The 144,179-nt window shown below is 38.4% G+C and overlaps 1 protein-coding gene and 1 long non-coding RNA gene across 6 annotated transcripts; one reads left to right on the forward strand and one right to left on the reverse strand.

Moving 5' to 3' along the window:
• The first annotated feature begins 26,396 nt into the window (after nt 1–26,396).
• Nucleotides 26,397–98,800, forward strand: CALCRL (calcitonin receptor like receptor). Of its 5 annotated transcripts, none has more exons than XM_025163537.2 (14): nt 26,494–26,902; nt 30,974–31,031; nt 64,347–64,444; nt 67,403–67,571; nt 69,863–69,973; nt 73,134–73,246; nt 76,509–76,600; nt 78,484–78,610; nt 81,215–81,368; nt 87,671–87,731; nt 87,849–87,915; nt 91,434–91,652; nt 92,503–92,544; nt 96,239–98,800. In XM_025163537.2, exons 3-14 carry the CDS (start codon nt 64,394–64,396, stop codon nt 96,461–96,463), a joined length of 1,431 nt encoding a protein of 476 aa, XP_025019305.1. In that variant the 5' UTR covers nt 26,494–26,902; nt 30,974–31,031; nt 64,347–64,393; the 3' UTR covers nt 96,464–98,800. The 5 variants fall into 5 exon arrangements, with proteins under 5 accessions (XP_025019306.1, XP_025019305.1, XP_007423475.1 ...); XM_007423414.4 differs by lacking the exon at nt 26,494–26,902 and adding an exon at nt 30,052–30,225; XM_025163538.2 differs by lacking the exons at nt 26,494–26,902; nt 30,974–31,031 and adding an exon at nt 26,397–26,418.
• A 131-nt stretch (nt 98,801–98,931) lies between these two features.
• LOC148216543 (uncharacterized) lies at nt 98,932–108,699 on the reverse strand. The gene is made up of 3 exons (XR_015795200.1): nt 108,619–108,699; nt 107,759–107,958; nt 98,932–101,216 (listed from the first exon to the last, which is right to left on the reverse strand). It is a non-coding gene; the product is annotated as an uncharacterized LOC148216543 (long non-coding RNA).
• Between the last annotated feature and the right edge of the window lie 35,480 nt (nt 108,700–144,179).

Here is a 144,179-nt window from a genome sequence, read left to right on the forward strand (position 1 = left end):
AGTGGTCATAACCCAAGGACTAACTGTATTGTGGCAAGAATACACTTACACTTCCCCCCCCCTCCCCAGCTGCTGGATCAGAACAGATACTCTTTTATTTTATATCATCGAAGGGCCTATCTACAGTGTTCTCTAGGTAAGAACTTATTAAGATAATTTCCACCTTAAATATATATTTTCCTACTTTAATGCCAACATGTTTATCTATGTGCAAGGAGCAGTCTGACCTACTGCCACAATTATCCATTAAGGCAATGAATTCAGTGCATTATAAAATTAATGACTGTGGAAACACATCTAAATATGGAGTTGCTACAGGGTATTTGGATACTGACATATGCATCACCAGTCCTACAACAGTGAGAAAGTCAAATTCAGTAGTTAAGACCCAAAGTCCTATCCACGGCATTGCACCTGAGCCTACCAAATTCTCATACCCTTCCTTTTTCTGCCATATGTCTCATAAAGTTAGAGGGAACAGAACAAAAGGTCACCCTTTTTACACAGACAGAAATCATTTCCTGTGCACATGGCATTGTTGAAACTGGATCCCAGCTATTGGCTGATGGAAGCCAGAATGGTAATCATTCAGCATAACATGATTACATTTGGCTTGTAATGTAAAAACCTGGACAGTATCATGAATAAATATTTATTATATCTAAACATAATGATTTAGGACTAAAAATGGGGGAGTGCATTAGAAAAATATTTAGGGTTGTTTTATTATTAGTTTCTTGTAAAAACTACATTCAGGCCAAACCATTTGAAGTGGATCTAAAATGTAAGACCTGAAGTTTATTCTTTATTAAGAAGGAAGTAGAAAGAATGCCAGATGTAATTAGTGAAAGATGGGTACATTACTGCAAATAAAATAAGAAGTTAGATGTGCTAGATAAATTATTTTAAATCCCATCTGAAAGTAAAGACTTTCCTTTACTATTCTTCAAATGTGAGACTTTGGTTATAGGTTTTGCGAATTACTGGCTGGTTTTGTGCAGTACCTTCCTGTACACAATTTTTGGGTAAATATTAGCTGCCATTCTATCTCTTTCTATCTCTTTATGTTTCTTTTATATAGTCAAGATCAATTTTCTTAATTTTAAACTTTTTAAAAAAATTAATCCTGAAGTGCTTATTCTGCTGGAAACATACAAATAAAAAAAGAAAGCTAAGCAAGAAGAAAAAGCTGCTTTAATGGTGGTAATATAGTGTTGTATTCAGTAATTCACTTTAGTCAAAGCTCCATCAACACAAACACTGGGGACATATGCCTGCAAATCTCTGTTGGTATTTTTATTGTCAAATTGCATGAATTTTTTTTTTTTCAAATACAGATGAGCTTGGTATGAAATTAACAGTTTCCATTTTTTCCCCCTATAGGTGAATCTATTGATCCTGATAAGCATCATTCACATTCTCATAAATAAGCTAAGAGTCAACCATCTTAGAAAATCCATTCACTATATGAAAGCTGTGAGAGCCACCTTAATTTTAGCACCACTCCTTGGCATCGAATGCATGTTTCTTCTCTGGGAACCAACAAGCAGAACTAGCAAGAAGATTTATCAATATATGGCCCATACCATTATATATTTTCAGGTATCCAGTCTTTGAAGTAGATGCAATTTACAATGATTGCCTAAGGAGTGGTGGAGGGATAAGCAATGGACATATTTTAATCCATTCTTGATTATCATATCAAGTGCATATCAAATGCATATCAAATGCATTCAGATTTTTCCCCTTTTATTTAAATTAATGGGTGCAGATTTTCATGAGGACTGAGCTAATATGGGTGTTAGTGGGAATTTCATTGATATTCTAGAATAATCTGTGTACAGTTTTAATAATTTGCTAGCAATGATAGCAATTCGTTAATCATTTTAACCATTTGTTAATAGCTTTAACCATTTTCAGGGTGAGTGGAACCATTTGGGTAATACAGTATGTGTTCAAATCATGGCTGCTTTTGACAGCTGAAAAAGTGTCTGCTAGTTAATACTTCTTAAGGCAGTACCCTTGGTCTGCCTTACATGGTCTGCAACCCCTTTAAAACGACCTTTCCCCTACAAATAAAACCTAAGAAATCTTGAGAGCTAATGTGGTGTAGTGGCTAAGGTGCTGGACTAAGAAGAGAGAGACCCAGGTTCTAGTCCTCCCTTAGGCATAGAAGCTGGTCGAGTGCCAGTCACTCACTCTCAGATGGGAAAAACATCTATATACCACCCTGCACTGGACCAGTGGGATAGATTATGCTCCATAACCCCATAACCTTCAATAAAGGGGCTTTCATTCTTCAGTGGACTGATTCAGGCTGATATGTTTATCTATCCATCCATCCATCCATCCATCCATCCATCCATCCATCCATCCTATCATTTTAAACTATATATCACAGGGATGCTCAAACTTTGCTCGGCAGGCAAAATGCAAAGCCAAGCCTAGAGGAAAATGTGACACTGCTCCAATGGTATACTGGAACCAGCTTGTGTTGGCTCATAAGAGCCAACTGTTAAATTTTCAGGAATTTTGTGAGCCAGTTGAGGCCGGAGCTGAGCCACAATGCCTAGTACACCAATTAGCTGTTTGGCTGCTCACAGCATGGCGGTAGCAATGGGGCTGGTAGAGCTGGTTTTTATTAGCACACCGTCGCACTGCCTGCCAAAGCTTGATTTAAAAAAAAAAAGTGATTGCACTATCTAAATAGCTTGCAATTTCCCAGAGGGTTCCCATAGTTTAAGTACTACAGCACCAAGGACTTCCCTCAGTATTTGGTATTTAGGTGGCATTGTTTTAGAGGACAATTAGCCCTACCAACTATTGCTTTGGAGTCATATTCTTATCATCTCCTTTTTTTGCTTAGAGGCATTTGGTTAAATTATTGAATTAGGACCAGGAAAACCGAGGTTGAAGTCCATTATCAGCAATGGAAGCTCACTGGGTGTCTTTGGGCTAATTATGGTCTCTTCATCCAATTTGTCTGACAGGGTCCATTCTGAGAAAAAAAAAAACAAAATGAAGGGAAAGAGTGTGATGAATGTTTCCCTGTAGTCCTGGAGCTTTTCCGATCTGAGAATGAAATAAATCTCTGTTTTACTTTGCAAGGTTTGTTCTTGTCAATACTGCTGTGCTTTTTTGATAAAAAGGTAAAATGTTATTTTATTTTGACTTTTCTAACTGACTTGTTTGAAATTGCACCTAGCAAATGATTAGGAACAGCCAAGTTATGGGAAAATTCACTCCACTCATAGCTTTTAGAAGGACGGAATACATTTCATTAAGGTGACCATCTGAAGTTGGCCAATTTATCTGTGACAGCCTTCCTCAAACTGTGCCCCATAGATACACTGGTCTACATTTCTCAGAACTCCCTACCAGTTTAAGAGAAAGCAAATTTGTGGAATTTTTTGTTCTGGTTGTTATGATGACATTGATTCTTAAATGCTGTCATAGAGAAATAGAAGAGGAATAGCGTCAACTTTTCCAAGTCATATTAAACTAGAGGGTTCAAATTGTGATATAGACCAATTAGTATGCTCCCCAACTCTTGATAATCTATACTGGCTGAAATAATGCAAGAGTCAGTATTCTAAAGATGAGAGTGTATAGTCTATAGGTGACAGTTTATGCAGACAGCAATAAAAGCTACGACAAAATGTTTCCTTTATGCACTGCTTGTGCTCACTCCCATTTTTTTACAACTTGACCATAAAAGTACAGTATTTGATGCTGGTGATGTTCACTGGAGCCAGCCTTGATGTTCAAAATTAATTAGCAACTAATAAAAACAAAATTAGTTTTGTTATAAAAAGTATATCTTCACTCTCTGTCTGTATTGTATTCATAAGAAATCTAACCTGTATGACACAACCGTTTCTTTCTTCTTCTTCTTTCCTGGAAAGGTTCATTCTGTTTTCAGAAGGCTATGGAATCGACCCCAAGTATCACAAAGTCAGAGTTCCACTCAGTGCAGTCAACTCTGAACATTTGAATGGGGCCACAACAGATAATGTTGCTTTCTAAAAAGCTTTTTGGCTAGTTGCAATACACTCTGTGCAAGTAATGTACATCCTATACATCCTATCTTTTATCTTATTTTAATTTAGTTTATTTTATTTTAGTTTTTTTTAAAAAAGCATTCCAGGGGGCTTATAATATATTGTTGTAATATGAAAACAGTATTAAGGCTGAAATACCATAAACTTACTAAAAACAGAAAGTGCAAAATGATTCAAAAGCAGAAGCAAAGGCAGCAAAAAAAAAAAAAAGAATTATCTAACCATTAATACATATTCAGACAAACAGGACAAACTTAGTCTGCCATTGATTTGACAGAAATGAAAATACTAGGAAGTGTGACTGAGGAGGAATTTTCACCCCAGACAGGGGTGCATCACACAGAAAAAATGGATGGACTTTCAATCGTACCATTGTGGCTGACTTTTTTCACCATACCTTGCAGATACCGTTAACCATGGACATGCCAGCATCGGTTGTGTCCTCTCCCCAGTGACCAATTCCTACCACCTAAGAGAAAGGGACCAAGAGAAGAAAGCCTCAACAGGAAATCTCAATGGATAGATTAATATGAGAGAAGGCAATTCTTGTTTTTCCTTAGGTAAAACAATTATATAAGTACATAGCATAATGGATAATCTGTTATGCTACTTAGACTTGAATGCACATTTTTTCTAAATTAGCAAACTTAATCTAGTGCTACCTAAACTGCTATTGACAGGGATGAGCCAATGCTGGTGAGATACCCTGCTTAGACTTTTTCCTAAAGTTAGGTCAGTGAGGACCCCTTAGTTTCCTTACTATTAAAACATGAATATGTGAACAGTTGAAAAATAAACCTGCTCTACTGGCATTTGACAATAATCTAAAGGAACAAGACTGAAGAGTCTACTGAAGAGTCTAAAGGAACAAGACTGAAGAGTCTACTCACTACAACTCATCCCTCTCATAAATTTATGATCCTTGTGTTTAGGATTTGTCCAAAATATGTACAATTACAGAGACCAGTTTTTTCCTGTGGCCCACCCACAGTTGCTGCTGATTCATTTAGGACTTTGTTTTAAACTTTAAAGTTCATATGCCATCTGCCAAGGATATCTATTCTAATCCCAAAAACAAACATTAAAGAATCCTTGACTTACTTTAGGGTTGCTCCCTGATTAGCAGCAATAAATGATATCTCCTGACAAGTGTGATATCCAAACAGTCAGAGCATAACTTGGGACTTTTGACTCATGGCAATTCATCATCATAATTGTTTATTCCTTCAATAAATCTCTGCATGAGTGCATTTCATAAATCCTTTTGACTCGAACCCCTCTTACAGAACTCGCAAGATGGTGGCAACTGATCTGTTTTCCTCAGAGACAGACTGGAAGCCAGTAAAGATGTTTAAGCAGCAACAGAATAATTCCTGTAGCAAATAAAGCTTCCTTTTGGGGACCAATTGAAATATTAAAGGCAATGCAAAATGATTAGTATAAATCAGTATCACAAATGCTACAGTATATAATTCAACTGCTCTGCTTTGTTCTATGCTCTTATTGTATGATTATTTTTATCATACTGTATTTGTGAGATGTCTTGTCTTTAGGTTTTTCATTTACTGCCTTGATTTCAGGGTGAAGAATAGATTTTAAAAAACACCACTGGCTGTGGCTCCTCAAGTTTTGTCTTACCCTCCCTCTGAAGTTGATTTAAAGCAGCCCATTTCATAGAGAAGTCCAGTAAATATACAGCCTACTTACCTGTTAAGGATTCTCAGGCACAGCTTACTAGCTATGCTCCTGGAATCCTTCCTTTCTTTCTGCTTGACTTTTAAATTGTGATATAGCTATTGCATCCAAAATGGATTTCTTGTGTCACATTAGATATGGCCTGTCTACAATACCACTCAGGGCATGTACCAAGGCATTTCTCTGTAACTCTATATTCCTTACATTTTTTGCTAATAAACCTAAATCTTGGATTAATTGCTCTGATATATTCAAATCCTGGGGCATTCTAAACCAATTTTCCTCACTCCAGTTTATTACTTTGATCTTCCTAGCCAAACTACAATAATCATGGATGCTGAACATCTGGTGGAGCTGGGTAGGCAGAAAGTTGCAAGCTGAGAGAGTCCATAGTTCTCCAGCTGTATTCCTTCTCTGTTCACAATGGAGAGATACTTGTTCCCTTCAAAAACAATAGGTGGCTTGATCTTTGAGTAGTTCATCACATGCCTAAATCACAAAAGCAGCATGGAAAGTAACCCAAGCAGCTAACTATGGTTATCAACTCTATACTAGGCATTCTTCATTAATTCATACGCACAACCACACACACACACACACACACACACGCGCATTCATATATGTGTCACCAATGGAATAAGAGTTATTAATTTAGAGGTGTAGTGTGCACCCAACAGATTTATGGATCATGCTTCAAGTAATGGGGAATACTGAATTCTAATGTTAAGGACATTTAGCCAATATAGCCACTGAAGCTGAAACAGAACATAAGCACACCTATGCATACATACTGTAGGCACGGTACCAAATAGGAAACAATTTTGTTGGGGAAAATGTATCCTTCCAAATCATTTCTGGGTCTAGAGTTTTTATAATATAGACAGAGGAATATTGATATTGGGAAGGTGAAGAGTTGAAGGAGGCACTTTGGCAACGGCAGGATAAACTCAAGCCCCTGGTGAAAGTGAGATGCCTTAGAGGTGATATATTGGGAATACCTAGAATTGTAACAATTTAGAGTAGATTTTAGAAGATGGTTAAACTTGACTTGTAGGCTTGGGGTCAGGTCTTAAACACTTTCCTAAAGACCTGCAGCACTGGGGGAAGATCATTCTAAAGGGCAGAAGCCTCCACCGAGAAGACACACCTCCTCGATCATAAGATGACATTTTTCTCATTGAAGGGAGCCAGAGTGTGCCATCCTTATTGGAGTGTGCAGTTTAGGCAGATATCCTCCAGAGCAAGCAGTCATACAAATAATCCAACCATGTAGGTCTTTGAAGGTACTAATCAGTACACTGATTTGTCTCCAGAAGCCTATTGGGAGCTGGTGCAGCTTGCGGAGTAGAGGTGTCACATGGGTATAATGAGATATGCCCATATCTATCCCTATTGCTATATTCTGTACCTGTTGCAGCTTCAAGGACAGCCCCACGTACATCATGTTGTAATAGTCCAATTGGGAGATGACTACGGCATGAGTGACCATCAGCAGGGCTCTCTGATCCAGGAACAGGTGCAACTGGTACACCAAATAAAGTTGTACAAAGGCTCCCCTGGCCACAACTGCCACCTGCTCTTTGAGCAGTAGCTGTGAGTTCAGGAGGATCCCCAAATTGCACATTTCTCTTTCCTTGGGAGAAATTTGATGATAGGACCCCTCACATTTGTTGCCCACAAATGGGACGGAGAATTTAAACAGGCCTTTTATGTACTGTTCTAGCTAATAGAATGTCCAATCTAAATAAAGTGCAAGCTGAAGTATCAAGACATTGAATATTACATACAAAATCAGTCCATCTCTCTTTCATGTTTTCAAATTGGAGATTGTCACAATCTAATGGAAGTAATGTGCCCTAAATGCTCTAAATGAAATTGGCAATTCCTGAAAGGCTGTTTTCTAGAGCAATGCTGCCCTCTGAGGAAGATAAGGACTCATTCAGAATACAAAGCTGTTTGCTCATTTGATTCTTTTCTCAGCTTTCATAAGAAATATTTGCATGTTTTCAGCATAAGGTATAATTCTCACCATCTTATCAACAATCTAATGGAAGGAATAAATAGTGGTCTCCACACTGCATGAGGACACAGTTAGTTTGAATCTAATGATGGATGAGGTCCATAGAATATTAGCTGAACAGGTTTATTTAGACCATTGTGTTCAATGTCCTTTTCAATGCAGAAATTTGAATTAAAGCATCCTAGAAAGATGGCTATTTAGCTTTTTCCTGAGCATGACTAACAAAGCAAAACTCAGACTGCTCTTATTCATAGGAAGTTTAATTCACTTAGGTTTGTTTTTGATTTTGAATTAAAAATTTCCAATCTTCACATATATGTTTGTAAACTCAGAATGCAAGATGACACAACATTAAGAGATTCATCTTTATCATAAGGATACTTGCTTAGAAATAAATCTGAGTAAGTTCCTAAGACTTCTTCTAGGTATAATATACGTGCTAGAACTTCAACAGTCATGACGTATCAAGTGAAAATGTGAACTATTTATATTCTTCAATCACTCTAAACCTTCATCTTTCAGCTGAACATTTTTGCATTATCAGGTTACTCTAAAATTGGTCTGAATGGATAACTATAATTATGTCCTTCTGCCAATAATTATCTCATTAAATTATCATCTATCTCTGGTTATATGATCCAGAGTGTTCACTCAAACAATATTGACTTCATGTGGGTAGTCATGCATTCAGTACAACTCTCCCTGGAGAGGAAAGCCTGTCTATGTGGACAACTAGAGAACTGGTATCAATACAGAATCAACAGATCTCGGGACTACTGAGTTTCAATATCAGAGAACTGAGTTATCCAAGGCAACAAAATGTTTGCTACACTGTGGCTTCTGTGTATTGTATATTCTGAGAGATATACAATCAAAATTCTCTCTTCATTAGAAAGGTGGAGAACTGCTGGTGATCTACTGTTCTTCAGTACTTCTCTATATCATCTGAATCAGGAGAGAAGCTTAGGTTGATGCAGTGGCATATTGGAGAAGGACCAAGAAGCTGAGCTGAAACCCAGGTAGACAGAGATGTGAGGAAGAGTGGGTCTCTTGTCTGGAAATTAAGAAGATTACCTGTTCTGGGTGAAGTTATACTCCTTCTAAAAGAACAGGTATATAGTCTTGGGATGCTCCGAGAGCCAACATCATCAGGAAGGTATAAACAGCTTCTGTGGTAAACTGGGACTTGAGAAGTGGTGGGATGTAAGTTAGACTGACATTCATGTTTGTTTTACCTCCTTGCCCCAATATCATGCAATATGTCTAGCTGGAGGTCTCAATCCAGAGAAGTAGGTTTTATAACATTTACATCTACATTTGAATTTGTGCTCTCGCAAGAGACCTGGATAAAAGAGCAGATAATGCTGGATAGCTGTTATTCAATTTTGTTTGAGGTGGCAGAAAAATCAGGGAGAGATAGGTCAAGTGGAAGACTTGCTACGTCTCTCTCTACCAAATTCCACGCATGTTATAGTAAACATGCAGACAGGTCTACAGGAACTAATGTTTTCATCAGAAGGAGAAAAGCAGCCCCACATTGTCGTAACACAAGCTCTGTCCTTTTTATAACTGTGATGCACATACAAAAGTAGCGAAGCTTGTGACACAACAGGGAGTTTGTTTACAGAAAGTACATTATAGGGATAGGCGAAGCCTAAAACCTACTATAGCTATTTCCTACCAAGAGGAAAGTCAAATACATGCTTATAGACAGGCTTTTTCCATTACTGGCTATAGCTTTCTACCACAAGACTCACCTGACTAACTTGGTGGATAACTCTTGATCTTCCCAGAAATGTGGTATTATTGATAAATTGCCATACAATGGATATTCTATCAAGGTTTTGGGTTACAAGCAGGCTATGGCAAAGCTTAAGCAAAAGCTCTGGACATGGGAACTGAAGCTGAACTTAGTTCAGATGAGAAACCATAAGAACTATTTTCAACTAGCTAGGGATCTTGAGCAACTCACAGTTCACAAATGCTGCAGGGCTTTCACCCTAATGTGGTTTGACAGCTTACAGTCAGCGTTCTCAAGGGTAGATTCAGAAAGATCCCCTTTGCAGAAAGAACCTACCCATGTCACTTCTAACAAATCTACCAGAGTAACCACTAGGTATGATTAAAGCCTCCTGCTCTAGAGAGAGAACTAAATATTTTGCACAACCCTATCAGCAGGGCTAGCTTGCCCCTATCATTGCACATTATTTTCAAGACATGTTCAGTTAATCTCCAGCTTCTTTAGAATGAATTAAAAATACTGTCAAAATGTTCCCTTCCAGTAATTGCTTTTCTTTTCAGCAAACCTAGCAATCATACATATCAAGACCATATGAAAATCTCAAAGCAGAAAAAATGTTATATAAGCTTTCTGGGAGACAAGAATCTCACAAGGGTCTTGTGAAATGTGTCAGGGCTGCATTTGGATATGATAAAGAGAAATAGGTATGGCCAAAATAAAAACTATATTTTCAGAGTAAAAAACACATTTTTTTTTGTGAATTCCACCATCATTTTCCTCTCCAATGGACTCTCCCATCCCTTTGTTTATTGCTTGTCTGGTCAAAAAATCATTTAAAATTGCAACTGACTTTCCACAAATTGGAGGCTGTTGAGAAGGCTGTTGGGGATGTCCCAAGGGGGGCACCCATAAGATAAACCTATGCTTTAGGTAGCAACATATTTGAGTAAGGACTTTAAAAGTTACTTTTGTTATAAAAATGCGTTTCTGATGTTGCTTAGGTGACCATGAGTTGTACAAAAAAAAAAGTATGCAGAAAATGCTTGCAGGAAACCAGTTCAGTTTCTTAATTAGTCAGGAATTCACAATGTGAGCTACTGTATATAAAAAGAGAGCAAACCCCACTCCATTCTAGCACTGAAGATGTTACCTAGCCAGGTAATGAAATGTTTGCAAGAAAACAACCAAGCTCAGAGAACCCCAAAGACTCCACAATTCACGATGTGCTGATACATCAATACATCAGCTGGTCTCTGGATTCCAATTTCAGCTAAAATATCAAGTCATGTTACCATTGCTCATTCACTACTCTTCTTACAAAAAGTTCCAAGTGCCTGCTAATACTACAACTCTTGGCATATGACAATTGTGTTTTGCTTTCAACATGGCCAGATGTGAACATAATTAAAATTAACTTGGAAAAGGATACTTACATAAAGTCAAATACTTTTCTGAAGGATTGGGGGGATTTAAAAAAAAATATCTTCAAACATGTTACAACTTTAAACTGGAATAAAGGCATGTGGATTCCAATGTCTGTGCAATATGTATGGCCGTATGTTAAAGCATTCATATGTCAGCCTGCATGCTAATTTCCACTGATTATTGGAAGTGAAGATTCTATTTAACATATGAATCAAAACTCTTAATTTTGTTCCTGCCATCAAGTTTATTTTTGCTTGTTGAAAATATTTGTATACCTCTTTACATAAAACAAACTAACTTGAAGAGGCTTCCATTTTGTTTGAAATGACTAGTTGGCAAGGGTTCGCCAGTTAAGAAAATATGCATATTCTGGTCTTATTGGCATTCTTGGTTGACATGGGAAAAAACATTGCATCATTTTCTAGGGATGTGCAAAATATTTCAATCACAAAACCTTCCAAACTTGAAACAGCTGTTTGGATTTTCTAAGTTCAAAACAAAACACATTGGCTTTGGCTGTCTCAACATTTGTACTGTTCCAAAAGTTGTAGTTGGTTTGTTGTTCTGTGGCTGGGTTGCTTTTCTGCCCCCGCCCCCCGCCCCAAATTTGGCCAGTGCAATGCAAGGACCAATCATTAGCTTAGAAGGGATGGGATGTTGTTGGAGCGGAATGGTGAGGGAAAAGCAGCAGTGAAACAGATGGCTAAATAAAAGAAGGAAACTGCAAACAGCTGCATGCTAGCCAGCCTGCCTGGAAAGTTACCACCATTTAAAAAATTAACCTGTCTTTGGGGAAGTTAGAATTCATGTCAATGGGTTGTATACATGCGTATTATGCTATGCTTTGTTTTACAGTCAGATAATACAAAGAAGGGAACATATGCATGCTTCACAGACAAGGGTTCTAATGCTGTTGATGTTCTTTAAATCAAAGCAACCAGTGTTGCCTTGATTAAATTGTTGAGATTTGATGGGTCCTTGCATTTCGTGCATACTCTTGGTGATGTGCAAATCTTCTGTGTTGATTTGGTCTGTTTGTTGAGCTTTGGGGAGCATATTTGTATTTGCTTTTAGGCCTTGTTGATGTACTTTCAGCCGCATTTGGAAATGTCTGGCATGGAAGGACTTCTAAAGGTTTGGGATGTGTGTGTGCTTTGTACATATTCCTGTGCTCTGTTGCTTCTGAGCTTCCAGAGAGTATTTGAAAGTGCCAAGAGTCTATGCTGATTTGGTGGGATTGTTGCTGAGCTTGGTGCACAATTGCCGTTTTGCCCTGAGAAGGCCTGGAATGCATTTAGGACACATGTTGCTTGCTGGCTGTAGAGCCTATGGCTGTAACAGTTGTGTGTTTGGTCTGGTGCTGTGCTTGAATGATCTAGGTATGAATGTAAGAATTATAAGCAGGCAAAAAATTGGCTGCAAAATGATTTCGATTTTTAAAAACATTACAAAAACACACGAACATAAACATGGAAGAATTTAATTTGTGCCTCCCTGGCTACAAATTCATTTTATTTATTTATCTCCAGGCTGTGAAGTACTGCTGACTAACTGAGGACAGAATTTTGATACGATTAGCTCTTTTGTCCTATTAGTGTGCTGGATGAATGCCTCGGGGTTTATTTAAAGAGCTGAATAAATTATTGATAACAATAATTTATTAAATGTATATGCCGCCTGCCTCCCAGTCACTCTGTAGTGGTTCTGTGGCTATTCCAATTCTTCTTCTTCTACTTTTTTTTTTTTTTTAATATTAGCTTTGGCCAATTTTATGTAAACTGGCTGGCCCACAGCAGTTAGCACAGGTGGGATTATAATAGGTTATAACCCCCCCTATTCTTATGGACTTGGTATATTAGAAAACCCCATGATTCCTCTGGCTTTGTAATGTTTCCAGGCTGCTCATTAAAAAGTATAGATAAAGTACTGTACTTTCTTGTGCACTATCTCAAGTTAACCTCCTTTTCCTTATTTTCTCCTTCCCTCTATTTTCCATCAATTCAGCACCTCCTTTTTCATCATTACGAAACTGCTCTTGGCACACAGTTTCCTTATCTGCCTCTTTTTCTTCCTCCCTTCTGGGAAGTGCCTTCATGTTTAACCTTGCCATATATTTTTTATTATATTTCCTCTTCCCCAGAGTTTTCCTACATATTCTTCATTCTTAGCCATCCTCTTAAAAGGGACGCAGATCATTTTAGCCTAATCATCGCCATTTTGCTTTTGTGAACCACACTTCTGCTGGAGACGCCATTAGCTTAAGGCATGACAGACACATACACTATAATAGAATGTCTGGGATTCGCGGGCAAAAATGATTGACATCCAATTTGCATAACGGTTGTTGCTATGGTCTGCTACTAGTATAAATACTGCTGTTGCCGCCTTTTTTGGGTGTGGCATTCTTGAGAGCTGTTGTCTCTGAGGAGTGGTCCACCCGGTTGCTTTGTTTGGCCAAATAAAGAGCTTTTTTTTTTTTTTACTTCAAACCTTCTCCTGAGTTTTCCTTAATCAGAGGCAGGGAAGACTCAGTAACCTATTGGGGAGACCTAACACTCTCAAAAGGAATTATTTCCTGTCTCTCCAGGGTCTTCGCAAATAAATAAATTCTGCCACACCCCCACCCATTCCATTTGCAACTCATTCTGTAGCAAACGTGTAGGCTGCTAAACCCCGTCCCATGTTCCCTGACAGCCAGTTGGCATCTGAGTTTCAATCAATATTCAGCAGGGAGAAATGTGCTCTGTAACATAAATTCAAAGCAATATATCTTAGCTCCTCCCACATTGCTGGAGTTTCAAGATTTTGAGTCTTTTTTTTTTATTATTTAAAGGAGGAATAGCGCAACTAGTTGCATGCCATGGTACAGAGAATTAGAGAGCTAAATCCATTCCCCTTTAGCTTCCAGTTGAAGTGGAATTCCAGGAAGAAGGCATTTCCAGGTAAAAATTGGAACAGAAGTAACATTTCTTTCAGGACTGTCTGTTCTCCAAGTCAAATAGGGGGGGAAAAAAAATAGGTAAGAACTGTATCGTGTTTTATTTTTGTTCTGGATGTGGTAGCCATTTCTATTTCTCTGAACAATCTAATGGAATTCTTTGTAAACTCAGCCTTTTCTTTTTCCTGCTCCATTTAAGCTTGTAGCCAAGAAAAGGGCTGCTTTCTCTTTATTAACTTCCTGTAGGTTGAAATAGGATTTGGAAGCAACCTGCCTTTCTAGAGGTTGCCCAGGCTCACTAATTGCAATGGACCAGCACCATCTTGTGGTCTATTTGAAATACTCTTTGGGGCCTTTTGTACTTTTCTTGCAAGTTGTTGTCCCTGAATGGCACAGCTTTATCATTACCAGCACTGATTATTTAAATTTTAATACTTGAAATTGAGCTCATATTTTATAGTTTCTTCTAACTACATTTTAGTTTTATTTATCTCTGGTGAGATTGATCTCACTCCCAAGGAAAGGAGAAAGGGTGGGAGCCTCTAGTTGTATGTCTATGACATAACTAGGCAGTTGCATTATAGATATCATTCCAATGAGAAAGTTTCATCCACAGATGAAGCAGAAAAAAGGCCAAAACTATTTTTTTACAGTAAAAGGAAGAGCTGAGATTTTGCAGCATATTACACTTGTTTGCTACCAATGTCATGTGATCAGCAGGAGCATGGATGGTCACAGAAGTGTCATAAAATCACTGTGTGGTGGGGCCAGAACCAGAGAACAATTCAAGTCAAGTCAGGAATTGCCTTAAAAGGGCTATTTTGCCAGTCTTATTCTTAACTTTTAACTTTTAAATTCTAGAATGGAGGAAATGAGAGATTTAAAGATGCCTTGAAATAGTAATTCTTATATATCAAGCTTCACAGAGAGCTGTGAGGCTATGCATGTGATAGGCAGTCCATGGCACTCCAATTGTTGCTGGATTGCAATTCACTATATCCCTCACTGCATCCCTCACTAGCCATGTTGGCTGGGGCTGCTGGAAGTTGTAATTCAACAATACCTGGAATGCTCTTGGCATGGGCAATCACGTGGGGGTCAAAAGGCATGTGGCAGATGTCCTGATGCAAGGTCATAATCATGGCAATCCTGTGGCTATGTCACTGGTCACACATTGCCATTTTGGCATCATCACAGTTTACAGTGGACACTGCTGGCCACAGGGTCTTTCCCCAACGTATGAAATGAAAGAAGATGGAGATTTGGGGGGGAGGGATATATGTGACTGTGAGGTTCCCATGGCTTATTATTTTGCTTAGCGCTACCACAATGGTGGAACTGTTCATAGGCACGCTTCTGGGCAAGCTTTTGGTATTCCAGCATGCTCAAAAACCTATTCTTTTTTTGAATTTATAAACAACAAACAGTGAAAGAACATGGAAAAGGACATTTCAGGCACAGGGAATGGAAATGTATGTGAATCTTTGTTTCTCACCTGTGGTTCAGTGGCTCTTTTCATAGATGACTCCAAAGGAGAGTTATCCTCTATCTGTAGGGTCCCATGTCTTCCTTACTTTTGCAGGGGAGGACAATTTCCCTACAATTGGCTGGCCTCATCCTGGGCATTGTCAGTGGCACCAATGTACCTTCTTATGGTATTTGGCCTTAGTGCTAGAGCTGAACAGCAGCTGTATTAAATGAACATCCTCTATATTTAACAACTAAAAATATCCCATAATCTTTATCTGTGGTCCAAATGGGCATTTGCAAATGCCAGTCATGACTCAAACAGGAATCTGCTCAACTTTTCACCAACTCCCCCAACTGATATCTGACGGAAAGCTCTCAAGTTTATTTCCCACAAACATTGCACCTTTTTGGCAATTTTATCATAGAGATCGAACTTTGTGTTCCTTGGTTTACTTGATGACAACAGCACTGACTCAGCTAAGCTCAGCTGTTTCATTTAATTGTTCACAGTGGGCATTTTTTACTACTTTTATAGGACTAGAGATCTGATGATTGGATCTCCATAGGGTAACAGAGAGTGGCTCATATGGACAATGGCTGCATGTGTAATCCTTTGTACAGGATTGATTATACCCTCTTTCCCCTGACTACACTTTCATTTGATTTGATTTTGATCACATTAAAAACTGAAGCATCCAACTTTATTAAATGTACCTCCTGTGTTCAGTTTATGATTCACAATATTTCCAAGGAAAGAATGGATTGCAAAATTTCCCCTCTCATTTCTAAAATATAAAGTGATCATTAGGCCTGGGAAAAACAGCTCTATCTCAACAAGATCTTCTGTGTTGCCTTGCCTGCAGTTCTGTTGATCAGAAAAGGCTTCAGTGCAGGCATGTGTGGAAACATGTTCCAGCTCTTCTGACTGTTGCCACAGGAGCCTCAGAAGAGAGGTGAAAAGAAGCGACACAGCCACTTCACTCTTAGAAGCAAGGGGCCGCATCACATTGCGATGGAAATTTTAGATGGTGCTTTATCCAAGTGATTCTTTGAACATCTGAACAGCCCTAGTTATAATCTAATTAGTCACTCTTGTGCAATCTAAGGATTGCTTAAAGGTTGCTAAAGCTTTCTACTTGAGATTGTTTAAAATAGTTAGCATGGACCTTTTATTTTTATTGTGGGCTTAAAGATTTTGTTTAGAAAACTTGATCACTGGTCATGCAAATTCTAAGTATTATTTATTCATTGAAGGATTTATATGGCCACCCAACTCATAAAAAAGTGACTGTGAGTGGTGTATGGCAATAAAAACAAAATTATAATATTCCAACCAACAAAAAAAAAAAAAGGCCAAAAATCAACAATGAGAACAAAACGCACACTCAGTCCACACTAACATATACTCTAGCACCCATGACAAGCTCATCTAATATAGTAGCCCCCAATGCCTGTAGAGGGCAGAGGAATTGCCTTGAGGGACAGGAGGAAAAGCTGCTACGAAGACTATAAAGGAGGACTGAGTCTGGGCCAAGAATGTAACGAGTAAATGTCCCAGGCAAGCTCATCCTTAGTTCACATGAAAATAGAGGGAGGGGGGATGTGCATTCAGATTTGCAAGATTCTGTTGCTATAGCTTTACAATAGAAGTAGAACTGACCTATATGGCATTGGTTTCCTGGCCTGGTTTACCTTAAAGGGCTGATAACACCTGAGGGAACAGCCAGGTCTTCAAAGCCTTCCTGAAGAAGGTTTGGTCTCATGGTCATAGCCAGTTGAATCTTTGGGGGAGTGGCGGGGGGGGGGGGAGATCATTCCACATGAAAGGCATCACAACAGAAAAGGTACATCTCCTAGGTCCCATCAGATGGTATTATTTCAAGGAAAGGATCTGGAGTGTTAGGACAGGCAAAAACAACTATAGACAAGTGAACTCACAAATAACTGGTTTTGTACCATGATGAGCTTCATAGGTGATAACCAGCACCTTGAATTACATCCAGAAGACTCTTAGGAGCCAATGCAGCTTGCAAAGTTACACAAATGTACTAAGGTGTTATTGTACATACAAAGCCATCTCTCTATACTTTGTCACTTACCATAAATAAATAAATAAAGTAAGTAAGTAAGTAAGTAAGTAGGAATATAAGGTTTGGTGATACTTAGCAAAAGAACAACTAGTAAAAAAATCAGTATTTAAGATTTATTTCATTCTGTAGTATCTGTAGTATTCATTCTGTAGTATTTCATTCTGTAGTATCTTCCAGAATTGTTGAGTTTTATGACATTGCAACCATGTATGAAAAAATTATCCAACCTGATTGATTTACTGATTTCCAGCAATTTTTGGAATATGAATTATCTTTTTGGGGGAATGAACACTGGAATAATGTATCAGTGGAAAAATATTTTCTATCTGTTTTCTCTAAGTATAATATTTGCAGTAAATTTGATATTTGTCTTCCAGTGGTGTACCCATTTTACTTCCATTTAACCCTACAATTTTGATTTGTTCAGTTTCTGAATCATATTTCAACAACTTATAAATAAGCCCCAGCAAATGTTCTGAGTTTTGTGTTATAAGTTTTTCAAATTCAATGAAGTTTCTGAATATATATATAGGTAATTCCTTTTGAACTACAGGCAGGAGGGACCTATTTGATTGGTTTACCCCATTGCAAAACCCCTTGGTTTTCAGAAGCACTTTGGGAAAGTGGCACAAAAAATGCCAAGAGCACCACTGGAGGAAGACAAAGAGTGAATTTGACCAAGCACAGGAAAGAACCTGTATTAAGGACTACCTTGCGGTAACAAGGGTGACCTAGTCCCTTTAGGGTGGGCCCAGGGATCTCTTGCAAGGTCATTGTGAGGATTATGCTCAGCATCTGACAGATAAAGTGACTCAGATCCAGTTGGAGCTGGACTGCAGCTGAGCTGGTCCTGTGGAGATTATCTCGTACAGTGTTGTCCAGTTATCTGGGTCAAGTTTAATCCATTAACTCCTGAGGAAGTAGACAGGCTCCTTGGGGTATTGAGTCCTGCCACCTGTGTGTTAGATCCATTTCCCTCCTGGCTGGTAAGGGCCTTGCAGAAGGTGACATGTAGCTGGGTTCAAACAGTGGTAAATGCCTCCTTGTAGGAGGAGGTGATTCCACTTTCCTTGAAGGAGGCAATGGTCCACTCCCTCCTCTAGAGATCATCGCTGGACCCAGCTGTAGTAGACAATTTGACCAAATAAAATTGATTATTTGTCTCTGTCATTCAAGTAACTTCATTTCTTCAATTCTTATTGCAATCATTTGAAATAGAAAATTAATCCTTAGTAAACTATTCATTTGATATTCCTCCTAATCAGGACAAGTAACAAAGTTATTCTTAAAGAAGTCTTTGTTGTATTTTTTTAAGTAAATTTCCAGGTATTTAATTGATGTAACTGTGATATTAAACCCTATTATTTGCTGCAAATATTGCTTTTCTTCTTCAGATAAATTCCATGTAATCATTTGTGTCTTATTCTTGTTAATTTACTATCCTGATACTGAACTATATGCTGTATATATTTCATTACTGAGTCTAAAAAATCCATTGGGTAAGCGTAAATACATGAAATCAGGATGTAATTTAAATACATGTGTTTGATTTGCCAATCTGATTCCTGAAATTGTATTCTTTTGTTATATCTACCTTGACAACGGTTCCAATGCCAATAACATTAGAGGAGGAGAGAGAGGACAACCTTGATTTGTCCCTTTCATTATAAAACATGTTTGCAATAAAAATCGATTTACCATTATCTTGGCTGCTTGATCATTATAAATGTTCTGTATCCATGTGAGACAATTCAAGCTACAATTAATGTTCTCCAACATCATGAATATAAAGGACCATTTTAAATGATCAAAAACTATTTCTGGATCAAGAAAAATCATAGCTGTTTTTGTTTTTTTCTCATTCGTATTAACAATTAATCTCTTTGCAGGTATTGCTGTAAAAAGCTTGTAATCTATATTCAATAAAGAGATAGGTGTGTCTGATACATTAGGATGGGTTAACATCATCTCTCCCTCCCCTTTATATTCTAAGGCCATATATGTTCATATAATATTACTGTAAATAGTTATGATAAGTTTTTCTTCTTAATCTAAAGGACAAGCTAAGAAAAACTGGAGACCTTAAAACTTCCTTCAAGAAGCTATGTAATATATAGAGAAGGGAAAATGGTGCTTCTGAGACATTTTTCCACCAAAGAATAAAGTATATATTCCCCTCTGGTCAAGCTGCATAGCAATTATGGCTGAGTTGGTATTATGGTATGAGAAATGCCATAATAAATGAAATAGCTAACAATTTGTTGCCTTTTTATGATACTCAAAATCAACCTCCTTAAGCAGCCAACTCATTATAGAAGTTGAAAGCTTATAATAAAATCTTTTTATACTGAGTATAAAGCAGTAGTACTATTAATTATATATCAAGCACTATAGTTTCTGTTAATCATAGTCACTCTCTCTGTGTTTGTATATATGCATGTATTTGATTATTTGCTTATTACAGAGAGTCACAGGATAGGAAGAATATTGATTCTTTTGAACTTTGGTGTTGGAGAAGACTCCTGAAAATACCATGAGCAGCCAAGAAAACAAACAATGGATCACTGAACAAATCAACCCAGAGTTCTCACTCAAGGTCCAAATGACCAGGCTCAAATTATCCTACATCAGACATGTTATGCGAAGACCAAGCTCTCTGGAAAAGGCTCTAATGCTGGCAAAGGTGGAAGGAAAGAGATGAAGAGGATGACCAGCAGCAGAGTGGATGGACTCAGTTATAGTGACAATGAATGCACTGTTGTGAGACTTGAAAGAACAGGTTCCGGATAGATCATCGTGGAGAAAAAAGATTAGAAATTCCCAGGTATTTTACCAGGTAAGGAGTTATAAGGCCTTACAGGAGCACAGTCTCAGTTCATATGGGACTTTTTTGTATCGGTCCTCCAAAACTGCTGTGGGGAGAATGTTGAAGTGTGCTAAAATTAGTGCTCTTCGGAATTTGGAAACAGTTATGTGGTGTAAGTATAATGCTGGTTTGTAAAAAGGGGCTTGACTGCTCAGAAAAATGTTCTTAGTTAGAGCAGACTGGTCCTGTTGGGCTTCCAGGTCTTTGATATGTTGTTTAAATGTGCTGAGGGCATGCTTATAACCCATCATTGCACAGGAAGTACTTAGGCTCACGAAGGAAACTAAAAGCACTCCCCACCTCTGTTTAGAAATGGGGGGCTACTCTGCTGTTGTGTTCCTCTAAAGGTATGCTTTAGTTCAATCTCTGAAACACCCCTTCAAAGAGCTGTACAGCCCTACATTCAGACAAACACATTTCCAACCCCCTTTTGGATATCCACAGTATGGGAAGAAAGATTTCTAATAGCACACCCGAATCCCTTCCCTATGTTAGCGCTCACATGCTGCAGGTAAAGCCTTGCACTAGATCTTCCTAGTTTAGTCCTACTTCTCTCCTATATACTGATATCCAACCAATATTGCTCAGAACGAACACTTTACCATGGCTGGCATTACAGAGATACTGCCCATAAATTAACATTGCAAATAGGCCAGTGTCTTGACATTAGATGGCAGCATTACATAGCATATCAAGTCTTGTGAATTGTGAGCTACACTGATTGTTTTATTGTAACTCAAGCTACTTAGACATTTCCAGTTTTTTTGGGGGGGGGGGTTGTTAGGCTGATTATGAGATTTCTCTTTGTATGTGTAACTATGGCTACACAGTTCTTGGTTTTCTACACTATAATAGAGTTTATGTAGACATTTACAAATTGTGGTTTATAGACAACTATCTGGAAACTAATAGCCAAATATACTGTATTCCATACTATAAAGAAATGGAAGATTTGGGAATATTTAGTATATTTTGATAAGGAAAAAGCAAGCATGCCAGCATTCTTTCTCTGGGCTTCATCTTGTGATATAAGCAGGGCTCCAAATATCTAGAAGCCAAATAACTACAGGCAGTCCTTGCTTAACAACCACAATAGGGACCGGAAAATTGGTTGTTAAGCGGGGTGGTCATTAAGTGAATCACCATGGTCACTAAGTGAATCACGCAGTTCCCCATTGATTTTGCTTGCTGGAAGCCTTTCAAGTTGCAAATGACAATCACATGACCCCGGGATGCTGTAACCGTCATAAGTGCGAGCTGGTTGTCAAGCACCCAGCTCATGATCATGACCATGGGGGTGCTGGGACAGTCATAACTTTGGGCACTGGTCATAACTTTTTTAGCACCATTGTAACTTTGAACAGTCACTAAACAAATGGTTAAGTGAGGATTACCTGTACTAAGTTTTGTGACTGGGCATCTGGATTGCCAAAGATCCAAATCAAATTCAGATCAATTTCAGGCCTGGCCCTTCTTAACAAGTATTGCATGAAAGACATTGAATCATGGGACAGGAAGTTGGAGAACAAATTCAGCTCTTATTGACACATATTCACATTTTCCCTCTCTCCAATTGACTCATTAATTTTATAAAACACAAAACTATACATCAATTAATTGTCTAAGAAAAAAAAATCTGGGTTTCCTCAGCCTCTGCCCTTCATATGCTCTGAGATTGCATCTTCAAGAAATCCCATCCTATATAGCTCATTTTTCAGCCAGTTTATTTCACTAAAAAAATCATCAGAATCATTGTAGGCAATCTGTGGTCCATGACATGTTGATGAATGATAGATCTCAGCCAGCACAAGTAATGGGTGTTGTAACTCAGCAATACCCAGAGGGCCAGTAGGCTTATTTCTGGTAAAGGTGGAACTTTCCAGTCATTGTTTTTGACAGACGTTTTATTTGCAAAGACTTTGTTCATATTCCTTAGACTAATCTTGGAGCTTGCTGACTTTGGAGATATCCCTTAGACTAAAGGACAAAATCAAAAGGAGTCTGGTAGCACCTTTTCAGACTAACATGACTGTAGCTTAAAAAGCTGTTGTTGTTTTTTTAATGTTCAATAAAAGGTGCTATCAGATTCCTTCTGATTTTTGGCTACCTTAGACTAACATGACTCTCCTCCAACAGCATCTGCTAGAGGACATGGATCAGAAAGAAAGAGGAGCAAGGGAAAATTAAGACCTGTATGGCAGTTCTAAAGATGAAAGATTGCTCCAGCTACTTGTAGGTAGCCTTGAAAGAAACTGTTGCCAATGTGATTTGCGTTGCTTCCAAATATTCCCAAATATTCCTGTATGTTGTACACAGGAACTTTGCATATTTTCACAAAGACACTTCAGAGCTAAATCAGAATCCCAATCCCAGGGGCTTTCAGTTGCTGTTAGAAATAAGTACATGCAATATGGTCTAGAAATTCCCTAAGTTGTCGACACTGGCTGTACCATCTGTAAATAGGCCAATGTTCAGTATGGACTAGTTGGAATTCAACTTTGCATGCACCAGCTTTCTGTACATATAAGTCTATTGACCACTACAAGCAACAGATTAGGGATGATTAGCAGGATAGTATATTCATTTCCTGTGCTTACTACTTTTTGGGTCTTAATGGAATATGCCTCCTATTGATTAGGTTGATATTCTAAGGGCTTCCAGCACTTCTTCCCTTTCTCAAAGTTCTCTTTCTCTTCTGTCTCTGATCTGTACTGTTCAATTTCTTCACTAACTCTCTTTTTGCAGGGCAGGGAGTACACCACAGATTCTTAGCTATAATAAGTAAATTAAGTTTCTTATCACCTTGTTGTTGTCTAATAAAGTTTATTTTTCTTTTCTTTCATGGAAGTACCAGCTTTAAGAATGCTTTCTTTAAAAAGGTATAGTCCTAATTATATTGCTTCTCTCTCCACACACTCTTTCTGCTTTGTAAAGATACCTGGTTTTTTGTTTTTTTGTTTTTTTTGTTTTTGTGCCTTTGAGTCAGTGTTGACTTCTGGTGATAGCCTGGACCAGTCCCTGCAGTTTTCTTGGCAAGATTTTGGAAGTGGTTTGCTGTTGCCTGCTTCCTAGGGTTGAGAGAGAGTGACTAACCCAAGGTCACTCAGCTGGCTTTGGGCCTCAGGTGGGACTAGAACTCACAGTCTCTTGGTTTCTAGCTTGGTGCCTTCACCACTACACCAAAATGGCTCTCTTTTGCTATCTAACAGAGTGTATTAATTTATACCCCGCCTTTATTCCAGGAACTCAAGACAATGAGTAATACAGCTGTCTCTCCTCCCATATTTCCCACAGCAACAACTGAGTTGGGCTGAGAGAGAGAGTGTGTGACCCAAAGTCTCCCAGGGATCTTCCATAATTGAGGACAGGCTAGGTCCTGGGTCTCCCTGGTTTTAGTTGAACACCTTAACTGCTATACCACAATGACTCAAAGGAGGAAATGTATATTTGACACAGTGGTGGCCTAATCTGATGCCTGCTTACCTGGGAAACACTGTGGTAATGGGATTTACTTGGAAAATTATCATATTTCATTTCATCACATGTAAACTCAGTCCTGGGGTCAAAGGTTTATAATATTCTTTTTCTTCCTTTCCTTCCTTCTTTCTTTCCTATCATCAGATATAGGGCAATGTTAAAAATAATAATGTTCTACTTCAGGAACTCAGCTGACTGGGGCTTTTAGCTATAACTAAGGAAGCTGCTCAGGTGAGTAGGCAGAGCTGATGTCTCTCAGCCCCACTGGTCAGAATGAGAAGTCAACACTCACAGATCCCGTCTTCCAACTGCTATGGGGGCGGTGGGGTGAATCCTTGTCATTTTGTTTACTCTGTCTTCCCTTCTTTCTCCCAAGTCCTCAGTACGTAATATCCCAATGGAGAACTGTTGAAGTTCAAGCCTGATTTGAGGAACCTTCATAAACAACCAGAGGTACCAGTGCATTAGCTAGCTGTAATGGGGAGGGAAAGTAGTCTGCACATGATCAGAGGCAAGTGTGTTTAGACTGGATGTTGGACCAGAGGAATATTGCAGCTGAGTTAGAGGAAACCTGCCTATATCTATTCTTCCTCACTTACTTATCATCAAGGTAAGTTACATTTGGAGGAATATTCAGGGAGGTCTTCCCAACCTTCCTGAATAGCTAAAAATTATTTCTTTGGCCTCCACCATCTCTACCAACTCATATTTGCTCATAACAATCATTTGAAACAGGTTAAGGCTGAAAAATAAGAGGACCTCTAGATCAGTCAAGTGTGTTTTTACTTTGTATTTATTAACAGGATTTGTGAATTGCGGGCTTCACCTAACAGACATCATGTCAACATACAGTACAGGGCTTAGACAGTTGAGATTCAGGGTTCCTGCAACTTCTCTTTCTTTCTCTACAGGACAGTCTGGGATAGTTTTCAAAACTTCAAGTCTACAATTTGGCTCTGAGTACAAATCAGAATCTGGATATCTCCAACACTCTAGAACAGGGACAGGGATAGTTTGCACTATCTAAACTTCAGATAGTTTGGATAACAACTCCTGCAGCCCTTTACCTTGTCCATTCAAGCCATCAAGGGTTGGTTGGGCTTGAGGTCCAAAGCCATGCTTTTTACCCCTCCATGCAGGGCTAACTTCCCTATGGCACTTCTGCCTCCTTGCCAAGGGAAAGCTTCAACATTCAAGTTTCTGGTGATGGAAGTAGGGATATTGACTTTGGACTAACTGATAGAAGATGAAGATGAATTTTTAACATATGCTGTGTTAAGAGATAAATATCATCTATCAGACGTAACCCAATGGCAATATTTACAGCTACAACATTCTTTAATTATTTTGTTTGGGGCAGCAGTATTTTCAGCTTTACAGATGCCTGAGATACTAGAACAACTTGTTTAATCCTTTAAAAAACTAAAAACCCTACTATTAGTTTTTATAGGTATATGTTATCAATAAGTCAATTTTCTATACAGATGCTAAGAAATGAGTAGAATAAAGAATTAGAGGTTCCTATGTTGCCTAGACCAGTGTTTCTGAACCTTGGCAACTTTGAGATGTGTGGACTTCAACTTCCAGAATTCTGGCTGGCTGGGGAATTCTGGGAGTTGAAGCCCACACATCTTAAAGTTGCCAAGGTTGAGAAACACTGGCCTAGACAATGGGAAAGTGTCTTAACCTCTATACCAAGAGTGTCAATGGACCTTAAACTACGATTTATACAACAAAAAAGAGTATTCAGAATTTATTGGACTCCACTACAATTGAATAGAAAAGGTCTGTCTAAGACAGCATTTTGTTGGAGATGTAATAAGGATAATGCTTCTCTAAAACACATGTTTTTACAATGTCCTATACTTACTAAATTTCGGGAGAAAGTAGTGGATTAAATAAACATGACTGTGCGACAAAAATTAAAATTTTCAGAGGATAATATTCTCTTGAATTACATACCTAGTACATGGAATTTGACAACTGGATAACGTAAATGGATTCTCCATTCCCTTACTATAGCCAAAGACTAATATTGCAGCACTGGAAAAATAAAGTTATGGCCCCATTCACTCAATGGATTGAACAACTGATTACCCTTCCCACCTATGACCAGATTGCCTATAGATGCAGACTGTGTATGGACAAATAGAATGAAATATGGAACTCATTTATACAAAATACAGTAGGTTAAAGATAAACAATAGTTATACGAAAGTATTAGAAATAAATATGTATGTACTTGAACAATATTTACATTAGATAAGTATATAGAGAATTGTAACTCATACTTTTTTTCTGTTGTATTTTTTTCACTTTTTTTAAAGCACTTTTTATACGATGTTTTTTTTTTTTGAGAATGCATGTATCTGCATTATAATTACTTTTGTGTTTTATTCCTTTTTATTCCTTCTTTTTCTGTTATTATTTTAAAAGCAATAAAAATAAATAAAAAACATTCAAGTTCCTGGTTTCAAAACAGAGGGCCTCCTCCCAAGGGCGCTGCCACCGGGTGTCTACCAGCTGCTCTGCCCTTCGATTCCCATCACCCTCTACTAACAGGGCCACAAGGCAAGGGGATAATGGGAGTTGGACTCCAAAGCGTGCGAGAGGCGCCAGGACGCCTACCTCCAAGGTGAGAAAAGGCCAGGCAGGCAGGCAGGCAGGCAGAAGGGCTTGTCTTTGGAAAGGAGCGAAGCTCGCCCGGCCCGAGCGCGCGCGCTATTTGAGACAGAACGAAATACAATACTCGACACGGGCGGGGTCTCCTCCTGATGTAACAGGAAGCGGGGATGCTTCCCCTTTGGCTGCTGATAAGTTACAACCTCACAAGGCTTCCGAGCGCTCCGAGCGCAGACCCAGCCGTCGTTCTTCTCGGTGGCAGCGCGCGGGCTCCCTGGAAGACCTCTGCTGACTGGATTGTACCTAGGAGCAGCTAGCGGAATCGCGCTTCTTCTTTTTAACCATTTCCGCTCCTCCCTCGGGGTTTTTTCCCCTCCCCTCTCTCTTTTTTTACCTCATTTTTTTGCGGGGTGGTTGTGGTGGGGACTTTCTTCCGAAACCGGGAAAAGCCAACTCAATTGATTCCCAGTACTAAGCTAAGGAAGAAACCGCTTTCGGTGAGTAAAAAGAAAAAAGAAAAAAAAGCTGGTCAAACATGATAGGAGAGACGGAAAGAGAGAAATACAATCCTTCTAAGTTGTTTGCGGGGGGTACGCTTCAAAAAGTCGAAATAGGAAATTTCTCGGCCGATCCAGGTTCTTTTTGCTGCTGTTCGCTTTTAAAGAAAGAGGTAGAGGGAGGGAAGGGAGCGCCCCCTTTCCCAGGGCTGCTCAATAATTGCCTGCAAATATAAACGAGTGCTCTCCAGTGCGTGTTGGAAAGCTGGCTTCTTCAGCCGGGAGTTACGTTTCTTTGACACATGCGTGTCATGCTTTGGTTGCCTGAGAAATCGTGGGAAGGGGCGAATCGAGTTTTACTCCAGGCATCTGGAACCCGGCAGAATTTGGAAGCGTGAGGGAAAGGATCTTCTGCATCAGATTCTGGATCAAGTTCAGTAGGCATCTCTTTCTAAAAAAGAAAAGTCGACGGAAGAAGGGAGCGAGAATGAGCAAGCTGTGCGGTCTTTGTAGCTCGCCCCTTCCCCCCCGCCTCTCAGTGGTTTCATCTCGGCGTGAGAGTTGCAGCAGCGCGGCCGGTCCCTTCGTCCCTCTGTCCCAAAGGAGAGGAAAAGTTGTGTGTGTGTGTGTCTGTGTGTGTGTGTGTGAGAGAGAGAGAGCGCGCGCGAGAGAGAGCGAAATGTAAAACAGAGCACTAATGTTAGAGCTTCCTCTGAAGTTGGATAAATCAAAAGTAAACCCCTTGGGGTTTGGGGGCGCTACTTCCAAAGCGAATGCGTTGTATACTCGTGTGAGAAACACTTTATTCGATGCAGGGACATTTATTTCTGAGAGTAAACCAGCATAGGATATACAGTGAGAGTCAAGTTGGTGGTCCGTGAATAAAAGCAAAACCCAACACTGGGTATAGGTCGGTGCCTTTATTTGGATCCATCCGAATGACGCTAAAAGAGTGCACATTTTTAAAAAACTATTCCTCGAAGAGCAGGGCTTAGTTAATTCTGTGGCTTTTAAACTAACTAATTATGAAGTACCTGACTTAAGTTTTAGCCTTTGAGGCATGTTACTTACCTCCTGTTATTAATATCTTCCCTGAGGATGAGCTGTGGGGAATATAAAAGCTTGCAAACTCTTTGGTGTCCTTTTGGCTGGTCGCAGTGAAGGTAATACCATTCTATGGCTGTTGTACTTTTTTCTTGCATAGAATCAGTATGTTTAAAGCAGAAACCTGCAGATTAATCTGGTTTTGCCCCATAATGCTATTTTAATGCTTTGAAGTAAAACTGTCCTATTGATTTCAGATGAGTATGATGAAGATGATAATTTTAGGTGTATATAAGCCATTAGGATTCTAAGCTATATAGTTTTAATCCTAAATGCACTTATTTAAATTTATTGCAAATTTCACACTGAATCTGCTTTTGATTAAGTAAGATTAATATTGTGATGTTGGTGGAGGGGGGTCTCACCCTTAAGTCTGCTCTGACTCTGAGGTTGATAAATACTATTATTTTTTCTCTTGAATCTTCCGTTTTAAAACTTGCCAGTTATGAAAATGTGGATGCATATGACATAATGGGTTGACCCAGAACAGCCTTCTTTTCCTATTTATTCATTTATCTTCCCCCCTGCCCAATGCATTAGGAAGGAGTGCCTACACGTGAATTGTATTACCATGACACTCAGTTTTCATGCTTAATTTTCAGTGTACAAAGAAGAAAATGCAAAAGGGTTATCATAAGTGATGACTGTCCACAGCAAACATTCCCAAAGGATGAATACCTGATGATAGGAGAATTAAGAAGTGTTTACTGGTTGCTGAAAGAAAATGCCAACATTGCAATAAATCAGAATGTAGCGCCTGATCTCTGTGGGTACAGGATGTGACCCAGGAAAACACTTACCTTTTATTTTGTGTGTTTGAAACTATTCTTAAGTGCTTGGAGCACAGCTCTGCTTTATTTTGGATATCTGGAAATTAGCGGAAGGGATTCCAAGGAATTCTTTACAGATAGGTGATGGATGAGAAACAGAATTATGTGCTTTAAAGAGATTGGCTTTTGCATATATGAAATACAAACCCTTAAGAAAAAACTGACTATATAAAACAGTGAAATTAAACAAATATGACTTACGATTGCCTTCCGTACCTGGTGCATTCCAGAGATGTCAGGTGTAGAATTCTGAGAATTGTGGTACTTGTAGTCCCAATATCTTTGGAGGGCATCAGGTTGAAAAAAGGTGGTTTAAGATTTGCACCTTTTAAATATTTAACAACAATAAATATTTATTTGGAACAACAATTAAAAACAAAAAGCAGCACAAGCTTAATTTTCAGTAGAGGTACTTTGGAGTTTGGGGGATATTCTCTAGCCTAAATGTTTGCAAAATGTTGAAGACTTGAATTTCTTGGAATATGAAATTGAAGGCCTATCCACTCCAATGGTTGGAAATTGTGCTGCTTGTGAAAAGTTCCCTTAAGTTATTTTTCAATGTTTCCATTTGCTGCTCTAATATGTTCATATGTTATTATTTTTGTCTTCTAAATAATTAAGGATTGAATAAAATATTTTGGAATGTATTAATTCCAAAATTAAATCTAATGGAATGGATTTTCATTGCCAAAATTAGAGGGATGCTGAATGGGATTAAGTCAAGAAAGTTGGATAATTGACTCCCTCTGAATAAAATAACGTTCACAGATTTATAACTCCAAACAAGAATGCAGTTGGTCAATTAAACAACATTTAGTAGTGGTATAGTGTCATGTGGTGAAACTGTTAGTCATAATGACAATACTCTTATAAGGGAAACCAGTATTATTGAGCTCACAAATGAGGACTAAAAGAGAAAGGCTGACAAGATGATGTAATTAATTAGGCTTAAATTGTAAGTCACCTCTTGCTTAAATTCCTCAGTGATGTGAATATATAGTTCTGCTGACAATAGGGCACTTGTAATAGTTTATAAGAGGGAATTGCAGAAAGAATAGATCTCTTCCTCTGAAATTCTGTCTTCTGCCCAGTCATTTAAAGAGGCAGGAGCCCTGTTCTGTTCTGTTCCGTTCCATTCCATTCCATTCCATTCCATTCCATTCCATAGTTCATTAACACAAGAAGACAAGCTCTGTTGGATCACACCAAAAGCCTGTCTTACCCAACATCCTGTTTCCCACAGTGAACAACCTTTGGGGAGCCTGCAGAGCAAGGCACAAGAGCAATTCTCACATGCCACAGGAAAGCCTCAAAGATGCTTTTTTAGTATCTCATGGAAAAGACAGCAAGTAGGAAAGCCAAAGAACAGAAGCAGAGAGGAGTTCAAATGTGAGTTGTACTCACTTGTTCAAAAGTATCTGAGAGGAGTGCATTTTCAGCAGATGATTTTTTTTAAAAAAAAAATAATGGTCCGTCCACCAGAATAAGGAAATTCAACAAGATTATTTGAAATTCCTCAATTTAGTCAGTTTGTTTTGTTTGGAAGAACTTTCAGTAAGAGCACTTTAGAAGATAGGTTAAAAAAATAAGCTTCTTTGATTAAGTCTATGAAAATAAAATTGTACAGTAGATCTATTGTTGATCATATTTAATAGAATTGGAATATGTGAATTGACTTGTGGCCTAAATTTAGAAGGGACGTTGAATCTAAGCTGGTTAGAATTTTAAAACCATTCTTTTGGAATAAATAAAATACTCAGTTTGTAGTTGTTTCTCTGAGTCCCTCAGCAATTTTGGAAAACTTACTGATCCCTGTCTTTGTACAGAGAAGGATCAGGGTTTTTTTGGTTCTGAAGATCTTAAATTTATGTCATAATATGCAGTTGATATTGCAGTTGATATAATGATATTATTACTCACTGTACCATGTGAAGGATTTCAGCAATTGTCAGTGAAATGTACCATCAGTTCTGTATGCAGTATGCATAGTGTAATCTACTGACACTTTAAATGCAAATCATCCCTATTCATCCTGAGATAACCATCAATAAAAACAACAGGATAACTGTCTAAGTACCTACTGATGTCAGCTGCATCATCATCAGGATTTGCATGGATTGCTACTTACTTTTTTCAGATGACATATGAATGACACATTAAAACCTGGACTGCTGGCCATGGAATTGAGGAGAGAGGTAAGTGTGGGAGCTACCTTGCCTCAATAGAGGTGAATATGTGTAGCTCAGGGTTCAACTGTGGGGTCCTTGGGGTTGTCTGATCTTGGTTCTTTTCTTGCAACCATTTCATTACCCGGCTAGGTAACATCTTCAGGGCTAAAATGGGATGGGGTTTGCTCTCAATTTATGTGCTGTGGCCTTCAAAAATATCACTCTATTATTATATAGCACTCTATTATGTGCTGACCGCTTCAAAAAGATCACTCTATGAAAACTAAAAGCTCTTGCTTTTTGCATTTAACAACAGAAATTGATAGGATGTACTTTATAAATCTATGGTCTTAATTTGATTAGCTTCATGTTCAACCTGGAATATATAGGGTTGTTAGAGGGCATGTTTTAACAGTTAGAATTAAAAAAAAAACAAATTGGAGTTGATAGCGCTTGGCTTTTAAACTGACATTTATACCATACTTTCAAGTCTCCAAATTCTTCACGTGCATTGTCTAGTTGCAATCTTTGCAGCTAGCTTGTAAATTTAATCAAAATTACACTGTTGATGGGGAACAGTTCTAAGAGACAGTAGGAAAATCATGCTAGAAGTGAATTGCTCTCTTAGCTATTGCACCACACCACCTATACTTCTCTTATTTTTGATATCCTCACTTGGTTCTCAACCATTCATTGATATTCATTTTAGACTTAGATCTACTGTATGTATTTGCATGCATTACATACATTTGAGAAAAAAAATCTTGGATTTAGTCCACTCGGTATCTTATCCCAGTTCAGGCAACATTCTACTTTATGGTACTGCAAGTGTGTTTATATGTGGGGTTTTTTCCTATTGATTTTGAACTGCTGAAAGTTCTCCCTTTAGATAACTGATTTTATAAACATACTGTAGTTATTTTTTCTTCCTGGTATGAGACGTGAACTTGGAAACTACAGAAATGGTTTGCTTTTTAAATAAGATGATTTACAATTGGAAATGCTCTCTACCCATAGATTGACATTGCTGTTTTATAATATATGTTTCTGCCTAAGTAGTATTCTTTTTTGAGTAAAACTTTCCCAGTGTATGTTGACACACATATTTTTATGCTGTTTTGTCTTTCTCTTGGTGTATGAGAGAGAGATGTGAATGCAGAATAAGTTGTGTGAATGATTGATAAAAAATATATATTAAGAGATTCAAAATAATTGACCACAAGAATGGTAACCAGAACTTTTCCCTCATAACAGATTTATGCTCTTGATTTTCTTGATACAGGTTACCAAATTATGTATTGATTTTAATATATAATAAGCAACCTTATTGGCATGTATTGTAAGAGGGGAAAGGAGATGTATGTAGGTGAAAATATTTTTACCTGTGGACTAGAGTATCCTATTTAAGTTTGTTTTTCATTGGGATGTTTAATACAAGAATTCAGATATGCATGCCTGTCTTTTATGCATTCAGTAAATCTTTTTTCTTGGTTGGATATGCTGAAATGGAAATGAGAAAAGCTTTTGTTTCTGTATATTTTTCTGAAGAAAAGTGGCAATTTAATTATTTAATGCACAAATAATGTTACAGGGGGATATAGAGTGCAAAAGATGCCATGGGATATTCCATTTACTACATTATCTTACTGCTTTCACTTAAATATACCACGTTGTGTATGTGTTTCGCATGTAAAGATAAATACTTTAACCCGGATTATAAATCTCATAGATCAGGCTCAAACTATTCAGTTTTAAGGACAAAACTGAAGTTAGCATGGTTTTGTAAAATTCAGAACACAACAAATTTCATTTTAAAGAAATGTAAACATTAAATAATTGCAAACATTTTGAATGAAAAGATGAGAATGCATCTAATAGGAGCCCTACTGCTGCTGCTTCTGATATTTCTACTACTAACACTGCCAAACAGAGTTTTGAAAATCAAGCAATTTTTGACCTACAAATTAGTTACTGGAAATGTCCTGGAACAGTTTTCTTTGGAGCCATCAGATTATTGTTAATGGAACTACACTGGATTAAATCCTTTGTTTATTGCAGCCTTGGGAGAAAAAGAAGTTAAGCAAATAGTTAACACTGTGTTTAGTCCATTGTATAACAGGGAGCTAGAGAGAAGGACAGAGTCATGTCCTCACTGCCTGGTTAAGCTGAAGTATATAGATTATGATTGCTAAATTCCATTAGTTTATGTAAGGCAGAAAGTTACAGGGAGCCTTCCTTACCTTGTGGGTTTTATGATAAATGCCTAGATCCCAGGAACTATGAATCCAGTTCCATACACCCAAAAAAGTTTTACTTTTGGTGAACCTTCCCCTTTCCTAAGTAAACAGCTTTGGAAGCAGGGGAATTAGAAAAATAGTTTTGTGCCCCTGCCTAGGTATAATTTACATATGTACACATATACATCCAGTAAGTTCTCAACAGCAACCTAAACTTCCCTTCATATTTAAGTTTTTAGTTCCATCTGTCTTTCACAGAATGATAATGGATTGGATCCAGACTATATCAGCTGAACATTAATTGACAAAGAAGATCCTTGGGATTTCCATCCCTTTGATTTCAGTGGGATCTGGGAATAACCATTGGAATCTGTATTCAGTTAACTAAAAATAACTTATTTAAAAATTCCAAAGAAAACTTTTCTAATGTAGAGAGAGTATTGTTGAGCAAACAGCCTTTTGCTTACATTGAGATCCTATGAATGAAAATTCACATCTCTTATGCTTTTTATCCATAGAATCCAGCAGGTGTCACTCTGGGGACTGAGTTTTAGCAATTTAAATGGGTTTGAAGGTAAAAGTTGTTGAAAAAATATATTTAATCCATTATTTTAGAAACATTGTTATTGCCAGCTTCTCTCTCTGCCTCTCTCTCTGTTCCCTCTTGGCATTATCAACTCTGTGGTTTCTGGGGTAGTTTCTTGTAGACAGCAGTTACACTGGCTACAGCTTAAATTGAAATAAATTAACACGATTACAGTTTGTTTTCATCTTCTCAAACTGGGTGGTTCCAGATGCATTGGGCTGCAGTTACCTTCAATGCATGATAACTGGATTGGGGATGGGGTTAACCAATGGAATAAGACTGGTTTAGATCTTTATCTGCCTTATAAAACAATGCTGCCATAGAATGCCCCATTATAAGAATTATGCTGCTGACATGCATCAGATGGTGATGAGAACATCATCAGATTGTCAGTAGAAGGCAAATGCCTTGCCAATAATAGATATAGTTGTGCATTACAGGCATTATAAAAAGATTTGTCTGAATGTCCTATGATATACGTAAACACATTTTTTGAAAGGGCATATCTATTTGCTTTCAGTAGATGTTGGTGTGCTGAAACTATCTTAGCGGCTCAGTGATGAGCTGATCTATAATTATGCCCGTGTTAGTTAACAAAAGTAGGTTTTCTACCTTGAGTTTTAGTCATTTTTATGTGAGTTACTGCTCTTGGTGGCTCTCTAGGATAATATGGCAAAGGAAATCCATCTAAATACTGCACAGACATGCTAGCTGGTTTGTGCAGAAAGGGGAAGGGATCTAACAACCTGCTGTTTATTAGGAGAGAAAAGGTAAGCATATTCTTATAAACAAAATCCAGGCACAGCTTATGTGAAAGTGATCATTACAAATTGAAGTTATCCTGTTTAGTCCCAATAATTGGAGAGTTTGGTTCATTAGGCCAAATGACTGGATACATGTTTATTTGGGAAAATCTCCATTTAATTTGTAGGAAACAACTTCAAGGACTGGCTACATCACCCCCTATGCATGAACTCTGTCTGTAACTACCCAGAGTCGCTCTGCAGTGAGATGGCCGGTGACAAATTTGAAATATTAAATAAATAAATAAATAAATAAGTAAATAAGTAAATAAATAAGAACAATTAACATTTCTTCATTTCCTAGGAATAAAATCTGCCAAACAGTTGGTCAGAACTTATGCAGTATATGATCAACGTTGAATACAATCAAGTGCTGCTATAAGCTAGCCTAAAAGTTGTGAAATGGCTTGGCAATTCATACTACTCTGATAGGATATTATTATTAGAACTTCTAACCCACCAGTCCCTGAACTGGAAAGAAGCAGTAAATGTAATTAATCAATGCAGGCATCCAGAAGCTGCAACCTCAGGCTACATAAAACATCCCTGTTTCCTTTCTTTCCTCTGTAAGTCCATCCTGTTCCTCTTTTATTTTGTTCCATTTCCTCTGCACCAATGATACAGAATTAGTCATTTTGGCAGGCATTTAAAAATGTGGCCAGGCAAACTTTTCAAACTATCTTCTGTTTGTTTTCAGGTATGCAGTATGAGTGGACCTTCCCTGTTGTTTTTTGGGGGGGTCGGGGGTGGGGGAAGAAACGTTATGCTCAGACAAGGAAGTATGTGAACCCAAGTGTCCTTTGAAAGACTCTGACAGTGATTTGAACAAGATGGCTATCCCCTTGGCTCCCAGACCTCTAAACCTGCCAGAGACTGCTGTCTTGCAGCCTCCTCATGGGGAGCAGCTGTCTGGAGCACTTGTGGGAGATCTCAAGTCCTCTCCTTGTCCAGAGAGGAATTACAAAGAGCCAGTCTACTTGCTGGCCCTTCATTCCACCCTAGTCACTGGGTGCGCTTTCCGTGGAGCCATCTTCAGTTCACCATTTCTTCCCCGGATGTCTGGCATTCTTATTTGTAATATAGTAGTTTTGCAGTTGAAAAATTGATAAATTCAGATGAGAATAACAGATCCATAGAAAATGTGGTGATCCTGCAAGGTTTGGGTCATATTACTTTTTAACAGTATTGTTTAAATTTAATTTGGGAATTCTACATGCAGCTTGGGGCTTGAAGACACTGTTTTGCTCATCATAGTGGTTCACAAAAGCTTTTGGTAACAATGTAGTATTAAAAGGAGAAGGTTGGGAACAGCTGGACTAAACTCAAAATTATGATATATCAGTTCAGATATTATAATTTGAAATAAGAAACTTTTGGCTGTATGTGCATACGCAGAGGTTTTTGGCCAAATGGTTACAGTGGATAAGTTACTGGTTTAGTGGCACTGAAATCTTCTTATCTTAAAATCAAACTGCTGTTAGTGTAGCATTCAATGCTTTAAACACAGAATATTTTATTTAAAGGTTTGTTGTGAAAGTTGTTGAGTCAGTGGGGTTCTTCTTTCAAATCATTTTGGCTGCATCTCATGCTTTGTTTTAATTATTTGGTGGTTCTTACAAGAATAACAATGATATCAAAACCTTTTTCTTATTGGGGTAGAAAAACTATGTGCTACCATGGTACTGTGAGTGGGTCTCAACACAGTGGAACTCCCCATATGATACGTAGTCTAATGATAGACAACAAGCAAGTTGGGGAAAACAGTAGATTAGGTCTTTCATTCTAATGTCTGTGTACAGGCAACAGCTTTTGAAAAGTGAGACATTGAATTCTGTTAACTCCTGCCTTCCAATTGATGCAAATTGATGCAACCAGGAAGGGCCATAGTTGTTGTATTGTACTCCTAGTATATCCAGTTCGTAGCAGAAAAGCTCACTATCTGAAACCTTGAAGAACTGCTAACAGCTAATGTATTTTATTGAACTAGCTAGACCACTGATCTGACTCAGGATACCACACAGTACAGTACATTGCTAATCCAGACCGTGGCTTACTATCTTAATGAAAAATATGCTTCAGCTCTTCAGAAATGGTCTATTTCATAGTGTTCTGGTATTATTCATAAGCCCTCACAAGTGGTTCGATATGTGAGGTTGTAAGTTATGGTTTGGGAACTGAAAATGGCTCATTGGAATGCTAATTTCAACATCCTTCTTTGAAAAGCTACCATTTAGTCATTGAGTGATCTGAGGACATACAATATTGCAACTTTTCCCAATCTTGGTGCCATCCAGATGTGTAAATGTCTGTTCCCAGAATTCTCAGCAATAAGCTATGTTGGCTGAGAATCTAGGGGAGTGGAAATCCCAGGCTGCAATATTGTATAATTGCGTGTTTCTGTAGCCTGTGGCGTGCTGGCAGACCATGTTGTCAGCTGTAAAACTCTCTGTAGCTCCACCAGTTTTTTTTAATCTGTTATATGGGAGAAAGTACAAGAATGACATGGTCTAAAAAAGTTGTTAAAATAATTAATCTTATTTATTTTTGTTGTTTGAAAAAGCAAGAAATAATTTGGGGAATGCCTACCATGATATGTGCTCATGCTTTTGTTATACCTAGCAGAAGTGGGAAAGATTTCACATTCCAAATATTGTTGGACAGCAGCTCCCATCATTCCTAGACTGCTGAAAAAATTGGTTTTAGAGCCTAGTATGCTGTACCGTTGAATTATGTAGCACATGTTAAGTAAGCATCAATCTGGGCTATATTTGGAGGAAAGGACAACTAGCCCAAACCCATATACACAGCTCAGACACTGCTGCTTGTTGTTCCTACAGTGTGCAATGTATTTTTCATACCTATCATAACTGAACATTTTCCCAATCAATTAGTCCATGTAATAGACTCACGGAACTGTTCTGTTTCTATCTGATCTCTTTGTTGAGTCAATCTGTTTGTTAGCCATTTGTAGAAAGCTTTGTAAGTTCTTAGTATTTGCTAGTTTCTTATGAGTTCAGCACTGGATTAATAAAATGTCCTTTCTGTGGTGAATACTATTGGGCTTTGTACCAGGGTTTAGCAGTAAGTTTACAGAACTCTAGACATTTAACCTTGGTCAGCTCTCAGCTAGTTTTGGCAGCAGGCTCCCAGACATATGGCTAGATTAGAAACTTCATGGCAGACAAGGATGCAGCTATAACACATCAGTTGAGTGTCCACTGCATTGCAAAGAAATGAGGCACTTTATGCATCTATATTCCAGAAAATATATTCTAGGTTACTTCCTTCTGCCTTTCTGAATTAATGGACACTGGGCAGCTCCCCTGATGGCCTTGAGAGGCAACCAAAATACATCAGGGTTTACATAAAGGTTTTCTGTAGTCTGGAAATCAGCCTCAACCCTTACAAAAATCTAGGCGAAATCAAATCTGCTTCTTACCTTCTGTGCCCATAAAGAGAGAAGTGGAAATATATTAGTTGTGTGCTGCTCTTATTTAATTTATTTATTATATATTTTTTCATACTTCCTTTTTTTAGACCACAAATGGAAACAGCTACAAAAATGTCCTGGGAAAAGGCAGAAGCTGCACTCTCATTCTTTGTCTTGGATTATTTATAGCTTTATGATTATTAAAATGCGTAAAGTATCTAAAAATCTTACCAGAAAGGGCATTCTAATGAGGTTCCCATCCTGATCGCCCATAGGAAGTTGGAACAGCTTCTTAAACAACACAGCAGCTAATTTACCTGAATGGAACAGGACCACTGAATCATTCTGAATGCCTGTCCTTTGCCTCTTTCCAGCCTGTCTATCCCTGACCTCCAATTTCATTTTCCATGCAATCTGCACATTTGGAAGGAAACATCTTTGCATTTTCTTCACTCCCGGGCTTTTTACCCATCAACAAAGCAGCCAATTTCCTTTTCCTTTCTCAGACCCATTTGATAAGATGACTAATCTTTTCCATACAGTGAAATGCACATAGACCAACACATTGAAGGACAATTAAGTGTATAGTTTTCATTTGTTTAGAGAGAACCAATGTATTAAGATAAAGGCTGTATGAATAAACTCTTTAAAGTTCTCTAGTCTCAAAAATGTACATCCTCTTATGGCCTGATGAACATAATTTTGCTAGAGAACTTCAAATACTATGAGTGTTTTACAATTGTTACACCTTCAGCAACTTGGTAGAATAATCCGGCTGGATAATAAAGGCAGCCTTCAGAAAGATTTATGTTTTCACCCTTCTCTTTTGGCACACCAAAGGTTGCATTTGATTAACCACAGCTTTTTTGTTTTCCAAACTCAGCATGCTGTGATTAATCTGAACTATGGTTAGCTTCACGCATGTTTACTTGAAAGGGTGTATTCCGTAGCTGCCCTGTTCAAAGTAGCCATTGTTAATATCCATAATTCTGGAGGAAAAAGAGTGTGTGAGCCAAGGGAAAGACTTCAGTAGTTCACATATACAGTACATGGGCAGATGCCTGAATGTATGATAGTTCATTAATGCATTTACAGCATGTTAATTTGCTTAGCCCCCTTGTGATTTATCTCATTGCTGTACATGTTTCTGCTTTCTAGAAGCTGCTGGATAAGGTACCCAGGTAGTCCACTGGGTTTGGAATAACATTCTCTGAAATAATCTGCAACTACTTAGTACTTTTTTTCTATTTCTTTTTCAGGCAAGTTGCCAGATGCAAATGTGTACAATATGCAGGGCAAGTTCTTTACAGATTGTTATGCTGTTGAGCTTTTAGGTTGGCAGTGATGCAGAAATTATGTTGCTTTGTTTACTTGTTAATTTTTTCAGGCAGAGAAGTCTGTTTTTGCTGTTATGTCAAGCATTGAAGTGAATCCATTGCTATTGCATCTCTGCTTGCTTCTATGGCTGGTTGATAAGCAGGCACCTCCGCCTATAAAAAGTGTGCTTAACTGTTTACTTTCATTATTTGCTCTGGGAAGTTTGATTTCAAAATAAAACTATCCTTGGTCTCCCCCTCCCTACATTGGTATGCTCAACATGGACTACCATCCCACCTATTGTTGTGGCCCTAGGACAAAAAATGAAAGAGGAGGAGGCTTGTCTCAAGTTCCCATTGTTCCTATGTCACTTGAAATATTTTGAATTTGTTCCATGATTTTTTTATTAAGATATTCCCAAAAAACTTTCTGCAATTTCAGTTACTTTTCTCCAAATCTTACGTTTGGTTATTTCAATTTTTCCAGTGATGCTGCAATCTGTGCATATTTGTTCTGAAACTGGACTAGTGTAGCTTTCTCTCTGATAAATATGTACAGAACTGTACATTGCTGAAATACAATTTGTGTGTTTCTACTTTTTCAAAAGTTTAAAAGAGATGGAGGATATAGATTGATGCCTTTTTATGATGAGATACTTTGAAAATTGTTCTTCCATTATGCTGTTGATGTTCCTGCTTCTTACATTTTCCTTTGGATGGTCTTTAAGTTTTTAATTTAGTCTAGCTCCCTGGAGGTGATTAGCTCTTTTTAATATCCATTGTCCTGATTTCCTCTCTCCTTTCCTATATTGCAGACATTGCTGTCTCTTTTCATTCTTCCCTGCAACAAAAAAATCAGGGAATAAATTTTATTACAAATAATTATGTCAGAACCAATGCCTCCAGGTTGTTTCCCCCAATTACTCCACATCTTTAGCAGCACTCTAAATTAGAACAGAAAAGAACAGTGTGTTATGACTTACTCTTGATTTGCAGAAAAAAGCAGATATGATATAGATATGGCCAAATAAATCTGGTTGAGGTTGCTATTATTAGTCTGAGTCTTCATCTTTTAAAACATTTATAATGTTTATTTATAACATAAATTTATTGCACAAATTTCCTGCCTTTACCCAAGGAATTCAGGAAAATATATTTCAGCCTGTGGGGTAGATTAGCTTGAAGCTGGTTACTACCAAAGTCACCCAGTGAGCTTTATGGCTGACTTAAGGGTTTGAACTTAGGTCTCCTGAGTCTTAATCCACATTAAAAAGAGACCAGAGCATTATACTTAACAGTTGGTGAAGAGAAGGGATTTCCTGTATCTGCTCCATCTCTTTCCCCATGATTGAGTTGTTTATGTGCCATCAAGATTATGTCTGCTCTTAGCGACCACATGCATAGATTTTCTCCAAGATGATCTGTCCCTAACCTGATTCTTCAGGTCTTCCAGTGGTACAGCCATCACCACTGTGAGTCCATCCACCTTGCTGCTAGTCATCCTCTTCTTTTTCCTTTTTTCTGGAGAGCCTTCTCCAGAGAGCTAGGTATTCTCATAATGTGTCCAAAGTAGGATAATTTGAGCCTGATCATTTGTGAAAACCCTGGGTTGATTTTTGTTAAATGTACAGAAGGCCTCTTCTCACTTGGATGTGGTTGTCCTGTTTAATTCTTGTTTGACAATGATGCAGTCTATTATATCTTGATCCTAGGGAGAGTATCAGAAAATAGGAATCCTTCATCTGAATAGTTCAGGCTTTAAGCCAACTCTGACTGTAGATATGTAGATCATACTGATGATTCGTTATAAAATGTCTGTTTTAAGAATGCATTCAGTGTGGAAATACCTATTTAAGTACCAGGCACATTGGTCTCTTCCTGTCCTATTAATATGAGAACTGCTGAACTGAATACATGTTCTGGATTGTTTATTCTAGAAGAGCTGAACACAGGTTTGGAAGTGAGATCTGGATGAGAAAATAAAGTGAAACTGGAGGCAAAACTAAAATTCAGCTAAATCAAATGTACTACACTTAGCAGGACAGCTTTCTCCTAAATATCACTTTTGGAAGATCCACCCTTGGCTAGAAATGGAAAAGGAATCCAGCATAAATTTATTTTATACCAACATGCTAGGATCCACCATACCTCCAGGTTATAGCAGTGAACAGAATCCATTGTGTTCAGCTAGAAAAGTTTGTAGAAGTTAGCATGCATCCAGGAAAGCTTTGTAAAAAATGGGCAGAAGTGGCATAAACAGCTTTTGCTTATGCAGTGATTTCCATTCACTGGCCCTGGAAAGATCTGTGCTAATTTCCTTTATCTTTATCCATATTATTTCCTTAATGGGAATCCAAACAGAGAGATCAGTCCATTTCCGGACTTTGTTTGGTATGTATTCATTCATAAATCCATTTTGTCTCAGTTCTACATTCTGACTGAATAAGAAATACCATATTCCATTTCTTTAATTTCAAAAACTATTTTATCCTAAATTATGAATGTATGTACATTTGGTATGTTTTTTTTAAACTGACTGCAAAATTTGGAAAAGGGTTTTCTGAAATTCATTTGAGTCTGGGAAGTACAGATTTCATCTTTTTGTATCAGAATAGAGTAGAAATGAATTCCTCAAAACATTTGTGGGTAAACCAGGCAAAGAGGGAAAGGTATGATATTCCTTTCCCATCGTGTGGGTCTGCAAATTTAACTCAGTTTGAGCAGTTGCATTGCCACGGGCCATTGGATTGCAACATTGGATTAGGAAGTCTACTGACATAGAAGGCTCACTGAATGACTCCACGCTCATTAGTATGTTTCAGCCTAACCTACTACACTGGGTTGTTCTGAAACTCAAATACAGTTCGTTTTATTCTGTGCACATACTTAAGTTCCTAGAGTAAATATAGGATATAAATGAATGAATGAAAAATAACCAAGTAACTCTAAAGTGAGGAAATTCATTGTCCATTTTAATTTTTGTGGTCTTTGCAATAGGAACTGGTGGAAGTTTTCCCTATGTAATGATGCGGAGATCATTGGGTTTATGATTCCCCAAATTCTCACCCAGCATGAGGAAAAGCAGATGAACCGGCAGTCTTCCTTCCACCAGTAAAACAATCCCATGAAGATCTTGTCATAGCCAGAGAGGAAAACAGCAACACAGTCCTTAGCAGGAGATTTCTTTAGGTAGTAGCGGGGAGTGTCATTGTCATCTGTTTGAGAGGTGAAAGGGAGGGGGGTATCTGGGATCATTATCTGTTTCCTCTAAACAGGTAATGATGAATCCCCACATATAACTGCATAATTCAGATTATTCATGCAGGACTTCACCCAAAACTTGTTTCCATCCTCCTGAGGGCTGCTGTAAGTCATTTGACAAAGGCGAAGGAAAGATGGTGTCTCCTTTCTGCTTTGCACACAGAAGCTAACTGAGCTAATAGTTAAAACTGACTTTTTTCAACACTGATGATAGGATGACATTCTCCAATATGCATAAGTGGCTAGTTCAGCAGGCCTCAAGACTGTGTGGAATAAACTGAAGAGAGGTGATATGGGAAGAGGGCCAAGAAAGGCCCACATATATTAAGGTTATGGCTTCATTTCCCAAATGGCAGGGCCTAGTCTTGATCCTGCTCAGTCTTCATTCAAAAACATTGATTTTTTAGTTTGTTTGTTTATTTATTTATTTACAGGATTTACAAGCTATTCCAATCAACCAACTCTGAGCAACAAATGCTGTTTATTTTAATTTGAAAAAAGATAGCTCACCTTCTTGATATCAATAGATTTTATTGGTAATATGATTCAAAATAAAAATATATTCAAAATAGAGCTTCATTTTGTTATAGTTTTGTCTTAAGGAACATTTTCTTTTTTTTTTAACTGAATAGATTTGTTGATGAAATTTCAGAGATTTGCATCTTTCAAATGCAGTACTATGAACTATTCTTTTGGGTAAAAAATCATAAATTATTTTAATATCTTCAAAACCCCCCATCATTGTCACAGGATATAGTATAATGTTCTTGCCAAAACTCAACATTAGTTGAGAGTCAAGAGGTTTGTGACTCTCAGGTGCTTAATGAGGCCTAACTTGGTTCTAAATATTTTTAATGTTTTCATAATAGAAATCAGTCTTCATTTCAGTCTTCCTATTCATGAATGATCTGTATCAGTAAATATCCAAACTTCTCAGATTTTAATTGGTTCTTATTCCAGATGCCTAATACATAGCAGAGAAGATGGGGAACAGAACACTATACGACATGCATCATATAGTATTTCCATGAGGTCACTCAAAAATGCATAACTTCTATTTGAATTTATCTGCTTAGATTTGTAATTCAGCAAATTGAATACAAAAAGGATGAGAACCCCATCCATGCTTTTCACCCAGTAGCAAAAACATTTCCCCCCCATTGGAGAGGCTCTGAATCTAGAAATAACCATATAGATGCAAGTAACACTAGCAGTTTCAGAATGAAAATAATGAGGGGAAGAGAGACTTCGAAGGACTCCTCCTTCAAAATTAAATATCACAGTTACTTCGTATAAATTGTTGTCATGGGAGGATGAAGTGATGGCTTTTTAGTCCTATTGTGTAGTCTTACTTTCTACAGTAAAATACATTGTTCAGGAATGCCAGTACTTTAACCATCACTTTTAATTCAGAAGTCAATACTGTTCAGCGAAGATCTCTTGTAATTGTGTTTCTTCTTCACCCCATCTGTTTACTACTTCACCTTTTACAAGGGAGCTTGATAGTTTTTCTCAGTTGTCTTTCATAGGATACAAGAATTATATTTCTTATACTTCCCCCATTTAAACATTTCCAAAATAGTTCTGTTTCTCAATTAGAGGAAGAAGAGGAGGGTAGGATATAAAGGCCTATCTTCAGCATTAGGAGGACAATTCTTTCTTCAGCTATAGCAGCATAATTATTTCTATGGTCCTTGTCCATTCTATGCCCTCATATTTCATCAGGCAGAAGAAGACACTGGTGTTTCTGACAGTCCATAAACTGATGGAGTTTATGGGATTATCTCATCCTGACAACAGTCCTGTGAATTAGATTTAGAGGAGAAATGGCTTGCACAAACCAAATCAGTGAGCATTATAACTGAGCAAGAACTGAAACCTATGTTTTCTAATTACAAACCCAGCCCTATAATTACATTTTAGGAGGGAAGGACTTCAATCAAGGTAATTTAAATCACAGGGTAAAAAGAAATAATTAATCTAAATTGCTTCCCAATGGTAGAAAACGCGCACACACATGCACTAATTGGTTAATCTAACCACCAAAACCTTGTCAGTTTATTACTAAATAAAACATTTGTGCTATCCGTGAAGGTATAATTTGGAAAATTATACGTCTTTATATTTTTAATTATGCTATTTATATGGCCACCCACCTCTGAAATTGTGATTTCAAACCAAAAACAAAAGTCAACAAGGTAAACCAAGGCCAACCCACAGTCATTCAGTTTCCAGCCACTACAGATGGGCTCATCCAGCAACCTGACCCAATGCCCAGGGCACAAACCAGGTCTTCGCGGCCTTATGGAAAGCCAGCAGGGTTAGGGCAATCCAAATCTTGGGAGTATGTTGTTCCAGAGAGCAGCACTGCAGCAGACAAGGCACCTCTCCTAGGTCCTACTAGATGTCAGTGTTTCATAGAAGGGGCCTGGAGTATGCCCCCTTGGTTAGACCCCATTGGATGGGCAGGGTCAAATGGAGTACACTGCTGAATAAATGAGTGTATCTGTGTAGCAGGGAATATTTACAATGTGACTTTGTGGCAGTGTTAAAAAACATTGTTTCATACTCTCTGCAAATCCCATTCACTCTTGTTGATATACTAGGTGCATAAACTTACATTCCTATAAAATTCCAATGAGTTTCTGGACCACATATTTGTCCACACTGACATTTCATTAACTGGGTGCTTCATTCTTACTGACAGGCAGGATCAGTATTGCAGTTCAGCAAGTTTGGGCATCTGCCAAAGTCAGTACTTTTGTAGGAAAGGCTTACCACCAACAACCTCCATCCATGTTGGTGTTCCTCCCAGACATGACCAAATAACTGAAGGATGTGAGCAAGCAAAGAAAAGGGCATATGCTATCACTTAGTCTTTTACTAGTCCTGCCTAGCAAGGGGGATCAGTGGAAATCAGTGCAAGGACGGGATGACCCAATTGGTAAATGGTCCCTGTTAAGGACATCTTCCACACAAATTCTGGAATAAGCATTGCTAGCTGAGAAATAGGCATTCTTTCCCTCTATTCCACACCCTCTGCCATCCCTACCCCTTGGCTTTACATGATCTTTATAGCATAGTGCTACAGAAAGACACTTTGTAGATTGGACAATGCTAAGTTCTGGCTGTGTTCCTCTGCCCTAACAATTGCTTTAATGGCCTACAGCTGCTGGAAACCACAAGTTTAGAGTGCCAGTTCTATGCCAGATGTCTTTTTAAGTTTTGACATCCCTCCCAGTCATATTACTTCAGTACTGTAGTTGGTCTTCAGCTGAAAACTTTTATAATAATACTTTTGGCTGTTTTCACTGGCTTTACCTTATTTTTCTGTGTGTACAGCAGCGTCTTGAGGGGAGCTTTCCCTGTTCTTCCTACGTACACATTTGTGTTGTGGGGGGGCATATACACAGATAGGCTTTTCTGTATTTTTATGTTTTCGAACTTAAGACTTATTTTTAAGGAGTACTACAAGTGCTTCCATCGTAAGACTTCTCATTTAACAAGTTGCTTAGGGTGTAAAAGAAGTATATAAGTAGGGCACCAGACCTGGACAACCCCGTGACAGCAGCAGAGGTGCACGGAAAAAACTAACTCTGTGCCACCATCTGGATTTCTGTTGCCCAAATCTGGCAGCCATTGTAAAAAACAAAATTATTGTCACAAAAAGGAATATAGTCTATTTTATTGGGTACATAATAAAGCTTTTGTACTGAAGTGCCTCCTTTGATCTGGTTCATTATGTGAATATTGAAACATTCTGGGATATAGGGTGAACATGATCAAGGAAGCATTTGCAATAAAGATTTTGTAGTTCTTGCTTTCTTGACCACTGTGGTCCTGATGAAGCTGTATTTGTATGCAATTAGAAGCAATGTTTTTTGGATAAAAATGTCCCAATATTGAAATGTTACTGCCTTTTTATACCCTAAGAGGCACATGTGAGCGTTGTAGTGTGGGGAAAAAAACATTCAGTGGCACGTCCATACGGCATTGGTTGCTTAGCAGCTATAAGGCATGAAGCTGGTGAGGCTAGAAAGAATTGTTATCAGCTGCTAGCAAAAAAACCAGCCAAATATTAATTAAGGTCAAAGAGGAAAGCCTAGCATTTAAACTCTGGAACACAGACCTGTATAAAAGCTCTGACTTCTTTGCACTGCAGTGGGTTAATCAGCTCTGCTGCTTAAAACTTTATTCTTGTCTGCTGTCAAGATTTCTACCTAGCCAGGTCATGTCTGAGAGTCTTCTGCCAGGTGAAGCCTAGTGCTGAATAAGAGGCTTAATATCTGGAAAGCTGTGATTTACTTTGAAGCTAAGTGTCTGACTGCAGTGTCCACATCTGCATCTCCCTTGCTAGATGAATATGAGTATTTGCTACACAGATAGTTTTAAAAAAACCCTAGACCTAGCAAATGTGATCTTGAAAACTGCAAATCTATTTTCTCTTTGTTTAGTATTTTCTTCTTCTAGTGATTCCATGCAAGGAGGTTGCTGCTGCCTTTTGGGGGGATTTCTTAAAAAAAAATAAATTCACAGTTTAGCCTATATTTCTGGTGTTATTCCATTCAAACACTAACTAGACCTAACCTTGCTTAGCTTCCAACCTCCCACAAAGTAACTTACATTATAATATGGAGCTTGTGTGGTATATGCCTATCTGCAGTATCCCCTACCCCTGAACATTCATCTGTAGTGTTCTGCTGGATTTAGACCATGATGGTATGTAATCAATCAAATATTTCTTGCAATACAGGTAGTCCTCACTTACTGACCACAATTAGGATAAGCAACTCCATCACTAAGCGATGTGGTCATAAAGTGAAATATCACTTGACCACACCCAACTTATAATGTCAGTTCACCAGTTCCCGTTGTGGTCATTAAATGCGACATCATGTGATTGCCATTTGTGACCTGCCAGCTTCCCCATTGACTTTGTTTGTTGGAAGCTGGCTGTGAAGTCGCATATGATGATCACATGACACTGGGACACTGCAACTGTTATAAATGCATGCCAAATGCCAAGTGCCTGAATTGAAATCACATGACTGTAGAGATGCTGAGATGGCTGCAACTTCGAGGACCAATTGTAAGTCTTCTTTTTCAGCACTGTCGTAACTTCGAATAGTCATTCAATGAGTGGTCTGTATTGATGTTACATTTCTGTTAACACAGTTTAGAACTATGTTAATTTTTTTAGAAGTGTCATCACACTGCTGTTCAGTGAGACTAAGATTTTAATTGATCATTATTTTGTTTTCTCCATAACTCCAGGAAACTTAGTATACGATAAAACAGTCAAAGGTAAGAACTCTGTTACATTTGGATTTTGTGTAGAAGGCATGTTGTATTTTCCACAGCGATCTTCATTTAGCTGTTGGGGAAAGGGATTTTCAGTCAAATAATTCAAATCCTTTCAAGGCAGTATTTATAAATTGATTAACTGTTGACTTGAAAAAGGGTCGAGGGGAAAAAAGCATTTAGGAAATGGTCATTTCAAGTAATAATTGTTGAATTTTCCAAAATGAATAGGTAGTATAGATCAGTCTTCTATCTTCATTCATTTTGTTCAGTTTCATAAAGTCCCTTTAAAGGCATTTGGGCTACCCTTCTTGAACGTATATGTGATATAAAAACAGTAGGTTCCTACTTCTGTCTTGTTAGCCTGTTTGCAATGTGCAAAGAAGCAGATGTTTCACAGGTGTTCAATTGTTAACCCATTCTATATATATTTTACAGATATTTTAAATTTGCTGCAGAATCCATGTCTGTGTACCATTTATAATTTTCCCTAACATGTTTATTTTGATATTTCTTTTCCTAATCTACATAGCACATACCTTTTCTCAATGTCTTTGCAAAAAAAAATTTTGATGCAAAAATGATCACATGTTAAAAAAATGCTAACACAATCAACTTTACTAGCTTCTTAGATTTTTTTTTTTTTCCACAAGGGGACACATTCTTGTGTATATCTTTGACCAGAAAATAATGGGTGAATTTTATTCTTCCTGCTGTTCAGGCCTCTGCAGAGTCCATTCAAAGGTGTCATATCAATTTATTCCCATAGAAATCTGTAAGAGATTTATAGTACCATTGCTGATGTGCTTACAGGAACTACATGTAGTACTCACTTAACAACCATTCATTCAGCAACCATTCAAAATTATGACAGCACTGAAAAAATGGACTTATGACCTGTGCCTGAAGATATGGCTGTTGCAACACCCCTGTGGTCATGTGATCAAAATTTGGGTGCTTGGCACCCTGCCTGCACTTACAACCACAGGGGCACTGTAACTCCCCCCCACCCATATTCCCCCCATCTATGCCCTTTTGGCTGCCCTGCACAGTAGCACTCATCAGCGGCAGTGCTAGGGCTGAAGTCAAGGCCTGAGGCCTTCAGCAGTCTCAGCCAGCTGCCACTGCCCCCAGGCCTTGACTTCAACTCCAGTGCCCTCACTGCCCCTGAGAAATGCTGCCTCAAGCCCCACACCACTGGCCTTTGCCACCTTGCACCATTCCCCAAGCCACAACTCTCATTCCTTCCCTAAAGCCAGCATCCCATAGTCCCATTCCTTCTTGAGGCTGAGTCCCATACCTTCTGCAAGCCAGTGTCCCATTCCTTCCCTAAGCTGCACCTCTTGTTCCTTCCCTAAAGCTGTCATCCCATTCCTTCCCGAAGCCATGCATCCCATATCTTTTGCAAGCTGGCATCCCAGTCTTGCAATCCTTCGGAAACCATCTGGAGGGTAGATAGGTGGGTGGGGGGATTTGCAGCGCCCCTGCAGTCGTAAGCGCTGCTGGGCCAGTCTGGGGCAGCTGAGGCTTCCAGGGGCAGCTGTGGCTTTGCATCACCCTGAAACACCCTTCAACTCGCACATGGCCTGCACCATGCCTCCCAACATCTCCCCCACCCCAGAGGTACCCCCACACTTCTTATCTAGGCTTCTGTCCACTTAACAACCCGCAATTCTCACTTAACCACTGCAGCTGAAAGTGCCAAGATTGCGGTCGCTAAGCGAAGTGGTCATGTGATAATTCACTTAACAACTGCATCACTTAGCGACCTAAATTCTGGTCGCAATTGTGGTCATTAAGTGAGGACTACCTGTATATTCCAAGCACATTTTTAAAACAGCAAATGAGACTATGTTTTTTTAAAACATAAATAATCATAAAATGCTTGCACGTGGCTGGTCATAGTTGTAGGTGAAATAGTGAATGGTAAAATTAAGAATCTATGTGTTTGGGTTCACCTCAAAGCAAAATAATGTGAAATTGAAGATGCAATATACACTGATTTCCTTCACTACTGTTTCTTGATGTTGTTGTTTGGTAACCTGCAGAAGGAATAATGGAAAGTACACACACACACACAAATGAATTTCTCTAAAACATTCCTCTTATATTATTGTGTTAGCTCATCAGGCAAAATCTCTTTCTCTAAAAGGTCTGTCTTTTACTGACTAATAACAGCAGATATTTTAAATAACTAGAGGAGTCACACCATCCTTGAGTAATACTTGCATAAAGACAGAATTTCCCCTCAACTAACTACTATTGGACTGTTTAGATTTTTTTTTTAAAATTACATATCTACTTTCGAAATCAACCTTGTGATTTTCATGATGAAACAAGAACCAAACTTTTAGTGATGTTTGTTCACTCAGGCAGAAATTATATATTAGTAGGACCAATATAAATCTCATATCAAATGTCAAAAATATGCCAAACTTCAGAAAATGAATTATTTGGATCCAGGAGTTGCAAGGAAAGAATCAAGCAACTGATCTTGTCCAATCAGATCATCCCTACCAGAACGCAACTGCCCACATGACTTCTGAAATTCAACCAACCTGTGTCTTTTAGAATTACAGCCAGTTAAAGATGAATTGATTCTGACTCGGTGGCCATTATTGTATCTTGTGCTAAGAAATATTATTGGCTGGTGCATGGACATAAAGTTTATTGCTGTGAAACTACTGTATATCTTCTTTAAGATACAATATTCTAAATGCTATATCCACAGTTCTTTTTATCCTATTGCTTAGTCTAAGCGTGTCTCCTTCGTGCCAGAAAATAAGATTTCTGGGGGCGGGGAGGGTAAGCAGGTGACAAATGGACCCCTCAATGATTGTTGGATTATAGCATAGCTTCTCTGTATTTTGAACTGCTTGCTTCTAATCATATTTTTTTTAGTGCACAAATGTTTTTTATTTTGAGTTTAATTTCTTCTTACAGTGCCTCTCTAAATTTCAGAAAAGATTTCCCATTCTGTAGAGTTTCTAATGGAATATGTAGCAATTGTTTATTCTCAGCTTTATCTTACTTCAATATTATTACTTTGCATAGTCAGGTAGAATACCGGGTGGAATAACTTTTAAAGGTTATGGGAGGAGGTAATCTGCTTATACATAAGGGGAATTCTAATTGGACTTTAGGTGCCAAGTCTTAGATGCATCAGACTTTCCCACAGCCACACCTTAAGTATGTCAGCTTGACCCAAATTCATCACACTGTTTTGTTTGCTTTTCAAAGAACAAATGAAACTGGCAGTCTTATTTGTGAAGAAAATATATGTATGTGTGCACGCACGTTTGTGCTTTGAGTCCCTGTATTTATTCTTTGGCAAATTGCTCTTTTCCCTAACTGTCAGTTGAGGAGGCATATTTGAATTCTCTCCCAAATATAGTGGGGGGGGGGGGGGAGAGTGAAACAATAGTACAAGAGTTTGAGCTTGGCCTTCTCTATTTATCCTGTTATTCAAATAGGCAACTTTCTACTTGCAGCTTAAAGAAGTAGAATTTGGGGGAAGAGGGCATAATTCTAGTTCAAAAATAGACCCAAATACAGAGAATCAAAATAGAGATATGTATCTTCAGTAGGTTTCTAGCAGTCTGGTAAGTTGTGGGTGCTGTCACAATACAATGGAGACTTGGCAATAGCTTCTAGTTCAGTTAAACTAATATACCTATAAAGAAATAGTTAATACAATTTTTTAATGTAAAAAAACCCTACTTCTTGGTGTTAAAAGTTAGAATTAGTTATAAGTTTACCATCTTGGTTCATTAGCTCTTTTTAAAATGATGTACAAAAATGATTTTTGCAATACCAGGCTAGTTGAGTATTAGAATTAAGGCTACTGATGGCACCATTTTGAAAGTGTAATTGAAATAGGAAAGCTTATGAGTTTGCAGTCAGATGCATAAGCTCCATGTGATATTTATTTATTTACTGGTGGGATTTATTTATCCCCTCTAACTTCTGACCCTGATAAATAAGATACATACAGGCAGTCCTTATTTAATGACCACAGCTGGGACCAGCAACTTGGTCGTTAAGCAAAACAGTTGCAACATGAAACTGCAACTGTGCTTACAATCTTATTTCAGCTTTCTTTTGCTTTACAGACTTGCAAAGGTCATAAATATAAGGATTGGTCAAAGAGTTACTTTTTCATCACCGTCGTAACTGTGAATGGCCACTAAAGGAGGACTACTTGTATGTTTAAACAGTTGTAACTGCAATAATGGAGTCAAGAAAAACAGTTGTTTTCATATTATGCTTTGGTGCATAGGTTTACTCCATTCAATATGGATTAGAATAGATTAATTAAGATAAAACCTCTGACAACATAAGTTTTAAATTATAAACATCTTAAACTGTATGATACTAGGTAGCATCGCCAAACAGGAACAGGTGGAAGAGTACCAGTTTTACCAAAGGCCCAGGTCAGTGTTGTCCAAACTTGGCCACTTTATGGATGGCTGGGGAATTCTGGGAGTTGAAGTCCACTCATCTTAAAGTGGCCAAGTTTGGACAACACTGGCCTAGGTAAACAATTCAGCATCAATCACACCTGAACAGGGAAAACTTTCTGCAAATGCATCCTTCTCTTGAGTCTCCAGATAGTAAATCATTGGTAAATGCAACATTCTCAAGAGGGCATTACCAGTAGACTTCAGATGATAGGCAAGTAGCTGAGGGAGATTGGCTCAACTCAGATAAGTAGACAAGCCCTTGAAGCTACTCTGCCATTTGTGAATAAAAGATGAAGATATTCTTGCCTACACTGACCTTTTGGTGAAAGCTGATTAGAGGTTGCGTTCCCCCATGCTGCCTCCCCCAGATATGGAACAGAGACATATTTAGAACAGGGTTGCTATTGTTGCTTTTTTATCAGTGGCTCTAATCCATGTGTGTAATTTATGAGGACACAGCATTAATTTCATTACTTGCCAGCCCTGACTGTGTTCTGAGCACAATTAAGATAAATACAACATAATATTTAATCATTTATCCCCACTTAGGCTTATGAGAGAATCAGGTTGTTAATCTTGCTAATGAAAGATAACAGTGTCAGTGTTTTAGCCCAAGTTCTTCTGGATTCCTAATCACATTCATCACTTTGCTCTCACACTTCAGTTTTACAGTTGCCTTAAAATATTATTTTGGTTGTACCAGATCCTTTGCTTTTGCAGATCCTGGCATGTGTATGTATGTATGTGTATATGTATATTTCAGTTAAATTAGGATTTTCTAAGATTTCATTGTTTTCCACATTCAACTTATTTTTCTTAAACAAATCTAATTTCTGGTAAAGGCAAAGGCCTTGTAAGCCTTCATAAAAACTTTGAGGCCAGTGATTGATTTCCATCTTGAATGCATGACCTTCTTGCTTTGAAATCTCTACTACTACAGTGAGTCAGCTTCTGATAGACAGACACACTTACCTCTTGTGATTTGATAAAGTTAAAGTATCATGGCCATCTTGTTTGCAAAAATATTTGTTGAATTCTCCAGAAAATAAGTTGATTCACATTTAAAATTGGTATATTTAGATACAAGTTCCTGTAGGAAAATAGATCACTTTTTCTAATTTTGTATTTTTATATTTCCTCCTCCACTATGATTGTCTTTGTAATGGTCAGTTTTATCTTCAAGCAAGTTATCTGTCATATTATTAAGAATGCATGTGACCTGAACTTGTTGTATCCAAATAAATGGCATTCAGAGTGAATATCACTGTCTTCAAAATGGTGGGCATGATGGGGCAGTTAAAGCTCCACCTCTTTTTATCTGCTTGCAGTATACATGGAGGGTCTCCTGGATCCAGACAGTTTAATAGATTCATGCAAAGTCCAAGTAGAACAAGTTACATGTCCTCTGTAGTTTGCAATTTTAGAGCAAGATTTACTGCATAGTTCAAAACTTATAACTATATTTTTTGAAGAATCAAAAACTGTAAGACCATAGGTTTATATCTAGACTGCTATAAAACATGCTGAAGTATAAAACTCCCCATGATGTTTGCATATAAATTTTAATTGTGTTTCTGAAAAAGAAGCTATGTTTGAACCATCTACTTTCTTTTCCATCAAAACCAGAGAGTATTTTATTTGGTGGAATTAATGTGTTAGTTATACAGCTAGCCAGTTTTAACAATTCTCCTTTAAATCTCTGAACTCTTTGCATGAGACATCCTGATGATGGTAGTTTTCTTTGCAACTGACCTCTTTTTATTACCACAGTAATTCTGTCTAGTAATTCACATGTGTTGCCATTAGGAAGACTGAATATTTGGGAAATGTGCTTTTATACTGTTCGAAATCACTCAGGCATGACATTGCATTTCTTTTTTAACCAGTCTTTGTTTTAAATAGGTTGAAAAAAAGTATTTGGCACCAACCTATGCAGGAAAGAAAGTTATTTTAACTGTCTATTGAGGACATGTTTTTAAAACAGGAAAAAACACAGCCGTGAGTTGATAATAGTTCACTGCAAAGGTTAGCACAACTCAAATGGTTTTGCCATCTTTTTTAAATGGAATACAACATGAATTCACAGTTTAAGAGCTGTAAGGTGTAACAGGGTAGATTTCTTTCTGTGAAATCCAGGTTCTACTTTGAAATACATTTTAACTCATTTCTTGTGTGTGAACTAAGGCTAACAGGAAAAAAAATAGCAAAACCATGTTTAATCTAAGATGACCCTGTTTATTCATAACAAAATAAAAAGCATTCGGGGGGACAGCTAGAAGAATCCAAGAATTCTTTAGAAGAGAAGGCTGTGTCCAGCAGTTTTTGCCATACAATATTGTACGCTTGTATATGTACACCAGAGCAATATTTTTATCAAACTTTATGACACTGCATACACCTTTTTAACTGCAGGGCCTGTCATAAACTTAGAGTCTTTATTGGCTGTCTTGTAGTTCAGCACAAAGTTGCACAACCTAAAGGCCCAGAGTTGAATAGAACCCTCCAATATTGTCACCAAATTGTAATTTTTAATGTGGCAGAAAACAATTATTAAACCTGTGGACGGTAAGTATACTGGACTGAAAGTAGTTAAAACTTAATTATTTAAACATAATTAAATACATTTGGGGAGCCAGTTTGGTATAGTGGTTAAGAAACTGGGCTAGAAACCAGGAGACCATGAGTTCTAGTCCTGCATTAGGCATGAAGCCAGCTGGATGGCCTTAGGCCAGACACTCTTTCTCAGCCCTAAGAAGAAGGCAATGACAAGCCAATTCCAAAACCTTGCCAAGAAAACTGTGGGGACTTGTCCAGGCAGTTGCCAGGAGTTAAGACTGACTCAAAGGTACCAAAAATATAAAAAATAAAAATACAATCATATTTAATTTTGCCCTGACCCTTTCTACTTTTTGGAATTTGGTGCTGGCATACCACCCAAAGACCAAGCATCACTCTCTGCCCTCCAAAAGTTGGGCATTCTCGGTTGACTACTACAGAATGAGACTGAGAATATAGATACCCACTATGGAGACTGGATATTGGCCTAATCCAAAGGTGATTCTACTGAATCACCCCAAGGAATCATCAGATAACTTCAAATAGATACAAAATATGATGGACTTTTGAATATGCATGCATGCACTCTCAGTGATTTGAAACTTCAGGTTTATTATTCATACTGCAGGTTTAAAGACTTTGAATCACAATTTTGAAGTCAGTTCACTCATCAAATTGCAAATTAAGATTGTATCTTAGATTATTCACTCATACTTTTATAAGAGTGTTGTTCTTTTGTTGTTCTTTGTTGAAGTTGTTCTCATACTTTTATAAGAGAGTGTTAATAAGAGAGTGCTGTTCTTAATTTCCAGCTAACCACAGTCTGCTGTTATGGCTTATTCAGATAAATCTTAGTTACAAAGAATTCCTGGTTTTGACATAACAAACTATACTCAGTTAAAATCAAAAGCATGTGCAAGGGTCCAGATGGATTTGAGATAAGATTTTGGAATTAATTATAAGAATCTTTCCCATGGGAATATGCTGTTGTTTTGAATTCTCTTAAAAAAAAACATGATAGAATGGGACTTTGAAGGTTGGACACTAGAGGGAACTAGAAGGAACTAAAGATTACAAATAAAGGAGAAGAACATTTAAATTTGACTTACAAATACAAAATGGAGCAAAATATTTGAATATTGGACACATTGAAGGATATTTTTGAACCAATGGATCCAGAAGTTAATTTTAAGTGTGTCTGGCTCTACAGATAGACTGTGTTTAAAAGTTATGGAATAGGAGCAACTTTTATCGGATAAGACTGAGACTGATCTGAAAGTTGATTTAAAAATGACAGGCTACAAGAATGATATGGAAAAAGATGCTACATTGGAGGTACAAATTAAACCAGCTGATGTCTTAATTAAAAGGGATATACAAATAACAAACCAAAAGAGTGACCTGGATAACTTTCCTATATTGGATTTACAAAAGAGGCTTGTTAAAGCTTTGAAGAATTTTGTGAGAAGGAGCAAAGAAAAATGAAAAGAAATAAAATTCTAGGACATTATTTGAAGGTACTAAAGATCAAGTTTGTTAAAAGTAAAAAGAAAGAATAGAAAGTTGGTTTATTTGATCAAGGTTAAAATAGATATGTTGTTATCTCTGGTAACCCTTAATGGACTTTTGCTGACATCAGGACTGAACGCCGAGGCTTTAAGGATGCATCATCAGCTGGTTTCTTTTGCATGTCCAGCTTTTAAACACAGGGTCCACAGAAGGTGGATTAGAAACCCTTCTTTTGGGAAGGGTTTCTAATCCACCTTCTGGCCTTTCATCTGTCTTGATTTGTGAGGGAGTGAAGTTGGGGTTGCTGTCTATGCTTGGGAAAAGTGGCTACAGCCAGGCAGAAATGCTTCTTGCCCCATTTCCTTAATTTCCTTCATTTCCCTAACTCACACTTTACTCACAAGCATCCAAGCTGGCATTCCAGCTGCCTGTGATAATTGGGCCACAACCTGGCGTTTTCAAGGACGTGCGAACGTCCAGAGGCAGCCTCACCCCACCCAGGCTCCTAGCTTACAAAAGCAAGACAGAGTGAGGAGGTGGGTGTAGGAAAACAGGAGATAAGCAAATGGCATACAGACAAGGAAGCAGAAGTGTTGTATGAAGATTGGTAGCTATTACAAGCAGCAAGAGGACTATCATTCAGCTGCCAGGACCACATGTTACAGTGAGCAGCATATGCTCGTGGGAGTCCTGCCTGGAGCATGGAGTTTTGCTGGGAGCTCAGTAGCAACTAGAAAAGGAACAACCACACTGAGGCAGTACCTCATCCCAACATTTGGAAAAAGGCAAAGGTTGTATGCTACTTTATAGACTTTGAGACTTTTGAATGAACTAAATATTAAAGGACCAAGTATTAAAGACATATTTACATGGCAACATCACCTTGGAAGTCTTAGATGGGTGGAGATCAATAGTCTATTGTTGGGGAAGGTGTGTGCTGCAATAAAGCAATTTGTACAGAGTTGCTATGCTGTGGTATGTCCAGTCCTTGGAAACCAAAGAACTCTCATGTGATTATTGAGGAAGTTGAGAAGACAAGGGGATGAGCACCATAAACATGGATATAATTGATAACTGATTAACTTTTTAAAGTTACTTCTGACATATATTTCTGACATACCAGTAAATCCAGTTTGTGCACTGCCATTTTAAGAGTTCTTTATTTGCTTAATGACGAATAGATGCAACTCATATCAAAGGAAAGGTTTTCAGACAGGAGGTACTGTTATTAATTCCGTTGGGCTACAATTATTTGGTTTGCAAGATAGAGGGTTCTCCTCAGGCAATGGTACAGGTAGTCCTTGGCTTATGACCATTCATTTGGTCGTAAGTTCGAAGTTACTACGGCACTGAAAAAAGTGACTTATGACTGGTCCTCGCATTTATGACCATTGCCTTGTCCCTGCGATCACATGATCAAAATTCTATTTTGGATCTATTTACAATGGTTCCAGCGTCCCGAGGTCATGTGATCACGATCTGTGACCTTCCTAGTTGGCTTCCGACAAGCAAAATCAATGGGGAACTGCATGACTCACTTAACGACCGCAGTGATTCACTTAATGACATCACAAAAAAATTTGTGAAATCAGGTGCGGTCACATGATGCCTTCCTTAATGATAAATTTTCCAGTCCCTATTATGGTCATAAGTTAAGGACAACCTGTACTGTAATTTTGTGTGTCTTGCCAGCTGGTGGTTCTATGAATTCAAAGGAAGGTATCAAAGCACAATTACTGTGCAAATGTTTCTCCCTCCAGCAGAAACACAAGTCAACCTTGTTCACAGGAACTAATGTGAAATTATTCTGGGTTCATTTTTCATGATTATATCTTTCTTTTCCCTGAACATCTTAAAAGTCAAGGAATTATATAACATGATGGATATCACAGAGTATCCCCATAGTTAAAGAAGGATACTAGTGCAAGAAACATGGCTTTTTAAAAAATAAATACAAAAGTTTTTCTTGTATTTTGCATCTTTGCAGGAGAGTTTTGTGGAGAGTTGTAATACAGTGTGATGTTTTAATTTGGAGTTTGGATAACTGAAGGTGGAGGTGATTGCTCTTTTTAGTTACCTTTGAAATATAACTGTAGTAGTTTATCTGAAATGTGATTGAGATCTAGATAGAATGGAAGGCATTTATCCTCATATGGCATGTGATTTGACTGAGGAAGCTATATATTCCATATATTGGAATATATGCAAGTTTGTGTTACCCAGAGAAGTCAGTATTATAAAGGTGTGAGTTGGATCCAGATGACATTTGTTGCACTTGGGTCCCAGTGAAATTGAAGGAGTGAGCTAAGTTTCATTGGGAAATAACTGCAGCTAACTTAGTCTGCCTCTGGAACTATGGAAATCGCAACGCATAGTTATACTACCTTGGTCATCATAAAGTCTTTAAAGGCCTTGACTTAGATGTGCCCCAGTGGGAAATGAGTTAGGTACATCACAGTGCTATTTTTCAAAATGGTGCATATAAGTATTTAGCAGAATACCCCACAAGTTCTGCCCCAGCACTTTCTTATTCTGATTAAACTCTGCTGCACGTGCTTCATTGCATTTTCCTGTATAAACCCAGAGGTTTTTTGGACCCAGGTTTAAAAAGAGAAGCATGGGCTGATGCTGCAGATAAATTCTAATTTGGTTGGGGGAAAGGGTTGTTTGGTTGTTTTATTTTAAGTATGACATGGTAAATCTCTGTCATTCCATAACATGGCAATTATTCCTGGGAGGAAAAGAAAGGAAAAGAGGAAAAACAGAAACATTTGTGAGCTCTGGGTAGCAGAGGGAGGAGAAATACAAACATGTGCTCATGCTCAAGCTGTTCCAGAAATGTTTTTGAAGTTTACAAGCCCTCCCCCAATTGTTCACCTCTACCAGCCCCCTGCCCAAGGACTCCTGCCTTGGGCAGGGGGTTGGACTAGAAGACCTCCAAGGTCCCTTCCAACCCTATGATTCTGTGATTCTATGACCATCAGGCTGAGATGTGACTTAAACACTGAAAATGCTGAAAGTCCTTGAGAGGAGGAGGTGGCTTGGCAAAGCAGAGGAGATAAAAGAAATGTCTGCACATAAGTTATCTACCTAGCCTTTGTAATAAAACTGAAAAGTTGCAACACTCATTGAAAGAAAATCTTCATTATCACAGTAAATCATGTGGTAAAATTATAGCTTTCAACCCCAGGCTGGCCAAGTGAGGCTGCTGAAGTTCTGAACCAGTGCCTGGAGGCTGTGCAGGCTTGGATGGGGAGAAACTAACAACAGCCCTCCAGTCACTCACACTTTTCTCACTTCTTGGCTCAGCTATTAAAATGTGTTCTACATAGGTCTGCCCTTAAAGACCACTCGGTACCTTCAACTGGTCCAGAATGCAGCGGCGTGAGCAGTGATGGGCTTGCCTTGGCATGGCCATGTGACACCTCTGCTCTGTAAGCTGCCCTGGTTGCCAGCGTGCTTCCAGGGATGATTCAAGGCACTGGTTTCTAGCTATAAAGCCCCACATGACATAGGACCTGGTCATTTGAGGGACCATCTGTCTTCCACGGTTTCCGCCTGACCTATACCATCCAGCAGAGTAGGTGCACTCCTCTTGATTAAACAGTGTCATCGTTTGGGACCTAGGAAATGTGCCTTCTTTGTAGTGGCACCTGGCCTCTGGTATAAGGTCCCCCTTGAGATCTGTTTGGCTTTTACCCTGATGGCACTCCAGAAAGCCTTGAAAACCTGGATGTTCTCCCAGGCATTAGGGTAGGGTGGATGGGACTTCCATGTTCATGATACCTTTATATCCTTTGCTGTGTTGTCTGGATTGCTATCTTAGAATTACTTTGTAATTATCTTGTAGTTATTTTGTAATTGTTCTGGTTTAATTAATTGTATTTTGTTGTTTTTAAGTTGTTCTTTATTCTGTGAAACTCCCAGATTCAGTTGGAGTTGGGCAGCATCAAAACTTAATTAATTAATTAATTAATTAATGTATGAACGGCAAAGCCAAAGTATTTTATTTTGGTGACTGCCTAGCCTAAAATAATATTAAAAGTATATTTATCCTGTATTGATCAAAACTATCACAGGATCAGAATCATTTTACATTGCTTTCTTCTCAGCAATATAAATCCACAGCAAATATCCTATAAAATTACAATGTACAATTCTAAGAACAATACAATACAATTTTAAAAACCTAGCCATATTAACAGGCATTTTAGCTGCTGTGGAAAGCCAATTTTAAAAGATAAATTTTCTAAGAGTACAAAAGTGTTTGTTTTATATACCACCCAACTCTCAGCAACTCTGGGCAGTAAAACAAAGTAGTGTTGGGACCAAATGTATTACAGATATAAGATCATTCCATAGGATAGGTGATACCTTGCATCATTACCAGTTGATAGCAGGGCATCATATTTTATATCCCACATTTTTTTCTTTGTTCAGATCTTCCTTTCAGTTGATTTATAGAATCGAAACTGAAGATAAGGTAGTTTTTTTCCCAGTGTTTTGCTATTTGCATTTTAGCCACTGGTGAGCACATCTAAGTTTGTATTTTCAGATGGTCTGCTGGGTAACCATCCAACCTTTAAAGCACAAGTGGTTCTTAAGAGAAGTGGAGAAATCTCAACAGTTATTAATAGGATCTGTTTCCACAGCAAATACTTTTATTAACTGACAATTCACAAACTTTTAAACCACTCCTGGTTTACTAACACAATTCTGGAAGCCATTTAACAATTTATACATTAATGCTGAGTGTGAAGTAGGTACGGTGGGGGACAACTGAGAGAACATTATCTCTTCTCATGAATAATGACAGCACTGGGGGGCGTCCATGTACATTCCCCATGCATGTTCTTGAGTTTCTTTTTTGCTTATCATATAATTGGGTATCCAAGCTCCATTTGGGGTGCAATGCAGTGTAATTTGGGCCACAGATCTTTTCTTCTCTGCAAAAAAAAAAAAAAGCAAAATTGTTTTTCCCAACTTATGCAGTATTTGAATTTGGAAACACACTGAAGGCTGAAAGTATTATTGACTTGTAGCCTCATTTGTTCTGGAATATTGTATCTGTGATTTCCATAAGGACCAAGATCATTAATAGCTGACAGTGTACATAATTGCCAGCCCAGCATTCATTTGATTTGTTCGTATATTTCTAACATTCTAGATGCATGTACAATTTTAATATTCCAAATGGGATTTAAACAGGATAAATTTCTGAGACCTCCCAACTAAGATCAACAAAGGAAAACTGTGCAAAGGAAAACCTTACTGAACATGTACAAGATTTCAAAGTACATATAGATGGAATGGGCTCGAGGTAATGAATTGTTTTCCAATGTTTTGAATAGCCATAGCAGTTTGCTAATTTTGAAAAAAAAAATGAACCCAATTTCTATCAAAGAAATGCCCAAGTATTTTACAATTAACATTTTTCCCAATACACATCAATCAAGTTTTTGTTATGATTATATAACAGGTGTATAATTGGCTTCCAAGTAATCTAAATTAATTTATTAAAATGTGAGAGTTCTGTGATAGTTGATTAGGCACATTAGGTAGACAGTAAAATTAACATAGTTATGCATTTATTGGGAAGTAAATCCTATTAAGATTAAGTAAACATGCATAGGATGGGTTACCAAAATTATTTCAACTCTAGCCTGGTATGAATTATTTTGTCTATTTGAAAAAAATAATTGTCAGAAAGAGTATCCATGGAGTGAACTGATTGTTTATTGACATAAATCTGGTGTAGGTCATGACTGTTGGAGAAAACAGTTCTGAAGATTAGAGTCAGTAGAATACATGAGAAAATGCTACATGTAGGCATTTAGCTTTCCACAATACAAGAGCATTTTTAAAATAACAGGAATACCAGTTATCAATATGGCATACAGAAAATATGGATAAAGACCTAATAAAAGTACAATATTGTTGTTGATAATAGTTCTTCCTATTTTGAATGATCAAATGAAGGAAATAAGTGCCCTGCTAAATCTTATTAAGGGCCCCTTCCTGCCCATCATTCTTTCCATGGTCAGTCAAATAGTTCTAGGATGCAAATAAATGGAACACAAGAGAATGGCTCTGTCGTCACCATTGTTGTTATTGTTGTCATAATTTGTTTTTGTTGTTCTTTTTATCTTTCTTTGCCACCCAGAGTTCCTTTGGCACATGGGCAGCTATATAAATCTGTTTAATAGAAAAATAAAGTAGTCTTTCCAATACCTGATATTAGCAAGACAAATGTACCATCATGCAATTTCATATTCGTTTAAAATTTTAACTATAAAATATAGAATGTATAATATGCTGGGGCAACAAATTTCAAGTCATTTCATGTCAGATCATAGACAGAAGACACCAAAGCTATAGGCAGCTGGAGAGAAAATTCTGTTTAAATGAATGGAGAAAATAAACAGTGCTGGGGATTATATTCATTATGAATGGTGGAATATGGGAAATGGTAACAGAATACTGGGAAAGAATAGATAGGAAAAGAGGGGGTAAAAAGTGATTTTATGAAGATGCATTATATGGACTGTAAAGGCAGACATGGGTGACTTGAATGAGAAGAAAAGAAATGAGGCAATATATTAAAAGTAGAAGAATGAATGTGGACCACAACACTTTTATTTATTTGTTTGTTTTAATTTTTAATTAGACCACAACACTTTTTATGGTGGGGAATAACAACTTGTTATCCAATTAAAGGGAGGTCATTGCCACTATCGTTTAATTGACTGAGACCAAGTCACTGTTTTTTGTTTATTTGTTCATTGTTAATTATATTTAATTAATTGATTGTGTTAATTGTTTTTGAACTATAAGATTAATGAATGTGAACAACATTTCTTTATCTCAAGAACAACTCTAAGTGAGAATTTCCTCATCTGTAAAAGAGCTCTGTGTATTATAGTTGCCTCTAGGGTAGATACAGTAGTTGGAAGCAGAACAGAGTAGGGGTAAATGGGCATGTTTTCCAACTTAAGCAAAATGCTAGCTAACAAAATATGAATCAGGTTGTTATATTGGGTTGGATTACTCTTGTTTCCTAGGCTTTAAGAGAAATTTTAAGGGAAATAGGCATCTATCAATAGAATTTCCCTGAATTGCTTTCTTATTTCATGTTGTTTATCATAAGTAAAGGAAAAAATAAGAAACAACCCTAGTGGATACATTAATGTAGCAGTTTCAAAATTGTTCTGTCTTTTTTCATCCTTTCTATGCATGACTTCATCTTTTTAATTGGCTATAGTAAAGGAAATAAGTTCAATGTGATGACTTTGGGGATACAAACTCCTGGAAGTTCCCATCGCCGGTCAGCCAACAGTGGTGGGTGTGTGAGAAATGATGGCCAAAACTAGAACTGAGAAGATGTGTTGTCATATTAGAACATTCTGTCATTATGATTTTAGAGGCCATATTAGAGGAACATTGAGATCTCCCTTCTCTTTATTGACCCATCTTTCTTACCTCCATTTTTTCCTAAGCTTCCTCTTTTGGAAAAAAAAAAGGAAACAACACAAAAAAAATGGCCTGTCTTTCTTTTTTAGTTGCTTTGTTTTCCCTGGGGTTAAGACAAAATGATGTGCATACTACAGTTTGCTACTGTTATTTTAATTCTATTTAGTAAACATTCAGGACGCAGTGCAGCCAAAGCTGGATGCTTTTAAGCTTCACTGGCTGAAGTGGGCAAGTGAAGTGCAAACTTCAGTCCTCCCACTCAAAGCTGAGCCATACTGTAATCTTATATATGTGTGTCTACTCAGAGGTAAGCCTGATTAGGTTCAGTGGGATTTTTTTCCCTAGTGAATGGGTTTAGGATCATAACCATAAAGTTTAAGATGTTTCTATTTTGTTTTGTTTACTTTCAGCTACACCTTTTTGCTGAATTGTAAAGCTACATTGCATAGATTTAGCGATGGAAACCAATTGGACTATACAGCTGCTGCCTCTCTTAGCTCTGACATTGGTGAGTCTGTTCCCTCTACACACACATCTGCAGATGTTTATATAATAGTATTTGGTCATGAATAGAAATTGCTCTTAAATTGTGCTTGTTGTTAGCTAGGTAGCTGGAGATAGCCAAGGTACCCAGCCTTATGATTGGCATATGAAACATAGCACATGTTATGTTATATAGCACATGTCCTTTGTGCATACAGTGGTAGTCTCTGGCTTCTCCAGATACAGCAGCAAAAGGCTTCTGCTTGAAAGAAGACAATTTTGTGAGATCTACTCAGTATCATGCTTCCTCAACCTGGTGCCTTCCAGATGGGTTATCACTCAAAGAATTCTGGATGAAAATTCTAAGGGTTGTAGCTCAGCATATCTAGAGAATTCTAGTTTAGGAAAACCTGGTATAGCCCAGCAGTGTCTGTAACAAACTGCAGTGATCCCAAAATGAGAGCACATGTGCAATAATGTCATCATACAGAAGTCCCAATTATGTTACATGACATTTGACACAACAACATTATGTTGTGGCATTTGTGTGATGATGTCAACATATACATGTTACCATTTGCTTACTCTTGCACTCCAACAGCCCTCATTATATAGACATCATGCTATTCTATGTTTTAACCATGTTTTATTGAATAATCCACAAGTGATTGGGTTCCCATGACATACTATGCCATAAATTATGGATTTTAAACCACAATGACTGTTTTGACACTTCATGCTAAATCAAAACCAAACAAGTCATATTATGGCTTATGATTTCTGAATTCTGCCAATTCAGATAGCCCTCACTTAATGACGGTAATTGAGACTGGAATTTCTGTCATTAAGCAATGCAGTTGTAAACCATGATATCATGTGACCACACCATTAGTGACAGCACTTCCAGCAGTCCTCAGTTACTGCTGTTACGTGAGGACCATGCAGTTCATTAAGGGAGGACCTCACAAGACTGCAATTTCCTATTATAGTCAGTTTATCCCTCTCATCAATAAAAATTAATTTTTATTAATTTTTAAAAAGAATAAAAGCTATAACAAACTAAATTAGAACAGAAAAACTGGGGAAAAAAAGAGAAAAAAACAACAGAAACAACTAAAAATGCAATAGAAAAAGAAAATAGAAAAAAGAGCAAGTTATAAAGGAAAATATAAAGACATAAAGGAGTGGTTTCCGATATTCTTCATAGCAGTTGTAAGTAAAATTATATTTTAACCTCTCTCTCTAAAGTTACATCATGACTCTCTTCTTTCTATAATCTATAATCTATCCTGTCTAATCATCAAAGCTATAAATCACAAGTTCATTTTTTTTTTCATTTTTACACAAAAAGTCCATAAGGGTTGTCAGTTGCCAATAAATGTAGAATTTGACTTTTCTCTTATCAAAGAAGTCAGTTTATCCCTCTCAGCAAGATCCGTCTCAGCAAGATCTGACTGCGACTTCCAACTTCCTACCAGTCAGACTTCCCACAGACTTTGTTTGTGGGAAGCCAGCAGGGAAGGTCGCAAATCGGGATCAAGTGACCACAGGAGCACTGCAACGGTCAGAACTTCAAGGACCGGCTGTAAGTACCACTCGTTCAGCACTGTCGCAAGTTTGAATGGTCGCTGAATGAGTGGTTGTTAAGCAAGGACCACCTCTAGGTGCTAGATCAGTGGCAGGCAATGGCATTTGATCTCTCTGTGCCTTTTCTTACAACTATTAGTAGTTTGTTTAGTAGAGGGAAACATGGAAACAAATGCAATAGAAAGCCTTTGCAGGAAATAACAGCAGTTTTTCCTATTAGCTGCTTCTCAGCTGGGGTTTTTAGTTGGAGACTGTAACTTAGCATCAGAGCTAAGATAAGCAGATACATATAAATAATATAAATCACAATGCTTTTACTAAGGCTATATTGATTAATAATAAGATTTATGCTTAGTTTATAAGTTCTATGCTGAATAATGTTTACATTTCCCTGCTACAGATATTCAAAGTCAAGATACACACTGTTTATTGGGACAATCCTCCAGTAAGGATATCATCTAAGACATGAACTGGAGTTTTATATCTTGTGGAATGATATCATAACTTCATTTCTGAACCTTGTAAGACTTTTATAAGAACAGCAGAAAACCTCACTGAATGGCAAAATAACAATCTCAGAATATTGGGAGCAGGGGGATCTTAAAACAGCAGATGTCAGCAGGATGATTTACCAGTTAAATGGAACACAGGCGAAGTAATAAAAACAAATTGTTACTTTATTACAAAAGGGGGAGAATTATTAAATACACTAATAAAGAGTGAATATATCAACCATATTTGATCAGAATTAGTTTTGAACATAAATGAAACCCAACTGAACTTTCAACCTTGGCCCTAACCCCTGCTTTCTGGATCTGCATGCCACTCACTTGAAAAATTTGCAGAAAAAGTTACAGAGACCTGCATTAGGCTTAACACAGTTTACAAAAATCAAAAGCCCCCAACTCCAAAACAGTACTGTTTCCAGTTGCTAATATTTACAGCTGTGAATGTAATAAGCCTGGCCATTTTTTAAACGCCTCAAAGTTCATAAACATACCAGTGAAAGTTTAGCATTGCCTTAAACCAGCCAAAAAGAAGCCAATTTTAGTCATTTACAAAATTAGGCTGAGGTGCCTGAAACTCCACACATTTTGAACAGCTAATACAGGGAGATATTTTTGTTTTGAGATAGACAGACAGACACTGTACCTTTGAAGACACATTGAAAAGTAATGTTTTCTTCTCAGATAGCACCACAGTTAATAGATTCACAAAATAATGTGTATTAAAAATTGTGGACCTCATTAACATTCTTCTGCCCAATTACTTGGTGTGCTCCTTTTTGAATAACCTAGAACGGTTTGTATTAATTCATCCAATCCAATTAACACTCTGTACAGTATGTTGCAATCATTTGAGCAACTGTGACTAGTTTTTCCCATTTTCTCTCCAGGTTTTTGTCACAGCAGTTCCAGATGAAAAAGAGGGGAATTGGTCCAAAGAAACAGAAACTAAGAATCAGACAGACCCCCAGGCTATACTAGGTGTAACTAATAATAAAATCATGACAGCACAGTTTGAATGTTATCAGAAAATTATACATACTATTCAAGAGTATGAAGGTAAACAATTTATATCATCAAGTTATTTTCCCAAACTAAAGCATCCCATCTGTTAAATCATGCAAATAGAATTAAATAAATGATTTTACCTACTAATACCTTGCTTATTATATCCCTCTTGGAAACAGTTCAACACTTGTAAGTATAAAAGCTTTCAATTCTGGTTTTTTTCCCTGTTTAAAGGCGCAGTTTTGATCTTTTAGAGCTCTTTACAGACAGCATTGGGGACTCTTACATGTGCCAATAAATCTTCAAGCAAGGCACTCCAAAGTATTCTTATTTAGCACTGTTTGCTCTGGGGCGTAATTAATTTATTTTGAATGTGATAATAAGTGTAACTATTTGGTTTGTTTATCTTTTGTATGTAACTCTGACTTTGGGTTGTGAAAAGGAATAAGAATGAATTACAAATAAATTAATGGTGGAGCTGTTTGTTGAAAAGTATTTTGCTGCTGAGATAGTTAAAGGTACACATTAATGTGGTGGGCAATGATAAATAGGTGTAACTTATATTTTACGAAAACAGTGATTAAGTTAAATTAAAATCTTACTCGTAATAAATTGTTCACATAAGCATTGTTTGTCTCCTGAAGAGCAGCTTTATTTATACTGCAGAAGTAAAATTATTGATGTACAAAATCCTTGAATTTTTTTCAACCATTCTCATTCATTTAGGAAAAGAAAGGGCTTAAAAAAAAAAAAACAATTGGAAAGACTGTTCAGTAAAAATCAGGAGTTTTGTGTTAAGGTTTTTTTGCAAAATGGGCAAGAGATCAATGCAAGTATGTCAGTGAAAGAATCACTCCAGCCTTTTATAGCCTCCCTTCTCACACTTCCTAAATTCCAAGGGAGACCTTGAGCAGATGGAGAGCTGCATAACTGTAACACAGCAACAATCATCATCAGCAATTCTTTCTATCACCTCCAAGAATAAAGTTCAAAAATGCCATCAATATAAATTCTAGCGGACAAAAAAATGAAGCAAAAATTCAGAAGCTTTTTCAAAGAAAAAAAAATGGGAACATTAAAAATCAGGTTTTTTTATAAGCCAAACACTGGTTTTTTATTTTAACTGAGTTTGACCTGGATTATTATGACATATGTTTCTATATTCAACAGCCAGCCCTGTCTAGTAAGTTGGCTGCAGCAACAGAAGCAGAACAAATGGTGACTTGGGCAGAGATAGAGATGAATACGGTTTTTTTTTTCCTATTTGGCTTTTTTTGTTTTTGTTCCCCTGGCTGCTTTGTACCATACATCATGCAGTGATTTAACTGGCTGGTCCTTAAAACGTGAAGAGACATATGGGCAAAGGGAATCCCTCTTATTCTTCCAAAGCTACTAGTCTGTCAGTTTTGTATTCCAAAATCTAAGCTGAATCCTCTAATAAAAAAAAAAAAGAGTGTCAAACTACAATCTAATTCTGATCCCAGTTTGGTCATTTGGAAAGCAGACTGATCTGCCTTGGACCAGTTCAGAAGCCTTCCGATCTCAAAATAAAATCTTCATTAAGAAATGGGAATTGCCATACAATGGATCATCATTAGAGATCCACAAACCCCTATTACTTTTTTCTCTTCAACAGAATTGGAGGAAATGTATAGGAGTGATGGTCCCTTGTAACAAGATGGAACCTGCCAGGTTTTAGACAAGTATATTCAGAAAGTTTTTTCCCCTTAGGATGTGAGTTTCCAACAAAAGTCATAGATGGCATAGTGATATCTGCAGCTAAGAAACCTGCATAAGTTCAGAAGGAGAAACATAGTGATTTCAGCATGCAAAGGAAGCATTCAGAGGTTGGGGGGTGGGGGAGAGATTTGCTTCCCTTCCCCTGCTTCATTTGGTGTGGTTTGTTTGGGGCAACCTACTGGAAAGGTCTGTCCCCTGGCAAGGTTCTTGCAAAATTGTAGCTTAACAGGTACAGGGTAAGAAAATATGATGATGAAGAATAGTTTTAAGCCTTTTTGTGGCTCAAGCCACAATATTTTTAACAGAGAGTTAGATAATGGATGTAGAACTCAGAATGGCAGAGATAGAAAGATGTAAGTATTCAACAAGTTCCAAGTCAGAGCCCAAAGCAAGAATAATGGGTGGTGTTTTTCTCTTGGTGGGAGGGGTTATACAACTAAGACTTAAATGGAAACCTCCTTGGAAGCAACTATGCATTTGCCAATCATAAAGATATTGGATTGGATCCAAAGATTTGCTAATTTGCAAGGAAAGGATTTTCTGTATGTAAATTACAGTAAATTTGGACAAAACACTTCAAATGTTGCCTCTTCACTTTGTAGGTCCTCACTGCAACAGAACATGGGACGGTTGGTTGTGCTGGCCTGATACTGCTGTAGGAAAGCCTGCAGTACAAAACTGTCCAGACTATTTTCAGGACTTTGACCCTTCAGGTAAGGATTAAGACTTCAGTAATTTATTTGTCTACTTGAGAGAGTCAGCAAAGAAAGCTTCTGAGTGCTGAGAATTTGGGTAGAATTGTACAAATTCAACATCAAATTATTTGACAGCTTCCATCCATGATCATGTAGAAGTAGGAGCTTGATAACCAGCCACATAAATTGTTTATAGATCAAATAAATATTTAGTTGAAAATCCGTATTTTCCAACAGGCTGATATGATAAGGAAAAAAACTATCCCCCCCCCCCATATAGGTAAATAGGGTTGAATAAATTAGTGTTACTTTCCTTGTAGCAGCTGCAGGATGAAAACATTTTTTGAACAGTATGGTTTTTATTTTTATTAATAGGAACTATTGGAACTTTTAAAAATATAATATGTTCTTTGGACCTACAGTTCTCAGCTGAATTCCTAAAGCATGGATTCTGTACTGTCTAGGCCTCCTCTAACCCATACTGCAATTTTAGTGGCCATGATTTTTTCTTGTTAAGATATGGGAAGCAAAATGAACTGAGCATGTACTGTATACAAATATGGATAAAGTATCTGAGAAAAAGATGCTAGGAATTAGCCCCAAAATAGAAGGATTTATTGAGGGGTAACAAGATTGTGTGCAAGAATAACCAAGACGAGAAATATTTATAAAATATTTAGAAAGGAAATGGAGTTGAAAATTAAAAGAAAGGAATGATTTAAGATAAACTCTTTCTAGTACAGGATTCTTATTGCTTGGAATGCATTTGGTAGCATGTGTCAGATGTAACCATGTCAGGCCTGCACAAATTATACTGTAGCCCATTAAATGTTTGTCAATCTCTGGGGTGATTAGTTCCAGACAAGAAGCAAAAATAGGAATTTAATCAGGCTCCAGAATTGTTTTCATCCTTGGCTGATAGACTATGTTCAGTGTGATAGGTCATATGTTGTGTATACAAGAACAATATTATGGATTTGAGACCTTGTCGTCTTAGTATTTTGAAGTGCCAGATTTATGTCCCAAATGGACATTTGGTCAAAGATGCCTCAACTAATTAAGGCAACCAACTGTTCCAAATCTCTTGAAATACATTGGAATCTGCATGCGAGAATGCCCTGCAGGACAGGCATGTATGGGACTGATTTGGAACTCATTGCTTGTTGTCTCAGTTCATCTCAGTTCACAGCTAGACCAGAAAGCCAGAAGTTCAAAGAAAGTATTTCAGTCATCATTAACCAGACTTTTTTTGCTTTGAGGGAGAGTTTCTACTTCATTTAACAAGTTGCATTGGTTATAATCCTTCATGCAATTATATACATTTATACCCATTGAAATGCAGATTTTATTACTACAGAGTTAGAGAACAGTGCTTAGCCATTTACTGATTAAGGGGGCAGAAGAGGAATGCAGGTCAAAATAGGCAAGGAAGTGTTGAGAGAACACCCAGCTGCTCTGAATGAATTCAGGTGCTGGGGCTGGATGGATCACATCCCAGGGTGCTAAAGGAACTGGTGGATGTGATCTCAGAACTGCTGACTCACTGGAGTATAGAGGGAATGTCTGAAGACTGGAGAAGAGCTAACATTCTTCCAGTCTTTAAAAGGGAAAAAGTGGATCCAGGAAATACAGACTAATCACTTTGACCTCAGTACCTGGAAAATCCTAGTCATCAAGTTGTGGGTTAGCAAGCAAATGTAAGATAAAATCCTAAAGGAGGGTTAATTTGTTAAGCATTCCTGATAATGCATTTGATAGAATTTTGACTGAAAGGATACAGAAAGTGATAATGAGGAAAATCCAAGAAATTCAGTAAGGCTTTCTGCCAGTTGGTGGGAACACAGATTAGATTTTTGCTGTTCAGCAGGTCATTGAAATTGCTGAAAAGTGAGAAAGTTTATTGTATGTTTGTTGACTTAGAGAAAGTGTATGATAAAGTGTGTAAGTGTGAACTATGGAATGTTTTGAAGGAATATAGAGTTCTAAACTGGTTCCTGAATATAGTAGGACCAGTATAGAATGGATAAAGCATGTATGAAAATAAATGAAATTCTTGCAAATGGTTAATCATTGAGCATTGTACAAGAATGTATAATATTCCCTTGGATATTGACTGTGTTTATGTATAGATGTATGAGGAATGTTTGGGATGACATTGATTGGTTAAGAACATGTACTTTTTTATGCAGACGATTTGCAGTGAACGTTAATACTGTAGTTTGTAAGATGCAACAGAGACCATGGATTTGGAAATTAATGTATCAAAAACCAATGACAAGGGAAAAGGAGGGAACAGTTCAAGTTACAATAAATGGCCCAAACCTAAAGTGCATAGATAATTTGTGCACCTTGGTTGAATGTTTACCAAATGTGAGAAAATGATTGGAGATATTTTAGGACCTGCAAATGTTGATAGAAAAGTAGTGAGTATCACATGTGAGATTTTTGTTTTTGTTTTTTTGCAAGAAATTGATAGTTCTTGAAAGAAGTAAAGTGGCAGTATCTAAAGGAATGTTTTTGCTCACTATACTGTACGCAGATAAGAACTGAGTATGTCAAGAGAAATATAAAAGTAAATTGAATGCAGTGGGAATGGGGTTCTTAAGAAATATGTATGGTAAAACAAGAAGAAATGGGATCAAAAATGAATGGATGCTAAATAAATATGGATTGCATGCAAAAGTGAGTGACCGGTATGTAAAAAGTACATTGAAGTGTTTTCGTCTTATATAGAGAAAATTAATATGGATGCAATTACAAAACACTATATGAAGAAGAGTGAATTGACTGAGAAGAAGGGAAAGAGTGAAAAAAGTGTAGTTGATTGGAGTGGATGGGATTAAGCTTTAAAGAACAAATGACGACGTCTGAAGCAGTGTCTCAGCATGATGGAAGCAAGGATAGAAAGGATATGGAGGGGAATAGTGAATGATATTGGATTAAATTTGAGCAGTCTTTTCTTATTTCATCCTTCAGATGTAATTACCTCACTATTTATTACGCATTTTCTGTGCTCTGCGTAATGTTGCTTACCCCAAAAGGGAACCACGTGATGTGAGCATATGTACTGTATATATGCATTTCAATGCCTTTTGTTATTGTTGTTGTTGAAATGTTAACTATTTTAAAACACAGTATTAATAATAAACTTTTTTTCTCCTTAATTTTTCTCCAAAAGAAAAAGTTTTTAAGATCTGTGAAGCAAATGGGCACTGGTTTGTGCACCCTGAGAGTAACAGAACTTGGACAAATTATACCCTTTGCAATAAAGGAGTAAATTATAAATTGCAGGTAATTGCATTTTCAGAAGAATAAAGGATTAAAAAAAAACCCTAACAATTGTGAAATGTCCACTATGTTAATTTCCTCTTCCTTGCTATTGCATTATATTTCAGTAAGGTTAATCCGTTTAGATTGCCATCCTACAATAAGTTACCCTGGAAGAGGTCCCATTGAATTCAGCGGGACCTATTTCTCAGTAGAAATGTATAGGATGTGTTGCTGGCATTTTAAGTGTCTTGTTTATTTATTAGATTTAATTATTTATCTCTATTGTATTTTTCACCACTTCCAGTCAGGTGGAATGTCATGTGCTGTAGAATTGGTTTCACAAACAAGCAGGAAGATCATAAATAGCTAGGAGGAAAGACAACTACAGATAGGTCTTTTTTTAGCAGTTTTTATGAAAGAACAAACATGAGCAATTACTTTCTCCATGATAAAAAAAAAATTGTATATTGAGATCTTATATTTGGATCAGGACTGACCACACATGATTTGCAGGAAATGATAGGAAAGTAGGATATCCAGTCACAAGGAGGTGTGAATACTTGTTCATTTTTATAGTTTATTAGGCATTCAGTTGAATGAGTTTCAATCTCTCTTGTCTGGATATTCATTCACCCTGGATGCATTATGAGAACAGAATTAATGTCATGTGTTTGCTGCAATTTGTGAAAATTGATATAAGAAGGAATAGAAGGCAAGAAAATCAACACAGTGGACAGTGATCGAATCCTGCCAATAAACATTCCTCCATCCCCACTGGCAGCCTATTCATCAAGTTGTCCTTAATACAGCATGGCTGATCAAAATTTGTTTGAAGCTTGAGAAGCATGTTCAGGTTCATAACAGCTTAAATCCCAGGAAGTTACTATTGAATTACAGTGCAGTTGGTTTTACAAATTTTATAAGACCTATTAATACAGACCTTGGTTGACCCTAGAGACTTCATTCCAGAGAGGGAAAAACAGCTTCGTTTGTGAAGGGCTAATAATCTGCAAGAAATATGAGAACCTGTTCTATAAAAGCAAAAATGGAGCAGCAGCAGCAGCGGTCACAACAGTTTCCATTTAGAACAAGCAATACACATCCTGTGTGACCCCAGACACTTTGATACCATCCTATGTCTATGTTTTGATTCCGGCCAATTAATCCTGTAGTGTTTTCAAATTCTACTAAGCAGCAAAATCAGAAGGCAGACTGCAAATGAGTGTAGAGGATCACCAGTCATGCAGCTTGGTTTGAAATCTGATCCTCTACTCAAGTTCTGCTCTGCTTTTTCAGTGTATGCGAATCTGGACAGCCAATTCTACTAACTCCCAGAAGTGACACCAAACCTGGAATCATTTGAAGAGAGATTGAGGGAAGAGCAAGGCTAAGACATCTGTCTCCTCTCTCCATGGGTGCATGGAGTCCATGGGTACTCAGAGCTGCAATGACCCGATTTGGCTGCTAGCTCCATGGCCTTTGAGACCTCCCATGATTGTGCTGCAGAAATTCAGAAACAAAATGCCAAATGTTGATGGTGTGGATTTTGTTTCTAAAAACAACAACAATTAACGGAGAGAGCCTGTGTGGTGTAGTGGTGAAGGTGATGGACTAGGTGTGGGAAAATCCTTGTCTTCATTGAGGTCAACCACAGAGACTCCTTGGGAGACTTTGGGCCAATCACTCTCAGCATAGCTTACCCCACAGAGTTGTTGTTGTGAGGGTAAAATACAAGAACAATAATAATGGTGTGTTCACACCTTTATTTTGAGTTAGTACCTCCCCTCTCCCGCAAAAAATGTCTGCCCAAATTTAACCCTGCCCATCCTGTGAGCTCCCTACAGTTCCTGGCCACAGAACGGTTACCTGCCCTTTGCCTTTGGAGGATTAAGCTAACCTGATGGGTTAGCCAGTGAGTGCTACAGTAAAATAGCACTATTTGATAGAGATAAGGGAAATCAAGCTTGATGTGGGTCTCTTTATTTCAGAAATGTTTTCTGTTATTTCCCATGTGTATCAGATTGTCTCATTTGCATTTGTGTCAGTATTTGTTTATTTCTCCTCCATCTGAAAACATTGGTGGAAAATTAACCATTTGCCATGTCAGTTATAGTGTACAGAGATGCCTTCTGTGTGCTGTTTTACAGTCATACCACAATATACATGGCTTTCACAAACACATTTTGGAAGCATGCTCACTTGTAGAGAATATTTAATAGGGATGATATGGAATGAATCAGTATAGTGCCTAAATTACATGGAAAAATAAGTAAATTCTTTTTAAGCTATACCACAGGAGATCTTGTTGGTGTCACTGTTGTACTTAAACAAAATAATGCTTGAAGTTTTCCAAACACAGACAGTGCCCACTGCCTTTAGAGAGACTACTCTACAAATAAGCAAGGCCGGATAATTGTTAAAAATAAGTTTTCATTAATATTTTAAGGGAGATAAGTATCTTAAGCTCTGATTGAGTTTATCATTTGATCCTTCAGCTGAGTAACATCCTTTTTGGTTATTCATGCTACCTATAAGAGCAAAATCTCCCAAAACATTATATAATACAATAGAGAGAAGTCCCAAGCTTGAAATAAAACATGTATTTATTTTGAGGCTGGAACAAAATGCTTGGGGTACTCAGATTTGTTCTGACAGATCACAGCCAGTTTGGTAGAACCCTTTTAGTGGGATTGTTCCAAGCTCAGGTTTTGTTCTCAGGTTCTCATTTCGTGCATGCTCCTACAATAAAATGTTTAAAACAAAAAAATAGAACCATATAGTATATTTTTAGAAAGAGTGGCGAAAGGAAATAGATTTTTAAAATACTGGTTAAAAAAGCCCCAGATATCATATAATCAGAGGAAGCAAAAGTTCTTGTTTAAAACTCCGCAGAAATTCTTAGGGACTTAAAAATGATAGACCACCAGTGAAAGTGCCCACCCCTTGTCCTGCCAACCTGACCATCCTTAATGAAGGGACGGAGCTGCATTTTGGAAGACGATCAGACTAGCCTCATAAGAAGGTAGACTAACAGTGCCCTTCCAGAAATTGCTGAGGCGTGCTGTCAGCAGCCCTAGCCCATGAGGCCACTAACAAGGTATGCTGGGATTTGTAGTTTAGCAAAACTGTAAGTTAGCATAGATGATCACCTAGTGCACTGAAATGTTGCTCAGGTACTATATTTGAGACTCTGTTTTCAAGCAATTATTTTAAAAAAATGTTTGGGTCAGTGCTTAGTAGGCTGTACTTGAGTGCTTATTCTTCTCTCTACGTTTTATTACAGACAGCTCTGAATCTGTACTATATCTCTATCATTGGCCATAGCCTTTCAATTGTTTCACTTCTGATTTCCCTTGGCATATTCTCCTATTTTAAGTAAGTATCGTTTTCATTTATAAATTGTACTCACCCCTGTAGCTTATGGCCAGTACCTGTATGCAATTAATAACATGTAGCTTCCAGCATTCTGAGTACTGTTTTATGGCAAGAGTTGCTGAGGTATGTATTCATATTGTTCTATATATTCACATTGTTCTTGTATTAAATTATTGAAGTTACCTCATAGAAAACTGTTGGGGTCATATGACTCCAAAGTCTATGCCTGATTTTATAGCAGTTTTGATACAGCAGAAACCTATAAAGCAACTGTTAACTATGATATGTATATAGAGACCAAACCTGTAATGCATGGTTCATATATATGTCATAATTTTTCTGGTAAATTGTAAGTCCAAAATATGAATCTGTGTTTGGTCCATATGCATGATTGGATGTTAGTGGCAGCTGATTTAAACTGCTATGGTAAGTGACCTTCAAGTTGCCAGAAATCATGAGAAGAAATAAATAAATGCTGTGTCACAAGTAATTCTGACCTCTGTTTTGTTCTTTGTATTATCTAAACAATTTGTTGCAATGCCAAATCTTGAAAAATGTCAGTGCAACGCTCTTCTATCTCATCCAAGTGACAAATTGTTTTTAAGAACGCTTGCTTATATCTAGAATACATCTCCTCCCTAAAACTTTTTTAAATGAATGCTATTTATATAGTTGCATTGTTTGTTTAATGTATATTGGCCAAGTTCAGACAAACATGTATTTGTCTTTTAACATACATACCACCACTTCATTCCTTCTTTGTGGGTCAAGTAATTAGACCAGGAAATCTCTGTTCCTGCTCTATCCAAACCAGAAAGCTATGGCAGTCAGCTTGAAAATAAGCCAGGATACTAAACCAACTTCACAACATGGTTTAATATTTTCTCTTGTTCTGAAACTGATCACCTCAGTTTCCTAATGTGGACAAAACGGGAAATTCTCCCAAATTATTCCTGGGATAATTAAGCACCACATAAAGGGAGGAGCCAAGGATCTCTGTGGTACCAAAAAGTTCATTTAATCTCTTTACCAAATTCGGCCGTTGTGACATTTTTTTCAGCTCGCGTATTACTGAAGGGCACTTTGATCTGTAAATGACAGATTTTTCACTTTTCATTACATTTGTAGTTACTAGTGCAGTATATTTATGACTGTGCTGTATTAAACAAAGGGGTATTCCAGAGTGAAGATCGCTTTGTTCGGTTGCGAACGCCGCAAGGTTTTCTGTATTAATTGCCCCATTTGGCCTAGATCAGAGGTGCAAAGACTGAGTCCCAAGACCGTTATCTTTGCAGCTGTAAAGATTGCTGAGCTATGCCTTGCCCAAAAATAGTCCAGGAGCTTATATCTAACCAGCGCCAGCAATGGAAGTAAGTCCCCAGCAGCACAGTGCAACCGCAGACCACTTCCATGGAATTTGGAGATGCAGCTGTGGCTCCTTAGTGAGTTTATTCAAATGCTGCTACTTCTACCTGTTCTCCTCCCATTCACTTTGGGAGGAGAGCTGTTGTAAAAAGTTGGCTTTGCTGTTATGATGTGACAGTCCATGTTTTGCCATTATTTTCATTGTTACAGCTTCTGGCAGAATCCTCTGCCAGGGATGTAAGGTGTTACGGCCAATGTTTCACTCACTAAACATAGAACATTTTATCACGCAAGACTTGAGAGAGCTGACGGCAAGTTAATGTGTTTGGTGCAGAGGGTCAGCAGGGTTACTGTGGACTCTTCTGGCTCTTTCAGGGGGTCAAATGTTCTTGAACTAGCAATCAACTATGAATGTAGTGATTAAATGGCTACCAAGAAAATGTTCTGTGCAAAGGAAAAAAATAAGAATCAAATCTCTGCCTCTCTACCCTAATTTTTTCTTGCTCATTTTCCTTCAGGAGCCTCAGTTGCCAAAGGATCACATTGCATAAGAATCTCTTCTTTTCTTTTGTTTGCAACTCTGTTGTAACAATTGTTATTCTGTCAGCAGCTGCCAACAACCAAACACTGGCTGCATCTAACCCAGTAAGTGGCTATCACATTAGTATTTTTACTGCTTCATAAAATACCTGGGAATATGATCTACTGAGCTCAGGGGAACTTCGTTCTATGTATAGCTTAAGCTAATTAAGCAAGACACAATAATCAGTGAAATAATATGAAAGAGAAGCAGTGTTTATAGGAAGCCTCATATTCTCCCCTAATATAACCCTCATTATTCTGTGTTATATATTTATTGGTACAGTATCTCTTGATAACTGGTCAGTCACATATACAGTAGCATAATATACAGTATCTCTCTCTCTTGGATAAGTCCATGCTATTTTTCTCAGCAACATTTTTCAGAAGTGGCTTGCCCTTGTCTTCTTCCTAGGGCGAAGAGAGAAAGAGGGACAGAGAGAGAGAGACTGGCCCAAAGTCACTCAGTTGGCTTCATGTCTAGGACAGGACAGGTCTTCTGTTTTCTAGCCTGGTGCCTTTAACAACCAAACTAGTTCTCAATCTCATGATTAGAGTGGTAGAAATTATTGGTAGCTGTATCCATGAACATCCATGCCTCATTAATTTCTGGACAGAAGTAGGTAGTGACATTTGTAGACTCCCAATATAAGGAAATGAACAAGCCTCTTGTTATAGTGGCTTGAAGGAAGCAGCCTTAGAAATGGAATTTGGAACATTTCTATTCATAATGACAGAGTTATTTCTGACATTTTCTCAGGTTGTTTGAAGGGTTCAGGTGGCTTTATGTTTCTAACAGTGATTGACAGTGATAGGTCCATTGTTTATTCTTGCACAAGAGTTTAAATTAATACTACTGCAGCAGCAGTAATAATAAACCTGTAAGGGTCTAGAATGGGGACTGCAGAAGAATTACATTCCTTGATTCATGGAAAATTAGAGGCTTTTCAAATTCTGTAATAAACTCATTTCAAGGATATCTTATTTTTGGTTTTGGTAAGGACTAGTTAAATAATAAACCTGTTTGCAGACATCACTTTCTCTTGGATGGCATTGATCTAATTTTATTTCCATCATCCACTTTAACATTGGAAATAAATTAAAGCAATTATTTGTTGTGGCTTTTTGCTTTTAAGAAATATTCCAAATCTTGATTTTTTTTTCCCCAGACACTTGTAACTAGTTTATTTATGCAGAGACACTCCTTTGTAATAGAAAATTATGGATTTGATTTTTTTTTTTTACTGTTCTGGTTATGCTAGGCTTTTGAAGGGTTTGTTTTTTTAAATTTTAATTAGCTACTTCATCAGAATGGCTGTTTGAACACAGTTGTTGCATTTAGTACATATTTCTATTAAGATTTATCTTTTGATACAGTTTATGTAATTGCCTACCTCTTTTTATGCCTTTAGACTTAAGGTAAGGAAAAAAGTAAGGATCTAAGAAATGAAATCATAGCATCCAGTTTTTATTGAATTCTTAAAACTTAAGTTTGTTCTATAAATTATTTTTCCTGGTAGAGGAAACAGCCTTTTTTTCATCATGCTAGGCAGTGTGCTTTTTCTGATAGCGATTGGGGTACTTATAGCTACAGCTTCAGAGATTATTATTTGTTCGGGATGCAGCGTTCAGTGTTCTCTAATCAGAATGTAGAGTATATTTTCTGATGCTCCCTACTGGTTTGCAGCCATCAAGATGGTCAATATGTTTTAATATTTGTTATTTATTCTTGAATATACCTAGGATTCTGTGGAGAATAGGCAAGATAGATATAAATACAGAAAAATGTATACACATCTGCATGAATTAAGTTAACTGATGGGGCCTGGGAAAACTATTGCAGAACATAGACTATTCCAGGTTTAGATCCTGACATCTTCAGGTACGCCTTAAAATGACTGGAAAGTGCAGAGATCTGCCCAGTCTAGATAGAGATTTGTGGCTTTCCAGGTATTGCCCTACTACAATTTCCAGGATTTATCTCACCATTGGCCATGACTCAGGCTGGGGGAATTGTGGTTTAGCCCATCCCTGGTTGATAATACCGAGCAAGATGAACCAGTGGTCTTTCATGGTAGAAGCTTCCTATGTTTCCAAGGATGAGATTAATGATATAGCAAGGTTTAGTAATAAAAGTGGCACAAAGCAATGGCAAAAAAAAAAAAAAAAAAAGTGGGGTCAGGAAGAAAAAGGCCTTCTTCTTCAGATTAAGCTTGACTCCTGGTGACATGACTATGCAGGGGAGGTTGGCAATGATACCATAATTAGTCACTGCCTTTTTCCAGAGTATGTTTTGATATCTTGATATTCCCTGATAAGTCTCCCATCCAACTGAGACCCTGCTCCCAAGCCCAGGTAAGATCAGGCAGGTATTGCCACCTGCTGATGCAAATCAAGTTCTAAATGCCCAGATTCCAGGATCCTGGAAATTAACGCCCACATTCTTATTCCTATGGACAGACAAGAAATGGAATTTTTGAGATTCTAAGAAGATCTTTCAAGTTCTTCCAAAAAAGGTGTGTGATCTCAACATAGCATTTTGAAGCAGAGAGAATTATTTTTGTTTTCTCTTTGTGTTTCCATTGTGGCTAGATTAATTCAAATTAAGTTGTTTTTAACCTGTGTATATTACAAGAATATATATAATTATATTGGTCTTTTCCCCCATAGGTTGGATGCAAAGTGGCACAATTCTTCCACTTTTACTTAATGGTTTGCAATTACTTCTGGATGCTCTGTGAAGGCATTTACTTGCACACTCTCATTGTGGTGGCTGTATTTGCAGAAAAGCAGCACTTACTTTGGTATTACCTCCTTGGATGGGGTAGGCTATTTTTCTTCTCCCCCTCCCCCCCCTTCCTAAGTATATTAATATCACTTTGTGGGCACACTCACAGTGTAGTTTTAATTCAAGGGGATTTTTAGTATAGTTGAAAGGAAACCCAGCAGCAGTTTGTAACCTTTGTTGCTTTATTCACACAACCAATAAACTAAGATGTTAAATATCATTCTTACATTAAATATCACTTCCCACACTGGAAATATATATCAATCAAGGCTTTTAAGTATCATTGACTCACCAATCTTATCTTAGCTAAACGGGACATGTGTTTAGTAGTGTCAGGAAATGACTTATTTGATTTAGAAAAATTAGTTTTCTGTTAGGAAAGGGCATGAGGGCGTGATTATTCATTGTTTCCCATCTTAGAGGTGTTTATACAGACAAGATTATTTATTTGTAAAAAAAAAAAATCTCACCATTCCTACAGTGGGGGGATAAGCCCAGCGTTTATTTTTCCAGGAGTTCCTTTTGACCTGTTTTGTTCGCAAAGTAAAAAGAAGCCACATGTCTTGAAAAACCTCAGGTTTTTTTTCTTTTCATGGACCAATAGGCCTTGATTTGCTTCACTCTCTTATGAAGTTCCAGAGGGGAGGAACCCTTTCTGGCCCTGGATGTCTTGCATCATGCAATCTCATTCCGTGATATAAGTGCACCTCCTGCTCCAAAGCCCCAGACTGTGTTTGCTATTGTTTATGTGTTGCTAATGTGTTTGTTGTCTATCACTTTGGCTGACCAAAGATGCTATTTCAAGTTCAGTTTTGCATTCTAGGCTCTGAATATGCTATGTATCCTAGCCTATGCCATCGCTCACTCCTCTCTCTCTCACACACTCACATAAAGCCTCTTTCCAGCTGAAAAGGCCACTTGAGAAAAGCAGACATAGGGATTGATCAGCAAATATAATAGGCAATTAGGAATAACTTCTAGGTTTAGCCAAAATGATACGTGAGTAACGTGAGTGGGATTATTTAGGTTCAAGCCAGATCTCTATACTTGTGGCTTCATGAATGAACTAGAGAAGTCGAACTGTTCCAGCTTCAGTACTTCATAATCCTGTCCTCCCTTGGTCTCCTTTTCAGGGAGAGAAAGACTGTAGAAATAATTGCTGGGGCTGGGAAGGGACTCTGGTTTTCTTCCTGATGTTGGAGCCACCTAATAACCATCTCTGTTATGGACAAAAGCATACTAATAAACATGAGCTGAATATGTGCAGAGTTACTATGACAATCAGCCTTTATTCTTTTAAAAGTGAGTTATTAAGTTTTGAAACTTCTCTTTAAATCAAGGGTATTGCATGCTATGTAGCTTCTGGGATCTATTTTTATTCTTTCATAATGCATGCTTATTTTAAGAACTATTAACACTATTAAATGTGGATCTAACTGAGAGCTTTAATTTATGGAGACACATGTACACAGACATTTTAATGTCACTTTAGATGAAACAAGGCTTGAACTAAGTTGGATTTACAGCTTGAGATGCCAGTTTTATAAAAGTAAATTGTTCTATATTAAATCATATTTATTGCTAAGGTTGATTCTGATCCCCTATGGGTATTACTGACTCATTTTGCTAATTAGCAGTAAACTGTAGTACAATAAATTCTAAACAAATCAACCATGAGCATGTATGTATGTTAATCTTAGTTATTTTTTGTATTATAAAAGTATCAACAGGCAGATTTATATAATCCCAAACCACTTCTTAAAATTTCTTGATTACTTTCACCCCATGTTAATGTGCAGAAGACAATATATGTAGGATCAGCCTTCAGGGAGGGAAATTTCTTTAAAAAATTGGTTTTCCCCAAATTAAGTATCTTCCAAATGTGTGGACATCAGCTCCCAGAATTTTCTGCAGTAGCTGTTTGGGCTGGAGGATTCTAGACATTGCATTTCTGTCAGTTGCAGCTCTAATTCAAATAAGCATTTGACAGCATTTTGACAGCATCTGTGGCTGCCTCCAAGAAATCATACCTGTTGTTTTCACCAACTTGCACTCTTAGCCTCATGATTCTGTTCCTGTATCCACATCCCGGAATCTACTCTGACCATGAGATTAGATTGATGAAGGCAGTCGAGGTTGGAAAATATCAGAAGTTAGAGTTTAAAGCTGTGTATTTCAAAATGTTCTTGTGGACATTTTAATTATTTATTGGTTGCGTTGAGTTGATTCATGCCCACCTTTTCATCCAAAAGGGCAATTAACAGATATGGAGCATAATTAAAATATACATAATTAAAATATACATAATTAAAATAGGCATGTGAATGATGATAAAACTAAGAAGAGCAGGCACTTCAGCATTAGAAAACACAAGAATGGTTCTGAATCAGTCTGACTAATATCTGCTGACTTGAGTAAGATTGTAAACTGGCTGACATCCAACCCGAAGCATGTATATATGTCTAACACTTCTTCTATTGGAACTTCTCTGTTGCCAGTATTGCATCAAGGGTTGAAATGTTTTACTGATGCAACACTCAAAATTCCCTCGCCACATCATAGTTGAGTAGCAAAACTTGGTCTCAAGCCATTTGTGCTTTCTTGCTTTCTCTTCTGATGAGGCTGAAATGAAAACAAGCATGGTGGTAAAAGGAAAGACGTATATGCTCAACTTGCATGGGCTGGGATCCAACAAAGCACTTAAAATGTTTGCCTGACTGCATGCATTCAGTGGTCTCCCTCTGAAAACTTGGAGAGTTTGTGTGCTTGTGACTAGATTAAAAGCACAATGGGCTTTAACATCTGGCTGAAATCACATCTTAATTGCAAAGTAACTAAAACAAGCTTGTTTGGTCAACTGAGGTTTGTCAAATGTTAGAATTAATTGCAGTGACACTGGAGCCTTAACAAACAACAGCCTTTCATTTCCTGAACAGAAATGGCTTTTTAGCTTTCTTGACAAAGGCCCTTTCCACACTAGTGATTTTTAGTCGGGCTCATGGAAGGAAGTTAAATTATATTTCAAAAAAATTGGAACTTGTCTATGTATGAAGAGCTCTAGATGACCATGCCTGTACAGTAGCAAGAAAGGTGATTTTGTGTTCTTGGAACGTGCCTATGACACAGTTGGTTAAGACCATTTGGGAGGGGATGTGTGATAGGGGTTGGGGAATGGTTAATTCCTCTGTCACCTGCCAACTAGTCTGGATAATTTTCATCCAGTCTCCAATCTTCCCTTTTTAGGTCGTAGAGAAGGTAGTCGCACTGCAACTTCAGAGGGCTCTGGAAAAAGAATTATCTGAACTCCTTTCAGTGGAGATTCAGGCCTGGGGGTAGTACTGAGATGGCATTGATTGCGCTTTTGGATGACCTTTGGTGGGAGCAGGATGGGGGTAGTGCATTGATCCTTGCTGCTCTTGATCTCTCAGCGGCCTTCAATACCATCAATCATGGTGTCCTTCTGGATCGGCTCCAGGAGTTGGGGTGGGCAGCTCTGTATTGTGCTGGTTCTCTTCCTTCCTCAGGGGCTGGTTCCAGCTGGTGTCGATGGTGGGGGGAGGTCCAGCCCATAGTCTCTAGTATGTGGAGTGCTGCAGCTCAGTTCTCTCTCCCCTCCTGTTTAATATCTACATGAAGCCTCTTGGTGAGGTCATCCAATGGTTTGGGGCCGATGTATCACCAGTATGCTGATGATACTCAGCCTTATATCCCCACCCCAGGCCATCTGAGTGATGCCATGGACATCCTGTTCCAGTGCCTGGAGTCGGGGGGGGGGGGAGCTGGATAGGGCAGTACAGGCTTTGGCTCAACCCAAGCAAGACTGAGAAGCTTTGGGTGTTTCGACCTCCTGGTGCTGGGGATCTTCCATCTTTGGTTCCGGATGGGGTGGCACTGCCTCAGACCTGGTGCATAATCTGAAGATCCTCCTGGGCTCACAGTTCCTGCTTGAAGAGCAAGAGGCAGCTGTGGCTAGGAAGGCCTTTGCATACCTCCAGATTCTGCGTCAGTTGTGCCTGTTCCTAGACCAGGAGGCCTTGCTCATGGTTACTCATGACTTCATGGCTTCATCTGGACTGCAACGTGGTCTACATGGGCCTGCCCTTGAAGAACATTCGGAAGCTTCAATTGGTGCATAATGCAGCAGCATGGATAGTTAATGGCATGGGTTATTTGGCTTATTTAACACCACTACTTTGTGAGCTGTATTGATTGCCAGTATGCTGCTGGGTGCAATTCAAAGTGCTGGTTGTTACCTTTAAAGCCGTTTGTGGCTTGGAGCTGGGTTACTTAAGGGACTGTCCTTCCCCGGTTGTTTCTACTTGTCTCATCCGGTCCAGCAGGATGGACATGCTCTGGGTCCTGTTGGCTAAGGAATGCAGGCTCGTGGGGCCCAGAAGACAAGCTTTTTCCTCCATAGTGCCCACCCTCTGGCACATTAGGTTGGCCCTGACTTTGCTGGCCTTTTGTAAGATCCTAAAGACCTGACTCTGTGCTCAGGCCTGGGCCTCAAGTGTGTGAAAGGACCCACCTGCTGGCTATGTGGATGATAGTTGGTTTTCTTGGCTGCTATATATTTTAAAGTTTGTATATGTATTTGTTTTATTTTTATCATTATCAACTTCCCAGAGTCGTTGAGATAGGCAGCTATATAAATTAATGAAATAAAGTTTGTTTAATCATATATGTCGGCTTTCAGCCTTCAGGATGGCCTTGTATCTGTGGAAAAGCAAAAATAGACAATATGCTTCCAAATGCTCTGTGGTTAATTCACTGTTTAAAACTTGCATTTTATATTAGACAATATTGCTCTTATTTTGAAAGTGTAGGAAAGTAGTCTTTTCTTCCCTTCGTTTCTATTATATCAGTACAGCAGTAGTTGGATAATGCCAGAAGATGCTACTCTAGAAATCACTGATAAGGAAATGCCCAGAATTCAGAAGGACAAGTGAAAAACAGAACCCACAAAAAGCCTGATAACCCCTTAAAGATTAGCAGACTTATTGTAACATATGTTTTGATAAAGTACAGCATGTCTTGTCAGATGATTCTTTTTCTAGATCACTTTCAGTATCTGTTGAAATGGGCACTAATCTCACAGCAGTGACTCTGGTGTGGTACCATAGCTGGCAATCTAGTTCAAAGGAAGCATCTCTAAGAATGACAGTTTTCACCTTTGCCCCAGTGCCAAGAATTTCATCTGACTATGGCTGGCTCTAGCGCTTGTATTGGGATAGGAACATAAGAATCTGCAGCCATGTATGAGTGTTGGCTATCCAGGGTCTCAGTCAGAGAGAATTTTCCCAATCCCTGACCCTTTTAACTGCAGATATTAAGGACTGAACCTTAGATCTTCTGCTTCCAAAGTATATGCTAACCTTCTAGGGTTTGCCTTGAATGCATCTGAATCCCAGAATGAATACAATCCATGTGATCTGTGGTGCTTTGCTGTGATCCCTGAGGCTGCAACAGGAGGGGACAATTTGGGGGGACAGAGCAGTGATATGCTAATATCATCCAGGGACCTTGTTATCCTTAAAGATCAAGAGAACCTCCCTCCCTCCCAATCTTCTTGATTTGTTTTTGATATATTAAGTATGAACTAAAGCCTGCACACTTTTTACTTTCCTGCTCAAAAATGTCCCTTTGATTACTGCTGAAATTTGGCCAGGAGCCTTATGCACCTTATGGGCCAAGGGTGGCCCACCCCTGGATTAGTTTATGTAGCAGCATACCATTCTTTCAGCCTAGTTACAGCCTTTTGCTCTCCATGGGTATGTCAGTAGCTAGGCATCCTGAACGAAGAAAGATGTGTGCTTTTCCATCTAAACATGGAGCTGGTTGAAGCAAAGCCAGCATGGCCAATGCTATTGTTCTGAAGGTACATAGTGGTTAGTGATATTTGAAAAGGGTGGCTGAGTGAATACAGATGCAATACTGGATTATCTATTTATTTCATTATATTTTTACATGAGTTTTTCAGTCAAAAGCAATTAAAAGATTAATTAGGCAAGGGCCCATAAGGGAAGGAGATTTGGGGATCAAGGCAGGGGGAGATAGAGGAAGAAGATTAGTATGACATGGAAAAGGCCTTTATTTCCATTTGGGTCTGGGGATTCTTCCCTTGCTTATAGAGAGAGGTTCTTCCATCACTCTGCCCTCTGCTGCCGGTCAGTTGAAGCCCTTCTCTCAAAGTGCCTGGTCTTCCATCTGCTGAGAGGGAAGGGTGATGTTTCCTAGTGGTCTGTGTGAGTGTCCTGGCAAAGACCACACCATCTCTTGCTTCTGCACTCCCACAGTTGAGATGTCTCAGTAAGAAACCCATCGTTTGCTGTTTACAGGGTTCCCATTGATACCTTCCTGCATACATGCTGTAGCCAGAAGCATATATTTCAATGACAAGTAAGTCATCTCCTGTCTTTGAAAGAGTTTTTTTTTTAAGAACATCTCTTATGAGAGAGAGGACAGAATGATTATTCCTCTCTAACTCTATTTTGCTTTCATTTTAATATTCTGTAGCTGCTGGATCAGTTCAGAGACTCATCTGCTGTACATCATCCACGGTCCGATTTGCGCTGCTCTTTTGGTATGAACTTTTAAGACAATCTCTTTTTTAAAGAACTTCTTTGGTTTTAAGTTTTCTCAATCTGTAAGGACTAATATATTTTATTTAAATGGAAGTAAACTAAACAACAAGTACATCAGATATGGTCATCTACATCTGAGGGTAGGAATTTCTTGTGGGGTGAAGTTGTGTGTGTCCGTGTTTGGTGTCAGTGCTATGATAGTCTGTTTCATTGGCTGGAATCCAAACAGTGGTATATCTGTACTATTGGGCCACTGGGACAGATTAACATCTGCATGGAGCAGGATAAGGTGCTCCAGCAGAGTCCAGCAGGTTTGATAACGTTCCTGCTGAGCAGTGCTACTTCTACCAGTCTCCCTCGCCTCCTTGGTTATCAAATATCAGCACGGTGATGCTTAAGAAGTATATGGTTACCATTTATACTCATGCTCAAATGATAGTTCTTCCGTTTTTTTCCCAGCCCTGCTGAGAAAAACATTTTGCAAAAACAAAACTGGTGGGGGGCAAGGTTCTTGTCCTTAGGATGGCCTGTTTTTCACTGTATATGCCTTACCACTGCCATTGTAAAGGCATCTCTCCAGCACTCTGAAACCTTCCTAGCTTTCCACTTTTCACATCCAGCCCCAGGGAGGGGACCCTGAGGGAACTGCTTCCATGAGTAGGAAGCAAAGACAGTTTGGGGGGGGGGGGTTGCAGAATGATGGAGAGGCCTGTAATGGAAAACAGGACCACCACCACCACCATCCTTGGCCATTATAACACCACAACCTTCTAAATACCTCCAAAAGCATTAGAAAAACCACCCAGAAAATGAAGTACAAAAGGAAAAGACCTCAGGTGAAAAAGAAAACTTCGGAGAAATGGAAAAAGCAATCTTGGCACAGTATTAAGGTATATGCTCAGTCACCAGACACTGCAGATATGACAGCAAAGGTCTTGGCTGGAACTTGTGGAGGAGTGGCATTCACAAGAAGTGTGCCGAAGTCTCATCAACAGTTTTCTCATAAGCTTGCACAGGGGGTCTCATCCTCCTTTCTAGCAACAGTGTGTCTTCTGAAAAAGTTTGCCTGAAGTCAAGACAGCCACCCAAGTGCCTTTTGAAACTTCCACCCTTCACCTGTTTGGGAAAGAAGCACTTTCCTCATCAGATTCTGGGCCTCAGCTGTTGCTCGTGTTCATTAGGAAAGAGGCTGAAACTAAAACAGCTTGTTGCATAATGACTGGCTTTAATACCGAATACTGGATGCTGTTTTGGCTTCCTGTAGTATAAAAGCATCCAAGAGATTATCGTAAATGAGCAATAGTAAGTAGCACATATAAGTTGATACAGTTACATTCCTGAATACTTCATCTGATTCTGGTTACCCACTGAACAATGATATTATAGTATTGGAAAAGGTGTAGAAAAGGTCAATGAACATGATGAGAGAAGGTCAAACATTGACAGTTCTGCTATCAAATGCATTATAAGTTCCAGTATATTTAACGGGATTCAATTCCAGGATTGCAGGCTAAGAATTGATGTCAAAGATTATACTAGGAGTAGACCAATGTTTCTGTTTTGTGTGCATCTTTGAGATTTTCATGCAATGAGGGTTCTTCCCAAACGGCTAGCATTAGGGGAGGCGTACTTATTCCAAAGTTGCCACTAGTGGCTAGTCATAAAGTGCTCATTCTCCAGGAAACAAATTGGCCAAGTTGTGCCCTGCCATTTCCTCCCCAGGATGCTTTCTACTATCCCAGTTTCCCTCTTTTTTTTTTTTTTCCTGGCAGAAAGCTGCATTTCTAAAGAAAGCATTGGGTTACAGTAATTTATCCCTTAGCTGCTGATTGGTAAAGAATCTGGCAAATATCAGGGGAATTGGAGTTTGTATGATTAACGCACAGGTACACCATTTGGTGAACAATATTCACAGAAATGCATGATGATCACATATGACATTTGCTGCTGCCCAGAGTCTTTTGAGACTCTACACTCTCTACCAGGAGTGATTGTGAATCAGTAGAAAATACAAAATGCAAAGAGACCAGGACCATGCACTTAGTCCTACCCAGCTTCTCTTCAGCCTCCACTGAATCTGGAAAGGAGGAGACTGTATTTGCATTGACTTGATGCAGTTAGTTATCAGCATGAACCAGTCTCTCTATTTTATTCTTGCACAGAGAGCTGTAGTCACATTAATGTCAACACAAATAGAACTGTCCTCTTCTAGCTGAATGTGTGGAGGCTGAAGAGAAGAGAGGCTGGGACTATGTGCATGGTCATGTTCCCAAATGAGGTTAAGCTTTTCACACATTCATGCAAACCCCGGAATAAGGCTGTTGTCTCCTAAGAGAAAAGAATTGAGAGGAACTCGGGCATAATCACTGGGTACCATTCCACAGTAGCAGCCTCCTTCAACCCGTACTTTGAGAACTGGGATTGCTTTTCCTTGGGAGGTATAGGTTTCTTATTCTATTTTCCTGGAGACTGTTCTTAAAATAGCTTCATGCTACTGCAGTGAGTCAAAAGGCTCAAATTTTCATGAAATTCATGTCTCTTAGGACTATTCCGTATATGGAGGGAACAGAGGAGAATTCTAATTATAAAATGTCAAGAAAGAGCATGCTACTCAGAATAGGTCCTTACATAACTTATATGTTTAAATACAAAAAAGGAAATAACAATAACTCTAGCAACATAATAACTTAACAAATCAAAAAATCCAAGTGTTAAGTGTGATACGTTTACATATTATTAAGCCATGCGCTTTAAATAATCAAGATAACTACTAACATAAATATGCAATTTAAAAACAGGAGGAAAAGGAAAAATAGAGGGAGGAAATAGCACAACATATAAGTAGATCCAGAATAACTCCAAGATATTTGACCAGTTTGCTTGTAAATATTGAGTGTGAAGGTTTGGAGTTTTATCTGTCTAGTAGTTATTCTATATATGATGCAGATAACTTTTAATTTGTTGCTCCTTACTTCAAGATAACGTTCTTTTGTGAAAAGCAGTATAAAATTGATTAACAATAGTTAGAATAATTTTTTAAAAATAGCCTGTCAATGTTAACAGAAAGATTGGGCGCTTTTCCTTTTCCCCTGGATTCCCAAGCCAACCTTTGGCTGATTTTGGGTTTTGATAGGATTGGTCTGATCTACCCAGGGATGTTCCAGGCCCCTTTTCTGAATTTTCATTGTTTACTGATGTAAATGGAGCAAACGACTCTAATTATTGTTATCTTGGAAAATATAATAAAACTATACAAACAATCATTTATCCACTTGTTCAATAAAACGGTCTTTGAACATACAGTATGGTTAATATTACCAAATGCATTGTAACAAGCTATTTTAAACACTTGCATCTTTTGGTTTTTCACAATGGATTTGGGCACCTTGTTCCTGCCACCTCAGCCACTCTCCTCCCCCCAACTCAGATACTTTTGGGGTTTTGATTTGGAAGTGTGGCATATGATCTGCAAAACAAAATCATAAACATTAACAGAATACTCTTCTTCCCCTCATAGGTGAATCTCTTTTTCCTGTTGAACATTGTCCGTGTTCTAATCACTAAATTAAAAGTCACCCACCAGGCGGAATCCAATCTCTACATGAAGGCAGTCAGAGCCACCCTCATACTGGTGCCACTGCTTGGCATTGAATTTGTGCTGTTTCCATGGCAGCCAGAAGATCACGTTGCTGCAGAGATTTTCAACTACGTGATACATATCCTGATGCACTATCAGGTATCATGGGTGAAGAAGTGTTGGCAATTCATAGTGCTTGGAGCCTGAACAAAATGAGTAATTTAATCAATTTCTTATCCAAGCAGCAGTTGGGAGTCTTGAAATACGTATTTTGGTCAGATTTCTCATATTAAGAACTGGAGGATAATGCAGGAATGGGTGGGAGGACAATTCATTCAGTGATTTTTACCTTCATGAAAGGTGCTAGTTTGTCCATTTTTCAAGGGATATGAAAGGGAGCAAATGTCTTTTTTGTAGCCAGCCTCTAGCCCTTGAGAGGCTCTTTCCAATGCCTGATGTTTTGTAATCATGCACCAGAATGAGTTCCTTGTAAACTTTGTAGTTATTGCTTTGGCAGAACTCCTTCTAATACATTTTTCTTAGCCAACAACATTTGGCTATGGAATGCCCACACAAGAGCCTCCAATGCAAAGTCAAAGGAAAGCATGATTAGAAAAGAGAAGAACAATTTTCAGATTAAATAACATCAAAGCTGCAGTCAGTCAGCAGAGAACTGATGCACTGAAGGTATCACTTGCAGGGAGGTATTTTAGAACCCCCTTGTTTCAGTCCTATTTAAATTGGACTAACTAGGATGGACCAAAAGAGGAATGAATCAAATGATAGTTATGACCTATAATGCCCCCGCTGACTTCCAGCTGCCTGTCACACCTCCTCTAAACCATTTTTGAGAATGAAGGAAGGTCCCTCTGGAATGGCATGAGTTGGGATTCTGGGATTTGCTAAAAAACATAGCCATGGAATGACTTCAGAGGGAATGCCTTGTTTGGGTGTTCATCAAACACAAACGTATGTCAGGCAAGTAGTAACTTTCTGTTTTACTCTGCAGGGCTTGCTGGTGGCAACAATTTTCTGTTTTTTTAATGGAGAGGTACAGTAATTCATTTATATATCTCTTTTTATGAATGAGTTGGATTGTTGGTATGAAACCTAGCTGTGCTGGAGGTTCTAAAAGTAGCTAAAGCTGCAGTAATAAAGAAAAAGGTTTTAGGATGATTCCAGATTAGAGTTAAATCACCCTGCATCCTTCATGGGATTTTAAGAGAGAGATAGATGACAGTCTTCCATTATCTTTTAACCATCCTTTTTTCCCCCAGTGCTGCTTCAGTCATTTTCACTCCTCAGAAAATTATCAAAGAGAATGCACCATACCTTTTAATGAGTCACACTGAACTCTCTGTCTGGAATCATTTCTTATCTGTAGCTGAAAGGGGAAAAACATCTTTCTCAGATATAAGCACTAAATAAAATAAATGGCTTTCTTAGAAGTAAAAAAAAAAAAGGATTTTAAATTTTAAGCCAGAATTATCCATGGAATCTACGCATGGCTGATTTTGCAGTTGTATTTCATGGTCTCAGACTAGAAGACCCTTACAACATGTTGATTAGTTTTCAAAGTCTAAATCTTTATGATTCACGTCATGAAAGAAAATTGTTATTCTCCAAATAATTATTGTGAATGGGGAAGGGTTCATTTTTATCACCAAGAATGCAGTAATAGAGGAAGACACTGCAGTTGAAAAGCAACTAAAGTGTGTGTGTGTTTGTGTGCACGCAAGCCATGAAAGCTTTGCTTTTCCTGGGTTTGCATAGCGACATGTGATCCCAAGAAAATATGCGTTTGTGTTGAGCTGCCAACAGTATGCCCACGCCTGCTCTTAAGCACCTTGTCGCATTCTGACAGTGGCTCCTTAGTTCACACCTGTCCAGAAAAAGACACAGCTTCTTTAAGGAGATGCTGATAGCTGAGATTTGCACACCCACAGCATCCTCAAGTACAGTATCGTTTTGGCTTCAAATCTGTATTGCACCACATTCCTATTTATAAGCTTTTTGTCTGTTTTCCTCTCTCAGGGGAAATGGATTGTCTTAACATCAGAATGGTTTTATTGGTAAATAGTCATGGTGAAACTTTACCTTGTACAGTCTCAGTAAGTCTTTTTTAGGGAAAATGGTTACATTGGTTATCTTTCAAAAAAAGTGATCTGGCTCAATATCCTTGAACATGTATAAAGATGATAGCCAAACAATAATCTGTCTCTTGTTTCTAAGCAGTGCCAAGGGAAAGTGGAAAGGTACAGTTTGGAGACTGTGTTCTGGACAATATAGCTCACTTCAGTCCATTGTAGCTGAAGTGAAACCAGTTATTAAGTTATGCTTATTCAGAAATATACAAATTTCAAAATGCATTTTCTACTTCGTCAATTTCAGTCAATCCACCCACATTTAAATCCTGTTTATCTTGAATTCTCCATTTGGATTTGCTCTTCAATTATACTGAAGGTTCTATATTTAAGAGATAATGTTTTATATTTTAGTGACTTGCAGTTATTTCTAACTTCTAAAGATCTTATTCTTTGAGAAGAACAGCATGCTTTGAAACCACTGGAATTTTGAGTCATACCAGGGATCCCACTAAAAGTTTGTGAACATTATAGCTGAAATGCCTGCCAGATTGACATTTGAAGATGAGCAAAACAAAGATCACTTTACATGGCAATCCACTTGTTTGCGATTTTTACTGTAGTGCTTCCATACAGTTGCAGAAAAGTTTTTCAGCCTACTGAAAATCTTACATTCAGCATGGAGAGTTGATACCCACCATGCAAACCGTCCTGTGTATAGTCAGAGCAGCAGGGTAGTGATTGCTTGTTCATAAGCAATCACAGCTTAGTAGCACAGGATAAAATAGTAGATGTCAGCATCAGATGGAAAATCAGTATTCAAACAGGAAGTATAGTTCCTACCGTCTCATCAGCACTTAACAGAAGAAAAATACTACTTCCTAAGGCCTGTTCCCACTAGGTAGATTGATTCCTGGATTTCTATATTTTAGGTCCTAAAAATAAGTTAAGGAAATGCACAGAAAGGAAACTTCTTAACAATGTCTCCCTCTTACAGATTTTCTTTGTAACTCTTGTCTCCAGAACTATTTTGCACAAAATGCTATAATTAATATAGAGGGATACTGATGTTGTGTTTTACTATTATGATAACATTGATCAGGAGCTGATGATTTTTAACCACAAGATTCCCTTCAACATCTTTTAACCTTTGAGCAGATTTTGCGATCTTTCACTCTGGTATCAACTGTTCTTGGAGGCGATGAATTCCATTCACATTTCATCAAGGCCTCTAGTAAATCAAACTTCCTGTTGCACAGGTGGCTTACCACATTGTATGTACGGAAACTATTGTAAAACAGAACATCCTTCCAAAGAAGTGGGTAAACAAATTCAGACCTTATGTGCCTTCATTTGTATTATCCAGCATATTTTTAACCAAGGTGAACTCTATTCAGGAAACAGTTTTTCCACCAGCCTGATGGAAATATGAATCAGGTTTGTCAACTGAAAACTCCTGTAGGATTAAGCCAACAAAAATACACTGTCTCACATGCTGCTGAGCATCTAAAATTGATCAGTAGTGTTATAAAATATTTATTACTTTTGTAATTTCCCCACCCTTATGGTTGCTCAGAGAAGTATACATGGATTCTCAAGCAACCTTTCATCCAGAGATTCTTCCTTGCAGCCCAGTAGTTTCAAGGCTAAATATAACACTTATCCACAGAACCCATTTTCTCTTTGGCCAAGGGAGAACTGGAATGATACTGTGATAGGTAATTATCAGTTTTGGAATGATGCTTTCTCCTGCTTTCTAATTCCTTCTGTCTTCATTAACTTTAATCTTTGGTTGCAACAGTAAACACTTGTGTTTAATCAAGTGGTCCAAATTCCATGAAAGCTTCTTCTATAATGAATATGTTAATCTTTTGTGCTGCCCCAAGATTCTTTGCTGTTCTTGCAACGGATTAATACAGCTACTATTTTGGAAAAATATTTTGTAACATTTTCCTTTTATTTGAAATGGCAGTCATTTCATGCAGGTTTCTGTGTCTGTAAGGACCTAGATCAAGGGCTCTCTCGGTTATTACAGAAAGAGCTGGGATGAACTAAAGTTCAATTAATGGTTTTTGCTGTACCTTTGGGGCCATAAAGTTCTCAAGGAGAGTGACCCATGGCAAGGGAACAGAGTATCAAAAGTGGGAGTAGCTTAACCCTCCTCACTCTGTCAAAGACAACTATTACAGACTTCAGCTATTCAGGTCTCAGTGCTGTGGAAATGAAAAGTGAAAATAGAAATATGGATCAGGATTTAATAGTTATTAATACCTGCTTAAGAAAGCTTACTCCACAATTTGTGTGGCATTAAATTACTTGAATGACCAAATGAACCATCTAGAAATGCAAAGATATTGTATATGTTTTTCTCCTTATTGCTTGTCTTTTTGAGAGATCTCTTCTTGCCTTTATATACCCTAGTTGCTCAGCCCTGTTTTCTTCCTTTGCTCTCACTGGGAAGGGAAAAAAACGCTGAATAGGTTTGAGTCTTGACCAGTGATATGCAATTGTTGACCCAGAAGATAAGATGAAGAAAACATATACTGAACTTCTTTTCTCCCCCTTTAACGTGTGTGTGTGTACACACACACACACACACACACACACACACACTGTATATATATTTATATTTATATTTTTTTCCCCTTTTCCCTGAAATAGGTCCAGTCTGTCCTACGGAGGCACTGGAATCAGTACAGGATCCAGTTTGAGCATAGCTTTGCTCACTCCGATGGTCTCCGATCAGCTTCCTATACAGCTTCTTCCTCCATCACTGATGGCCAAAGCTTCAGTTATAACCACGACTGCACCAGTGAACATTTAAATGGAAAAAGCTTTCACGACATGGAAAATGTTGCTTTTAAACCTGAAAAGCTGTATGGGTGATTACAGAAGACTGTTTCAGTTCTCACCAATATATTATTTCAAGTAGATGACTCCATGAGCAGCAGTGACTTTTGGCAGGATGGTTGTTCTTGAAGAATGCAATGAGTTTCAATTTGTTTCTTGTGTCCACATGCATTAGCATATCTTAGCATGTGAGTGCTTATATACTGGAGCTGGTGACACCCAACCATTGAAATGTTAAGCTTCAACCTCTGGATTTAAAACATTCAGAAAGATGCTGGTTGAGATTTTAATGGGATCAATCATGCCCTAGTTAGATCTGTACTTGTATATATGTTTTCTGCATATGAATATATCTGGAGATAGATCAACTTTGCCTCTTCAACTTCTACTGTGTAGACAAATTGGGCAATTATTTTGTACGAAGGAAATCAAAGAAAGTTCTGTATTTTTTCAGCAGTTTGTATCATGACTGGGTTGTCATTTTGCAGCCATTTTGTTGCTTCAAAACATGTACATACGGTATTTATCATATTCTGTTGTCTTAAATGCAACCAACAAACACAGTCTAAATCTTGGGAAAAAATCATGAATTGCAAAGCATTTTTCATGTTGACCGTGGAGCCTCTAAGTCTGACAAAGATGGATACAAACCAATCTGGAATATTTTAAATGAAGTGGGTTCAAATTTATTAGAAATATAAGGGTCAACATTTTCAGGTATACCTCTGCCTCTTCCCTTCAATTCCTGTAAGGAACATAAAAGAAAGTAGTCATCATATCCCGTCAGTATCTGGTAGGCATGGGAGCTGTGATTGTAAGGTGGAGTTTCTGTGTATCTGTGGGCTTTCCTTTTGTTTTAATTAATGGGTCCAGTTTTACATATGCACGAATCTAACTCCAGCCAAGTAAATGCTTATGCAGGAGCAGTGCGTGCACTGCAGTATACTGTACATATATTGCAGCATATGCTCTGAAGATGCTATACCAGTGTCACTGGTTGATTTGTATTCAGTAAAGAAGTTGGGTGAAAACTTCTTTAAGACATGAAAACTGCAGGGACTCGTCCCGGTGGTTGCCGCAGAATCGGTCACGACTGAGTGCGGGAAAAGAAAGGTTGGGTGTTTAACTGACCAAGTTAGAAAAAAGTATGATAATTTGTAGATAGGCTTCCCTGATTGGGCAGCTGCTTTGACCAGAACAACAGAAGACAGTGCAGCAGCTGAGCCTTTTAGAGAGCAGAGAGGAGTGATGGGGCTCAAACCACCTTTATTTATTTTCGCTGAGTGGAAGCTATGGATGGGGGGAATCAGTACTGGAAGACAGGGTCTAGTAACGGAAGTAGTATACCCACAGGGGCTCCATGATCCAGGCCCACAGCCAGAATGCTGTCACTTATAGTCAACAGTGATCCTATCCTCCTATTACCTTTACAGAGGCAGAGACATTCTCACTCAAAATCCAGGGCTAGAAATGAGTTGTTCCTATTGGGGTGAGCAAAGACCAAATGATGATGATCTAATCATGCTGAGCACCCCAGTTCAGACTCCTAAACTAGGTAGATTTTTGGTTTCAAATGTATAGTTCTTGGTCAAGCACTAGTGGGGTTGTTTAGACCTTGACTTTTTTTTTTTTTTTTTTGGTCAGTGGGAAAAGTGCAATTCTTTTCTTCCACTGATGACTGGAGAGGAGGGGAGGGGAGGGAAAGAAGGGCAGTTCTCCTCCCTTTTACAACCCTCTCCAAATCTACTCTGGATGGCTGGGGAACTCCAGAGCAGGTACAGGAGGAACTGAAAAAAGTGTATTCAGTAGAAATTGTTGTGCTGGCAGATTTCCAATAGAAGTCCTTTGATTTTGTGTGTTTGTTTTACCTCTCTTTGTTCATTTGAAGCCAATGGATGAGATGGCCAAAGAGGCTGTCCTAATATTGGGCCTTGTACAGAACCCTTAAGGGGCTACAGTCAGCAAGGTGTCCTCCACTCTGGTCTGAAAACATGAAAGCTACATGGAAGTCAGTGGGATTTGAGGCCACCTTAATTGTCTGCAAGATTGTAGCTATAGCCTTCTGAATGAAGCCTCTCCTGATTTGCATAGAACTGGTTTAACTTTGTGTTGTCTGAGGTTACTGGGTTTTATTCTTCTGCCTGTATATACACTCAGAAGTGCTTTACCCAATGGACAAAACCACTGTTACTGTATTTTTAACTGATCCAGAACTGTGCAAAAGATTTAATAGGATAAATATCTTTCAAGGAAGTTTGATAAGAACTTTATGCTGTGCCTTTGTGAAACATTCTTTTTTTAAAAAAAAAGATAAATAAATCTTGTATACTGAATAGCAAAATAAATATGCAACAGCACATGAAGTTAGGTGAAATAAACCTTTCAAAACTTATGAAGAAGTAAGTTTTGTTTTGTTTTGTTTTTACTGTAGCTGATTTCATTTGAAAGCATAAGAGTTCTCCAGGTGTTATTGTTGATCATGCATACTGAAGTCCTTCTGATACATGAAACTAGCAAACAGAGGATCAAATACAGCTTCATCTTCAGCAGAACCTCCTTCCCTTTTTAAGCATTGTGAAGCATGTGGGTTTCCTCCTTTCTCGGAGTTTCACACTCTCATTTTGTGACCAGTCAGCAGCTAACTAGTTAATATTTGGGATCCCTTAAGAACTAACAGTTTAGGCTGGGTTCACATTGAACCCAGGCTAAAATGTGGCTAGCGTCATTTCAGTTTAACATCATCTGTGGACCTAGCCATTGTGGTTTATAAACCACAGTTCTTGTTTAGCTGTAGGAGTGAACCAGGCTATCAGGGCTTGTTCGGAAACTGGGATATATGAGACCAACCACTGAAAAAAATGATGACTTTATCATCACTAATATTTTGGGCAAGTTTAGGTGACAGTCGATGAATGCTTCCATTTTACTTTTTCATTGCATGGGCTGCTGGACTCTATCAGACTGGGTAGCATAGTGCTGCTGCTGATATAAATTTGAAGACAGTAAATTCTCAGCCCCATCTCTTTGTTTTGAAAAACATGCCTGCGATCAGGATTGTGTCTAGGCTATGATTATGCAAAAAAGCTACAAAAGTTACTTTCTTAAGAAAATATTTTTTTAAAAAAAGAATTGTTAAGCTTTTATCCTTCAGACCAAAAAGAAGTGGACAATGTGTGCTGCATCTCAAAAAAATAACCAGCTTCCACTGAAGGATTTGCACAACTTCACCCCAAGGCTAAGAAGAATGTAATAGATAATGCAAGCAAGACAAATCTGGCAAAACTGCGTAACAGAATGCAGGTCAGAGAAATCATATTTTCATATAAAGGGGGTTGAATTCTAATGTTATTCGCTTAGAGAAAGTTCAGTGTGCTAACATCTGGAATCACATCTGGACCCAAACTGCACAACAAAATGTTTTAATTCTACTACGTGCCTCTTCCTTGGAGAACTGCAATACAAACTCTCCCATTTGCTCTAACTGTTCCATCATGGAAGGCCAAGTGCTTATTTTCCAACTTTTTTTTTCCAATTATTTTTTTTTTCTCATGGGTATGGTAACTTCATCTCTGCTTTTCAAAAGTAGTATGAGAAGAAGACTTCTGAGAAGTTGCAGCCTTCTAGGATATCATCTTTCTTACAGATTTTAATGTGTGGCATCGTTTTGGTTGGCAGAAATCTGAAGAAAATTCAGAACTGGTTTATTGCATCTAAAGCCAACTTGCTGGGTCTCTTTTTACTTATTTTTTTAATTAATGAGTGAGTCAGTGTTTTGAGAAGGTAATTTGGAACACCGATGCATGCAGCTGGAACACTTCATAGAAGACAATGGAAACTGATCCATTGAATGTTTCCTGCACCAACCCGAACACTTCATCTTTATTGCTACACTGTCATCAGGCTGAAAGTATTATGTTTGAGTGGATACAGGATGGTGAAAATGTTCTGTCTCAGATGGCTTATTCCACCATTCCTGCCAGCACAGGATGGTGCACAGAGAACAAATATTTCTGAATAAACCAATCCTTTAATGACCTGAACCCAGCGTAGATATCTGTTGTGCACATGATGCAAATAATAAATAGTATGAATAGTATATTACCTTAAACATATGATTATAAAGGAAAGACCTTAAAACAATGGCCTTTTGGACTGCAGTTCAAAGTTCTTTTAAGAATGTATCAGTTATTCACTGAAAACATGCAACAGAATGAGGCAGAAAAGGCACATTACTTTTGGTATCTAATAAAAATAACTTTTTAAATTTTAATGTTGCAGCATATTACCTCAAATGAATAAACACCTTTCTGTAGATGAGGTCAGTTCATAAAGTGTCAAAAATCACCATTTTCTTGTGATCCTTAGAATGCTCTGGGTGGTCTTCTCCAGTTTTTCCATCATCATCATCAATTATCAATGTGCATACTGTTTCAGTTTCATCTTAAGAGTATTGGAATTCAAACAATATTCAGTGCTGAAAAAAGTTGAACTAGGATAATATACCGTGGGTTGAATCCAAAGAAATGCTGTTGGAAGGAGCCAGGTGAAAGATGATTTACTACATGTTCTTCCTTGCAGCAGCTCCATTGCCAAACTATTCTTAAATGTTGGAGGCTGTTGATGAATACAGCAGGCTATGGTAGAAGTGGCTGATAAGGGGATTGCTGAAAAGTGGGTAGGTTTCCATGAATGGGATTTCCTCTGTCCAATTTTGAGCAATTTTCCTCATTTGTCTCTCAATCCTTTACGCTACAAGGCAGCACCATGGAGCAAGAATTTTCCAGTACGCCTGTACAAAATGAGGCAAAATATACCCAATAATATTAGAAGATCACATTTAGGTTAAGGGTTTCTCAATATTAACTGTATAAATCCATTTTTAAAACCCCTAAAACTAAGCATTAAAAATGTCTATGTAGAGATAGGCATTCTTATTTTTATAGGATGAGAACCAGACTTGCAATTGGAGTATTGTGCTGACTAAAAAGGGAATGAGGTTTTTAAGGTGAAATCAGGACCAAAACAAACTAATTATAGTTCCTATAATTATTGCCCCACCCCCACCCCCCCGGCTTCTCCAAATATTTCATACTTTTTTCTTCTCAACTCATTAAGTATTACAGTTCAGTAGCAGCTTTGAAAAGCATTCTGGCAGCTACATTCAAAAGGTTGGGGGTCGCAGGCAGCCAATAAAGTTTGTGCAGCCATAACACACAAGGATAGTGAGGTTCACAACAGATTAGCTGCAGCATGAGCTTATTGGAATGAATTTAATTCTGATTGAAACCAGAGTCCAGCGGGAGCAACAATGGAGATTTTACTATGTTGTAATAAAGATCTCTCTATTTAGAGATAACCAAGATAAGAGATTTATAGGGTTGCATTCTGGATGAACAGACAGTGTGAGCTTCAAAGCAACATCAGTCCCAGGCATAAAACCAAACAACCTCAGTGTCTCAATTTTTTCATTTCCAGCACTAGCACAGTTTGAATCTCACCGACACTCACACAGGTGCATTCTGTCCAATTTCTATGAAAAATGTCTGAGAGAATAAAGGCCCGTTTCAAACAGCCATTTCCTTTTTTCTATCAGCGGTTATTTAAATTTTATAGTCAACATCCATCTACTCTAGTTAATCAGATCTCCTTGCCCGTTTAATGTAATTGAACTAGGTAATTGAGCCTGAAGAGTTTTGAGTTAGTTAGCCGGGCCTCTCAGTTTAATGTGTTTCAAGCTTCTTGAAGGTAAAGTAAGGCAGATCTGATAAAGAATGATTCCATTTCTTAGTGGAAATCAAGCTTTGATCAACAGCCTTTTTTCTTTTAAGTAAAATACATAAGAGTGCTTGGGTAAGTCAGCCTTTTGGGCAGATCACAGTGATGTGCTGTTTGGGCATAAGGATATAATTCATTGTTTCCTTCACGACAATATAACAATGCCAGATGAAAATGAGAAACGTACAATTCTAATTTTATAAATTATGGACATGAGAAAATGTTAATGAGTACAAAATATCCCTTGGTTATGTTGGCTGTTCAGATGGTTGTTGCAAAACAAACATTAAACTAACTAGTGAGTGAATGTTCACAGGAGCTTGATATTTGTAGTGGATTTCCTTCTTTAATTTTCTTTCTAAAAACTGAAAACATTGAATATCTAAGTTTAAATGTTTTAAAAGGATGATTTTTTTAAAAAGTGAGCTACATCTAGATTTGTGCAGGGCAGAACTTCTTAAATGAGATGATCCCATAGATATAAGAAGGGGATGAACAGTAACCTCCCCAAGCCCCAACGCCCAAAACTGCCCTTAAGAATGCAGTTGAACGAGCAGAAGAAATTGTCAACATTCACCATCTTCCAGTGTGTTTTTTCCCTGAATCCTAATTTCTTCCACAAACAGAAGAAATGTGTGAAGCCAATAAACTAATATTTAAAAAGAGAAGCAAACTAGAAAAAAATAACTGCAAAAGTGATATAGCATCATATAATCTTGCCAGTGTATAAATATGAATAAGAAAACCGATATTTAATAATGTATAGACATGGTTTTGGTCCAGGAAGGGGAGCTTTTCTGTGTTTCTGTGAACAAGTAGGATTGAAAGAGGCACAATATTGCTCTCTAGCCTTCAGTGAAACAATATAAATATCTTGAATGGCAAAAGCACTGGTTTAAGGTTTCCTTGATAAAGAAGCCATGATTGAATTGAAACTTTGCTTGGTTGTACTTCAGATGTTAGTTGTAGGAACAAGAAACGTGCATCCAAACCGGACCTGAAAGGACATCAAGTCAGATAGTCCAACTACAATGGAGAAAAAAAAAATTAGATTTCCTGTGCTTTGCCCTTTGTTTGTCCAATCAGAATTGATGCTGAGAAACCATCTTGATATTACTACTGCCCACCAAAGTGGCCAATTTCTCTGAATTACATTAGAGAAGACCAAGATGCAAGACCAGAAAGTGGCCAAAGGAAGAGTGAAACAATGAGAGCAAATCTGTGATTGGTTCTCACACGCATGACTTTTATGTACTAAAAGTGAGCTTTTGGACTGGCATTATGATCTGGGCTGCAAAGGATTTAATCCTCAGCACTCATCCAGATATCCAGAAAGATCCCAGTCTCCAGAGAGAGAAAAATGCATGATTGACTCAAGGCAGGCAGCGGCATTAATAGTAGTATTTTTTTCTGGGAGCAAATGCAACCTTGTGGAGTTTTGAAGGGGAAAAAGATTGGTTCCGAAACCACATACATGCTTTGCCTTTCATTTTTATAACTTTATGCTTGGAAATAAATCTGTATAGGCAAGCAAGAGCAGAATGATATATTTTTATAGGATTTAAACTAGAATGCTGCATCAATTGGATTGTGAATCATCTACTATCAAAACATGAAAGAGATGTTCAGGCAACATTAAACCAATAATTTGCTTTTTCTCAACTACAGTAGTGTTACTTCTAAGTAGGGCTGCTTAAATAGCATGTGAGTGGGCGTATAAATTTGTGTGTTGAAGATACAGGGCACTCTATGTAGAAATCATATATTTTAGTGTGAGGCTCTCCTGAGATATAAAACAGCTATACTGTATATACGATTGATCATTTTATTAGTCATCAGCTCTCCCCAAGAATACAATTCTGCTGCAGCAAATTCCTGTTACCACTAGACAGTTCTTTGAAGAATAGTTACAGCAGCTAAATTAATGGTGTGTTATCTGGAGAAAAAGAGTTGCAGACATGTTATGTTTGTGGTCCCATGGACTCCAAAGTACCTTTGAGGAATGGAGGTGCTGTCCAGCCCTTTGAATTAAAACTAAGTTACAGTTACATATCTATACCTATATCTATGATGCTCAGTCTATTTCTGGGCTAGTGTAAAGTATTGTTTTAATATTTAAATTCCAAATACAAGGATAGCATGAGGTTTTCTGAAGATCACCATCTCTAATACCCACCAATCTAATCCTTAAGATCTTTTTCCAAGGTTCTGGTCTAAGGGCTCCCTTTAGATGTGGGAAAGAAGGTGACCATCAGAGTATATTTTTTTGGTGGTAGCATCACAGTTATGGAACATTCTTCAAGAGGTTCACCTGGATTCTTTTTAGTATCTTGATGCTTACTTTGTTCATCAAGGCTTTTTAACTTCTGGGGAAGGGGAGGTAACTGTATCTTAGTTTTAAACTGTGTTTAGTTGTAGTAGGTGATAATTTAAGACTGCATTTTAATATTGTATTTGTTGTGAGCCCCATTTGTTATGGAGTAACTCTAAAAAGATGAAGATCTCTTTGAATCAAGCTCAATCCCTGGTGACTAGATGGACACAACCATACAGATTTTTTTAGCAAAAGTGGCTTGCCACTGCCTTCTTCCAGACATTATTCCATTTCCAGGGTATTCTACAGCCCCAGGATTTTCTAGTGGTCTGTCTAAGTCCTAACTGGTCCACTACTGTTTAGCTGCCACAGTTAGTCAAGGTCAGCCAGATAGTGCTACTTGCTGAGACACAGGGTAGCTGTATCAATATTACAAAAATGTTGATTATTTATTGATGGTATTCTGGAAGATGTGGTGGAAATAATTGTATTTCTCTCTGAGTGATGAGGAGCAAACTTCTCAACTCTCCATTAAGCCACACTGTGTATATGCACACAATTATATCAGAGATGCAAAAAAGAAGCCACCATTCTTCCCTCTCCTCCATTCTGCCAAGAAGGCCTGCCTAAGCCAACATGATGCTTGCTAGCTTAAAGCAATGTTGAGGTTCTCCAGCTGCACTGCTATTCCCAGCATCGTTCACCATTGGCCATGGTGGTTAAAACTGTTGTTGCTTATAATTCAGCCATTTCTAGAAGGTCACAAGCTGGCTTTAAAAACACAAAGGGGGGAAAAAATCACAGAGTTAATTTGATAGAGCGAATGGCATGCTTTCTAGAAATCCCAAAGCCCATGGAATTGAAGAACACCACTAAATTGAATTGGTTGTAGATCCCTTGAAAGTTACGGCTTCTGGCAAAGAATCCATGGAAATAAAACTGTGTAACTTCTCTGTTAGAAATTCTGGTCTATTTTCCCAATAGAATGGCAGTCCCCAGGCTTCCCTGCAGAAAGGAAATTGCTAAGCCAGTTTCAGTCAAAGGTTTAGGTACACCTCTTACATTTCCCAGGCATTGTTCTTGTTGGAAGATATCAGGCTTCTTTATTCTGAGCCTTACAGGAAGACAAATCTGTAGCATCTTTAACTATTGCAACTATGGTTCTTTGTGTCTGTTGGAAACAATTGTGTGATATTTGTTCCAGGAACTGGCAAAAGTTCTGGTGGGAAATGTGGGAAAAAAATCTGACACAGTAGAAATGTCTTATATTCTCTGTGGTACTTAGAATTATTAACTAGACAAAAACTGTCCAGGCTACTCCATAAAATGATGACTTTGATGCTTCTTTATGATTAGGTCAATAAAGGTTTGTGTTCATGTTTTGATGCTAATCAAATGTCAAAAGTGTTCTTGCTACTCTTTCATAATTAAGCTGATAGCATCTTTATATGTCAAAGCTCTTAGATTTCATTTATTTGCTTTTAATTGGATACTGTTATTCACTGATAATAAAAAGATCTGTATATCTTGGGGCTTGTATTTACAACAAAAACAAAAAGAACTGTTTTTAACTGTGTTGGAGGGCAAGATCATCCTCATAAAACTGGGAAGAAACATCATTCTGACTAAAGACTAATGGGAATAATATGAATCTTGAATCATTGTCTGAAATGGCTAATAGATTCATGGTGGTTGAAGGTCATGTTTCTATAGTGGACGAAGAAATTACGCTGAAATAAATCAGGATATAATTACTGCTTGAAATGAAATCTGAAGAAGCAGCAGCTGTAATCTTTGTCAACTTCATAGAAAACCTCATGAGGCTTAGGCGGAAATGAAACTTTCAGACATCACCAAATGAGTTTCTCATCTTCTCCTTGGCTAAATCAGACAATTCACATAGTAATCTTACTCAGTATCCATAAGAAATACTTTCCCTTTGAGCTTCCCTCTTGTGTTACATATTGTGCCAAAATCTTTGCAGGTTTTTTTGGTGTTTGTGTGTTTTGCTTGATTTGTTTCAGTTTTCTTCTATGAAAAGTGTTTCAGTTTTTCCAGCTTGTCATTCAGGTTATTTTGAATTTCTTTCCATATTCTTCAGGTGATATTTTCTGACCTTGCTTTAGTATCATAAGGTGACCTAGGCTGCTGTTGTACAACACACACACACACCTACTGCATGGAAGAGTTTCTTTAGGGCAACTTCCTTTGGAAGATAATTGAGATGTGGGAAGCCAGGGGCTTGCAGACCACTGGAGAGCTTATTCTAAAGCAGTGTTGTCCAAACTTGGCCCCTTTAAGATGAGTGGACTTCAACTCCCAGAATTCCCCAGCCAGCATGGCTGGCTGGGGAATTCTGGGAGTTGAAGTCCACTCATCTTAAAGGGGCCAAGTTTGGACAACACTGTTCTAAAGTGAAAGAGAGACACACACATGGCTGGCTGGGGAATTCTGGGAGTTGAAGTCCACTCATCTTAAAGGGGCCAAGTTTGGACAACACTGTTCTAAAGTGAAAGAGAGACACACACATGGCTGGCTGGGGAATTCTGGGAGTTGAAGTCCACTCATCTTAAAGGGGCCAAGTTTGGACAACACTGTTCTAAAGTGAAAGAGAGACACACACATGGCTGGCTGGGGAATTCTGGGAGTTGAAGTCCACTCATCTTAAAGGGGCCAAGTTTGGACAACACTGTTCTAAAGTGAAAGAGAGACACACACATGGCTGGCTGGGGAATTCTGGGAGTTGAAGTCCACTCATCTTAAAGGGGCCAAGTTTGGACAACACTGTTCTAAAGTGAAAGAGAGACACACACATGGCTGGCTGGGGACTTCTGGGAGTTGAAGTCCACTCGTCTTAAAGGGGCCAAGTTTGGACAACACTGTTCTAAAGTGAAAGAGAGACACACACATGGCTGGCTGGGGACTTCTGGGAGTTGAAGTCCACTCATCTTAAAGGGGCCAAGTTTGGGCAACACTGTTCTAAAGTGAAAGAAAGACACACAGGGAGATGTCTTTTGGCCACTTCATAACTAAGGCTACAGCGTAAGCCTCCAATCCCTTCTATGAGAAATTCATTGCTTCCATCATATTTAACAAAAACAAAAACTTCAAAACTGTACATGTTGGAGTATTAGACTATTACTATAAAACCCAGTACTGAGAGGAAAAAAACCATGAAAAATATTTAAACAAGCTATTTGCTGTATCAAATAAGGATAAGTATACATTTTAAGTATACATACATTTATGGATTCAAGAGTTTAGTTTTCAATGGTAGTGATGTTTGTTTTCCTGCTAGGGAGTTACTTTAACCTTTTGTTGTTGAAGTGCATTTTCAAAGAGACTCCACTCTTTGACTTGTCATGTCCCCAGGCCAGTATTTGTGCAATGCCAGAAAAAATAAAGTTGTGAACTTCAGCTGAGGTTTTAGTTTTTCTCCTCCCTTTAAAAAAGAAAACAAAACAAAAATAAAACAAGAAGCTGTTACTAGTTTTGGCATTTGCGCATAGGCTGACTAATGTGTCTTTGCTAATACTGAATCATAGTATTATGAATAATTGTATGAGATATTAAGACACTAAGATATGTGTTGTACAATTACTTTTTGGAAGCATTCCTGTATTTTTCAACAATAAATGGGGCAGGCCAAATTGGAATGTATTTGATGCAAATAAAGCGGTTTCCTTTTTATGAAATCAAACTGGTGTATAATCTCAGTGGCCTGTTGTATAGGAGAAAGCAAATACTGTAAGTCAATAAAGTAATTATTTTTTGTTGCACTTTTACAGGACCCAAGTGTACACCATTTCTCAGAAAATGTCACAACAATCTTGTGAGTTATACTGTTATTATTGGTGCAGAATAGAACAGATTACTTGTTTGCCAAAGATCTCAAATTCAGTCCTGGCATCTCCAAATAGGACTGGGAATAACTTTTGTCTAAAACCTTATAGTGATGCTACTAGCCATTATGGTTAATATTAAATTAGACAGAGAAGAGGTTTAAGCTAGACTACTGGCCTGACTTAATAAAGCAGCTGTTTATATTTCTACCAGTATTCATGTTGTAGACGGGGAATAGAGATGGTGATGGAAAACTCACCCAATTAAGCACCCGCAGCTGGAGAGGATCCAACAATCGTCTTCTTTTCTAAAGCTAGCAGCTACAGGCAGTCGATGGTCTCTTGCACCTGGATGAGCTGAGAGCAAAGCCTCAAAGTCACATAGATCTTATATAGAATCTTGGTCAAAGATAACTTGAGCATGCATACACACTAGCACAGCATTGTCCAAACTTGGCCCCTTTAAGATGAGTGGACTTCAACTCCCAGAAGTCCCCAGCCAGCCATGTGTGTGTCTCTCTTTCACTTTAGAACAGTGTTGTCCAAACTTGGCCCCTTTAAGATGAGTGGACTTCAACTCCCAGAAGTCCCCAGCCAGCCATGTGTGTGTCTCTCTTTCACTTTAGAACAGTGTTGTCCAAACTTGGCCCCTTTAAGATGAGTGGACTTCAACTCCCAGAAGTCCCCAGCCAGCCATGTGTGTGTCTCTCTTTCACTTTAGAACAGTGTTGTCCAAACTTGGCCCCTTTAAGATGAGTGGACTTCAACTCCCAGAAGTCCCCAGCCAGCCATGTGTGTGTCTCTCTTTCACTTTAGAACAGTGTTGTCCAAACTTGGCCCCTTTAAGATGAGTGGACTTCAACTCCCAGAATTCCCCAGCCAGCCATGCTGGCTGGGGAATTCTGGGAGTTGAAGTCCACTCATCTTAAAGGGGCCAAGTTTGGACAACACTGCACTGATAAGGCTACAAGTTAACAGAAAGGGAGACCTGGGTATCATTCGAAATGTGAAGACACTTCAGCCACATTCTTTGAAATGCAGCATAGCAGCTCTGATGTAGGGGATGTGTCAAGGCTATAACTGTTATTCTAACAAGCTGACCCTGCACTTTACTGCAGAAGGAGGCAGAGAGATAAGGAAGCAGCATTACACATCCTTAAATCGGCATCCTCTGCACAGGCCATAAATACTATAGGTATTTAAATCCTTGAGTGCATATTAGCACAGTTGTAAAATTTCATACTTAAGCATAAGAGAGCATAAGAATTAAAAAAAAAATTCTTATACCATATTTAAAAGAACTACCAGGGAAATACAACTAAAGGCATATAAGCAATACTATGGCTGTATACAAAAACAATTGCAGAGAAGTATAACCAATTAAAACTAAATTTCTTATTTCAATTTTCCACCTGGCTGAGTAGAGGGATTTATCTGAGGCTACCAAGTTGGATTGCACCATAGGCTACATTTAAAGCTGAGAATTCTCTGTTTGCTCATTTAGTCACATAAAACTTGTGGGATGGCTAATACTGAATCGGGAAAGGTTTCCTTCATACATGTTTCAACTTGGAGAAGCTTATATTCCCATTGCCGCAAATGACATAAAGAACCACTGCACTTCTATAGCCCTATTCAAAAAGGAGTAGGCATCACTCATAGGAGTGATTAAATGATTCTGGAGGTTAGAAAACATTATCCCAGATCATCTTTTTCAAAAGATAATAAGCTGTGGGGGTATGGTAATTCATAAAAAAATGGAAGAAGAGCCTATAATACAATAAAAGGCCATTTGCACTTTTTAAAAATCACTAAAATATCATAAATGATTCTGAGGACATTTCTAATAAGCCCTGCCGACTATCCACATCACTCACATGTCACCCAACTCTTCAGGATGTCTAGGGTTCTTGTTCATGCAGACTCCAGTATGTTTATCATGATACATATAAATGCTTCCTTCATGTCAACATCTGCACCCCAAATGTGGACATCCAAAGCAGGAGGATCCATCTTAATGACATCAGTGGAGCTTAATGAGAGTGTTTCCATGATGGGTAGTTCTTATTGTTTAATGACTAGAAGATGTTGCTGAACCACAGACATAGCCTTCTTTGTCCTCAGAATCATTTATGATATTTTAGTGATTTTTAAAAAGTGCAAATGGCCTTTTATTGTATTATAGGCTCTTCTTCCATTTTTTTATGAATTACCATACCCCCACAGCTTATTATCTTTTGAAAAAGATGATCTGGGATAATGTTTTCTAACCTCCACAATCATTTAAAAATAATGAATACTCCCTGTACTGCTTGGGTGTAGTGTCTTGGTTTTGTTTTTGCTTCCTCTAAGACTGTGTCAAGTTGATTGCAGTCCACTGAAGTCAGACCAAAGGCCAGCCCAATCATTAGCTAGGATGGAGCAGCTGCTTCAGAAAGTAGTTTCTCAATAGCTTGTACAAGTAGCAAATAAATAGTTGCCTTAGATATTTTGTGCAAAGTATGGGGAATGATCTGATAAGAGTTTCCAAGTTGAGCAGTCTTTGGATGGCTTTACTTTAGTGGATTTGAGCTGGGATGAGGAGAGGCAGGTCTGGTTCCTCCATCTCAATCAGCAAATATTTTGGTCCGATTTCAGTTCTCAATTCAAGTTGCTTCTTTGTAGTACAATAATACCCCCTTTAGTGTTATTTTTGCCCCAGAAGCTGGACTGGCTGGTTGTGCAGTGATTTGTCACAGCCAGGTTGATGCAGGTCATCTTTCTTTTGTCTCCAATGTCTGTTCTACTCTATAGTCTGGAAAATTTTCTCAGTGCTAAGTAGAGGCATTCTTCACATTCAGACTTTAGCAGCCTGTGACACTCCATAAAATGTGTTACACTTCCTTACAACTCCTTAACTAGTTTCTCTTCCAGTCTTATATCACTGGCAAAGTACATCTGTGTCCCTTGTCTCCTTCCCTGCACTCCCAAGCTGTTGTGTATAAGTGTGTCTTTTTATTTCTTAATTATGGCCAGTCCAGAACTGATAGTACTTAAATATTTATCTACATACATGTGCACACCTACAAGATAATATTTTTAAAAAACTATTTGGACAAATACTTCCTGATTATGTTATTTTATTTTTAACAGTCACAGTTCACACACAGGAGAGCTATCCCATCTGTTAGCCTGATGCCTACAACCCATTCCTTTTAGTTTACATACTTCTAGCAGCAAATAAATTCCTTTGGGAATGCAGTAGTACAGCTTTGCAGATAACTGAATCCCCCTAACTCTAGTACAGCACTACATCATAACAAGAGAGATTAGCAGGGTTTAAAAAGCATTAATAAAATGCTGTAGTGCTGTTAGTGCAATAAGCCCCAGAGGAAGGTGTTATAAACAGTACCGTGCTCTGCAAGGTGCTAGATGAATCCAAGAGATTGGCCAGTAGTGGTGAACTGAATACCCATCTAGTTGAAACAAAGAAAAGCAGAATGGGTGCAAAGTGGATATGTGACTGGGGTTTAATCCATCCGAATCTTCTCTACAAAAGTCTTCCCCAGCTTGGTCTGCTCCAGATACGTAAGGGCTGCAGCCTCCAGAATTCCCAGCCGCATTCCACAATTATTTCTGCGGCATTCCTCAATCTAATGACTATAAATAAGAGCAACTGAAGTACAACAGGGCCCACTGCTGACTAAATATGTACAGGCTTTAATCTTATAGGTCTCTCTGCATCAGGCTCTCTGCACTAGCAATTTAAAGCATCATCTCTGTGGTGATGCAAACCTGGTCCATATTAGCGTTGCATCACTACAGTGAAGGCTGCTGATATTTTAAATTGCTGTGGTGGAAAGTCTCTGATTTTATTTATTTGTTTATTTATTTATACATAAGTGCAGCCAGAGCATAAAACAACTGAAAGAAGCCATACAAGACTGGAAAATGTGGAGAGAGCTGCTCCGCAGAATCGCCGAGAATCAGACACAATTGAACGGACACACATCATCATCACATTAAGTTGTATGCTGCCCACACTGACTTTCTGAATCACTGGAGAGGGAACTATGCAACTGAACTGTGTTTGCGCAAGTCCTTGAATGTGCACCAAAAGGAGAGTCCTCCTTACAGCCCAGGTCCTCACATCCTATGAAATGTTCAGGTAGATACTGATTATATTGCTGTTCCCAGAGTTCCAAATTTCCATACCTCTCAGCAGCCAATAGACCTATCCACTTCTGATTTTTCTCACATGTCACCTTAAGGCAATTCCACTTGAGGACTCTCTGCAGTAGTTTGAAAAGCACTGCCAGACATCCAAACATGGACTCAAGAGCTGAGCTCATTTATTTCTAGACTAGCTGAAATGTATCTGCAAGCCTAGTCCCCCCTCCCCCCCAGTCCATGGAGCATGTAGACAGTCAGTTTCTCTATTTGTATACACTCCCACCTCACCTGGACTTCAGGTCTTTAAAGAGGAAAGGTAGCTTGATGCTATCACAGTCTCTCCTCGTACAAACCACTGGGATTTTTTTCATATACAGTATATAAACACACATCACATGAAATAAGGACATAGATAGGAGATGATGTACAGAAATAATGCATTTTAGGTCTGGTTTTGAATGGTGATTAAAGGATTTTTTTTCTTCCTACAGGAACTGGGGCAGCTGAGGACAAGGCAGTATTTTTTGAGATTATCAGGTTAGAAGGCAATCATATATTGCCTTTAAATTAGTTTTGAGGGATTGAGGAGGAAAAAAGTGCTAGCAATGCAGAAGTGCCCATAGAAACTTCTTCCAATGCCCCAATTCCAACAGTTCAATCCTGAGCCACATGTATTCTCTACTAGTGACACTTCTAACTAAGTGGTGGTGTGTTTTCCATGCTGGTGTATATAAACATTGTTTAGCAACAGACTAGGTCCAGTTTCAATCTGCACTGCTTTCCACAATAAAACTACATTTTCTTTTCTCTACCTGGTAGATGTACACAAGTTCCAATTGTGAAATCATTGTGTTCTCGTTGTTTAAACAAACATATTCATTGTATTTTTATGGAGGACAGTCTGAGCCTAATACATGAGTAAGCCTTGTTGGTCTAAACCAGCCTCAGCCAACATGCTGGCTGCGGAATTCTGGGAGTTGAAGTCCATTTCATAGGAAAGCATAGAAATGCCTTAATATCATCTAGCTCAATATTGCCTGCTCAGATTGGCAGCAAAATATCCCTACAAACTGCTGTCAGATCCTTTTTTAACTGGAGATTAAAAAAAAAAAAAAGGGAACTTCTGTAAGCAAAAGAACTGATCTGTACTTGAGTTCTGTTTTTTTCTTAACTTCTTAAAGTTGCCAAGGTTGAGAAACACTGGTCTAAACAAACACAACAAAGAATTTTGTGGCACTTTAGCCAATTTATTTTAACTCCTTTTTTTTTTTTTTGGCAATTAAATGTAAAATTCATTTACATGAATGTATACTTTTGTTGATTGTGATGATATGCGTAGAAGCTGCTTTTAGGAAAATCCATTTTTCAGTATGCCTGGGGACCTCCATTCCCAAACTTGAAACAATTTATTTCAGCATTTTGACTTTTCTTCAGTATTTCTGTTACTAAATACAGTTGCCTTATATGAAATGTTCGTATCTCATTGAATGAGAGAATTATACATTATCCTTCCTCATGAAAAAGTAGTGTCTGCAACTGGAATAGAAAAAAAAGCTTTCCTGAACCTAAATGCCATATTTTGGGGAATTACTTAAACAAAAAATCCCCATTTCAAGTTGGTTGAAAAAATAGGCCCATTTCTATCAATTCATTTGAAAAAGAAAGGACAGGTAAGAAAGAGAATATGAAATATAAACATTTATTAAGATGAAACAGATTGTTATGTTTAGTAATTTTCATCAGCATGAAAAACATAGTTGAAGATTTGGTATTAGTAATCTCTCATTGCATTTATGAGTATGTGCACGTTAGAGAGGTATATTTAATTCCATTTACTGCACGATCACAATGAATCACTGTTCCCTTGTTGAATCTGAGTGTACTTGAAAAGAAGCACTATTCAAGACATAAATCCCACTACCCTTATTTTGGAAACAGAGGAAGGAAATTCTTCCTCAGAACATTATAAAAGGATAAGTAGTTTTTTAAAAAATTGTTATACTGATCTGAACTTACTGGTAAAAAAAAAGTGAAAATAAAGGTGATTGATTTTTTTCTGTATTTGACAAACTCAGCTAAAGGCCAAATTCTTCCTTTTATCCCTCTTTTTCTTCCCATCCTTGGGGGGAAAAACACAACTCAGGTACAGATCAGTTCTTTTACTTACAGAAGGTCCCTTTTTTTAATCTCCAGTTAAAAAAGGATCTGACATCAGTTGGTAGGGATGTTTTGCTGCCAATCAGAGCAGGTAATATTGAGCTAGATGATTAATTAAGGCAGCTTTCTATGCTTTTCTATTAAATGCAGATATATGGTAGGGTACATAAAGTTCCTCCTGTTATTGTATGTTTTCTCCCACTCCCACTCCCTTACTCCCATTCAGTAGTAGACCTGCTTTGGATGATGTTGTCTTCTGGGGTGGCTACTAAAAAGATGTTTTTCTTGGTGGAGGCACCTCATTTGTAGAATATTTTTATATTCACTGGCTTGATAGTTAACTGTTTTTAAATTGCTGTTGTAGCTGGTACTGTTCTAGTTAATTCTGCTGTCATAATGCCATCCTTTTTGTTTTATTTTGTATCTACGCTATCTTGGGAGAGTGGTTTTATGAAAGCAATGATGACGTAATATTGTATGCCTTGTATTACTAAAGGTTGTGACAATGGCTGGAGGGTCAATCAGCAGGAGAAGGAGAAGGCAGCAGCTCTACATGTCTGTAGTGAGGACTTTAAGGTTTCAGCTTAAACAACCCTGTGAGGATTCTTTTTTCAATCCTTGATCGAAATGAAATTGCCATCTACAAAAACAGATATACAGAACTGATAGTACTGCATATTTAGACAATGGTGATGCGTGCTTAGTCTAGGTTTCAGAAAAGAGTCCTTACCCAAGGAAACAGGAACAGGAAAATGCCTAGTGAGTGCGATGAGTTAACAAAAGAAGCCACTGAAAGGAGGAGGAAACGAGATATGGAGGACCTTTGAATGTTGCTGATATTCACCCAATTCATTGTCCTTTGTTATTCTTACGAATACACAAATATCAAAGAACTGGAAGAATGGATAAATGGATATGGAGACACTCTGAAGAGCATAAACCTAGGTCTCACCATTTTAACTGAAGAAGGTATGGAAAGTTTTGCAGAGTAGGGAATGAGGTGAACAATCAGCAAAACAGAGCAGGAAAACCAGGAGGCAGTGAAAATAAATTGTCACATGCTGACCGGGTTAGCACATGCGTGAACTTTACTTGAGGACTCCGCATTTAAGATAGTTCTTTTGGATGAGTTTGTCCAACCAGTTGCACGTTGTTTTCAATGTGGCCATTTCATTGCAGAGAACCCACTAAATGCTATTTTATGAAGAGATGTCTTCTAATTAGCAAAATGGTTAAAACAATTTAAATTCTATAAAGAATTTGCAGAGATAAAGCATAGAAAAAGATACATTTTTAGAATAGTGTCATTGATGAGATCTTTCTTCTAAGCTACACAATGTAATGCTTAAAGGAAAAAAAGACCACCAGTGGAGTTTGCATTCTCTTATTTAAGAACACAAACAAACTGAGGAACAACCACACCAAGTTAAGAATGATTCATGGATAGCCTCTGGCCTAAGTGAATACTGGACCCCCAAGGAGAAGTGAATTTTAAATGTTTGTTTTTAAGAATGTACTCTAACTCTTGTCAGACCTTTGCTGACTGGTGTGCTGTTTCCCTGATCCAAAGAAATGTTCACAACCCCAAAAGGAAGACAGGCTGACACATGAAAGTATTTTGTGATGTATGCATAGCACCTCCAGTCTATTTCATTCCCTAGGGAAATTCACACTACGTTTACAATTAAAAATATTATAAACAAAGGCATAAAAACATTCAGTGTGAAAAAGAAAAAGAAAAAGAAGAATTTAATGATACAAGGAAGGGGAAGAGAAAGAGAGAGATGATAGCAATATATTAAAAACTCAGTTGAAACAGGGTGGATTGATGGATGGAGAGAGAGAGAGAGAGACAGAGAGAGGGAGAGAGAGAGAAATTAAAAGTCCTATGAAATAGGTCAGTCTTTATTATCCACCTATCACTTCCATCTGATATTATTATTAATGGTGGTGTTTACTGGAAAGGAAGAGCCCTCGAATTAAAGGCAGCCTTTCAACCCCCCCCCCCAAAAAAGAATAGATAGAAATAGACAGAATAAACAGTCAGCAATCCTGCACAATACCCAGCTTCTGCGCTTGGACAATCCAAGGTAGCCACTTGCAGCTGAAACCACTCCTGGAGATTCCTCTGCCTAGTAAGGGTGTGCACGGGACCCTTTGGTATAGTTTGTGCCTATATTATGGGTTTGTGTATATTCCTGTCAAAAACCACATGACAAAAAAAAAGTAGGGATGAGGCCAAGAAAAAGGATAGTATTGAATGACTACAACTACTAACTGAAATTTATTGCTTGTAAAATTTTACAGTTGCTTGTAAAATTTAGAGTATTGATACTCCACCATACATCCTAATCATTCTCTCTTTCTCTGTCTCTCTCTCACATACACACAGTTCTTGGATTAGAAGAGTTAGGCTAACAACCTCTGACATTTAGTGGAGCTGAAATTTAGAAATGTCTGATGCATTTTTAGGCACCTGATCTTTCTTCTTGGAATTTAATTGAAGCATGGGAAACCAGGGATGCTGCAGACTGCTTGAGAGATTTTATACAGTGAAAATCTAGATCATTCCTTGGCCTCTTTGTAAGTATATAAGTGGGAAAATACCATATTCCACTCAAAAGAATTTTGTTAAAAGTCTCTTTTCCCTTGAAATAATTTTGAAAGTAAATCATCTTTCATTAAATTAAATGAGAACTGTTAGGGAAAAAAGTTGGCACTAGTTGTATCTTCCCACAGGTTCCATGTTGGAGTAAGAGAAGAAGTTTAAAGAATTCACTGGGTATCATTCTTTCCCAGAACACCATTCACAATACATTATATTTTTATAATTATGATTTTTTTTCTGTTTTGAAGTTGGGTGAGTCCCAAATATTACAGCCCTTTCCCTAATCACACTGATTACATTATTCCAGTAGACATGACTCTCTCCCCACCATTTCCTCTGTGTGTGTGTGTGTGTGTGTGTGTGTGTACATACATACATACACTAGAACAGGATATTAATTAATATTATGTGTTTCCTTTTTATTGGCCTTTAGCATTGACCAAAGTCCCCCAAAAGGGGGGGGGGGGAAAGACCATAACACTGGGGTTATATCTCTCCTAAAATATATATGAATTGGTCAGTTCTCCTTAATACTTACTGTAATTGATCTAATGAAACAAGCTAAACAATGAATTAGAATTTCTGAAGGTTAAATGAAATTTGTCAACATTCAGCCCTTGAACTGGCTTTTTACCACTGGAGAAACAAATTGAATAATATGATTCTGCAAGGTCTTGGTTTAATTTAGTGTTGAATAATTTATTCTAATTATTGTTTTTGGTAACTAGATAAGTAGAGGAGGCTTTATGGTACTGTATTATCATACTGCATTCTGGTGGGTCTTTCTTCTGTTTTTTCTTTTTAAAGTTTTACTCCCGTTGCTTTTAGCATGTAGCTTGTTTTGAATAGTTTAGATTAAGATTTGTAAGCATTGCATTCAGCTCTTATGAATTGGCACTGTTTAATACCATTCCCCTTCAATGGGCACTACAGCAGGGAAAGGCACTAGGAACCCACTCCCTTAACCCCACTCACTGTCCCACAAGCAGGGCAAAGTGAAGGTTTTAGGCAGGGCTGATGGACAAATTACCAAAAAGCTGCAGGGGAGGCCAAAGAAAGAAACAAGAGGGAGAAAACGGCTCTAGAGATGTGTCACTCTCCACAGAATAAAACCCTCGGTGTCTACAGAGGGGAGGGAAGTCACAGCAGGAGACCCATGGTGCCAAGCTATCAGTGCAAGAAGAAAAAAGCCTCATTTCATTTCTCAGGAGCATGTTGGTCATAGCTGGGTTAATGGGGAAAGATTGTCAGTCCTGAGCCCTCCACCCAGCATACCTGAGCAAGATGGCAATAAGCTTGAGGCACTGGTTTAAGGAATTCTTCATCAGCGCATTTCCCTCTTCTTGATTTTGGGTTAATTTTACTTAATGGCAGACGTGATGGAAATGCTGAGTTGAGTTTGCAGTTTCTCCTTGTTTCAGTAAACCACAAGTGGTGGAGATTTTCTCTCTCCCTCATCTGAATTCCCTTAATCTCTCTCTATGCGAAAAGAGCTCCCAGCCTTTGGAACAAATATCTGGACAATGGGCATAAACAGTGTCCTTTTTTGTCCTGGTGTCATGCAGGAGGCACTTGTAAGCATGGCAGGCTTTACTAAACAGCCTGGTTGCAATTGTTTCTCTTCTGTGAAAGGCACTTTCTGGGAGCAAGATTTAAGGTGTGAAACTCCCAAGCAATTATATCCCCTCATCTTCCTCCAAGCCTTCTATCGTGGGGGAACCCATATGCCCTTGAACAGCCCAGGATACAATGAACCATCCTGTTACATATTTTGCCTTCTGGTCCATACTCTTCTCATGTCTTACTACAGAATCATTCCTTGTATTAACCACAAAATAGCAGCTTTTGCAAGCATTGTTTTCTTGTTCACAGGACTCTTCCCACATCTAAGCTCCAGCCTTGAAGATCACTGGCTTCTTTTCATTTGGTTAAGTCTGTATCTGCTGAGGCTACATGGCATCAAACGTAGTCTACTGCCATTTTGTGCCAACCTCTCTAAACCTCATGATTATGCCTCTGATGCCTCCTCAGTCTATTTGACATCGACACCCAATGTTCAGATTGGGGACTAAGTGCCCAGCAATTCTTCAGGATGTCTCCATTGCTTCAGTGAATTATCTAGTAGGATGGTATGCTCTCTTGGTCTTGAAGCCTTCAGGGGGTAAAAGACCCAGTATATGTGGGGTATTCAATGAGATGCCATTATTCATTGGAAGCTCTATAGAAAGATAGTACACTTTATGTGTTAAACAGAAAATACATTTTTTCTCACAATGAGAGACCCAGGATCCTATGTAAGTTGGCTTGTGTAAAGCCCCTTTTCTTGCTCATTACAGGAAGTCCTCACTTAACAACCCTATTGGGACTGGAATTTCCATCACTAAGCAATAAGGTCATTAGGTGAAACAGCACCTGACCTCATGACTTAGCAACGGCAGTTTTGGTAGTCCCGGTTGTGGTTGTTAGGTCAGGGCCATGCCATCGTTAGGCCAGGACCTCACACTTCTCCTGCCCTGCTGCGCTCACCTCCACTTCAGTTTCCACCACCCACCTATCTCCTTTTGGTCTCTCTACCCTCTGCCAGCCCTGCTGCCCCCTACTGTCCCCCGATGCCCCCAACTGACCTTTACCATCTTCTGCTGATGAGGCATGCCTGGCCTGGCCCTTCACAAGGCAGCTCCTGGACATACATGGCCTCAGGAAGGCCTCACAAGACTTCAGGAAGGCCTTGCATAGCCAGCACCTGCCTCATAAAGAACCATACCAGGTGCACCTTGTCAGCAGCAGGAGGAAGAAGATGGCAAAGGTCAGCTGGGGGCAGCAGGGGCAGAGGAGTGCAGAGTGGCAGGGGTGCAGGGCAAAAAGCAGAGTGGCAGGGGTGGCAGGCATGACGGAGGGCAAGGCAGCAGGTTGGCAGGGTTAGCAGAGTGCAGAGCGACCAAAGGGGCCCAGGTGGGGGGCTGCTGCCACAGCTGTAACTTCAAGGACTGGCCATTAAGTACCACTCATTCAGCACTATTGTAACTTCAAATGGTCAGTGAACGAATGGTCAAAAGCGAGGACTACCTGTTGATGTGCAAGCAATTGTAGGGAAGAGCAATATACTGTATGTATTAGTTGCATAGTTATCTAGTGATATTAAGAAATGATGGAAGAACTAGAATCCTGAAAAAAATCTAGTGAATATTACTGAGCACATACCATCATCTGATAATTTCCCTTTTAAAAAATTCTATCGTTATACAAATGACTGGAAATATGAAATGAAAGAAAGGTTTATCACAGCTTGAGGGTGTGATAAACCACATTGAAGTTGTCAGGGAATAAAAAGATATTAACAAACTCTATGCCATAAGGAAACAGATGTGGAAGATAAGAATTCTACCAAGAACTAGAAAACGGAGCAATCTGAAAAGCACGAGCAATAACAGTGTGTAATCTATATATCTTTCACTTCCTACAACATGTTTTTCTCAGATAAGGAAAAAATATACAAATATATATATTTTTGTGCCATTAAAACAAATGCAAATAACCCAGTCCTTTCCTGATTATATAATGTTAAAATAAAAACCTGAAAAGGTCCCAAATGATTAAAAAATGGAGTAGAGGGAAGGAATAGAAGTCCCCTTAACCTCTCCCCAATGCACAGCAGTTGTCCAACTTGTGGAAGCAGAGAGAGTTTTAGCAGAACCTGCATCAATTGATAGCTCCTGGATGCTATTGATACCATGCCTTCCACATAAGGAATAACCCTGACCAACCCTGAGGTGAGCAAAGTGTAACATCTGGAGGGAGAAGAGAATGCCTGGGATGAGATAGTCTATTCATGGAATGTTTTATATAGCCCTCTAGATCCCAGCCACTGTATATTTGTTGATGATGACCAAACCTAGAATGAGTTAAAAATTTCCTTTAAAGATAATGTGCAACAACATTGTAGACTAGCAGGTTAGTTTTATGGTAAAAATGGTAAATTCTGTAGGCTTAAGCCCAGCCTTCCATAAAAATCATAAGTATGTTGCAGATTCACTATACCTTTTCCCCCACACTACCTGGCGGCCTCCCTGCTAATCCACAGCAGATGGCCCTCAGAAGTGGGCTTCATCTCTCCCACAGCACATGGAAAGAAGATATTGCCATAGTATGTTTGTGCCATAGTTAGGGAGAAATTGTAACACTCAGATGGGGGGCAGCCTCCTAAACTTGCCTATTGCCACCCTAATGGCCACCTAGCAGAACATGCTTATTGTATTATACCAGCTAATTTGATTTATGTCCTTCTGACGAATCTTCCTTCTTTCCTTCTTTCCTTCTTTCCTTCCTTCCCTCCTTCCTTCCTTCCTTCCTTCCTTCCATTATTTATTCATTTATTCATCAGTTCAGAATGCTACACTATTTTTTGCTATTTAATTGTGTCTGTGTTCATGTGTGTGTGTGTGGCAGGTGACAGAACACCTCTGTCCTTTCAGAGTTCTTATTAACTTTTGTCTTTTGAAATGATATCTTCTATTGTCTGCTGAGATTAAAAAGTAAAAAGAAAAAGAAAAAAAACCTGAGCAAGTCAATTCCCTTCACTGCTAAAAAATTAAAAACTTTTCTACAGCTCAAAGGTACTTTAAAAAGGGGGGGGGGGGAGGGAATGAAGCTCATTTTCAGGAGAAGACAACAACAACGCCAACAATATGGCCAGATGGTGCAAGACTGCATAATGAAAATCAATCAAGTACTGTGCTAGTACAGAGAGATAAATTCTCACCCTCATTCAGAAGTTTCTTCTCTAAATGTATCCACTAAATAGGAAAAGAATTATCTAAATCAAATCTGCAGTTCATAAAATGAATTGGAAATTTAACTGTTGAAAAGTATATCAGAAAAAAAGTATAGTTGTACAACATTGCTGTATATTGTTAATCTCAGTTCTGCCCTTCACAGCTGGAGGAGTGGCAGATACTGGTTTTTAAAAGGAAGATTGAAAATAAATTCAGTGGGGATTGCCAGGAAAGAAATGGCAGATTGAACACAGCTCCGGAAAAAGTGGAGATGATGACCGCAGCAGAATTAAGAGCTGGCAAGTAGACCGGCTCTTCAATAATTCCTCTGGACAAGGAGAGGACTTGAGATCATTCACAAGTGCTTCAGACAGCTGCTTCTCATGAGGACACTGCAAGATAGCAGTCTCTGGTGGGATTAGAGCTCTGGGAGACAAGGGAATAGCCACCTTGTTCAAACCACGGTCAGTGCCTTTGAAGGAACACTAAGTTTGCATATTTCCTTTTCTAGTCACTTTTGGAAACTGCTTGTTAACTGCTTTTCAGCTGTCAGGAACCTTTGATTCAACAAGTCTGCAAACACCAGGTGAGTTTCCTTCAATCCTTAGCGAAAGAAGTTTTAAATACAAGTTTAAGGACTTCAAAAAAATTTTTTGGAATAAACAGCAAAAGGGTGATTTTTTTCAAGTTCCAAGTTCTCCCAGCAACTAAGCATGCTTCTAAGTAGTCTGAAGACAAAAAGTGCAAACCAACCACTTTTCCCTGTTTTTCACCAAATAACACTATTGAACTATAGTTGGTACAAGGCACCACCAGCCCTAGGTGCAATTTCAAAACAGTAGAGAACACTTGGAAAAGTCCAACCTTCCACTGAAGATGCACAGAAAGACTAAATCCATTAGAAATTGATGAGAGAACTAGGGGACTTTTTTTTAGATTTTTTTTTAATCCCACCTTTATTATTTTTATAAATAACTCAAGTTAGCGAACATACCTAATACTCCTTCCTCCTCCCATTTTCCCCTCAACAACAACCCTGTGAAGTAGGTTGGGCTGAGACAGCATGACTGGCCCAAAGTCACCCAGCCGGCTTTCATGCCTAAGGCGGGACTAGAACTCACCGTCTCCTGGTTTCTAGCCTGGTGCCTTCACCACTAGACCAAACTGACTTTCTTACCATCATAATGTAAGTCAAACTTAGCAGGGGAAGGTAAAATTGAAAATGCATGTTAGATGAGGATTCCTGCTCCAAGAAATCACATTTTCAGTCATTTGTTGCTTCCGGTATTTTTGAGGAAGCAACTATTGGGTGTGTCCTGTTTTGTTAAGACTAAACTGGAGTAGACTATTATCTTCCAGTCAGTTGTTGGTTGCTATTGTCCTCCAAGGGCTTCAGGAAATACAGTGGTGGTATAATAGCAGTAGAGCCAGTTTGGTGTAGTGCTTAAGGCATCAGGCTAGAAAATGGGAGACTGTAAGTTCTAGCCCCACCTGAGGCACCAAGGCAGCTGGGGGACCTTGGGCCAGTCACTCTCTCTCAGCCCTGCGAAGGAGGCAAGGGCCAATCACTTCCAAAACCTTGCCAAGAAAGCTGAAGGGACTAGTCAGGCAGTCACTAGGAGTCAAAAACTGACTCGAAGATGCACACACCCACATTCAGTAGCAGTAACCAATACAGTAGTGGAGGAATAGGGGCCAATATTTTCAGCCTGCTCCTTTATTGCTTTAAGAGAAGTATAAACGTTAAGCCTAGCAAAGACTCTTTAAAAAAGAAAAATCAGCATTGCTGAAAATTTTTGATTTGCTGCTGAATTTTAGCAGAGTGAACTTGGGAGAGCTCCATGTCTCACAAGATGCTCACTCTGAGACTAAACTGAAAGATCTATATATCCTAGAGAGTGATCTCCAGAGCAACGCACACACACGTGGTATGTATGCAAAACGTTCCACTGGGAGGAGGGAAGGAAATTTTAGAATGCCTCTTTACATTTATTTACATCATCCTTTTTTAATTTCTGCTTTCCAGGATGTGTTTTATAATGTACATAATATATTAGTAAACAATACACGTATATACCAGAGAAAGGAGACTCAACAGAGAGTGCAAACTATCACAATATTCTAATTTTGCATGCTAGCAAAATAATGCATAGGATCACGAAATGCAGATTTGAGCCTTATGGAGAAAAAGAGATGCCAGGGGGTCAAGTTGGCTTTAGAAAAGGCTGCGGAACATGAGACATTATTGTTGATGGACCCTGGATAATTGAGAAAGCCAAAGAATACCAAAAAGAAATCAGTATGTGCTTTATTAATTATAGCAAGGCTTTTGATTGAATCAATCATGTCAAGCTATGGAATGCTCTTAAGTAAACATGAGTCCCAGAACAACTCATGGTCCTCATAAGAAGCTTATACACAGGATCAGAAGCTACATTCAGGATGGAACATGACAAAACAGCCTTAACCATTACACCAAAACTGAAAGTCAGAAAGAAGTGAGACAAGGCTGTATACTCTCCCTTATTTACTCAACCCATATGCTGAATGACGGAAGCTGGATTGAAGATAACTGTGGTTTTAAAACTGGAGAAAGAAACATCAATAACTTGCATCATGCTGATGACACTACTCTGATAGCTGAAAATGCAAAGGATCTGGAAGCTCTAATAATGAAACAGTGAAATACATGGAGCACAAGGAAAAAAATGGGACTAAGATTAAATACCAAGAAGACCACACTAATGACTAGAGTACAGCAACCAGCTTTATAAATGACAATTAAGATACTGAATGGTGGATAAATTCTGCTTTTTCAGATCGGCTATCAACAGTAAAGGAACCAGAAGTCAAGAAATACAACACAGACTAACACATGGTAGAATAGCCATGAAAGCCTTGGAAACGATATTTAGATGCCGTGATGTGTCTATACCTACAAAGTTCAGAATCATGCAGGCTGTGGTTTCCCTGTGATACTCTATGGAAGCAAAAGTTGGATTTTGAAGAAGTGGGATAGAAAGATTGATATTGATACTTCTGAAGTTTGATGTTGGAGAAGACTCCTGAGAATACCAGGGATAGCCAAGAAAATAAACAAATGGATCCTAAAACAAATCAATCCAGAGTTCTCACTCAAGGTACTGGGTTCAAATTACTATATTTTGCATGCATTGTGCAAAGACCTGGTCCTCTTAATACTGGGAAAGGTGGAAGAGGAAGACAACCAGTAGCAAAGTGGGTGGATTCAGTTACAGCAGCACAGTTGGAAGTCCTGAAGAACCAGTTTGGGGACAGATCATCATGGAAAATATCTACCTATGAGGTTTCTAAGAATCGAGACCAACTAGATGGCACATAATCAATCAACATGTATATAATTTATAAATAAATAAACTTGCATATATTGGGGGTGCATGCTCAAAAGCATTTTGCTGAAAAGAGTACATGACCAAAAAATTTGGAGACCACTGGCCTAGAGGATTTGGACATCCACTCAGGGGTTTCTGCAGGGTGACCAAAAGGCCACGATGGCAGGCAGGACTACACAATCAAAGACTGCTCTTTTGTACGTGTATCCAGTCATTGGGGGTCTAAGACTTTTTAATGCCTGAGGCAGGAGCCAGGTATTACTGCTGCACCTGCTAGAACCCCTTAGCCAGTCTTTTCATACCCAGCCGTCTCTTGGGCTTTCTGAAATACCTTTCCGTTCCGAAGGGCCAGCTTTAGTAGCTCTGTCCAGTTCAACCACTCTCATCAGTGATTGACATGAGCCTTTGGCAGCTACATAAGAAAAGGGCGTGTATCATATTCAAAATGGTTTCTATAAGAATGCCAACCCTTCCCTGTTATAAATACCTGATATCCTGTTCCATTATGAAAAAGGGTGTAGGGCTGTAATTATTCAACAAAAGAAATTGGATTGTTTATTTGATCTTTTGCCCTAGGTTAGGCTGCATTGTTTCAGATCAGTCTGCTTGGATCCTCATGGAAACTATGTTGTCAGTAAAAAATACCATTGCAGTGGTGGCCTTAGTATTCTTTGATGCTGCTACCTATATCTAATAGATGGGGCTTACATAATGTGGTAAAAGTTGTGCTCAAGGCACAAGGCCAAGTCCAGCTGTGTGCAGCTCCACAAGAGATCCGTGTCATCTTTAAAACTGTGGAAGTCATCAATTTTAGAGACAGCATCAAAAGGCAGACCTGTTGAACAGCTGTCAGAACATTGAGCCCTCATGTTGGACCAGTGCCAACCTTAACATGTCCCAGACAGACACATTTACCTTTTTTCCCTGCTGCCAGGAATAGGCAAATATACCAGAGTTGAAAAACACCAAGGGTGGGGCAGAGAAAAGAAAGGCTGAAAGATTCTGTTCATTCCCCTCCCAACATCTGCCCCTACATCCATCTGGTTCTTCACTGGCAGATTGGGCTTTAATGTTTGTAGTTTAGTTGTCTCCTACAGAAATAAATGGGCTTTGAAAGTGCTTAACTTGAGCGAGAATTACCTCGAATGGGCTATCTCGGATATAATGCCACAGACTAGGCAGTATGTGCCTTGAAAATCATTTGCAAGCAATGCTCCACCCCTGGGGCCAATGCCACACCCCTCTGCTGCTTCTTAAAGGAGCCACCTCTCTGAATATTTAAACAAACATTAAAATAAATGAACTTAACATGGTTTTATACATATTTGTATCCATATGCGTCTGTATAAAATTTCAAACAAAACTATCAAACAAAATTTAGCAAACCTAGCAGAGTTATTGGAGATGTCTCTTCTAACAGGATATTTTTCTTCTACTCCAGCCTACTAAATATAGCATTATTAGGTCTATGTTCCATGCTGAATAAAATGAGCTATTTAGTAGTACGTGCATATTGCCCTGATTTATCCAGTCAGGCAAGGCCACAGATGCTCTTGTAAAGGAAAGTTGAGAAATCTCATCTCTATTAATATAAAAGAGATAGCATTAAGCCTGGCCAAAGAAAAGGTTCTCCTGTATGACTGGAACAGAATATTAGCTAAGAACTTATCAGGAATAAAGGAAGGAAACCAGCACTAGAAAGGGTAGGTGCCGTATTCCAATCTTTCTGGAGAGCAATGTCAAAAACATGCCATTTCAGCTTCATTGTGGCTCTCTGGGAATTGGGTGAAATTAGAATGTATGCTGAGACACTACAAAATTGGAAGTCCAAATTGATACCTTTCTTCCAGAATAAATGGAAATTATCCTGAAGAATCTAAGAAGATTAGCGAAAACCAAATTTTAGTTGGCAAAACCAGACGTACATCTCTAAAGACACTAGTCCAGATTCTAGGCAGAGTAATGGGTTAGACAGAGATTAATCTGTCTAAAAATTACTATGCCATCAGGTACATGGTTACCACTTGTGCTGCTGGCAAGCAATATTATAGTCTATAGCATTAGTTTTGAGATGGCCCAAGTTGGCAAATTATCAGAAGAAGTTACATATTCGGAATGGCTCTGGCAGCTGAATCATCAAATGTGAATATCCATGCAGAGCAGCATCATGTTCCATGAAAATCCAGTGGAGTACAAAACATTTAAAATCCGAAATTAATGTTGTGGATGTGTGAAAGCAATGCTGTTCCAGAGGAAAGTGTACATGTTTACCTGGCACAGCCAATCACAAGTGTCACAACGGGTATAACAAAGCACTCTCTTGAGTGTTGACATTACTGGGTCTCCCAAGAAATCTTGATTAAGATGCAAGCTGATGGATGTGAGACAGGAATACAAGAGTTCTGCCAGCAACTGCTGGATTCCTCTTTTTCCCCTTTGGCCTAAGTCAATTTGGATGGAGCATTCTGCAATGGGTCTTTTGCACTCCAAAACCACGTTTGAGTAATATGATATATTCTGAAATTTCACATTGGTCCTTAGCTTGGGGCACTAGTTGTAATCTTTGTTTTATTGCTGTCAATAGAACATTTTTTTCCAAAACTCAGTTATTATAATATATGTGTGCCTTGCAGTTTTACTACTTGTTGTATAAGAAGCTTCAGACCATATTACAGACATATTCCAGAAGATATGACTATATATAGCCAATATAAACTTTGCATATTGAATCTGGCTCATTTCCCTTGTCTTATGTTTCTCAGTAGAACAAATAATACTTTTTAAATATTGAGTTGCACCCAAATTATCTGATCTACCTTGGACAAATGTGGACTGAGCACATTCATACTCTCTACTACATAAAAATGAGTATGTGCTAGTTTCCCACACCCATGTACATGTCGAAGAGTTACATGTCAGGAAAGTCATGTAACTCTTTAATAAAACACTTGTAATTCAATTTATCAGCTATTGGCACATGGGAAGGGAAGAACTGAATTCAGCCTCACTCTGCTTTTCCTTTCCCTTCTGTTTGGCTGATGTGTATGAGGATAGTTTTCGAAAAGCCTGGAGCTGCAGAAATGTTGGAATATTATTTTGTCCCCAGTCCAAATCTACATTACCTTTCCTGCTCTGGGGAAAAATAACAATGTTTACAAGACAAAAATTATATTCTGCAAGTGCAGCTGGACAAAACTTCTGACCTTCTCACAATACAGGCTACAAAGCAGCAACAATAGCCTTCAATCCTTCACTTGCTTGCTATCCTTTAGAAATCAAGTTGCATTACAAAGAAAATAGATACTTCTCCAGAGGATGAACAGATGTGTCCCCCATCAGAGGTCCTCCAACAAGGGTGACTTTTTCTTAGAAATCAGTCAATTCTGGTTTGGAATATGATTCTGGCATCATGATAAGCATGTCTGGAAGTCACCCTCAGTCAGAACATGGTTGGTTTTGCAATATCTTGGATGTGTTTTGTGGAGCTCAATATGTGGTACTGTGCTTGTCATTTCAATAATATCTTTTGATTGAAGAATGGATGTCTAATTAAGATCAAGCATGCGTCAGGCAGAAAGAAAAAATCCTTCCTTTGGCCTTTGCCACCATCTTGATGAAAATCCTAGGCACAGAAGTTGTTCTTTGCAATATCCCTGCATTTTTAAAACTATTGTTATTTTGCCTTTCAAGGACCACAAGAGATGGGTTTGGTGAAGTGCTTTCGGAGAGAAGATTTAGCAATTTTATAAGACAAAATGAATTTGTAAAGTCATGATTTGTTTGAAGGACTTGCAAGATTCTGTTATTATAGCCAATCTTAATAAAAGTAGTTTTAGCCTTCCTGTGGAGTTGATTTCCTGGTCTGGTCTACCTAGTGAGGCTAAACTCAATCTTGTAAGTCTCCCCTTTTTTATACTCCAGTGAATCAGGGTGGTGTCTGCCTGAGTCACTTCAAAATGTTATTTCGTTGTTCTGGACTTAAAAAACGTTTCAGCCCCTTTTGCCTAGGTAATGGTTCCTACATATTTCCATCAAGGTCATCTTCCTGACTCTCTAAATATTCCTACAGTTCCTAGGAAAAATCTTGCTCAGGACAGAGTACCATGTCTGGAGTCCAAATTCACTTAACTATGACTCAGTATCAAAGATAGTTCAACATTTCCATGATTTGCACACTGAACCTCCTAACAGAATTGAATTTCTCTACTCTTTCTCAGGGCACTATCTGCTCCTTACCATCATCATTACAAAAGGTAAGAAAATGATTAAATAGCTGAAGGCAGGGGAAAACAAGGGGCATTCATTCATTCATTAGTTCATTCATTCATTCATATCTCTCATGTTATTCCATTATAGTGGAAACAATGTTATGCAAAGCACAGACAAAGAATACGAAGTATTGAGCAAAAGTAATTCATGTCTGGAGATAAAAGAAATGTTTTTACAATTTCTCACCTCTCTCTCAGCTCCATCCAAATGTGACTTTCTTGGTTTTTCTCTACTTCCCAACCTATTCATTCTTGTTTCTTACACTTATTTTCCAATCCAGTCCTCATTCATTCTCCCTATATGATCAAATCACCTCAATGCACTTCTTTGTTACTGCTCACTCACTTTTGTATCCAATCCACACATATTTAGCACTCATTCATTTTTAAACCAATCTGTTTTTCTTTTATAACACAGACTTCTAAAATAACCTATTCCCTCTGCACTCAATTTTTACCCTTTTTCCTGACATATAAAACTTCCAAAGAACAAAGTGGGCAGAAGCAAGTTCTGATAGCCATTTTCCCTTCTTTCAACAAACATACATTCCTTGTAGGGGATCACATACTACCCACTACCTTTCTACCAGCATTTACACATTTTAAAATTTCTCCAACCATTTCCCCATATTTAGTAAACATTCCTTCAAAGTACACAAATTCATCTACTTGCCCTAGTTTTTCATATAAGTTGCAATTGTGAGTCACTTTGTGTGAGATGGGCGGCTATATAAATACGATAAATAAATAAATAAATAAATAAATGTATGTTCATTTCATTTTCCTTAATATGCATGATCACCTTGGTCTTCGATTTATTTTTAGATATTCTTCACCCATTTCCAAAACAATCTGTATTTCCTTCCAAACCATTCTGCCTTTTTTCTGTCTCTTAACTCTTGGTCTCTTCGATTACATTCCCTGCAGCTATCTTTTTCTCTGTATACCTGCTTTATATCTTTCATCTCTATTTTTTACGGAAATCATTGTCTTATATAGTATATATATCATTTCTCTTCCATAGCCTCTTTTACTTTTCATTCCACTAAGCATTCTTTTTCACATTTCCCATTAGTTTATATCCACACACTTCTGTGGTGTTTTGTAATATAGTTCTTTTTGCCCTGTCCCAAGCAGCTTCTACATCCTCTTTCCTTATATCCACTTTTGATTCATTTTGTTGAGAAATTAAACTTTTTTCTAATGCTTTTTCATACATGACTTATACTTTCTTTTCCTCTAGTCATTGTACTTACACTCTTGTTTCTTTCATTTCTTTCCATTTCTTCTATGTTCATTTTTTCCCAAGATCCATTCTTGACACTACTCCTCAGTACGGTCTTCCTCACATTCAGTACCCCTCATCACCTTTCACTAATTCTCTCAACCTTTCATCATAAACTGTAAAATTAATCAGGCTTTTAGATTTAAGTTTATTCCTTCCCCATGGACAAACAGGAATAGGTTTATGCTTTAACCATGTATTCAGAACGAACTGCCCTTTTCTAAGCAGATACACACTGACAGGTTTACAGCATTTCTTCTGAAGGTTCAAGGAATTTCTCATTGGGAAGCATTACCATCTTACCCACCTCTCACTGCATTTTTTTCCACCCTTCTCTGTCAAATGGGGAAGAGGTTTACCATTTCCCTGACAGTAACTGACTTGCTTTTATTTATTTATTTATTTTTCTTTTCTCTGTGTGAAGTGTTGGCCAAAAAGTTGATTGAAGCCAGGAGGGGGAGGTCAGAGCAGCTGTTGGGGGACAAGTAGCCGTGTCAAAATGATGGTAGTGAGGGGTGGGAGCCAGTGGCCACGTGGAAGAGCTTTTGTTGATCAAGATCGTTTCTCTCCTTTGGCTAGTATTGGGGAATTCTCAGCTTGGCACACCATCTCCGTGAACTTCAGTTCTATGGCTGTGTGAATATCTTTGTTAGAAAAAGAAAAGGAAAAAGGAAAAAAAAAAAGCAGTTCTACTTCCCCAAAACCCAATACAGAGAATTTCATTATCCTCCATGAGTCGAAAACATATTGTGTTCCATACATCTGATTTTCTTTTTCTCTTCCACAACACTGAAGTTCTGAGAAATGTTGACAATAGAAAGAATCACTTTTTAAAAAAAAAAAAAAAACGACAGCATAGTAGCCGATCAAAACAAGCCAAGAGAATTTATTCCTCAATTTCCAGGAATAAAAACTTATTTTCTTTTTGCGTGCAATATTTCAGAGAGTAGCAGTTTTATGGAATTTTTATGCACAATTACAAGCAAATGGTGGATGAAACATTTGAGCTTGCATTACACTGTAAAAGAAGCTAAGTAAACTCTGAAAGGAAGTGGCAGTATCAAAAATAGTCTGTCTTTTGAACAATCCGTTAAATAAGATCCTACCACCAGTCCATCTCAATATACGTTATGGCCGTCACACCTTTGCCCCTCACTATTCTCTTCCTACGTTCCTCCCTTCACTTGTCTCTCTCCAGAGCACATCGAGAACACCTCAGCCAATCACAGCTCAGCCCGAGCCAGCCAATAGCCGAGCACAAACAGCAGCAGCCCAACCTACCTGGGAACATCATCCAAGAGTGCTTCTTCTCCCTGCTCAACTGTGCCACTTCCTGAGTTTATAGCACCACATCCCCTGCGGCTTGCACAGCTCCACAAATTCATAAACAGAGAAAAAAGAAACAAAAGGAGGCAAAAAATGGGAACCACCGACAACAATACAGAGCGTGTGAATTTACCCCCCGTGTTTGGGTGCTTCAGTTGGTTTGCAAACATACGCTGAGCTGATATGTGGGCAGGTGCAAACATGATTTCTTCTCTTTAAGATTGCAGATCAGTGTTGTTGTCGTGTTTTCCTACAGATCTTATGACAGCGGCTTTCATGCTGATATAACGGCATCCCAGAGGTTATCTCAGGGCTAGGAGATAGGAAGTGTGTCAGGCAGTCTGTTAAATCAGAAAGCAGATACCCATAGAGATGGGAAGGACACATGTTCACTTGCAGCAGAAATAAGGAGCCCATTTTTGAAGAGTGCCAAAGGAGCAGTTAAAAAGTTTAAGATCTGATGGGGGAGCTTATGCTGCAGAAGTGGGGTATTCCCTCTGTGAGGTAGATTCTTCAGGAAGTGGGGGTAGCTAGAGAAACTACAGTACAATGTGCATGTGTCACACAAATACATAAAGGGAAAGCCCTCTGCAATATTGTCTCCAATAAGGGCACTCACAGACAGCACTCAACGACATATCTGAAAGAAACTCAAAGGCACCCTGAGGATGAGGTAGAAAAAACAGAAGCTTTACTGACAGGGAAATTGAATGATGGATTTCAGTATTAAAGGACTTTTCTATAAAGTATTCAAGGCTGCCAAGAGGCAGAATGTTGACCTGCTTTTAGTTACGGTAAAAGGGGATTGCTGTAAAAAGGAGATTGTGTGGAAGGATCATATAATACTCGCCTGAACTTTAGGATGAATAGCATTAAGGTATTAAAAACACACCGGATGGGAAGGCGCCAAGCAGCAGCTTTCCTATCTAATCAGCTGGGTTTGTGATAAAGGAGGAAACAAACTGAAGGGTGGAACTCTTGGTCACTTATAACAATCCCCAGGACTCCAGTTTCAGAGTTTTGTTGTGTCTTTAAAATTCAGGTCAAGCCAGAATTAGGAAGGAAATTGGAGCAATCTGCAGGCATTTTGTTGGATGAGGCAAAGCAGCAAATGCCACCCCTTACCCCCGAATCAAAGTGCACAGCATGCGAGTTAGTGGGTCATCTGAGGGGGGAAAAATCAACAGCAACAACACACACACACACAAGCACTTCTCTCCATTCCTGTGAATACAACAGACACGTATTAAATTTTTAAAAATCTAAAAAAATTCTAAAAACAAGAACAACAACTAATAATGTGCTGCCCTTTCACAGCATCCAAAATCTGCCCATCTGAGGGAGTTCTCTGTTTGCTTCATGTGAAGTGATACAGCTGGGTAATTTTAGATCCCGGACTTAAGGATTTTATTGTGGGGGAGAGAGAGAGAGAGATTCCTTTTGGATGGCTGTGTGAATTGAGAATAAACCCCATTTTGTTGAGAAAAGGATAGAATACTTTAAAAGTTAAAACAATAAATGAGTGTCTGGAAGGCGTTTCTTAAAATGAGAAGTAAAGGACATCAGAGGGAACACAAATTCAGAGCTATTCTTATCACTGCTATCCTTTTGATGGTCATTGGAAATCCCTGAACAGTTCTTTGAACCTCAACTTTCCAGCCTGCTGGGCCTTGGACTTTGACCCTGAGTGTTTGAGTTAAGGAATCTCCAACCGGACGCTACAAAGGGCTTCAGAACAGGTGTGGGCATGTGGTTGACACCTCCTTAACTCAAGCATGTGCTTTCCTGGGATTGTGCAGTACTGCGTGGCTTCAGAAAAAAATACAGTTACTTTAAGGAGGCACTTACAGGTGCTGTGTGAACACCCACACTTCCTCCAAAGCACCTTTTTTACTTCAGATCTGGAGTGCTACCTGTCCTTACACCATTAGTTCAGCCAAACTTCTCTGTACGTTTTCTGCTTGACTGTTTAGAAGTTGCTGGGCTGGGCTGGGCTGGGCTGGGCTGGGCTGGGCTGGGCTGGGCTGTCCTCTCTACCTTCATCATAAGAGGAATATTTCAGATTTTTTTTCTTCTGAAGAGACCTTCAAAACTCTCTAGTTGAATTAATGTCAGGATTAATGTCCTCTAGCGCACCACCATGCCATTTCTATCCCATTTGGCCAAAAATGAAGCATTTTGATGTTTCCTTATTATATGGTCAAACCTTTTGTTATATCAAATCTCAAACTGAATTTTGTTGCCTCTAAATCTCAAAGCAAATTTGAATCAAACCTTGTCACCTGAAATTATCACACTGAAATTGAAACTTGACTGATTCACACACCCCTTGTTCACTCTGGTATACAAACTGCAATTTGGGAGGTTCACACAAAATTCTTGGAGAAAATGTGGTTGGGTACTTTATGGTTCAGGGCCCTGTGTGAATCCAGTCAATTAAATGGTTGTATCCCCCTTCCATACATTCTGTGATTCCTATGACTATCAGTTATTCTCAGCATCTGATTTTTTTTTTATATATAAACTTGTGGTTCAGGCAAAGCTAGAGTTAAATTGTCTATTTGTGTGTGGTTTGAGCCCATGTTGTTCTTATGTCACAGAAGAGAGGTTCTAGCATTTGTTCATTAAAATAGGTGAAGTTTTGTAATGTCAGAGAATTGACATTCTTATGAACATTCTAAATGGTTGGGAGAAAATTGTCATACTGTATAAAAATCTCAGAGACCAAAGGAGCCGTATGGGTGGGAAGAGTTACAGAAACCCCAGGAGTCTCAATCTAGAATAAACTATTTAGAAAATGTTATGAACTTTCATAGTCTTAGACTAAAAATAAATTTATATCCATAGTTTTGTGTCCCTATCAATAAAGGCACATCCACTGAAGGCATATTAAAAACCATTCATGATGGCTTTAATTGAGTAATTATTCTTCTCATTAAAGACGAAGTATATCATTTATCTTGTTTTTAACAAAGCAAGCTGATTCATTGTGAACAAAATTCATCACTGACCCCTGGAATTAATGTTCAGTGAATAGTATATCTATTTAGTACAGCCTATACAATTTTTAACATGTCTAAAGGAAGGTTCCTTCATTTATGTAGAATAAATATTTCAAATACATAAGGGAAACTAGTTAGAGTTGATTGAGAGTAGGATTCTATATACAAGCCCACATTTTCACAACAGTAGCACATCTGAGTACAAAAGCCAGTTTGCTGCAGTGGTTAAAGGCACCAGGCTAGAAACTGGGAGACTATGAGTTCTAATTCTGCCTTAGGCACAAAGGCAGCTGGGTGACCTTAGGCCAGGCACTCTCTCTCAGCCCTGGGAAGCAGGCAATGGCAAACTGCTTCTGAACTCTTGCCAAGAAAGCTGCAGGGACAAGTCAAAACAGTCGCTAGGATTCAAGACTGTTTCAAAGGCACATGCACACACAGAAAGGACATCTGATTAATGCAATAGCCCAGTATTACTTGTGTTTATTTGCCCTGTGCATATTTTGATAATTATTTGAAAGAAATGCTTCAGACTTTGCATGAGCCCAGCGCCTTTCTGCTGTTCACTAAAGCATCTTGTCATTATCCAGGCTTCTGCATGAGCCTAAAAAGAAAGGCACTGCTATTTTAAGAGTCATCTTCACTTTAATGAGTGGATTTCTTCCTATTCACTTTTAAATATGCACAGCCTTAATGTCTATATGCAAAGGATTAATGAAAGCTCACAGGCATTTATTCTGTGGCTACACCATAAATTCACAAAAGACTCTTCTCTTCAGCATACACAAAGTCAGACTTGGTCTTTCTGTTTTAGAATAAACCCAGACTGATCTGCATGTATAATTCTACCTATGATTAATTTGAGATGATTAACTAATGATTTTGAGAATTTACAATCTGTGTTGAAAAATGAGATAGGCCTATATGAAGTAACCTCCTGTTAGTTTTTCCTGGTTTTATCAATATTCCAGACACTGGTCTGTCACCTTCAGGATTTCAACTAATGAAAAGATTTCTTTTTCTTGTGCTGCCAGGAGACGTTGGGTTCCAGATCCATGGTATTTTCCATACAAGATGCTTCTACAGTGGTTGGTGGAGCAGTGTCCAGGGAATTGACTCTGACCTAGAAATGCCAAAATTCATTGCTTAAAATCTGGAAAAGTACAAACCTGGCATGATTATTAGAAGTAAGTCTCAATGAGTTAACCGAACTTCCTTCCTTGTAAGTGTGTACAGAGTAGCAACCTTATACAGGGCTAAAGCCGGGATAACAAGGAATTAAATACTGAGTAAGAATAAACCTATTTGCTACCGTGGGACTAATTCTGAGTAAACACTCACTGGAATATGGTGGTAAATAATTCAATTAATCTGTTCAGTAGTTAAAATGTATTAGTTATGCTTGTTAAAATGCATGACAGACTCGACCTTATGGCTTGTTATTCAGTGGGTTAGTACTGTGTTAGTAATCTTTTTTTTTTTTTTAAGATTTTAAGTGAAATGTTTAGAAGTCTAGCTGATTGATTTACCAAGCATATGTATTATGCTTTATTTATTTTATAAAACTATAGTCTTGAATTAAGGTTTCCTTGCGGTGCTTTTCTTTTATAATTAAACTCTATACCCCAGTTTTCTATAATCAAACATAAAGTCCAGCATCAATTAAATAAAAATGGGCACGGACCTCTTTGTGTGTGTGTGTGTGTGTGTATTTCTTTATTCCAGCCTTAATGCTTTTATGCACATAGCAGTAGCAGAATTGAGATGGAAAGTAACACAACGGGTAATCCCTACACCATTGTACACCATGGCGAACGGGGATCATGAAACCAACAAGGAGGCTGGTGGGAGGAGAACGCTTCAACTCTTTTCCTTGTCCCTGTCAAAATTATAGCTAGCTATGTAGGCCAGTGACAGCAGGCCATAGCAGCTTTAAAACAACTTCTGCTTCTAATCAAATTGTGCTTACCGTATTTTTCCAACAATAAGACGCCCCCATGTACAAGACGACCCCCACTTTTCCAACCCAAAATTAAGAAATCAATATTTTAAAGATAGTGCAGAACACATTTTTATTTAGTAATTAGTTAACATTTACCTGATACACTCGGTGGGAGGAGGTCCAAACCGTCTCTCTGCAGCTCTATTTCCAGGCTCTTTTGCATAACTGATTACATTCAAGCACGAGTGAAACTGCAGATAGCTTGTCTCTGCAAACAGACTTCCTCCAATTGGTTTGTTCGGCATCAGCTGATGTCAGTTACATCAGGCTCGTGATTGGAGGAAGTCTGTTTGGGAGACAAGCTATTTCACTCGTGATTGGAGGCTAGCAATAGGAGGAAGCCTCTCTGCAGGACCAAAGTATGGGCAGTTTTGCAACCGCGCGATTCTCGGCTGACGTCCTTGAATAAGACGCCCTTCAATTTTTAGGGTAAGGATTTTAGAAAAAAGTATCATCTTATAGTCGGAAAAATACGGTACTTTTAAATGACTGAGCACCACGTAAGACAGTAAACCTGAAAGAGCACTTTAAAAAAAAAAATCAAGCCCCTCCTTTCAGGTAACAGGAAAAAGGGGGAAAGGTCTTATTCAGTGGTGGCCCTGCCATTACAATGTCCTTCCCAGGAAACCTTGGTTGACATCTCCTCTTATTTTCTGGCCCCCGCTGAAGATCTTTTAAGTCATTAGTCGGCCCGTTTACAATTTTAGTCTGCTCACTTATTATTTTCTGCCCAGCTGATGTTATCTTTTCTCCTGTGATTCAGTGGATGCTTTTGGGCTGTCAAAAGCAAAAGAAACCAAAATGGGATTTGTGGCAGCTTGGAGATTAACCTGTTTTATTATAAGCTTTCATGGATCAAGTCCATTTCATCAGATAGGGAGAGAGAGATTTGATAAATATATACAGCTGCAGTGGGGTGGGGAAGAAAGAAAGAAAGAAAGAAAGAAAGAAAGAAAGAAAGAAAGAAAGAAAGAAAGAAAGAAAGAAAGAAAGAAAGAAAGAAAGAAAGAAAGAAAGAAAGAAAGAAAAGAAAGAAAGAAAGGGGAAGCTGAGAATCGTCAAAGTGGTCTGGTGACACAGAAATAAAGTAGTTTAGGCAGTGGTGGTAAATAAAGTAACGGCAACTTGTTATTTTTCTTGGGAAAGCAATTTTTGGTGGGCAAGACATAGATCCAATAAATAAATAAAAATGCTGCTAACTTCTGCTTAGGCCCTAAAGAGCTATAGAAAGAAACTGGAAATCCCACAGCAATAAATGATATTGTATTGAAAAGCTTTATTGATACCAAGGGTTTGGAAGATTGATCTGGCCTTATGAAGAGGGCACTCCTTAAAAAATTGTTCACAGATTTTGAGTTTGTATTTACTTGATTTTTTAAAGAAGTTATAGCATCTTTTTGTTTTTGTTTTTTTTACTTTCAGTCACAATTCAGTTCAAAACCCAATGGCTGTCTTCTCAGATATAACAATGTAGAGGCTCTGAATATAACAGTGCATCTGCTCCTGTGTTTAGGCTTCCAGGACTTTCTATCTGGTGAGTTCTTTCCTTTGGCTCTAGCTGCCTGCCTGCTGGATTATGAGAGCCTTTTGCTATTTCCTAGACCCCCTCCCACAGGGCCATTGTGCCAGGAGGAAAACAATCTTGCTTCTGTTTTGCTGTAGGCCAGCAAGAAAGATCAATGGATGTGGATTCCCAGCGCTAAACTTAATGAATCACTAAATATCATATGTGTATAGGGAGGGGAGGATAAAGTATAACTAACTGATTTCTGAGAGCCAATTTGGTGTAGTGGTTAAGGCACCAGGCTAGAAACTGGGAGTTCTAGTCCTGCCTGAGGCATGAAGCCAGCTGGGTGACCTTGGCCAGTCCCTCTCTCTCGGCCCTAGGAAGGAGGCAATGGCAAGCCACTTCCAAAAAACCTTGCCAAGAAAACTGCAGGGACTGGTCCAGGCAGTCACCAGGAGTCAACAATGACTTGAATGCACCAAAAAAAAAAAAAAAGATTTAGGGCCTCTGTTTAGATAAGAGTCTCCTACTAACTACTTAGCTGTAGAATTGAATGCTTCGACATTTGATTGCTATTTTTGCTGCAATATAAAGGATAAGCATGCACCAAAGTGCTGCCATAATCAAGAATAAAGACTTTTTGTTACAGGTATTTCCACTGAGGATATAAACCTTTAAAGATAAGGAGAAAAAAGTTTATATCAATGTTAAATCTAACATTGATTTAACATTTAACCCCCTTAAAAACCATGTTGCACACCCACCGTGAATGGGGAACTGCAACCCATCCAAGTCCAAAGGTGAAAAAAGTCCCTGACCAGGCAGCCCAAACTGCCATAGCCCCTCAGTCTGGTCAGGATTGAGCCAAAGCCTGTTCTTCCCATCCAGACACCAACAGCCTCCAAGCATGGGTCCCTTGAGAAAGTGTGCATCAAAGCTGTCTTTCAGATGAGTCAGAAAGCAATGTCAGAACAGTGGCACAGTCCCATAATGTCTTTGCTCAAGGAGAGGTGGGAAAATCCCAAATGAGGCAAGATCAGAATCCCCCCCGCCCCCCACCCCCCCAGCTACAAGGATGTGCAGCAAATCTATCCTCATTTCCCTTCCTTTGCAGCAGCTACTAAGCTAATTATTTTCTGAATACCACGTGAATCAGCAAGGACTGCTGGAAGCCCATCGCATCCTAGCGAGCCACAAGGATGGTATCCATCTCATCTTGGCACAGATGGAAGGGCCCTAAGAAGTCAAAAGCAGATGGTGTTCCAAAAGCAGTTTTATGTTGCCATTCAGTGAGTAGCTACATTAAAGAAAAGTCTGCAAGCAAATCCAGAGACAAGAGGAAAAGCAGAAAAATTCTAACCATCCTAGAAGAGATAAATGTCATACTTTCAGGAGGAGAAAGCATGCTACTGTAGCTGCTTCCACCAGCATCTCTATTTTGGCAAATTGTACAGAGGGCGGAAGCAGATGTTGATGCTGTTGTTAACTGCCCTTCAGTCTTACATACAGGCTGCAGTCTGGAATGGGAAAGCACCTTGACATGGCTTACTCTTCCTGTTCAGATGTTTTCCCTTATGGAAAGCAACTTCCTTAAATACCTTCAACTGCACTAGCTGTTCAAGGAGCTGCTTCCTTTTTATCTTTGATTCATGGCAAAAAAAGAGATCAATTGCATGTGCCTGTCATGACCAGGATACAACCATATCACATCACACAAATGTAAGGCCTTTCCAGATGTCTCACCAGAGCTAAGGCTGCAATCTTGTGGGAGATTGCTAGGGAATAAGGTGCAGTGAATTTCTGACTAAACATATATAGGATTGTAGTGGATATATTACAGCTAGTCTTGAAACTGATTTGAAGTGAGAAGCAAATATTTCTTGACATCATCCGCTGGCTTTGTGCTTATCAGTACACTGATAAATATTTCAGTGGAACAACAGGAATTAATTTTCTCTTGCAAGGACAGACAATATGGAAGAGTGGGAAAAAGAAAAGGAACTGCCCAGGTCCACTATTCAGTGGAAATTAATTTAAGAAAGTATAGATCTGCCATTTAAGAAGAGCAGGGCATTTATGGGCTGTTCCCATCTCTTTCTGGTGTTCAGAAAACATCTAATTATCCCACAGATTTGCCTCCATTCAGAATCCTGCCTCTACCTACTATATACTTCTAAATAGCAGATAACAGTTTTAACCTTAGCCCTGTTCAGGTGTTATGATTACAATTACAGTGCATAATGATATTTTTAAAGATGCCAGATCTAGGCTGCAAAAATCCATACAATCAGCAGGTGATAGATACAAAAACCACCAACCCTTTGCTGCCATCTAGTGATCAACTGGATTCTTGCAGGTCAGATCTGACATTACATCGAAACAGGTACATTGTATGTGCAGTATAAAGATCAGTACTCGGTTATTTGTGGCACTGATTTTTATTATATCAGGTCTGGCAGAAGAGGTATGTTGCAGGTCCCATCTGTGAAGGAGTTACATCTGGCAGGACCCAGGAGATGGGTCTTTTCTGCTGTGGCAACCACCCTGTGCAACATCATCCCCTTGACGTGAGACTGGCCCCATCCTTGATATTCTTCCAGAAGTCCCTCAAAACATGGTTGTATCAACAGGCTTGGAGATCTCAAGGAAACGGTAAACTGGTGAAGTGGCTGCATTGCCTATAACATTGAATCCTCTCTCCCAGTCTGTTAATAGTAACATTGATGCTTTTTCATTGTAGGATGTTTTTTAAGTTGTTTATTTTATGGTTTGTTTTTTTATTGTACACTGCCCAGAGTCATGTTTTGTGAGATGGGCAGCTATATAAATATGATGAGAGAGAGAGAGAGAGAGAGGGATGGATGGACGGACTGACTGACTGACTGACTGACTGACTGACCGACTAGATACTTTGGCTTCTGATGATAATGATCTAGATTTTTTTTAGCTTTGTTTAAATTATGAGATCCATACAAATGTCCTAGAATCACTTCAGTTAGGTATTATTTAAAGACACATTCAGGAAAAAAAATCCCATCACCTATTGTTTCACAGTGCAATCCTATGCATGTCTCCTTAGAAATAAGCTCTACTGAATTCAGCATGTATGCATTCGATTGCAACCTGAGCTACAGTTTTATAAGCAGTTTCCTGGAACTGAGCTTTATTGGGCTCTGGCCCTGACCCTGACCTGCATATAAGGCTGCAATCCTACAGACACTTATCAAGGACTAAGCTCCATCAAATCTGCATGAACACCCCTAGGATTGCACTGCAAATTGTATTGTTTTGTTTTTAAATCTCTATACACAGACAAAAGGCAGCGTTATTCTTAATTCCCGTCTAGCATAGAATGGCTGTGTAGAAAATGTCTTTTAGGATAGCTTTGTCAGATAAAAATGTTCTACCTTATCTGTCTGGTCTGTCTGTCTCTCTATTACCTATATAAATCTTATTCCTTTTGTTACACGTTCATTTAAGATTTTCTCTTTATGTATAGAAAAGGAGAAGAGTGATTTAAAATCTGTTTTTCCTCTACTAAATTAGGTCTCACTTTTGCTGAGAGTGTTCTGTTTTGGCTGAACACATGAATAAACAAGGTCTCACAATTTTCTTTACATATTCATAATTTCAAAAGCATTTATTATCATCTCAGTTTTATTTCCAACTGCATCTTCGTGCTTTGTGCATTAAATGCTTTTGCATTCCCTTGCCTCACTTAGCATATCCACGTGAACTATATTGTATGTTCCCAAAGGTGGAAAGGTATGTTTTTATTGGTTCTTTGTTGAATACACACCGGACAACCCATGACCCATTGGGTTCGTGTTTCAGAGATATTTCCTTACTTAAACAGAAAAACAGAATGGCAGGTAAGAAAGCAGTGAGAGCGGGAGTGACTTCTGACTTCCTGCCGGCTTCCCCACTGAATTTGCTTGTGGGAAGCTGCAGGGAGCATTGGCAATCACAACTGACTTCAGACTTCCTGCCAGATTCCCCACTGACTTGTGAGAAGCTGTCAGGGAGTGTTGGAAATGATGATCATGTGACCACAGCTGACCGCGGCAGTGCGGCAGTGCTGAAGCAGTGGCAGCATGATGACACTGAAGTGGCCACAACTTTGCCAAATTTCAATCCCACGGTAATAACAGGTCCTAGATTTTGGACGCATTCTGTAAATTAGCCCATTTGCGGTACCTTGGTTGAAAAATTGTTGCCCTATAATGCACCGTTTCGCCCAATTGAAGGTTACAAACAGACAAACAGACATGAGAGTTTTAGTTTATATACAGTATATAAATCAAATCAAATCAAATATTTATGATGGTCACAGACCAGCATAATATGTAATGTATTTAACATTTTCTGTATTTTATCCTGAGTCCTATGATTAGGCAGTTTATTAAACAAACAAACGGTCTAGCAAAGAACAGAATTTTAAAGATGTTGTGCTGACCCAACACAGAAAATATCCTAAAAGTAAAAAATGTTCTCAAAATGAAAGCAAAAACGAGGATGAAGATCTGCAGACAGACTGGATACAAAAAATAACAAGAAGTCAGAAACTAGATTAAGGAAGAATAAAATAATGGATTTCAGAAAAAAGCAGAGGATCCCACAGTGAGGTTGAACCCAGATCCAAAAAGAGCAGCAAAATCACTTTGATTCTGCCTTAGCACACCCTCCCTCCAAGTCTAAACAGATTCTAGCAGAAGAATGACTGAGATACAAATAGCAGAACAGCAGTTCCCCAAGCACTCTGACAGACAAGGTTTGTGGGAATGATAAAAGGAATTGATTTTAACACTGGCTCATGTTCATACTGGAGGGCTCCTCTTGCCACTCGTTCCCCACCCCCAAATCCCCTTCCACCCAGTGTGGAAGGGAAGCTGCCACAAAGACCCTACACAACCAGGCTCCTTGAATCAATTTGAAGATTTGATTCAAAGGGGTGGTTTGAACTGTTGGCCCACCCTATATATGCAACATATATACAGTTCAGGAAGGATCCACGCTTCAACACTGGAAAAGCAACATGCAGATAAGTTTTTTGCAAGTGAAGAGAGAGAGAGGATATAGACCCTTTCATGCGGTCAATCACGCTTACAGGAAAGATGAAAAGGGAGGAATTAGATCGCAATTGTTGGCTCTATCCCCAATTTCTATGAGTTCAGACAAAGGCCTGACAGGAGGCTGCACCCTTCTCCATCCACAGAGAGATACTACAAGGTTTGGAGGAAGAGAGGACTCCACCCACTGATGTCATCCAGCCTCAAGATGTGTCCTGTGAGGCCATCTGGTCCTCAGGCCAAGAGAGATACTCCACCCTTCTGTCTACAGAAGAGAGCATGGGCACTGTCCTTTCTTTTGAAAG

This window comes from Python bivittatus, unplaced genomic scaffold (assembly GCF_059951505.1).
Source record: "Python bivittatus isolate LINGU-HERP-01145 unplaced genomic scaffold, Pbiv_v1 ctg000200_np1212, whole genome shotgun sequence".
Taxonomy (NCBI): domain Eukaryota; kingdom Metazoa; phylum Chordata; class Lepidosauria; order Squamata; family Pythonidae; genus Python; species Python bivittatus.

Coding starts and splice junctions, on each gene's coding strand:
- CALCRL (XM_025163538.2), top strand. CDS start 64,394: ATGGAAACCAATTGGACTATACAGCTGCTGCCTCTCTTAGCTCTGACA. Junction 91,653..92,502: donor ATATCCTGATGCACTATCAG/GTATCATGGGTG, acceptor TTTACTCTGCAG/GGCTTGCTGGTGGCAACAAT. Junction 92,545..96,238: donor TCTGTTTTTTTAATGGAGAG/GTACAGTAATTC, acceptor TCCCTGAAATAG/GTCCAGTCTGTCCTACGGAG.